This window comes from Vigna unguiculata, chromosome 9 (genome assembly GCF_004118075.2).
Source record: "Vigna unguiculata cultivar IT97K-499-35 chromosome 9, ASM411807v1, whole genome shotgun sequence".
NCBI classification, from domain to species: domain Eukaryota; kingdom Viridiplantae; phylum Streptophyta; class Magnoliopsida; order Fabales; family Fabaceae; genus Vigna; species Vigna unguiculata.
The window spans coordinates 15,478,385-15,622,563 of NC_040287.1; the positions used below are offsets into that span (position 1 = coordinate 15,478,385).

Genomic DNA, 144,179 nt, shown 5'->3' on the forward strand with positions numbered 1-144,179 from the left:
GAGGGTCTATATCTAAATATTCAGTGACCATTACCACGTAGAGGGTCCCAATCTAATAAATAAATCAATGACCATTGTCGCGTAGATGGTCTTGATGTAAAGAGATCGATGATCATTGCCTCGTAAAGGGCCTCAATGTGACATAAGAAATCAATGATCATTGCCTCGTAGAGGGCCTTGATGTAAAGAGATCGATGACCATTACCTCGCAGAGGGCCTCGATGTGACATAAGAAATCAATGACCTTTTCCTCGTAGAGGGTCTTGATGTAAAGAGATCGATGATCATTGCCTCGCAGAGGGCCTTGATGATGAGAAAATTCATGACCATTATTTTGCAGAGGGTCTTGATGTAAACATAAGGAAATCAATGACCATTGTGTTGCAAAGGGCCTTGATGTGAACATAAGGAAATCAATGACCATTTTCTTACAGAGGGTCATGATGTAAACATAAGAGAATCAATGACCATTGTCTCGCACAGGGTCCTAATGTATAAAAGGAGAACCTAAATTTTTTCTTGAAGTATGGACAAACACCGCATGAATGCCTAACATTTGTGTGACTTACAAAAAAAATGTCATTGATGACTTTTTTTCAAATTTCTTTATTATTTTTTTTGGAAATGATTTTATATGATTTTGTGGAGTATGATGGATGACATGATGTGAATGTGTGTACATTGTATGGTATGATGAAACAAATTGAGAAGACTCTTTTTGTATCTTTCATTTTTCCTTTTTTCATAAATCTAAGAAATGTTGGAGGAGTTATGCATACGCACACGTTATGAATCATTGATGATGTATGACATGCTATGATTTTCTTTTTAAACCTAGACGATGATGCATGCATGGATGCGTGGATGCGTGGGTGGAATTTGCTTTATTCAAAAAGATGAATTACTCATGTATGCATGACTTGGTATGATGTATGAATTTTTCTTTTGCATTTTTTTTGGAAACAAATTCGAATTGATTCTCATTTCATTGCTATTTCTAATTCATGGAATCATTCTACTTTGATTTTTTTTTTACTTTTCCAAATCATTTCTTTGATCTAATCAGCTACTAACGAATCATTTTTTTAATCATTTCTTTTGAAACACTATTTGAATGACATGCATGAAATTTCCAAGGGCATGAAAAGGTTTGGATAGGTGATGAAGATTTGTTTACATGAGAAGCCAAGGTGTTTGCTTCTTGAAGATTTGATGAAGATTGAATGAGGCTCTTTTGAACTATCTTGAAGCCATAACCATTGGAATGAAGTCTACATTGATGAAGGAAAGGAGATTTGATGATATCCATGGTGATCAAGGCTAGAATGTGTGCTCTCCATGTTGTTACATCATTAAGAAAGTGTGCTTGTAGTTTGTAATTCATGTTGTAGACCTTAAAGCATTAATTAGATGTAGTTTGGTCTTTGTTGTGTTTTTAATATGTTGAATGGATTTTCAACAGGTTAAAATGTCTCTTTTAATCTGTTGAATGGCTTTTTAATAGGTTAAAAGGTTGGTTGTAGTAGTCTTAAACTGCAACAAATTCAATCAGTTGATTTAGTTTTTAATCGACTGATTTCACTTAAGTCAAGTGAAATCAACCGATTGATTTGAAAATCAACCTGTTGAATTTCGTAACAGTTTGACTATAAAAGCTATGATTTTCGAAAGAGATGTCTGTTGATCATTTTAGAGCACGATTTGGTTCTGAAAACTTGTGGAAACTCTCTCCTTCGTGATCATAGGTGTTGCAACTGTTGAAGATTGATCTTGGATCAATTCTTGAAGCTTTTGGCTTGGTTTGAAGCTTGGAAAAAGTGGTTTGTGGTAGGCAAGGTTGTGCTACCACTAAGGTTTGATCTTTCTCAAGCTTTGGGTGTGTGCCTGGTGGTTTCCATGTCTGCAAGAGGGTTCTTGTTGTGCTGGTGTGACTCTTGTGTGATTCAAGAGTCTTTTGTGGTGTTTTTGCATATTTTGGAAGTGTAAGGGTGGATACTTTGTAAAACTTTTGAAATAGTGCAAAGTCAAGCTAAGGTTGCCTTGACAAACTGGATGTAGCTCAGGTTTGAGTGAATCAGTATAAAAATTCGTGGTGTCCTCTCTTCTCTAACCTTTCTCTCTTGCATTTTCATTTTAAAGTTTCAAGAACTTGTGCTTTAATCATCTTTTTCATGTTCTTGCATGTTTTCATAGCATTTGAAGCATTGAGTATGTTTGTATAATCATTTGGAATTGATCTTGATAATTCTTGAGCATTGTTTCTGGTTTAAAATTCAAATTCGCATTTCTGCATTTTTTCCAGTATTTAAGTCGACTGTTTTTCTGTTTCAATCGATTGATTATACCATAACAGAATCTGTTTAGTAAAATCAATCTGTTAACTCTGTTTTTGATTGACTGAAAGTGTACAGTTCAGTACTGTTTGCATCCTAACTTGGTGATCTATTTGATTCAATAAAAAATGGATTTTAGCTTGCAAAGATAGCCTAAATTTTTAACTAGCCAATTCAACCCCCCCCCCTTCTTGGCTTTTCAACCATTTCAAAACTAATAATTGGTATCTAGAGCAAGGTACTTGAAATTTGATCAAGTAAGGTCCTAAATCTGTTTTGAACTACTTGAAATGGCTGAAAACAAGTTACCTTTGGTGAATGTGCCTTAATTCATAGACCCCCTATGTTTAGTGGCATTAATTACTAATTTTGGAAAATTAGGATGAAAATCTTTATTGAGTCAATAGATCAAGGGATATGGGATGCAATCATAAATGGACCATATACTCCTAAGCATATTGTTGATGATGTGCAGGTTAATAAGCCATGGACTCAATGGAATGAGGAAGAAAGGAGGAGAGCCCAATATGATTGCAATGCAAAGAATATCCTCACTTCATCTCTCAACATGGATGAGTTTTTTCATGTTTCACAATGCAAGAGTGCCAAGGAAATGTGGGAGGTTCTTGAAGTGACTCATGAACGAACCAATGATGTTAAGAGAGCTAGAAAGCATGCCTTGATTAAAGAATATGAGCTATTCAAGATGAAACAAGGAGAATCCATAGCGGATGTGCAAAAGAGATTCACTCACATAGTTAACCATCTCATAGACTTGGGTAAGGAATTTGACAAGGAAGAGTTAAACATCAAGGTGCTAAAGTGTCTTGATAGATCTTGGCAACCAAAGGTCACAGCTATCTCAGAAACAAGAGATCTATCCACTTTGACTACAGTTGCATTGTTTGGTAAGCTTAGTGAGCATGAGATTGAGATGCAAAGGCTTAATGAGCTAGAGTCAAGTGAGAAAAAGGTAAGGAACATAGCCTTGAAGACTAGCACCAAGAACAATGAAGAATCATATGAGTAAGTGGTTGAATCAAGTAAGAATGAAAATCTGAATTTGCTTGTCAAAAGGTTTGGGAAATTTCTCAAAGGAAGAGGTAACAAAGGTAACCAAAGGAGGTACAATTCTAAACAAGTTGATTTAAATAATACTTCTAGTTATACTTGTTACAAGTGTGGGAAACAAGGACATATCAAAATTGAATGTCCAAACCTTAACAAGGATAAAAGTGCAGATACGAAAAAGGAAAGCAAGCCTAAGGAAATACGTGCTTACATTGCATGGGAGGACAATGATGATTCAATAACAAGTAGCTCTTCACAAGATGAGAGTGAAGAAGCAAATTTGTGCCTCATGGCTGGTTGTGAGTCATCCTCCTCAAGTCAAGTAAGTTCTTTAGACAATAATGACTATAATCAATTGTTGCATGATTTTGAAGAATTGCATAATGAAGCAAACAAGATTTCTGCATTAAACAATCGGTTGAAAGGCTTAAACAACTGGCTGGAAAACAGAGTCAGCCAACTGGAAAAAGAAACAACTGATTTTGAACATTTGGAAATTATTTATAGTAATTCAACCGATTGTTTTAGAAATCAATCGGCTGAAAAACCCTGTAAAAACTGCACAGTTTTGAAAAATCAAGTGAAATACCTTATAAAAACCTATGCAAGGTTCACAAGAGGGGAAGAAAACTTAGAGGTTGTTCTTGGTTCTTAAAACTGTGTGTTTGGCAAATCTGGACTTGGTTACAATCCTTCTTTTCAAAAGAAAATCAAGAAGTTCTCTAGTTTCTTTTCAAAAAGTATGCCAAGTGACATGTCATTCATGTCATGCAACTATTGTATGCAAAAAGGTGATGTCATTAAGAACTGTCATGCTAGAAAATATGATGTTCCTAAAGGGATTATGAAATAGATCCCAAAAGGATCAAGAAAGGCTTAACCATGTTGGACCCAACCTATCAAAGGGTACCATGTAATGTATATTTGTTTTGCAGGTTATCAAAAGTGAAAAGAAGACTTGTGGTACCTTGACCAACGTAGTGACAAAGGTTTTAAAGTTGTGTTTGAACCAAATAATTGTCTTATCTATGATTCATGAAGTAGTATTGTATTGATAGGAAAAAGAGTCAACAATATATACTTAATTGATCTGCATCATGCATCATATAGCATACATTGCTTTCTTATAAAAGAAATGTTTTTCTAGGCTATGTTATACAAAGTCATGTATATAGAGTCTATAATAAGAGATTGATGACTGTTGGAGAGTCTATGCATGTTGTATTTGATGAAACTAACCCAAAGTTGCAAGATCAAGTGCCAAAGAATGCAGATGAAGAAGATCTACTGCAGGAGCAAATTTCTGCTACAGAAAAGTCCACTGCTGTAGGAAATCAGTCGGCTGAAAAGGAAAAATAGTCAACTGAAAAAGCTGCAGACAACAAATTGCCCAAGGATTGGATCCAGCCTAGAGGTTTATCAAAGGACAACATCATAGGTGATATCAAACAGGGAGTATCTACTAGACGTAGGATTGTATTTTGTGAACATGTTGCATTTGTATCTCAAATTGAACCTAAGAATGTGAATGATGCTTTGAATGATAGTAATTGGATTGTGGCTATGCAAGATGAACTCAATCAATTCACAAGAAATGATGTGTGGTTTCTAGTGCCTAAAACTAATGATATGAATATAATTGGAACCAAATGGGTTTTTAGGATGAAAATGGTAATATTGTAAGAAACAAAGCTAGACTAGTTGCTAAAGGTTATAATCAAGAAGAATGTATTAATTTTGATGAAACTTATGCACCTGTAGCTAGGCTAGAAACTGTGAGATTACTCTTAGCATATGCTTGCATGTGTAACTTTAAATTGCACCAAATGGATGTGAAAAGTGCATTCTTGAATGGTTTCCTAAATGAAGAAGTGTATGTATCACAACCTCCTGGATTTAAGGATCATCTCTATCCTAACCATGTTTTCAAATTGAAAAAGGCCTTATATGGTTTGAAACAAGCACCAAGACAATGGTATGAAAGGCTAAGCAATTGTTTCTGGTTTAAAATTCAAATTCGCATTTCTGCATTTTTTCCAGTATTTAAGTCGACTGTTTTTCTGTTTCAATCGATTGATTATACCAGAACAGAATCTGTTTAGTAAAATCAATCTATTAACTCTATTTTTGATTGACTGAAAGTGTACAGTTCAGTACTGTCTGCATCCTAACTTGGTGATCTATTTGATTCAATAAAAAGTGGTTTTTAGCTTGCAAAGATAGCCTAAAGTTTTAACTAGCCAATTCAACCCCCCTTTCTTGGCTTTTCAACCATTTCAAAACTAACAAGATTAACTAGGGAGTTGCCCCAATTTGAATTGGTCTCGGGGCACAAAATGTGTTTGGACTTTCCCTAGTTATTGATGGTATGAAGAAAATCTAGGGACTTCAAAAATTTGCCCCTAGTATGAGAGCCTAGGATGGTCTTATGGTGCAAAAGCGTGACTTTTCCCAATTGAGGAGATTAAAAAATGGGATCTTCACAAATTGCCCCTAATGTGATCAGAGTCTTCGATATAAATAAATGCCCAAATCAGAATGAATGATGGGAATATATGAATTACAAACAAAGTGAATGCCCCAGTTTGGGTTTGGGATTGATAAAGATTGACTATTTTAAGATTGGTAAAGGTTTAGGCTTAGCGCGGAGGATATTGTATGAGCAAAGTTGGAATTTCATGAAGAATAAATTGAAAGGGGACAACCCAAATTTAACCAGATTGCTTGATTGTTCGTGCTGATTTTGGAGCTTTGAAAACATGTCAATCAAACATAAACTGCCCTAGTGTTTAAAAGAAAATCTCTGAACACAGTTTTTCAATCCTTTTTTTTATATTTTTTTTAGAACAAACCTGTTAGCAAAAAAAAATTTTCTTCTAAATTAAAACATTCGAAAGATAACAAGCAATATTTGATTTGTGTGGACTTTATTAGGCTTGTATCGTGGCCAAGGCTAGGGGTATGAATGTAAATGATAGTAAAGGCTCAAAAAGTGATGTGAGGGTTGTTTTAAACAAGGATTTTTGAATAATGTTTTATTTAGAATTTGTTTGACTTCTTCTTGTTCACCTTTTACTTGCCTTTTTCTTTTGTTTTCTTGATATAACCATATCTTTTCTTTTCTTTTTTTTGATATTTTCGTATTGGTGAACTACCATTCGGATGAAACAAACATTATGTCAACCCTTAGTGTGAGGGTAATCCTTGTTTAGGGTAATTTGAAAGTAATTTTTTTGGAAGGCTCAAAATGGGTAGCAAAGGATAATTACTTTTGTTTTTTTTTTTGGATAAAGAAACATGACCACACATCATTTCAAATCATGGTTATTTTTCTCAACAAAAACTTTAATTTAGAGGAAAATAATTTAGTTCATATAACAGGATGTCCCTTGTTTTGTTCTCTTTTTTTTTTCATTTTGTTTTCTTATTTTTGCCTAGACTGTCCTTTAGAATTTTCAGTCTAACTAATTTTTCTTCATTTTATTTTGTGTTCAGAGAATTTATTTTAATCCTTTTTAAGGTATGTGTCCCCTTTATGATAATCCTCCATGGAAATGAAAACAAGGTTTATGGTGGAAGAGAGATGGAAAGGAAGATGAATTTGAGCAATTTCATGTATGCAAGACTATATGATGTTTCAAAAGACATGATAACAAACAAATTTTATTTCTTTATTCAATCCACTTATTTGACCAAAGAATGTTTTATTATTTGAAATATTCGAAGAAATTGGTGACAAGCAAAATGGAAAACAATTTGAATTTCTTTTAGTGCATTTTTTTGTTTAAATTATGCATATGCATGTTATGTGTTGAAACTATGAACATGGTACCATGGATGATCACAAAATGGAAAACAATGCATGTTTGTGCCTCGAGGGCACTTATTCACATGATATGCTAATGAAATGTATGTATATGGCTAATAATGGTGTGATTGTGATGAATTTATTATTATATACAAGGAAAGGTTAGGGTAAAGGATACAAACAATCTCCCTTTAGTGCCTTAATTTAACATAGGTTTGCCGCTTAAAGTTCTAAGGGAAAGTATATGTGCTCACAATGATAGTTCCTTAATACCTAAATATCAAGGTCACTAGAGCTATGACCCACTTCATGGCATTTCCCACGACAGTTAGTAAACAACAAGAAGTGAGAGTACCAATGAAGCAAACAAACTCTAGTTGGGGTTCTCACAATGACCACTTGGGAAGTACATCCATTGTGGCACCGCTACACAATCCCCTCTAATTCTAAGCAACTAAGACCCAGGTATACCTCACTCATGTAATGAACAAAATGTGTGTGTGAAGGGAGAATACAATATATACCCAAACCCACACCTGAAAATTATTCCAAATACCAAAATAAAGAAGAATATACACATACAATTATTCTAAATATAAAAGAGATAAAAATACACATACCCAAAAATAAATGAGAAAGAAAAAATATGAAGAAAAACCACATAAATTTTGCACATCTAAATAAATGGTCTGACTCTCTAGCATCCCAATGGAGTCGTCATCTGTTGCAACCGAAATCGCGACGGGACGATGAACCAAAAATTAAAATTTGCAAAAACTAGAGTTTGGAGTTGCCACCATAGTTTATTTTGGAAAACTAAGGAAAAACCAAAAAAGATAAAATAAGGTATGCGAAAAACCAGATTTTGGGTCCGAGAGTCGATTACGCGTGGGGAAGGTATTAGCACCCCACAACGTCTGTCTTAAGACGGTACCTTTAATTAAATGTGCAAAAATTATGTGGTTTTTTAAAATATTTATTTTCCCCAAAAATAATAATAAATGAATTTACAAAAGAAACAAAAATATTTTTTTTTTGTTTTTTGGGCCTGACGAGGATTAATCTTCACTCCTACGTATCTCCATGTGAATGGAGAATTACGATTACGTAGTTCTTTATGAAAACTATTTGGAAAAATATTTGAAAAATGATTTAATTTTTTTAATAATTTTGAAAACCTTTTTATTTAAATTTTTAGTGTTATTTTAATATTGATGTCACGCACCGGACAAACACTGAAAATAAATTCTTTATTTTTAATCTTTGATTTTTTTTATCTTTTTTATCTTTTATAATTTTCATATTTTTTTAAAGTTATTTAAAAGTGGATGTGAATGTCACTGCAACGTGAGCAACCAGATAGATATTAAAGAGTAAACAAAGAAAACTATTTTTTATTCTTAGATTGATATATATTTTTTAGAGAAAGAAAAGGAATGAAAGTCTAAAATGGGTATCATGCAACACGAGTAGTAGAACAGACACCAAAGAAATGGGAAAATAATATTTTTTAATGATTTAAAAAAATAATAAAAAAAAAAGCAAACTAGTAGTGGTGTACCTTCAAAAATGTTCAATATCTCCTCACCTTTTCTCTTTTTTTTTATTTTTTGCCTCCTTTTCTAAAATTTTTGTGTTTTTTTTCGAGATAAAAATGAGATGGGTTTGTGTGAGTGGTAATGAGAGAGAAAGAGAGAGTGTAGAGAAAGTTTTCTTCTCTTTTTTTTTCTACCTCCTTCAATATATTTTTTGTGAAAGAGAGATAAAAAAGGTGTGTGTGGGAGTGGCGATGGGAAAGAATTAGAGAAGTGTAGAGAATATCTTTTTTTGGTCATGACAAAGTGCGTATTTATATTCACACCTTGCAATACCAATACAATCTCAACCTTAATTTTAATAAACAATATAACGAAGAAATTGGTCATGATAGCAGCACATTATGAAGATCAAATCATAGCAAATTAGAGCACAAAATCAATCAAGATCAGGAATATATATCCCAACGGTTAACAAATCAGAGCACAAAAATCAATCCCAGATAGTAATATTGATTCTAATTATATGAAGAGATATTGTTTTTAATTATTAGAATCATATCACTAATCTCTCTATCAGAACAAAGGTAGAAGATATGTTGAGTTGTTGGGCTCATGAAGAGGAGTGTAATAATAAATTAGGCTATTTCTTTTTTTTTTCTTTTTTTTCATCTCTTTTTTCCTTATTTTTGTTCTAAAATTAAAGTTTGAAAATCTTTGAAGAAAATTTTGTTTCACATTTATTTTATTTTCCATTAACTAAATTTTCTTTTTTAAATAAATTTATTCACGTGAATGAATTGGGGTGTTAACACACCCCATAAACTAACCCTAAGTCTAACTAATTTGGAGCAGCCTTTAAACATTGCAGTAGAATTAGACGACCTTACAACCCTCATCACATACATACCGTGATTACATGATCAAATCAAATAAAAGTTTAAGCTTTAATTGTCATTTTCTATTGTTTTTTATCTTACAGGTGTATTAAAACACAAGCAAATTCTTGCACTATAAAGTTATGATATTATATTATTTTATATATTTTAAAATTATTTAATTATTATGATTTTAAAACACAATATTATATTAGTTACGGTAATTACAATGGTTTTCATGATCCGAAAATTCAATTTGATAACTCAAACTATAATTATAATATTGAAATTACGAAAAATATGAAGTTATACAATTTTCCATTTTTAATTCATTAAAAATACACTAATTCAATGATAATTTAAATTATTTTTCATAACGAGAAATGTTTATTCCTATGTCAATTATTTAAGGCATGATACAACTATAAAAGTAACACTAATTATAGAATGTTTAATATTATGGTTTAATTGACATTTGAATTACTTTGCATATAAATTTTCAATTTAAAATAGAAATACAATATGAAATTTAAGAAGGAACAATAAAAAATCCATTTGATTTTTATAATTTGAAAAATAAATAATGTATTCAATCAAGTGAAAGAAATATTAATAATTAATGCTAAGAAAATAAGTTATTATGATAAATTGGTATCATTGTCTTTCTGAGCATGCATCTGACATGCACAAGAGCTCACAATGCTTTTATCTAATACTTTTATCTAATACTTATATGCTTTTATCTAATAATTATCTTACAATATTATTAAATAGCTTCAAAAAATTATATTTCATATACAAGAGCTTATAATATTCTTATTTTGTTTTCTAATTACCTCTTTATATATTTTATTTGATATGTGAAATATGTTCAAAATCATGCGTATCATAATTTTTAGGTTTAATTATTTCATTATTCATTGTTTTTTAAGAGATATCAAGTTGGTTCTTTAGTTTTGTTTTTCTCAATCTGCTAATAACTTTTTTTAATATGAATTAATTTGGTTTTAAATATTTTAAAAGTGATTTAATTTAGTTATTACTGTGAGTTTTTCACATGTAATGTTAAAATTCGTGACACGTATTAATTTGTGATTTTTTTGAATTTTCTTCTACAAGTGTCACCTCAGAGTTGTACCACGTGGACATAATCAGTGTGACATGATAATAAAGTGTGAAGTGATAATGACATGTGGATAGAGTCTCACTTTGGTTCTTATATTTGTTTTTTAGATTTATTTTAGTCCAATTTTTTGTAAAAATAGAATAATATTGTCACTCTTTAAATTAAAATAATTTTTTTTATAAATCTTATGTTGATGTATTTACTAAAATTGACATTTTAATTAAATATTTCTGAAAATATATTTAAATTAACTTTAAAATCTATACGAAATTTTTAGAACAAGTTGCATGGATGAATTGATAATGGAGTTAATACTTGGATCTTAAGAAATTATACTATTCAACTTCTTAATTTTAATTTGTTCATTTATTTTCTGGTTACATGATTTGTATTCTGTTTCACATTAGATTTAATAATCATATTCAAACTCTAACTAACATGAATAAAATTATATAGATTTTAAAGTTATTTTAAAAATATTTTCAGAAATATTCAGTAAAAATGTTAATTTAGTAAGAATATCAGTATAAGATTTATACAAAACATAAATTGAGTCTCAATCTAAAAAGGGATAATACTTTATTTCTACAAAAATTGGGATGGAATTGAATATAAAAAACAAATGTAGGACCAAATTGAAACTTTGCCCATGTGACATTATCAAATTACAATGTTATTGCCACGTGACACAACTTGTGAAATCATGTGTAAAAAAATAAAATTAAAAAAATTAAAAACATAATCAAAAACGTTTTTAAGAAAACCATGTATTGACACGTGACATTGACTTTAATTCCATTTGTGAAAAAACTAACAAAAATTACCACATTAAATTATTTTAAAAAAAATTAAGATTGAATTCAATCAAATTAAAAAAAGGAAAATGATATGCTGACCCCTTATTTTGACTCCATAAGTGACTCCATGACGTGGCATGCACAGGTGGAAATAATTTTTTAAATTAAAATTAATTTTTGTGAACCATTTTACTCCAGACGTGGCTTACAGCGGATAGTGGGGTTGGGCGGGTCATAATCGGGTCAGAAGGCGTTTTGGATAGTGGGTTAGGGCGCGTCTTAATTGAAAGGGTAGGAAATTAGGGTTTCGTGTGGAGAGTGGGAGCAAAAACGAGATTTCAGGAGAAGAAAGAAAGAAAGGGAAAACCCGTTCGAAAGGAGAAAGGAAGAAAGGAGAAAGGAAGAAAGGAGAAAGGAGAAAGGATAAAGGAAGAAAGGAGAAGACGAAGAGAGAAGACGAAGAGAGAAGACGAAGAGAGAAGACGAAGGGAGAAGACGTTCCTTCCAGATTTAGGGTTTTTTTTCGTCTCCATTGTTGGATTCTTGTTCGTGAAAAACGAGAAAAGGGAAAAGAAAGAAAGAAAGGGAAAACCCAGTCGAAAGGAGAAAGGAAGAAAGGAGAATACGTGTGTTGTAGTGAGTCGAAAAAGACGAAGGGAGAAGACGAAGAGAGAAGACGAAGGGAGAAGACGAAGGGAGAAGACGTTCGTAGGTATGTTAGGGTTTTTCTTCGTCTCCATTGTTGGATTCAGCTTCGTAGTTCGTAGGTATGTTTTTTTTTATCTGGGTTTCTCCACTACGGCAACAGGTTTGTGGTATTTTTTTTCCAAAGTCGTGGTTATGGGTTTTTTGGTTAAGGAACTGAGATTTTTTTTTGGTTTTCGCCAGCATAGTCAAGTGAGTTATTGTTTAAAGACAAATTTAACATCTATCTTGTACAGGTGAATGACCACAACACTGTAATCCTCGACGAAGCTTGCGAAGTTAGGGTTTGTGGTGCTTTCAGTTGTTCGATTCAGGCAGTGGTTGGTATGTTTGTGTTATTTTTCCTTTTCTGTGATTTTGGTGCTTTGATAGATGCATGAATACTAGTTTTGTAACTAGGTTGATGAAATTTGTCTTATTTTATTGTGATGACTTGTTTGCTGACAAGTGATGACCTGTGATGCATTTTGTGCAATAATGTGTTAATCAATGTTTTTTAAATTCGTAGCAGTCAATAGTTGTGGTTTCAAACCCAAGTGGAATAAAGCTGTAGGATTTATTCATGATGACCTGTGTGCATCCAAGTGATGAGTTGTGTTGCATTTTTTGCAATCATGTGTGTTGACGCAATGTTCTTAACTTGCATACTATTTTATTGGTTGATTATGTTTGGATAATGTGAGTTAATTTGTAAATATTCCTTAGATGTGTGGTTTCATTGGCAACTGGAGTACACTTGTTTGATGTATGACTGATGACCTGTCTGCTCATAAGTGATGACCTGTGTTATATTTTTTGGAACCATGTGGTATGAATCAATTTTTTCATGTTTCATTTGATACCACTGATTATGGGGTGTTTAAATCATGGGTAATATGCAGGTGATTTTGTATGGGTAATATGCATTCATACGTAGTTATCTGTTTGATGTGGTTTCAAACCCAAGTGGAATAAAGCTGTAGGATTTATTCATGATGACCTGTGTGCATCCAAGTGATGAGTTGTGTTGCATTTTTTGCAATCATGTGTGTTGACTCAATGTTCTTAACTTGCATACTATTTTATTGGTTGATTATGTTTGGATAATGTGAGTTAATTTGTAAATATTCCTTAGATGTGTGGTTTCATTGGCAACTGTAGTACACTTGTTTGATGTATGACTGATGACCTGTCTGCTCATAAGTGATGACCTGTGTTATATTTTTTGGAACCATGTGGTATGAATCAATTTTTTCATGTTTCATTTGATAGCACTGAATAGTTGATTATGGGGTGATTAAATCATGTATAGTGTGATTTAATTTTAAATTATATGTTTGATGAAATTATGTATTCAGGTCATAAATATGGCTTCATTCCGTGAGGGAAGTGAATTCAATGTGGACCGCAAGGTATGATAAATTTTGTACTTCAATTTATTTGCAAATTTGTCATGTAAAAAATGACATAACAATTTTTTTTTATTCCAGATCTATTTTAGGCATTCATGTCGGACCAAATTGATTGGTAGTTTGAATAACAAGTTAACAGATGAGCAAAAATCATTTATCCGAGGAACACCATTTGGATGGATGGTTGAGTTGACAGAGTCTGTTAAAATATCTAGGAATCTTTTGACTCCGTTAATCAGTAGGTGGGTTGAAAGGTTGGGAGGGTTTGACATGAGTGCACAAGTTGTTGGATTTACCTATTTAGATGTATGTCTTGGTCTAGGTTTGAGGGTGGTGGGTGAGAACATTGATTTAAACCAGGAAGGGTTAAATAGTGATTCAAGGAATTTATTTGGAGCTTCCCAAGTTGTTGATATCGACATGGTATATGATTACATCTTCAAACATATTAAAGTGCTTTGTTTAGAGGATTTTGGTAAGCTTTATGTTTTGTTAGCAATTTCTGAGTTTTTGTTGCCCAATCATAGTGGAACAGTTTTTTCTATTTTGTTTAACATTGTTGATGACCTGGGTAGTATTGGGAAATTTAATTGGGGTCGAGTGGTGTATGAGTTTTTGGTTGGCAGTATATGTGAAGCTAAATTGTTCTTGAAGGAGAAACAAAGTACCAAACACTTCCACGTAGCTGGATGTGTTTATTTGTTACAGGTACTGTATGTTAAATTAAATTAGAAGTTGTTTCATCCGTTTAAAATATTTGGTTGAGTTATGTCTGATTTTGATTACAATTGTGGCAGTTATGGTCTTTTGACCATTTTTTGATACCGAATTTAAAGGATTGTCAGCGCACGACAAAGTTTCCCAGAATCTTGCATTGGATGGAAATGAAAGCAGGGGACAATGTAATTAAAAGGAGTTTGACAAATAACACTGTAGGTTGGGTATTTTGTTTGATTTTTTTCCTAAATCTGTCATCTATATTGATTGAAGTTTGTTGTGAATTGTTTCAGGTTGTTGCAGATGTTGCTGCCTCTGCAGAAGAGCTGACCAATCCCTTCGTTAAAGAAGGGTTTGAGGTATACGGACGTCAAAGTAAGGGTACTAAAATAATTGACTTAATTAAAGCTGTCGAACAACAAGAAAGTGTGCTAGGGGAATTGCAAAAAGAACTTGAGGACTTAAATGCAATGATGATTGAGAGGACGAAGCAGCGCCAACACCAGCAGGGCAAAATGAATTTTTCTGACTTTGGTGAGGCAAGTGCTGGTCATTCGCAAACACCTAATTCGAACCACCCCACTGGCTGCATTGAATTTGGCAATTCTGGTGACAGGGGTCATGTGGAAGAAGTTAATTATCCAAATCAAGAAACACAAGAATCTGAAGAAAGCAACATGTATGTCCGACGAAGGGAGGGTCCTCGGTTGCGTGTTAAGAGTATAGCAATAAGAACTCCTTTTGCAGCATTTAGTAGGAGGAAGCGCAATAAGTAGTTCATTTATAGATTTGATGTAATTTGGATTTCTATTGATAAATTTGGTTTTTTTTATGTTTAGACATTGTTGTCGTGATTGATTACAATTTCCTTGTTTGGCTCACTCATTGATTTATGGAATTGTGAGTGGTTTATGTTAACTGATAGTTGGATGTTGATCATCTTAATTTTGACTGTGATGAACAGCGAATACATATGTTGTCCAAAATTTAGTAATGTTGGTTACCACACAGATGAGAAGTGATTAATTATGTGCAAGATTTTGTTCACAGGTCAACACTTAATATATGATTGATCCACATTTAAAATGTTAGAGTGATTAAGTCCAATTTTTTGAAGCAGGTCACTACTTAATTGTTCTTGAGTCATCATATAATTTGAATACAGATAACAAAAATATCATGTTGGAGTTGTGGATGAATTATGCCACACGTATTGTTGTTGTTTAATACCTTTCATAAACGCAATATAGGTGTTAAATTTCATTAAGTATGGAGTACTTATTATCAATTATCACACGCCTACTTTGGTAAAGTTAAGTTTCGTAGAATTTATGTTATCAGAGACCACGAATTTGGAAGGTGTGCAAAATGTTTATTGTAGGTCAGCACTTAATACTTCATTGTTAACCAATTAATATTGTCAGTGTTAGGCATGTATGTTATATTCCAGTTGTAGCACAATTTTCCCACAGATTCACCATGGGCAGTAGCCTACATTAAATTTTACTCTATTTGTGTGATTGATTGTAAGTGAGTTTCATACTATAACCTTTTTCATATATCAGAAATTATGAAGGTGTGCAAAATCTTTGTCGGTGGTCAACACTTATTTGTACATAGATATACTAAGTTAAACTGACAGTGAAATGGATATCACAGTGATAAAATAAGTTTAATATCATAGTTGTAGTTGATCATTCCAACAGTGCCATGAAAATTAAAATCAACATCAAAAACACTCAAGTTAAAAATAAATAACCTAAAAATTGAAGACATTAAAGACTCATGACTTAGGTGAGTGATATATTATCCAGAACAGAAGATTGAACTTTGGAAATCTCCCCAACCTCAACACATGGAATATTTGTGGATGGAGGAACCATCATCTGCAGTATGTCCTCCACATTAGTTGTGTTAGTAGGCTCCACGTTGGGATGCAAATTGGGTCCGAAATTTGTGTTGACATTTGCGTTTGGACTGGAATTTTTACTAGGCTGGGCATCAGTTTCCACATTTTGTTTCACAACATAGTTAAGTCGCACCACAGGCATAGAAGTTTGAACTTCTTCTTCAGTGGGATGAGTGATGTCATACTTGAAAACCTACAAATGTTATAAATGGTAATATTGTGTGACTTAAAGACACAGTATGAATTAAAAAAAACATATTTGTGTGAAGATTAGTTATTTACCTTGACAATGTTCCTAAGTGTGATGTTGAGGTACCCAAAAGGTCTAAATATAGCAACCTATTGAATCAAAATTCATAAAGTTTAATGAGTAATTGTACAAGAAGAGGAAAAGTAATCAAGAGACATTATTTCATAGTTCACTAACTTCTTTCAACAGTAATACAGAGCCAACACCAATGTCACTACCAAACTCACGATCTGATAGAACTTTGTTGTGTAGGCTTGCCTTGGCTGTATCAGTAGGGTCCTGACAGAGTCATTTTACACGTGAGTAATAACTAAATAATGGAGTGCAAGTAAATCACTAAATCAAAAATCACCTTAATAGTGATGAGCATGTCCCCCAGGCCGTTCGGTTTGCACTCTTTGACAACACAAGCAACAAAACGCATTCGATTCATTGATTTCCTGTTTGATAGTGGAGTTATATTTTTAATATCCCCGTCGTCAGCCATATCAAAAAAGACCTTAAAGTTACACTATTGATCAACACTAAAATATTAACATTTCTACTTCTTTAAAGATGGTTTAAATATTTCAAGTACAGCCTCCCTATGCTTATTTTCTGGGTGAAGAATCCAGTCACAAATGTACTGCTGCCTGAATTGTTGTAGATCCTCCTGCCACCAAAGAACAACTACTTAATTACATATTCATATCAAAATAACTTTATGCAAGTTAAATGTAAACAGTTCCAAGGATATTATACTCACATCAGTGTAAGCTGGCATGCTTTTCCCATCAAATCTTTTTATGCCATCCCATATCTCAAGATACTTCAACACCATAATACCACAATCATGCCTGGAAGTGGTTAACAAAACAATTATTGAAAACTTCCTAATTACGTAACCAAGTTGTATGAATAGGCTACTCAATTAAAGTTGTGCTTACAAATTAGGCTGTTTAGGAACGTCTTCAATATGGACTTCAAATGTTGGCTTCAATTTATTTTTGTCATTTAAGAATAGCCAAAAGAGATTTTCCACATTTTGTACCTATAACAGATATTAATCGAACATAAATAATGTGAACACAATGAACATCAGTAATTGAAATTTTATAATGTCACACATGGACCTACCACGTGAGTATCAATCTGTTTTCGCCTTCGACATTTGTGTGCAAGTGAATCTAAGACAAAGAACTCTTTCGTTTTACAATTAAAAGCATAACACCACCAATGTTCAGCATAAATGACTGGGGCAAACAACTAAATACAAGTAACATTAACAAACACATTTCATTTTGTAACAAAATATAAGAGCATTTAACAATTAAAGATACTCACAAAATCTGCTGTTAATATATCCTGCACTGAAACCAAATCACGTGTCAGGTAATGCCTGTAGTCATCTAGACACCACTCACGTCTATTCACCTTTCTTTTGTTACAATCAAGGATAACTGCATTCTGAATCACAACAAAAGTCAATACTTATACACTAATTTAAGCATAAATAGTAAAGGAACAAAAAAAAAACTTACTGTATAGAAAGGATTGAATATAACCCTACTAATCTTCCCGGTCAGCATTTTCTGTTTATACATGAACTCGTAGGCTGCAAACATTATAGACTGAACACAAAAAAATAATTATATCAGTACATGGTTGTAGTAACAATAGAAATAGTCATAAACTTAAGTTTCATACTTTACCATGTTATCAATCCAACCACGTGGACGAAAACATTGACATTCATCGCTCCTCAATATCTCACCATTCAAATCAACATAAATAGTTCTGAAAAGTAAAAAGAAACAACTCAAAGTGTTAACTATTAGTGTGTGTTGACGTTGAATACATTATTAATAAAAATAGCATACCTGGGACAACCAACAGCAGTCACATCCTTATACAATTTAGCCTTATCTATAAATAGTGTATTACTTTGACCTTCAGTGTTAGGCTTAATAGCTTTGTCGTCTCCATTATGGTTGGCTTTTGGTTTGTCATTGAGGTCATCTTCCTCACACTGATGAGGTTGCGGACTCTCTTTCCGGTGTGAAGGACAAGCCTGGCCTTCATCAGACTTCCATTGCTCAGAAGGACATTTATCTTCTTCATTAACATCATTTCTTTTTCCTGCACAGGAGTCAGGTTCAGGAGCATCAAAAAATTCATCACGCATCTTCTTTATCTGTTCTTTCATGTCAAGAATCATCCGTTCATGTTTTTCAAATTTTTCTTCCAAATCCACTTGCTGTTTGGAATGAGAAACACCCTACATGCCATCATTATTCACATTATATTGCTCATCAATGTGAATGACATTTTGCACTATTGGGTTGTTCCTCTCCTCTGCAGTTAGGGCCCAACCAAACACAATCTACAAATAAAATAAATCTGTTTGGAACACATTTCGTAATAAAACCAAACATATACAAATACAACTCAAATAAAACCTTATTCTTTTCAAAAGCAGACTCAATATTAGGTGTCCTAATCTTCACGGAGGGCCACCGCAGAAATCTTGGGAATTTAACCTCCCCCTCTACATCTTCTAAGCCAAGACGATGAGCAGCCCAAACCTATAAAAATGTTAGACAAATCAATAAATTATAAAAATGCATAAGGAAAATAAAGGTTGCTAAAACATTAATTACCTGAACAACTACAACAGATCCGGCTAAGTTAAGGCTACGAGTATTTATCTTTTCTCGTACAACCTTACATCCACGATTGAGTGCAGAGATCAAAAAACTATGCACTGACTCTGCCCAATTATATTCGCTTAAGTTGTCAACGTTGTCTAACACTTTGAAAGGCATATTGGTCACTGTCCTAGATGTCCTAGGAAAATAAAATACAGTAAAACAAAGTAACAAATACAACCTACACACATTCTCTACATCATCATCACTAACCACTAGGTTCTTAATCTTCTTAATTATGTCTCGCAAGGTGATTGGTTTCTTCTCAAAAAGTGAACCTACTACCCCACTTACATCATCATCAAATTCAACACATTTACCAACCATACTAAGACCTAAGCATACACAAACATCATAAACCAATAACCCCACCAAATGCTGACCTACACGAATATATTCCCCTTGTGGAACCCATCTACGCAACACTTCCCTCAACAAAGGAAAATTTATTTCCAATGCGTTGTCCACCTCCAAACACCATCTAAATGGTGTTGCCTGAATCCGTTTACGGTGGGTGGCTTTTAGTACATTGTTTACTTCAACAATGTACTTGCTTTCGCACCTATGCACAATTCGCACCTATAGCACCATGAACAAAATATTATTTATTAGAAATAATAAAAAAAGTTAAATAACTTAAAGATTCTAATTATACCTGATCAACATTTTCCACCACCTTCTTCTTCTTTCCCTTATTGCCTGCTTCTGGAATACATTTGCGTTCACGTTTGCTAGACATCTTACTTAAAATTCCTAAATAAAACCAAATATAACTGAAAATTTATCACATGGACCAAAGTAAATAACCTCATAAACAATTATTGACTGCCATAACAAAACAGATAAAAAATTCGATTAATACTGATTGCAAAAAATGTATCACAGGTCATCACTTGGGTGCACAAAAGTCATCACCAACAAATTAGAAGTCTTTAACCCCACTAATTACAAATCACATATTATTAACAAAATTTTGTCACCCCAAACACACGAATTAACTGCTATAGTATCACTTCAAAAAAATTGAGTAAAACCACATTTTTGTAACAAATGATGCACAGGTCATCATTTACTTGCACACAGGTCATCACACACAAAAATGCTGCTTATAAGAAAGTCAAATCAATGTTGAAGAGGGTCCAACGCAGCAAATGATCCAATGGGGCCTTTAAAGTTATCCTATCAATCTTCAAAAGACTATCAATCTTCAAAACACTATATTTCTTCATTCAGCTCAAAATCCTAGTTTCCCAAAGTATGCAATTATAGCCATTATTGGAAAATCAATTGTTGATATTGTGACAGAATATATTTACATGAATAACAATTATAAAGTTAAAACCAAAAATGTCTTTTTTTTTCTATAAATGGTTATAAGTTCACCTTCTCTCTCTGTATCATGCACTTTTTCCATTACAGAAGTCAAATCCTAAGAATTTACAAACTTAATATCTATTAATAAAACGTAATTAAAAAGGTAATATTGTAAATTTGAAAAGAAAATTTTAATTTGAATATGAATTTTGTAGAAAAGGTACTTAAAAGGATGATGAGTAATTACTTTTTTAATAAACATGAATCATTACTGATATATAATCTAAATGAAGAATATTTTACAAGTTATATATGACAATTTTCACACTTTGTTCAATAACCCATTACCGATGCAAAACTTCAGACGAAATCAATATATACACAAAGGACTATATATCTTATCTTATCTCATCAATGCTTTCAGACAACTACCTTCTAAATTGGTTTCCATCAAGTTTTTGTCCAGTTACCTCAAACAGGTTAATATATTTTATATGATGTTTGTTCTAAAATATAGATTTATGCAAACTTGTATCTAAACTGGTATCACAAAGCTGATTGAGGAATCATGTGAATTTCTTAATCTGATTCAAAACAGACCATCTAATCCCTACTTTTAATAAACGCCATGTTGTCAAATATCTTGCCACCCACACATGATTTAGACTGTTTTTTATGGCCAAGGAACTGAAGAAAGAAATTGAAGAAAATGAGCGAGATTGCATTACTTTAGCTTGTTAAATTAGAGGAAGTCCCGTTGCTGGATAATCATATACACAAATAAAGAACTCCAAAGGAGTGCAGATTGAACCTTAGCCCAAGTGCCATCTCACGTACTAGTCTTTTACTGCAGCAAATGAACTTTTTCGAAAACCAAGGGCTTTAAGTTTCGTAGTTTGTGTCCTTTTAGCTTCCTCCAGCTTGACAATTCCTAATTTGTATGTACGAATGCGCTCTTAGATCACTAAGAAAATTCAGGCTTTAATAATAGTGCTTCTATGGCAATCCTGATAGGGTCTGTTTTTCAAGTGTTAATAATAGGATATCATCCTCAATGCTTTATTACGTTTTAGAGTACTCTATGTTTTATTGATCTTGAAACTAACCATTAGTCTTTCTGCATGAAAAATCTTACTGCCAATGCCTAAATGGATACATTTAATGCTATCTCACAAAGGAAGAGGTGGGGTGGGGTTAAATTATGACCCTTTTAACGACATATAACATTCTTCTTTAATGCTACATTGACTTTTGAACTAGAAGACGTTCTCAACAATTCTCCTCTCTTTATCAACTAAGTCCAAATTGTCAGATTTATTCTGAACAAGGAAATGATCAAAGAAAAACAGAGGTGGTATACCTCTTCACTTGGAATGCTCCGGTGCATTTATAAGGTGCTTAAGGAGTGATAGGAAAAAACGCTTATTGGAAAAGTTATCTACCTTTTTCCCTGAAATTGTAGTGTATTAATTGGTGAGATATGTGTCTTCTCTGTTAAGCCCCTTAGTTTCTCATAGTTGGTGAGATTCGAACTTTCAATCTATATTACAGATACGCACTATCATGGTGGACAACATTGAAAAAATATTGGAGAGAGGTGACCGGATTGAGCTTCTTGTTTATAAGACAGCAACAATGCAAGATAGTGCATTTCACTTTAGGAAACAGTCGAAGCGCCTTCGAAGAGCTCTTTGGATGAAAAATTTTAAACTACTGAGAGTAAAATTTCTTTCATACGTTACACACAAGAAAATACATTTTGGAAAGTATACATTTTGTATCTGGGATTCAACAAATTCTTTGGATTTAAAGTCATGGGGCTGGGTTTTTTGACATAGGGAAACTTCTAAATTATGTGCTACACACAACACATATATTGATATTCGATAACAACCAAACATTCAAAAATCACACACACAGTTTGATCCCAGAGAAAACGAAAAAGTTCAAATCAAATAAAGAAGCCATATCAGACAGATATTCCAGATTCTAATACTCCTCATCTCTGTCACCATCTTCTCCATCGCCACATCCATCAAGTTATCATCTAAAAATTATATTCATGCACTTCAACAACCCCTAAGACAACAAATACAAATAAAATTGGCATACCTACAATCTGCTACAAAGCCGGTCCTTCGTAGAACTGCGGCCTTTCAAAACAGTGGTTGACTAATGGAGGATATGCTTCGTCAGAACTCCCTTTCACTCCAAAAACCGCTGTAGTTGACGGTGACAATACAACCTACAACTGCGACCACAAAAGGGGGTCAAATGAAAACTGATACCAGTGAGTACGGGGGAGAAAGGAAAGAATGTTGAAATCTAAGACCAAACAACCATTCGCCACCTACACTGAACACCTTGCCGGCGGGAACAAAAAAGGCGACTATGCGGAGAGAAGAGGATCTTCCACTGAGTGCGCCGGAGAAACACCAAAGAGAAACGGTTCAACTCCTCCACAGCAAACGCCCTCCCTGTCCGCAAACCCTAACCCTTTCAAGGTTTAGCTGCCACAGAGATTCCGCATACCCACACTGTGCTATCTTATGCTATCTTCCTTCGCTAGACGAACCACTCCAAAATCCGTTCGCGTTGCCGGTGACAACACAACCTACAACTGCCACCACAAAAGGGAAAGTCAGTACTCATACCAGTGAGCGCGGGGAGAACGAAAGAATGTTCAAAATTTTTACCAATAAACCCTTCGCCATCTACAATGCACACCCTGCCAGTGAGAAGACAGTTGTTGTGCGGCGACTGTGCGGAGACTGTTCGGAGACGGAGTGCGCGGGAGAAGGAGCAAATACAAACGTTCAACCCATTCTCTCAAAATTGCTTCTGACCCGAATATTCACGCCCAAGCCCACTCTCCAAAAACTGCTTCTGACCCGAAATCTCGTTTTTGCTCCCACTCTCCACACGAAACCCTAATTTCCTACCCTTTCAATTAAGACGCGCCCTAACCCACTATCCAAAACGCCTTCTGACCCGATTATGACCCGCCCAACCCCACTATCGGCTGCAAGCCACGTCTGGAGTAAAATGGTTCACAAAAATTAATTTTAATTTAAAAAATTATTTCCACCTGTGCATGCCACATCATGGAGTCACTTATGGAGTCAAAATAAGGGGTCAGCATATCATTTTCCTTAAAAAATCATAAGACTAAATTGAGATAGAAAAAAAAAACTAGACAATCAAATTGTTTTGAAAAAAACAAAAGTAATGGAGTAATTATCCCTAATTTTTATTAATCGCCCATATAAAATCTTCTATATAACCATACATAAAATTTAAACTCATAAAAAGGGTATTAGTTTAATATTTTTATTTATAAAAATAAGAGAAAAACATGAAAATAGTGTTATGTATGAGTTGACATCTCAACGAAATGTGTCATGGCGGTTCTATGCACTGTATTGAAATACGTAGTAAGGTACATGCACCCATACATACAATAATACAAGACAGTGTCCTAAGTAACATTTACTAAACACACACCATTCCCATTTGTGAGAAAGTAACCCCCTTTTCGTTTCACACTTTGTTCATTCTTGGTCTTATGATTTTCCCACATAAATAAATTCTATTCCTTCTCTTACACTCTTCTTTGTGTTAGCTATCTATCATTTTCTCCATTATTAGGGTTTTTCATTTGAAATGTGGAGGTACATCAATGGAGCCCTCTGAATACGAATCAGTTGGTTCCCCCACCAAGGACCCGCTATTAGGTAAACCTTTGTCCCATGTTCGAACACTCGATCACGATCCTCAGCACTCAGATCTCAATCACGTTGCCCAGGATGATGGTGCACTTGGTGGGGAGCTTCAGGACAAGTTGGATTTGAAGGATGAGGGTGAGAGTGAGGATAAAGGTTCGAACTTGGAAGATGGGGGTGGGAAGCTAAGTGATGAAGGTGCTGCACCTGAAAGTGGTAAGGGAGAAGGGAGTGAGGAGGATGGTGGTGGTGGTGATGATGATGATGATTGCAATGGAGGGGACGAGGGGTGTGATTGGATTGAGAATGTGAATGAGAGTGAAAGTGATAAGGTGGGTGGAGATGTTGAGGGAGTAGAGAGCAGGGATGAGAGGAGCAGTGGGATAGCTCAACAGTACCCGTTGAGGCCAGAGGCTGAAGACTGTGCATATTATCTCAAAACTGGAAGTTGCAAATTTGGATTCAATTGCAAGTTCAATCATCCACTTAAGAGGAAAAACCAGGTCTGTCTCCTTGGTTTTCGCTCTCAATCGCACTATTACTAATTAAGTACTGGTATAGTAGCATGAAGCGTGAAATAGTTAAGTTAAGCATCGATAATTAATTATTAGTATGACTGCATTAGGTGCTAAGTAATTGAAGACAGCGAGTTTAAATGTATGCAATGAGTTGTGAAGGATTTTCTAGGCAAAAAAAAAAAAAAACTGAAAGTATTATAGTTAAAGGGTTATAACTAGTTCATATTTGTTGAGCATTTTATGATTGGCAATATCTTATACATGTTCACTTATTGAGTTTTAAATGTATTAACACCACATGAAGGCTAAGAAAGAGAATGCGGGAGAAAAAGAAGAACAGGCAGAAAGATCAGGGCAGACTGAATGCAAGGTAATTTCAGAATACTGTAACTTCTGTTCTTTTTTATTTTGTTTTTTTGGTTTTATACATGTATTTTGCATTAGAAGCATTGTTATCTGAGACATGATTTGAAGCTATGAGCAACTCTCTAGTATGTTTTTGTCAGTATCTGTGGATTAGCCCCTCCCACTAGATCCAAATCCCTTGTTGGTTTGCAAATGCTAGATTGTATTACCTGAATTTTGGACATAGGCATGTAGGTTCATGTTAAAATCTAGAAAATGTAGATATCATAATAATATATGCATGAGACAATAACAACAAAGATGGAAGAGATAGTCCTCTGTAAATAAATACAATCAAATAGGAATAAGCCTGAAATAGATTTGCCAAAAGGGTCCCAGCTACAGGACACTCTCTCTATCAAACCTCCCAATATTCTCTCATAAGTTGCCTACCTGTAACAGATTCCCGCACAATTCTACCCAAAGACTCTATACAGTTATTTGTTATTTCCCCTTCCATTCTGATTCTCAATATATTTCCCAATGCCTCTCTACTCAGACTTTGCTAGCTGTCACCCATCCTTTATGTAGTGCCCATTCTTTCCCATTCGATGTATATTTGTCTTATGTATACTTGGGCCAAGGGTGTATCACATGTATTTATTAAAATGTAGGTTCCGTCTGTGGAAGATTGTGTAAGGTTAACTTGAGGAGGTTTAACCATGTATTACGTTTAGGTTTTATCTGGTAATGTTATTGGTTTACAGTTTATGGCAAATAACTGTTTTTTTTATTGCAATGTCAAGTTTATGAAAATTAAAAAAGAAAGTAAATAGTTTTTTTATTTGTATTCCATACAATGCTTTTAGTTTTTGGGACTTTCATATTATTTTTTATTTAATCCCTTTGCCGTTAAGGGATATTTTACTAGATAATGTAAAAATCATATACTCGAGTTTGATTTGGCGAGTGATAGAACCATATAAGGAATAATATTCTCTGTTAGAATTCTGTGATCATTATTCAGAATTCAGTAGTTGTCAAATGACTGATAGTCGACTGATACCCTTTTTTGATACACTTTCTGATTAGGTATTGGTATGTCTTTCTATATGTCATGCATTTTCCATGAACAAAGATTCTGTCATGGTGGATCATGGCATATTAGTCATGGTGGATCATGGCATATATGTCATGCATTTTCCATGCTATACTACTATATGTTTGGCCATTATGAAGTTCTCTGTTTTGCTTTTCTTTTCAGCATTGTGAATCATGTTGGCGTAGCCTTGCTATGTTGAAAAATGTTGGATCCCTATAACAAATTTTGGATGAAACATGCTTGTATATGTATGTTTAATCTCTTTATTGTGTCGTGTTTTTAAAATGTCGTACTATTTATTACAGGTTCATAACAGAATTTTCTTTTCCTGATGTTGTGGCAGTATTATTTAAGATCTGGTGGGTGTAAGTTTGGGAAGGCTTGTAAGTTTAATCACACAAGGGGAAAGTCTTCATCAGCATCCCCATTTGCAGAGCTTAACTTCCTTGGCCTGCCTATTCGAGTGGTATAACCTTGATTCCTACATAGCATGTTATGCTGAAAATTAGTTTGTGTCCGCAATCTTTTGTTTCTGTTTAATGTGTGAAATACTTGTACCTGAAACTTGATGAAGTTGTTTTTCATGACAGGGAGAGAAAGAGTGTCACTATTACATGCGTACTGGCTCTTGTAAGTTTGGAGCAAACTGCAAGTTTAATCATCCTGATCCTACGGCTGGAGGAGGTGATTCTCCTTCTAGATATGGTAATGGAAGTTCTGTTTCATTACAAGGTGTATCACAGTCATCTATATCCTCATGGTCTTCTACTAGACCATTAAATGAATCCACTCCTTTTGTGCCAATGATACTTTCACCTAATCCAGGGGTTTCTCCTCAAAGTTCTGAATGGGATGGATATCAGGTAAATCAAAAGATTTCAATAACTATCTTGGTACGGACATTCTATTGTATTATTCTGCCAATTTTCTATCATACAAGATCTATTCAATTTAAAGCAAGAAATCTAATGTTCTTTTTATCATTTCACTTTCTGTGAGTTAAATATTCTGTATATTAACCCTTATAATTGATTGTTTTCCCTGCTATTTATTCAACTTGGGTTTTCTACAGGCACCTGTCTATCTACCTGAGAGGAATATGCATCTACCTTCAACATATGTCATGAACAACCCAGTTATGGAAACAAATGTTTATATGAATCATCAAAAACAGGTGCAGGTTGAAGAGTTTCCAGAAAGGCCTGGTGAACCTGAATGCAGCTATTTCTTAAAAACGGGGGATTGCAAATTTAAATCTAATTGTAAGTTTCACCATCCAAAGAATCGAATTGCAAGATTGCCTCCATGCAGCCTTAGTGACAAGGGTCTACCTTTGAGACCGGTAAGTTATTTTGTTCTATTGTCTTTTGCATTCATGGAGACTGTAAAATTTACAAGATTCCTGCAACATTTGTTCCACCGTTTTGGTTTAGTTTTTCTCTTTACACATTCAAGACAAATTATTTCATGAGAAATTTAAAACAAAAAAGACTGTTGGTTCTGAAAAAATGCTAGTTCACATCATGAAAAAACAGTTGGTTCTGAACAAGAAAATGTTGTGGTAATATAGGTTCTTATAAATGAAATTAAAACAGTTATGCCATTTAGTGATTATTTCTTTTCTGATTCGGAAAAGACAATATCTTGTATTCCTTGATTGTTCATGAGACAAAAGGTTAGGCTTGCTGGTTTACCTGATCTATGTTGAATGTGTTATGAAAATTCAGGACCAGAATGTTTGCACATATTACAGCCGTTATGGAATTTGCAAATTTGGACCAGCTTGTAAGTTCGATCACCCACCACCCTCAACTATGAGTGGACTTGATCAACAATCCTCACACACAGATTCTGCTAGTGTTGATGTGGCTGAAGATGGAGGTGTCAGTGTTGGGAATCAATAGTCTCTATAAACATTTTCTGGTTTTGAATATGCACATCAACTAAAAGTTGTAATTTTTATTCTAAAAAACATGATAAATTTATTTAATTTCTCTAGTTATGCCTAATGGGGCGAAAGCTTTGCACAATAGCAATATGTATGTTTAATAGAAGTTTTATTACAAGTAATATGTATATTATTATTTTTCTTGAGTTTCTTTTCTCTCATTTGGATCATCATTAGATCATTGATGTGAAAATGAAGGTGTTTATGTATGATGAGTGTTCAATTCAATTACGAAGTTGTAATTCAGAAGGATTATTTTTTTTTTGTTAAAATCGTGAAAAAAGGTAGTATGATTGTAGATCATATGTAGAATACACCTTGGTGAGGTAAAAGAACCAATGTTTATTTTGTTCAAGAACTACTCTTTAACAAGTTCATTAACACGTTACCAGCAAATAAATTTTTATCCCATATTTTGTGATCATAATATCCCAATTTAAGTTTGTTTTATTGCTTTATTTTCTTCATTTTAGATTTTTGCTTTTATTCATATGTAATGTTATAGGCAAGTATGATTTGTATTTTTGGTAAAATGAGAGTTGCCATTTGCTTTGATCTTATAGGTAGAATTTAAGTTGGTTTAATTATGTTTTTATCCCTGTTTTCGAATTAAAATATCAATTTAGTTCCTATTTTTTTTAGCCATCTCAATTAGGTTTCAAATTTAGTTAAAATGTTTCAAAGTTGCACTTTCTTTTAAGTTTTGGTAAAAGTCGTTATCTGAACCAATGGTGAAACAATGACAAGGACCAGAAATCAAGTTGATTTAAGAATTAAAAATAAATTGAAATTAGGGTTTGTAACTAGACTGTAACAATTTCCACCCTACTGAATTTGAGAACAATCTTCTTCACCTTTATCTTCAACACCCTCTATCTCTCTGGGCTTTTATTCATGTTCTATGTCATTGACATACTTACATGTCTTTAAAGAACTAATGCTGCATGGATCACACTGAAATACTAACCAGATCATTCTTCTACTTTCGAGTTACACTCTCTTGTAACAAAATGAGTGGAGGCAGCTCAAGTTCAAATGAAAAATAAATTGGACTTTTTCATAATATTGTGATTCTGTTGTTTCACTCTTTGTAGGATCTCTGGTGGGTTTTTCCTACCATGAGAGGGGAGACACTTCAACATCTGCTAAAACCATATCATTCCTCCAGCAAACGTATTGATTCTTTTCCTTTCTTTACTTGTATGGCTTAGGTGTTTAAAAACGTAATGGATAAATTTGTGGGACTGAATCTGGAAAGTTGAAAGCTGGGTGTTAGAAGAGATTCAAAAAGGAGTAAACTTCATGGACGAATTGGCCCACTAGTACCTCCAAAAAGTAAATTGATGCTTGAAGCATTTCTTCATCTGGGTCCCTAGATGCCAAGTGAAGTGAAACATATGAATTAGTTGGCCCACAAACTGATGCATATAGGATACTGAAGTTATTCGTTTGGGCCTGCACTTTTGCATAAAACAAAAGATTTTGCAAGTAAAGAACTCAGAAGGGAAGAGGAAGAAATGTTTCATGTCTCCCGTAGAGAGATGCTAAGCAAATCCCATAAAAGGAGAAGTCTATATGATACAACCAGTCCATCAAACATAGTTTTCTCCACAAATCCAGCATCATCCACTCCCATAATAACACCCCTAGATACTTACAAAACTATTTTAAAATTTTACGTTTGAATTTATAAGGTTGTTATTTTTAAACTAATTCTAACCTTGTGTATAAATTATTGATATATAAATATTTGAAACATCAATTTAAACTTGGAGCTTATAATATAAAAAAAGTCCAATGTAAAATATAAATTTAAACAAACTTAACTTTGTTAAAAATATCAATTTGAATAAAAATATTATTGTAACATTTGTATAAAAGTTATAAATTTGGTCTCAATTTGGAATGACGTGAAATAACACACGCACACACACAGACACACAAACACACACACAGACACAGGCACACACACACACACAGACACAGACACACACACACACACACACAAGCACACGAACACACATACACACACACACACACATACACACAGGCACACAGATACACAAACACACACACACACACAGACACACACCCATACACACAGACATACAGACACACACAGACACACATACACACAGACACACACGCACACAGACATACAGACACACAGAGACACACACACACACACAGAGACACACATGCACACATACACACAAACACACACAAGCACACAGACATAGACACAAACACAAACACACACACACACATAGACACACACAGGCACACACACAGACACACACATGCACACACACACACACACAGGCACACACACACAGACACACAAGCACACACACACACATACACACACACAAGCACACACACAAGCACACACACACACACATACACACTCATAGGCACACAGGCACAAAGACGCACACACACACACAAGCATAGGCACACAGGCACACAGACACACAGAGACATATACACAAACACACACAAGCACACAGATACACATAGACACACACACACACAAAACACATTTAAAAAAATAAAACAAAAAACGAGGATGAATCGAAGATTGAAATCTTATATATATATATATATATATATATATATATATATATATATATATATATATATATATATATATATATATATATATATATATATATATATATATATATATATATATATATAATCAATCTAAACTTAAAAAATCATTATACTTCCATTCCATTTAAATTATATAGTCACGAATATTTAAATATTTTAGATTACATATTTTGAATGCAATCTTTCTCCAAAACATTCAATCCAATTTTGTTGCCATTATCTTTAATTTTCTTGTCAATACTTATATTTGCTATTAATTTTAGTCTTCTTTTCAATACTTATAACACCAAATAACAATTTCACGTCTATTGAAACCCTAGAATCTTCATCCTCCAGGAACATTTGTGGAAGTGCGAGACTTTCTTTGTAGCTAAAAAAAGTCACTAAGTGGATGTGAGGGGTCATATCTCGTGAGAGGGAGCAGGAGAGAAATATTAGAGAAGAGGAAAGGTAAACACAAACTTTCAATATTGTCTTCGTGTGTATTGTTTAGAATCATCCTTACAAAGGTTAAAAGCCCTATGTTAAATAGACTGTATAAAAAGGGGGAAAAGGGAAAACTAACCTTAACTAACCATAACAAAAAATAGGGTTCCAGTACCCTCCCATCAAGTTGGATGATGTATACTCATCATTTTGAGCTTGGGAAGAATAGTTTAAAAAATGAGCGATGGAGAGCTTTGGTAAAGAAGTCGACGAGTTGCTCGGAGGAGTGAATCAGAAGTAAATAGGAGAGTTTTCTATTAAATTTTTCCCAAACCATATGGTGGTGCAAGTCGATGTGTTTCGTTCGTTCGTGGAAAGTTGGATTGTGGGCAATATTTCTAGCTGATTGGATGTCACAATAGAGGACAACTTGATCATTAGGTTGAACATGTAGATCGTGTAGAGGTAACCGAACCACTATAGTTCACAGGTGGTGCTAGCTAAGGCTCTGTAGTTTGTTTCTTGGGTTTCCAAGAAATCAAAGATGTCACTAAGAAAACACAATAGCCAGTGACACTATGTCTTGTGGTAGGACATGTAGCCCAATCGGAGTCGCTGAAAGCCTTCATTTTCATATCATTGGTAGTAGAAAAGAAGATACCATTAATTGGACTAGTTTCGATGTATCTTAGGATGTGTTGTGCGACTTGTCAATGGAAAATGGTAGGTGCCTGCACACTCGTTCTTAGTTGGTCACACTCATTCTTAAGAAAAGTGGAAACCACCTCCCTTTCCTTTGTTATTAATTCTACTTCTTTCTACAAGGTTTCCTTTTTTTTCATCAAGAAGCTCCCACTCAACTAGAGATGACAAATAAACCCGTCCTCATGGGTATTGCCCGAATCCGTCCCCGTTTTCACAGGGAATCCCCACATTAACTGGGTATGGGTATGGGTATGGGTATGGGGAATCCCCGATTTTTTCAACTGGGTATAGGGATGGGTATGGGGATAACATATCCCCGCCATAATACCCGTCCCCGTTTAAATTATTAAAATATTCACAATTAATTAAGTAACCATATATATATATATATATATATATATATATATATATATATATGTGTGTGTGTGTGTATTATTTATTTATTTCGTCTAATTATTTGGTTTGTCATGAAACTCATTCGCATTTCAATTATATTTTTCATCTTATCATAACTTTTATGTAATTATGTTAAAAATATGTATGTCAATTAAATAACTTTTATGTCTCATATTTGAATATTTCTATTTTTTTTAATATTTTTATTTATTGTATATTTTCCTTTCACATGAGAATGTTTAATACTCTCAATGTAAGTATTTAATATTTCTATTATATTTAATATTTATGTCTCATATTTGAATTTTTTTGTTATTTCTCAACTACTGAGTATATACGTTGATATTTGAAAAGTTTTCTTAGATCTCTAAGATATTTTTCAACTTATCATACCCTTAATTATACATTTGTTTTCTTTTGTGCGATTTCTTTCAATAGTCTCTCAAATTGTTTGTAAACATTTGTTAATTTGTTAATATTTTTATTTATTGTTTATTTTCATTATGTAGAATACTATTTTGATATATGTTATCTATTTATTTTTTATTTTCTAACTCATTATCAATTATACTGTAATTTTTTCACTATAATTGTATAAATAACTTTTATTTACTACAATATAAAAATCTAATGTAATTGTCATGAATATTTTTTTATCACCATCCAACATAATTGAAGTTCAAAAGATATAAGATCTATGTTAAAATTTTATTATTATGATTATTATTTGTTCTTTGTATCATTTTGATCAAGTAATATATTATAACTTTTATTAGTGTATAAAAAAGAGATTCATTAGAATTTAAAAGATTGAAGTAAACAAAAATTTAAAATATATTTTAATTTGAATACTTGTTTTCCTTTTATATTTTTAAATTTTATCAACTAGGTTTCATTAATGTTTGCAAATTTAATAAATGTGTTGGTTCTCATGAAATTTTATTTGGTATTATAATTTAAAATATAAATAATTATAATTTATTTTAAACTTTTATTATGATTATTATTTGTTCTTTGTATCATTTTGATCAAATGATGTATTATAACTTTTATTAGTGTATAAAAAAGAGATTCATTAGAATTTAAAAGATTGAAGTAAGAAAACATTTAAAATATATTTTAATTTGAATATTTGTTTTCCTTTTATATTTTTTAAAGAATATTTTTAAATTTTATCAACTAGGTTTCATTAATGTTTGTAAATTTAATAAATGTGTTCGTTCTCATGAAATTTTATTTGGTATTATAATCTAAAATGTAAACAATTATAATTTATTTTAAACTTTTATTATAATTATTATTTGTTCTTTGTATCATTTTGATCAAATGATGTATTATAACTTTTATTAGTGTATAAAAAAGAGATTTATTAGAATTTAAAAGATTGAAGTAAACAAACATTTAAAATATATTTTAATTTGAATTTTTTTTAATTTTAAAAAAATATTTTTTTATATTTTATCAACTATGTTTCATTATATTTGAAAATTTAATAATTATTTTGGTTTTCATGAAATTTTATTTGGTACTATAATCTGAAATGTAAACAATTATAATTTATTTTAAAGTATTTGATATCGAAGAAATAACTATCCTTATAATATTGAATATTTGATAATATTATGTTTCCTTTACCATAATTTTTAATTATTTTATAAAAATTATTTAAAATTAATAAGTAGTAAGAAAATGAGTATGGATATGGGTACAAGATTATACCCGTTATCCGGTGAGAATGGAATAAAAGTTTGATACCCGTTGAATTTTGGTATGGAAATGAGGATAAATTTTTTTTACAAAAATGGGTATGGGATAGCGAAACCCGTCCCGCCCCGTTGCCATCCCTACGCTCAACTTCAAACATTGCCTTCTCAGCTTTGAGCTTGTCTACCCAACCAAAAGCTCCAACTTCTGAGATCTGACAAGGTCAATCTCCTCCTTTAATTTCGGTTACAAAATTGACAATTCACCAGTTTCACTTTTCACAACCTCGAGTCTCTCCTTGTCAATATCAACTTGTCTTATTTTATTTTACAGTGATGCCAACTACTTCTACATATCTTGTTTTGCTTCTTCAATATTATCTTTCTCCTTTAGCAAAAGCACTTTGTTTAACTCAATCTCCTTTTGAGGAACACTCAACCTTTGATCCTTTTCTTTGACAGCACTTGATAGATCCTTCGGTCATGCTATTTCTTTTATTGTCTTCATATTATTATAAGATAATTTTTTCATGTTGTTTTTTTGTTAAATTACTCTTTTGATCCCTCTATTTGTTATGAAATTTTAGTTTGATTATCAAATTTTTCGTTATCTCAATTTGGTCTTCATTTTCTTAAAAATGATTCAATTTGGTCCTCACCGTTAACTTTTTTTTTTTTTTTCAAATTTAGGGTGGTGAAAATTTTCTCTTTTAAGAACTCTCTCATCAAACTTCTTAAAGTGACATTTTTAAGTAATCTTTTTTCATCTTTTTAAGATGTTACAACTCAAATCGCGACAGGACAACGAACTAAAACAGAAAAGAATTTTAAAAGAGGTTTTGGATTCGTTATCATAATTTATTTTGAAAAGACTATGGAAAACCGTAGAGTAAAATATAGTCTTTTATTGACATTTTTATATTAATTTTAATTTTAATTATTATTATTATTATTTAATTATCTGTTGTTGAAAACATTTTTTATTATCCTTAGGGTGCAGAAGTTAAAAACACATGTAAATATCGAGGTCCAACATAAGTAAGAAAACAAATAGGATGGGGGGCTTCTCCCTGCACCTCCAATGATTTCTCCTGTACCCCCAAAACTTATCTTAATTTCGTCTTTGCCCATGGTTAAAAAATGAGTTATTATTTTTCACTGCACTGCACCCCCAAATACCCTGTGATTCACTGCACTGCACCCCTAAAAGCAGATTCCCTCCTCTGCACCCCCTGCCCCCTGCACACCTCTTCTCCCTCTTCTCTCTCTTCTCCCACACACACAACACAGCACCCACACGTCTCCTCCCTCTTCTCCCCCTTCTCTCTCTTCTCCCACACACACAACACAGCACCACCCACGTCCCCCCCTCTTCTTTTTTTTTTTTTTCAGGAAACGGATTACACAATCCGTTTGGTTTAAACGGATTGTGAAATCCGTTTGGTTTTTTTTTTGGAAACAGATTGTGTAATCCGTTTCCTATTTTTTTTTTATTTTTTTTAGAAACGGATTCTGAAATCCATGGTTATTTGCAAATTTTTTTAGGAAACGGATTACAGAATCCGTTTCATACACTGTGAAACGGATTCTGTAATCCGTTTCCTAAAAAAATTTGCAAACTTTTATGAATGGACCACAGAATGAATGAAGGACAGAAAAGGACCAGGGAGAAGAGAACGAGAGCAATTGGAATGAAGAACGACGAAACGCGAGAAGAGAAAAATACTAAGAGAGTCAAGTTTTGGGGGTGCATGAGGTTGGTGACGCAGTAAATAAGATTTACTGCGTCCCAACGAATTTCACCCACTCTTATAAATGAGGGTATAACGGTCTTTTTTGGGAGTACAGAAGAAGTCTTGGAGGTGCAGGGAGAAGACGCCATAGGATGGTGGAGTTATTACATGAGTGTGCAAAAAAATAAACAAGCAGCATAAACCATGATTAAAAGCGGGTGCAGGGATTAAAAACAAGGGTGTAGAATGACAAGCAATACTACACAACAAATGTTGTCTTAGCCTATTAAAAGTTGAAAAACAATACTACACAACAAATATTTAAGGGTTTTTGTTTGTTACACTCCTTAATTGCTACCTTCACTCCCATAACATTGAAAATAATCATTATAGCACAAGTGTTTTATTTGAATATTGGATCTTCTACCTTTAAGTCTTGTTTCATGGTAGTTGTTTTACTTCGTGCATTGATGTTTCATTACAAGAAAAGTGAATATTACTGACGGATAATTTTTAACATATATAAATCCATCGGTAATTGTTACTTTCTGGCGTTCAACCCAATTTAACAGAAATAGCATAAATAATACCATTTTTTGAAAATGGAAACCTAATAGAGACTTATAAAAATAAAGGGACCAAATTGATATTTTTGAACAAAAATGGACACCAAAAGCATAATTTAACCAAACTAATATATCATAATATAAGCTATACCTATTCAAAACTATCTTTGTGTCAGTTTCTCTTCCAATCCAGCCTCACAACTACTCCATTGTCATACCTACACTATCATTTGCTCACACGAATTTTCATGATCGCGACAGACAGATAACAATATCATTCATAAAATACACAGGGTAAGCTAGAGATGATTTAAAACTTATAAGTTTTAAATAAAAATAGAACAAAACTACTAATTCATAAAATATTCACAAACAGTTTCTAACCATGTATCATCCATAGTCATATTAAACTTTTACAAATCATTCAACATCATTACTGACACAACCTCCATATGTTATCACCCTAAGATTTTGCACCTGTTATTGCTCATTCATTCTTGCTTCACAAGAGCTATAACTGTAACATATTTAGACTTCTCTGATTCATACTCTACCATAGAATGTGATAAGGTGAATTTTATGCCTATCAAACTCGATTTCTACCGGCATTAGACAAGAACCTCGTTTGACTCTCACTTCTAACCCTTTTCCTCTATTTGTTTTCAAGTATTAGTAGAGTCATCTTAATCTTATTTCAATCCCTATCATCAATACATCTCACACAAACCACAAACCAATATGATAATATTCCACTTTGAAAATAACTAACTTCACAACTCTTACAATGATGTAAACCATATAAGCTTACTCAATATATCTATTGTAGAATGAGCCATGATCATTGAACTAAAATACAATAATTATTGATTTTATTTTAGTGACTTTTGTATTTGTAATAGTAGATTGAATGAGTACAAATACGGTGACAAATGCATTTTGGACACATCTTAATTTAGTGAAACTATTAAATTTGTTAACATAGTATTCATGATGAATAATACTTACAAAACTAAAGCTACACGAGAGAATGGGTATTTCATCTAAGCCAACCGGACAAAATGCATTATACAACTGAAGTCGTCAAGAAGACAAAATCTAACAGATCCATTAAAAAATACCTTTCATTTTTTTTAGACTAAATGTACAAAAATTCAACACTGAACTACAAAATAATATACATGTATAATAATATACAAGTCCCGCATGGATAGAATATAAGATGGAAAGTCCTAAGCCTCAACATTGGCTTTATTTCCAGCAAGGATGAGAGAGATTTCAAGACCACGGCTGAAGGCTTGATTGAAGAGAAGCCGAGATTGGAAAGTGGAAATGAAAGGAAACCATGATAAAAATGCTATTGGTGCAAAGATGATCATACCCATTCCAGCATCATACATTCTAGCGAACTCACGGACAGAATCCCACAACCCCAGACTCCAAACTATCTTCTTCCATGCAATTGCTATCTGAAAAGTGTACAAAATTTAACAAACGTTAGAAGCTGTAACTTGCTTCAAATGGATCCGTTCAGTCCTCCTCCTGGAAGATTTAAACGTGTATACACAACGTAGTGTGATTCACGAAAAAGGAAAAAACAGAATTTTAGAATGACAGTGACAATCTGAGGCACCAAATAAGAGTGAACAATGAGTTTTACAGTACTACTTAGGCGAATTATTGAGACAGTAATACCACAACTACATCATGTAATATTGTATTCCTGGTGAGAACTTTTTAGGGAAAACCCTTGCAAAAATACCATCCATCACACTTTATTATAAAAATTATGGGATTTTTATGGAACGCCGTTATTTGTTCTTGAAAGAAACATCAACAACCCTTTTCATTTGATGTAGGGGCACCAAAACACGGGCCTTTTCTAGTTACTAATAGCTAATTCCGATAGGCTGCAATTAAGGTAGCTTTCCAACACAGACATCTATTGTCAAAAGAAAAATCATATAGAAATAAATCAGAACTTACTGACAATATTCCCCATCCAGTAGGGATAAATGCAAGGATGCTTGCGAAAAGGTCAGCTATTGACAATCTAGTAAAGGCAACAACAAGACACACAGCTGTAACAAGGCCTATAGATACGACTCCCTGGGAAAATCTCAACACTAGCTGAAAATCGGCCGACTTTTTGGGCTATAGGTAAAGATCTGCAAAGCAAGGAAATATTAGAATACTAAAATAAGATGTGTTTAAAAACAGAAATTGTGAAAAAGATCATATTATTAGGAAAAGTCCAAACCTTGAATATCAAGACAATTCCAACCAAGACAGCCCACGAGAATCCATATACCTAAAAAAAATATCGAAGACAGTATATAAGCTCTTATTGTTGAAATACCAGAAGCAATAAGCCTTTTCATAAATACGAGTAGAACATATAGTTAGTACAAAGATGAAAGAAGACATTTATATTATGGTTTATACAAGGACAAAATACATGACAAATATCTATTCCACAGACGAAGATTTTTACCGCAAGCGATGTATCTTTTCCGGTAAGATGCAGCTTATACACAATACCATATTGAAACAAGAAGAACCTTGCACTTAAAATTGTCTCCAAAATGCGACCCCTCAAAGTTTGGATATGCATCTGCATAAAAAGTGAGCACTATTAGATGTTAAATTAATAGATCCGGCATCTGCATGAAGGTTATTCTAGCATGTTGTACATGAAAAATATAAGAGATTGTATATACGTGTATATGGTTGAAAATTTAACTAACTGCTTTATAATGATATAGCTCGAGTGAAAAAAGTGTTGCTCCATTTAGAATAACTAAACCCTCAATCAACTTGAGCATTGCTCTATTTTGACCCTAAACTTATTACAATCAAGTGAAAAATTAAATGTTAACCTGTTCTTCGTCCCACCAAGACTCCCAACTATTTTCTCCTTTTACCCCTACACCTCCTTTGTAAAGAAGCCAACTTGTCCAATCATCAAAATCTTCCACAGTCCTGTTTACCAGCAAATCATACTAGGATGATCAACAATTATTCACACAATAGTATGATTTCAGCACCTTTCCAAAAACATAATGACCCATTTAAAAATCTAGCTGCAATCAACTAAAAAATCAAGGAACACGTATTTTGGTCCTCTCAAAAATACATAACTGCCGTAGTTTTCTCCTTTCATAATGAAGACATCAAAGTGGCCTTCCATTTGTCAATACTTTCATATCAAATTAGTCATCAAATGCCACTTTTGACATCTAATTGGTCCACCAGAAGGATTGGTTTGACATCCAAAATAAAAATTGAAGGAACATTTTAATATATTAATAATAAAAAGATCAAAATAACATTTATTCTCTTTCGGAGGGCCAAATGAGGTGTTTACCATCAAGAAAATATAACATTAAAACCAATGATGTAATCAAGTAGCAGGTGACTTACTTTTGCCACTCGAAACCAGAGGGATTGAAAATGTAAGGTGCAAAAAGCCAAGAAATGACAAGGAACCAACTGCTAAGAGTTACCAAAACATAGGTAACAGCACCTCCCTCTGCATACCCATATGCTATATAAACTATAAGAAGCAGTGCCACTTCAAGCCTGTTGCATTGCAAATAATTAATAATCAAAATGCAGTTTCCTTCAACCTCAACCAAAAGAAGAAATTATAAATCAAGAAAAAATTTCTCACGCTTTGACAAAGTGGCTCCTAGAATATAGTCTGTAATTTTCAGCAAACTTTATGTGACGGACAACAAACCCTCTCCCAGTAGCTCGATACTGTGGTAAAAAATCCCAACACAAATCTAAGTCACTCAAAATAACTATATATGTGAGCTTTTCAAAAAAGTCAACACACAAAAAAAAACCTTACTTTTGCACCTCCATGGAGAATGGTACGTCCAAAATAGTGAGTTCTAGTTCCCAATGAGAACGTAAAGAAGACAGAACACAACTGTAGTTGCATTGTGATGAAACTGAAAATAGCCTGCAAACATTTTATAAAGACCTCACAACCATGTAGAATTATAGCAGCAAGATTAGGGAAAAAGCAAATGAGAAGAGCAAGTTCTATAATAAAACTGAAATATATTTGAGAAATGTAATAACAGAAAACATAGTAGTCAAAACCACACCAAAACAATCAATTCTATCAGGAACCCTTCACCAAAACTGGCATTGCGAATAAATATTATAAACCAGTTCAATTACAACCCTCAATACAAGTTTTAGAAATAACCGTTCAAAACTGGGCAATACCATCCATACTTTTTATTTGGATCAGTTTTGATGTAAGTAGAGAATTATTAGGACAAAATTATCCTTAGAATCTACACATTCATTCCAATAGATTTTATTTCCTCTTTTAAGACAACGTGATTGTTAAAAACAGATGAGTTGAGAATGTAAATTAATGAAATATTTCTTTATAGTCTCACTATTCAAGTTGGTATTAGAGCTACCAATCTTGAGGTTTCTATTTCCACTGCACCATCCGCCAGCTACTGCCATTGCCTTCCCTGAATATAGTGGTGGGACAGAAGTGATTCACACCAGCAATCATAATGGCAGAAGGTTCGTAGCCTTCCGAAAGCTCATTTTGAGTAGATCTGAACTTTTTTTAATCGGCAAACTTGTCATAACTTCTCCCACCCTTTCCCTTTCAACTTTACTACTAAGCCACCTTATAACTCTTGAGTAGATATGAGTGTTTTTCTAATCGGCAAACTTGCCATTTGCTTTTTTTCCCCTATGGCTAAAAATTTGCTCATATGGGTTCTAATGATCTTCCAAATGAGGTGGCTACCTGCCTGTTTGATGGTCAAATAATTATTTGCAATGGAGCCAACACATTCCAGAGGATTCTAAAAGGATGGTCAAGACCAGACAACATAGATTGTGAAGGACCTGGATGTGGCATTCCTCTGCTAAAGAAATTTGGAATTACATAAGTAGCACCTTTTCATAGAAAAAGGATTTTGTTGCCTGTTATGACATTGAAAGCAGGGTGCTTAATTCCAAACTGGATTCTCTCTACATCAAAATATCATGAAATTTTGACTTGATTTTGAATTGAAATAGACCAATATCAAAATCTGAAGATCTACAAAACAAATGCTACCACGCATGATGAACCTTTTGAAAGAGGAAGAATCTTTCAATTTCTATATGGATGGCAGTGTCCTTTACTGGAGGAAACTGCAACACAAGCTTTTCAATGACAACAGGAAAAGGGGCTGTCATGCAATCAAATATTCGAGGAAAGCCCACTGTAAAAGGCAACCATGGAGAACATTGCTCATACAGTACAATATCTAGGCATACTAAGGAAACATGCTTCAGCCTCCATTTAGCATATTAGGAACATAAGAGCTCATTCTATTACTAACAAAGATAGGTGCACACTTGTGTTTAGCAACCTAACACACCTCACCATTAAACCTATTTTCTAAAAAAGAAAGGTGTCCTAGGTGACAATGGAATGATTACGCTTTTTCTTTGTTCATCATGGGAGACTAAAAAAGATGGGGTGACTTCCAATAAGAAAATTGTGATCCTCAATGTAGTAAAGGTCATTCATTCTCAAGCATTACATGAGAGACCCTCCGCAAGTTTTTGTATAGAAACTAAATTGGTAGACAATCTACAGACATGAAAGACATTTTTCAGTATTATGGACAAAACTTATTTGGATCTCTCCTTGTCCCGTTCTAATTATAAGGGTTTCATCCGATGTGGAAATATTCTTTTATTGCTAGAGCATGGAGAATATGGGAGAAGTATTAGGAACTCGTAGTCAGTGGTTCCAGAACCTAGTATCCAATAATGGGTATATTAGAAACATTAATTCGACTAGAGGAACATGTACTTGTGGGCTTCTCCAATTTACTAAGGAGGGATCCTATTGTTTCAATCTCCTCATGATTCAGCTGGACAAACTTTCTCTCCCATTCTCAGCTTTAAGGTTTTTCATGTAATTTATAGTACTTATCCTTTGTGTAGTGTGATTTGTTACAATAGGTACACTAAATCCACCCGTTTTTTTTCCAATATGGGAAATCCACCTTTCCTTTGATTAGCAACCATGGCAATCCTTTTTCAACCACGAATGTTGAACTCCCAATATTTGGAATCTCCAGCATCAACTCTCTCCTTCTTTTTTCACCCTGAACAATATACCACTTCATTATGTTTTGTGATTTTCTCCTTTCCCAGGATTTGGATTTAGACCTAGTCATATATCCATGTAATGATTCAAATCCATCCATAGGGCCTAGAGTTTATTGGCATATTTGTAACTGATTTGTTTCCTTGTCTTTTTTATAAGATCATGTTAGGCATTACAATGAAACTTTGACAACCTAGTTGGCACATTAAAGAGCATGAGGGGATCAAACGGAACCTTATGCAAAGAAAAAACAGCCACCAAAAACTAACAAAACCTAAACTCCGGGAGGTTTAAAAAATTTCTAAAAATAGAAAAATGAACACAGGAAGGTAAAGAATCAAACAAAAGAAAAACCAGTCTATTAACAAGAGCAATGTCAGCAAAACCATCAGCATATTTATGACCCTAACGAAAGATATGGGAGACTCTAAACTCCATATCTTTGCAAATGTTAAGAACCTTCTGCCAACTAGCTTTCAACCTCCACAGTAAACCATTTCAAACTAAAGAGGAGTGACATTGAAGTTAGAAGCATTTCAAGATTTTAGCTTTAGAGATCTCTATTGCAAGAATGGCAGCCATCAACTCATCACATGATTTCTAGCTTTCCATCTAATCCAAACAACGAAGGTTATAGTAAGCCTAATGTCACAAATTATAGGGCTAGCTCTTTTAGAGAGAAAAAACAAGAAAAATTAGGAAAAACAAAAGTTAACCAGGAGAAAAGATTCTTAGCAAAAACACACTCAGAAAAAAATGACTCAAACTTTCCTCATGAAGATCACATAAAATGCAACTCAATATAAGCTAATGCCTCGTGGTATAAACGATCATGTAACAACATCCAAAGAACTAAAGGTTTAGCTAGTGGAATGTTATTAGACCAAATAGTCTTCCCAAAGAATGAGAAACAAAACTGGTATTAGACCAACATCACGAGCAGTCTTCATATTAAGTGTCCATCATCTAAACAGGTTCATAAACCTTGTAATAATAACTAAGAAATTGATGTTACCAATATCCTCAATATTGCTTAAAGAAATTGGGATGTGCAAACCAAGGTCATTCTTGGCATCACAAACCTTAGACCCAAAACAACAGAAGATGACCCATGATGCTAAGACATAGAAGTATTAAAAAGCCGAGCATCACTCCAGAAATTAACAGATTGATTGTTACCAATGATCTATTTAGAATTTTGGAGAGAAAAATCATGTTAATCATTAATACCAGGCCAAATAGATGAAGGCTAATATAAAAATACAGAATAAAAATACAGCAAGGCTAATATATAACTTCCTAAATGCATCAGGAGCAATCACAGTTTTGACATTCTTAACAAGTAAACTAACCTTCAGCAGTCCTAATTCAAGTATAAAACCCATTATCATTGGTACTGCAGTAAAAACGCCAATCTGAACCAAAAATTGAGCATTCAAAGCTGCATCAAGTGCTGTGTTACCCGCCAATTTTGCCTTATCTGAGACAGCTTCGTCAAGACCAGAAAATGCCTGAAAGAGGAAGCATCATCAAGGAAGAAAATCAGTTTTTAAGGAAAAGTGAAGAGTAGAGATTTATAGCCAAATTGTAGACTTTAGATAAATTTCAGCAAATTATTTGCATCACAATTGCAGATATAACATGCAAACCAGATGAAAATGAAATCTTTACCTAACTATTAATTTCACAACGCTAAAAGGTGATTAAATAATAAAACTTGCCAACTGTCTCATTAGGATTTTGTTACACATGGCAAGATAAAAGTCAGAATATCTGCTACTAAAATGCCAATATACAAGTCAGTGCAAGAGTGATTTTAGTACTACAGAATAAAGGGTGAAGCCAAATTAACAGGTAACCTAGCATTGAATTTTATGAAAGCCTCCACCCAAATGAATTCCAATTTATCTTGCTCAAGTTCATGAAGCCAATGCAACCCACAACTACTTTTACCATAATTATAGCTCCATATATGAAGTATATGTCAATTAATCATCAACATAGAACTAATCGTTGTTATTCCTCAGCAAGAACTTATTGCATTACACTAGTCAAATGATCACCCAAGTTCTGAAGACTAATAACTGAAAACAGCTATATTGAATGGCAGTGAATAATTTCACGAATAATTACAGTAACAGTTCTACTATTTGAGCACAAGAAAAAATACACCCCTTTTGGGGACAATAGTTGATGTTCGAGAAACATTTAGTTAATCTAACTTCTAGAATAAATAGTCCTAAATGGGATTTATTGAAAGATACTATGTGCTTTGTGCTAAACCTAGTTCCTAGATGTATCTCTTAGAATTCTTTTCTCTTCCCTCTCATACATTGTACCTGATGTATCCAAAATGATTATAAATATGAGATCCTAAGGGAGGGAAACACACTCTTAAATTCCTTCTAATATTCTTGTGTATCTTTCTCAAGTCTAACAAGTTACAAAGCAAGAAAGAAAAGACGATCATCTCAGCAAATTTACATAGAAATAATAGCATCAACTTATTTATGCAAAAAGCAAGGCAATAAATTTATCAGTATAGAAAAGAAAAATTGATAGAGGGAAACATAGATATCAAATAATCAGGAGGATATTATTTAAATCCTTCTACAGTAAGGTGATACAAGAATGCATAGCAAAAGGAGTCCAAAAAGTGGTGCAAGACAGAAAGATAACTGAACAAGTCGTGTTGAATTACCAGGTATGCTCTTCCATATAAGAATACATATACAGTAAGGACTGTCATCTGCAAGAGTAAAAATAAAATTTATTAGACAACCAAGACAAGTTAATGTTACTCATTTTCAACAAAAAATTTCAGAGACTAAGAACTATACCATGGTGCAGACATAATAACCCACAGTTGTGAAGAAGAAAGAAAGCATTCTGAAGAAATCAAAAAGTTGTCCAAGCCTGTAAATATCCCTGCTAAGAACTTGCTCTCCATTACCACCGGCCACTTTCCCCTCAAAGAGTGCAATCTGATTCAACCCAACATCCCTTCCTTTTCCAACCTACAGAAGATAGCAGTTAGAATAAGAGAAAGAAGAGTTGCATTGAACCGAATGCAGAAAGCATCCAATAGCTACATATATTTTCAACCTGAATGTATTCATGGTGTGTGATATTTCCAAGCCGCAATGTGGAGTTGAAACCTGTAGTATACCATGACTTGAATCCATAAGATTAATTACACAAAAAAGGTCAACATAAAACTAAAAAAACACTAGGAAGATAAAAGAGTTCAAAGTAGAATATCATATCCATTATGCCTAACAGAAGGTAATAAGAGACAAACTCCAATCCTATGCATTTTATAATATTACATTTTAAAAGCATATCATCAATTTGATAGCAATTACTCATTGTCTAACTTTGTCCATGCTGTTTTTTAATTTTATTTCTTCAAAATTAAAAAGTAAACCCTTAAAGTTCAACAAAAGATTAAATTCCATTTTTAAGCCAGTTTTTCTATGTAGTTGTTTCCCAAGAGTTTTCATGCTCTTCCTGTAGATTTTGAGTACTGGATTGGTATCCTCTACATCAATTTTTGGGGACTCTATTGGTCTTTTCCTCAAATGAAAAAAATCATCTTATGTAGATTCTCTCATGTTTGCCTTAATAGATGAACTTTAAATTTCTATCTATTCCTCATCTTATCTTTTGCCTCGATTGCCACTCATTCACAATAGCATTGATCATTGGGAAATACAGATTCCTTTTGAAAACACATGATCTTCATTCAAAATATGGCAGTTATCATTGTAATAGGATAGTTCTTAAATAGATATGAAATTAACTGAATAGGATGTCTTAAGATTAAAATTCCAGGGTGACCTCAAATGAAAGTAGGTCGCAATGTAATTCTTACCAGCATATATATCTTCACTAATATTAATAACACGGGATGCCTTACTAATCCCTCCTCGAGTTATGTGAAATATTCTGTCAAATACATCGGGGTGTCCATAGTGCATACGAACTCTGCAATATTTTTATTCCCAATTAAGAAAAAAGGATGAATTGATTCAAAAGATCTACAAAAATGCATAGCTTCATACAATATAAAATTGAAAATGACGATACTGACATATCTTCTACTGAACCAATGCATAAAACCATAGCTGATTTCTCGGTTTTAAAATATTTTGGTATTACTACTCGGTTTGGAAAGCTTCATTTTATAATAGGTATCAACTTATTATTATGTACAGGAGTATTTAGCTTCTTTTGAAGCTTGTCGTGTATTTTTTTTATCATGGGTTTGGTCTAGTTCCCTCATGATGCCTTATTCTTTATTTTTTCCTTTTAATATTATTTTTCATGTAAAGGCAAATGATAGATGTGCTTTGAGATTCAGCATAATTGAGATGCTAAAGTGCATAATGATTCCTAGCATGAGTTTTTGATTAAAGAGCAAAACAGCTGATTTTTCCTCAGGAGAATGATCATATATAGTTTATAGCAAGATAATAAGCCTTGTACTATAGCTAATTGGATCGTAAATTCACCAAATTAATTCATTATTAAATGGCATGGTTACAATGTTATGCTTGTACAAATCCATAGGCATGGTTGGTTATAAATGTCCAGATGTATTATGCTATGAATTGGCCAATTTTAAATAATGAGAAAATTTTGCTTTTCCATTGACAATGAACCCCAAACTAAACTTACTTGAGAGGATTGGCTAAAACTCGTTGTGCCAAGGTTACAAAACTAGTTTCTTGATTTGACATGAACCAAGCCAACGATGAAACACTGCAGCAGGTGTGAAGCAAGCAATATATAAGCAAGATAAAGACAGTGAAAGCTCAATAATACCACCTTGTTTATCAAATTCATAAATGTCAATGCCAAACCTTCCGGTGAAAACATGTTCCCTTACTCCAAGAATGCTTGGAGGGCGAAGGCCATGATTCGCATGAAACTCCTCCAGAAGATTTCTCATTTTCATTGCTTCCTCAAGATAATTGTCCTTCAGATTCAAATTATCAGATTAAATTACATAAACTTAATTTGCCAAGTCAAACAAAGACAGAGAACGTACCATACTTTATAATATGTTTAGTCTTTAAGAGAAACATATATCAAGAAAACATTTTTACTTTTACATGGAATTAAGTGACAGAAATACTAATTTAAAATATGAATACAAGTAATTTAAATATTCAATAATTGAACAGTGCAACCAAATAAGAAAACTTTAACCAGATTTTATATAGCTAATTAAGGCTTTTGAATTTATAGTGGAAAAACCAAAACATGAAAATTTAGATGAAAAGAAAAGTCTATACCTTAAGTCCTTCTCATTTGTTGTATCACAATTTAAAACATCTTGTAATAAAAAAATGTATAAAAGATGGCAAAGAGAACAAGAAAACAAATGATATCATATGAAACATGTCTTCACCTGATTCATGTCAATAGTTTGAACAGCTTCACCACGAGTGAAAATTATCGCGTGGTTTTGATTTTCAGGTTTTCCTTCTCCAAGCTTTGGATCTCCAGGAAGTTTAATAGAATATATTTCCTGTGTACAAGGTGAAAATAAGGAACATGTTATAGAAATGAAAAACAAAGACGACAGTAAAAAGTAAAATATATAAAACAAAACTAGTATTTTTCTTCATTAGAATGGAATAATAACTTATAATTGACAACACAAGAATATAATATCCCAGACTAGAATATATAGTTTTTCTCCACCTGATCTTTCCCATTTATATCGGCTTTGACAAGCTTTGAATAAAACACTTTCGAACTATTTGCATCAGATGGTTCATCAGAATGAATAAAAGCAACTCGAAGTGCCTCATTCCTGATAATGAAGAAAAAATCTTAATATTACATAATATATAGCACCAAAAGTATTGAAGAAAAATGAAAAACTGAAATTGTAATAAAGAAACCGTCTATTCTTGAAAAAAGTTACTAGAGCCCCATTCTATTACTTGAAGGGTTGTGAAACTCGAGAGTTTAGAAAACTCGTGAGAGCTCGTAAACTCGTAATTTCAGTTTTGAATTACAACATTAAAAAACTGATAAAGCCAACTAGGAATACAGGGTATTCGAAGATTGATAACGAACAATAGGGATTCTAATGTGAGAATAGAATCCGAATCTCATTCACAGGCAAGAGTATAGAGGATACAGAAGGGAAAATTGTTCTCTGAAAAGAATGAATGAATGCCTCATAACAGAATGCATTCTTCCTATTTATTAGTTACTAACAGCCTTTAACTAACTTCCTAACAGAAACAGCAACCACTATACGTATTTTATACTCTTATACGGTCCTTATATACAATGATCGTATCAAAAACATATTATACAATTATTAAATAACTAAAAGTAATCCCTAATTCTTAATTAAAAAAAGAAATTAAAAGTCCTAATTAATTAAAAAATCTAATATATATTACCTTTCCTAAAAGCTGTAGCACACCACCTAACAAATTACAACCATTAATCCCTTTCTCCAAAAGAGTGCGGTGCAACAGCTAACCAGAAAAAGACCCGCCTTTTTGGAATAGAAAACAAGACCCGACACTTAGATGGGGAAGAATGAAAATGGAGACCGGCGACACGAATGACTGTGCGATGAGTGATAACGCAGTGAGCAAGCGGTGGCACAACGAGCGGCGAGAGCGACGATGACACAGTGAGGAGACAATTGCGCGGTGAAACCCTAATCTAATCACAACGAGTTTTTCTTTTCTTTTCGAGTTTCACACACCAAACTACTATTGTTGATGTTGTTTTGGATTCAAAAATTTTCTGCTTTAACAAACTCGCGAGTTTGGGCGAATTAACCGAGTTCACTCCCGATTCTACCGAGTTTATACCGAGTTAACTCGAAAGCGGTGTGTAGAAACGTAAACTCGTCAGAGTTAACTCACAAGTTTGATAATCATGATTAATTGAAATATGAGCATTGTTCAGTTGCCCTCACTTAATAAAATCTTTAGTTTAGAACCTAATCTTGCAAATTTCATTTATTTATATTAGAAACAGAAAGTGATATTGCATTACTTGAGAATAGACTTTTGTAGAACATGTTGAACTGGCCAAGTTGCAACAGAAGAAAAGAAAACATAGAAAACTTAGTTATCTTTTGTTATTGATGGAACATACAGTTATCTTTAAGTCTAACTCAACCCCACAAAATTAGTTTGTAAGATGAGGTTTACACCCACATAGAATACATATAAATTTGTCTTATCTTTAGTCGATGTGGGATCTTCAACATACCTCCCTCACACTAAGAGCATATACATCTTTAGCGTGAGACTAGATATTAATGAGTTATCTGATAGCGGATAATACGATAGATCCAACAGACAACAAATTTGACTAGGATAGACTTCAGATGGCTTGATACCATCTTAAGAAGTAAATCTTATCCCTAAGTCAACCTTATAAAACTGGTTTGTAAGGTGAGGTTTACATCCACTTTTATATTGTAAGTTGACTTATTTCTAGACGATGTGGGATATCCAATAGAATTAAAGATGGAATGCACTACAAGGTTACACGGAGAAGGTTCATCTCTTTTCCTCTTGTGCGGCTTGAGGGCTGGCATGAAAGTGTTCCTTTTCAGAAGATATAATAAAACCAAAAAAAAAAAAACATAAAAGACCAAATGCTCCACAGAACATGATCGTGTTGTGTCACTCCACTCTTCCGCAATAGCAACTTGACTTTAAAATACAACACTATTCTCTACAAGTGCAATTGACTACTATAGAGCAATTAATCTCACAATTTTTTTATCATCTCTAACAGTTAAGCTACGCAATGCTATGGTACTGCTATATAAGATGTGAAAACACTAAGCTACTGCTGGACAAGATCAAGAAAATGTATAGGAGTCATTCTCTATTTTTCTGTGAACAAATTATGTTCTTATTATGCAGATCAAAGACTACAATGGAGTGTTTATAGAGTCAGAGGCCACAACTATCAATGCTAATATCTCAAGAACAAGAACAAGGGGTAACTCAATAAACTTTCAGTGATAGTGATTCCACATGAAGTTCATATCACTTGGATAAAAAATGAACCCTATGAGATGACCTATCAGTAATATCCTTCCTAATTAGAACAACTTCCACTATAAAATAATAAAATTCTTAAGCAAACAAATTAAGAAGTTTGGAGTTCCAAGGCTTCCTCAAAACACATGAAGAGGTACACAGTATGGAATCCCGTATATAACATACATTCATATTATTAGAGTATTTACTTGATTAGCACTTGGAAAAAGTGAGCACATAAATTGATACCTCTGTAACAATAAAGCTATATCTGCAGCCTCTGGTGCCTTCCTCTGCTTTTGTTGACCATAAATTTGGCATGATACAACATAAGTAAACTTCAAATCTGCTTGTGCCCGTGATTCACGAGATAATTCAAAATCTTGACTTGTAATGAAGTTGTTTTGAGGATAATTGTCCACTGTTAAAAAAATAGATTGCCAGAAAAATATCTATGTCAAACTTCATTAGAACCAAAATCAGAATAACATACTGCAGTCCACAACATTCATATTCAGATACCTCCAAGTGATCTGCCCTCCAGAAAACTCTGCAGCATTAAAGCCCTCCTATAGTACATCATACCACGCACTGGAAATACAGTAATTATGCCTCAACTTATGTCTTATGAAAACAGAAAACACAAATAAGAGATCTTAGAAATTTCTAACCTGTCCTAGCAAGAGTCTGCCCTCGATAAGAAGCCCAAAAACGAAGTTCCAAGGCATCACTAGAACTTTCTTGAAGTTCTGCATCCCCAGTGGATGCTCCTCGACCAATTCTTTCAAGAAAGTTTTCCCATTCATCTAAAATACAAAATTATTCAAACTCTATCCCAAAATAACATGATCAGAGATGAAAAAAAAACGTCTCCTGTCCTTCACCAATCTCTAAATAGATTCTGCTTTTAGTATAACAGCGTCTTGACAGATATTAAGGTGATAAATTCACTTTCCTTTTGTTTCTTCACCCTTTAAAAATGATTATAATTGGAGTGACCATGGAAGTGATGTATTTTGCATGGAAAGCAACTAGGAATGAACATTCAAGAACAAAACAACTTTCAACAAATAAAAATTCAAGAGCAATTGACATGTGAAGAAATAATGAATGTATAATAACGATAACTAGAGCCAAACCAGTGTTCTGAACTTTGACATGTGTTTATTCTTTGTGAGGGGAGAGGATATAAGAACAAGAAATATTACCCGGAAATATCTTTTGAAGGTAGAAAAGAGTAGATATTCCATCTTCGTTCTCTTTATGCAATTCGGAAGTACCATAAAGAACAGTTTCGCTATAGTATGGAGTGAAAACACTATACAAAATAAAAAACAAAAGGAAAAGGTGAATATGGAGCACAAGAAAGAAGTAAAAGAAAATTCACCACAAACCTTTTGGATACACATGCGTATACCTGAACGGCAACATTTCACTAACAGGCTTTGCTGAAGGCATATCCATAAATAATGAATTTGTAAAAAACTCTAATCTTCTCCTGGCTTCAAGATTTTTTGGAACATTTGCTGCTGAATCCTTTACTGTAAGAAGAAGATGCAACCGCTTCACAAGCTCTTTCTACAACCAGAAAAATTACTTTAATGTATTTAAATATAAAAAAAAGGGATGAATTGAATGGAAATTAAAGGAACTTACAATTTCAGGATCATTAGGCCAAATTATCCTAGAAAAGAGTCGTCCCTCGTCCCTAGCTCTAGCTAAAAGGTTCCATGTATCGAGATTCTCCCTGGAAAATTAAGAAGTTCACAAAGGTTGGTTTCAATTTCCTCGGCTAACATTTTCATATCATTTCTGTTCCTCTATCGTGGTGTTTCTCACATTAATTCCCAAGAAACTCCTTGGAAATTGGGTTATTAGTAACAGCAGCCTGGGTCATATTGACACATCTGATCCTCGAAGAGTAACCCACAACTTTAAAGTAAAGGTTGTACACTAGACAAGAGGAAGCACCAGCAAATTTGATCAATTATTTTCAGAATGTAAGGGTATATTATTCAAAGCAAAATGGCAGAAAAATAAGGTTCCATTGAAAAATCCAATTCATTATCCTACTTTTCTAAATGAAGTTACAACATGTTGATATGTTGATTGCAATCCAGTATCTAGAGGAAAGCACAATCAATCTCAAAAATTATTTAGTGAAAATAAGGGACAAAAAATGTAAGCATTAAATTAGCTATGACTTGAACCTCTGGTTTTAGATGATGAAATTACATAATTTTAGTTATCATAAAAAAGTGTTTTAAATTTGGCTTTTGCCAACTTTAACCTCCATCCTCATCTTTTGATGAACTAACCTAGTTTGGGAAAGAAGAGGACTTTCAACTAAACAGTAAGATCTAACATTATTATAGTAGAGGGACAAACGCCGTAAGAAAGTATAGGGTAGAAGACTGAATTGATTCAAACAAGTATAGGACAAAATCAAAACAAGCACACTTAAAGTCAAAAATTGCTAATTTTTCCCCAAAATGCTACCTAGTCTAACAGAGCATACATATCATACTTATGCAAGCATATACCTTAAATCTGAGGAAACCAGTTCATGAGTTACAACTTCATACAGGTCATGTACAGCTTTTGCAGCACCTTTAGCAAGTTCAGGATCATTTCGAATCTGAAATAAGTATATGAAAAATGCATCCCCATCAAATAAATACATATTAAGAATGCATCCACATCAAACACCGCTAAATGATAGGATAGTCTATATGGTTCTATGATTTCGTTCATAAAATATTGTACCATAATAAAAGCAAACACCATAATTTATTAAAGAGCAAACAGACACCTCACATACAACTAAATTTAGTTTTTTCAGACTTTTAGAGATACTTCTCTTTTCTGTTTTCTGTGTCTCCTTAATAACAGTTGTATAAGTTTCTGTAATAGAGAATTACAACTCTTTTTCAGTTTGAAAACATTCTGTTCGCCATAAGTTTTTTCATTCAATACACACGTGAATGAGGTTGTTCAAATAGTAAGCAAACTCACAAGTTATATTTCTTGGCCTAGAAACCAGTTAAAATCTTCACAACAAATAATAAGAGATTTAGCCAAACTCGTACAAAAAAAAAAAAAACACATCAAAAGAATTGGTTGACCAACTTAAATTCAGGGAAACATGAGTTAGAAACTTAATTCAATATATACAGACACAAAAATATTCAAATTCAAATTAACAAAAATAGTAGTAAACAGGCAAATTACCAGGAGTCCGGACAATGCTGTAAGTCTTGATAAAACAACTGGAAGCTTCTTTAGAGACAAGGTTAAAACAAGTGAACCCTCTACAATACTGTTATTGATCTCACGAAAAATTCTTTCCACCCTGTCAAAATATTGGTAATCTTTCATGAAACATATGTAAGCAAAGCAGAAAGCAATGCACTGATAAAGAGAGAAGAAAATTTGGAAGTTGACATAGTGTTAGATCAGACAAAAAAAACCTAATCACAAAATTTGATGCCTGAATCCCATCTTCTATCGCAAATTAAGGTAACTTAACGTAGTGTTAGATCAGATAAATAATTAATCCATAATGCCCTGGAATTTAAGTCTAAAAAGTTAATCATTTTTGTCATAATTGCAGATTTAACTCAGCAGTTGTTGCCACAAAATTAAAAAAAAAAATCATTGTCTTAGTAGACTACCAACTTCAATTTCAATCCTTTTATAGGTTTCTTTAGCTTTTGTTGATGCGTTTGTTTTTGGCCATGCGTAATGTATATATTTTTCTTTTTCTTTTGATAAATATAAGTATGCTGTAGACAATTAATGCTATCTCGATTATTCTGGATTGAGAAATTCAAGTATATTTCTCCAGTCTGTTTCCCTCTAGCATTTCAAAACATACTCCTCATGTGGATACCATTTATAATTGCATGGACTGCATCTAAACCTCCTCTTTCACAACAGGACAAAGTTCCCAAATGTTGTCAGAATATTCCAGTTGGAATAAGATTCCCCATTTTATGATCAAAAGGTTTAAATATTTCAAATAGAATAGTGAAAATTTCAGAGAATGAATAATGAAATTCATACCAAAGTCTTCCTTCATTGTCATTGCCAACTAATGAATATAATATTTTTTCAACACTGTAATAGCATTCCTTCACTGCATAGGCCATGTATTCATCCTTACTTATCCTGTTCCACAAATCTGCCTGAGTATCTTTGCAGTCTAGAGCCAAGTCAATCGCCAACAAGATCTGAACATGAAGAGATTAACTCAAATCAATACATGGAATCGTGGTAAACTATACAAGCCTTCATTATCCATTACAAGTAATTCATATTCCATACGAAGTTCTACCTTACTGCTAAGAAGAAACAGAGGCCATTGAACTAGTCTCAGACTTCCTGCATTACTAGGTATAGAAAGCAGGTCCATTTCTCTGTAATAGTAAAAAATAAACAAATAAGCCACCTATAACTGGCTACACAAGATTTTGGAACCCAAAGATACAGAGCAAGCCTGCTTATATCACAATTTTTGACAAACAAAAAGGTATTTTATCAGAGATAAAAAAAGAAACAATACGAGCCCATAAAGTCATTGAAAAAACAATGATCACTTGAACTCCATTCCATGTAATTGAATAGAAAAAAGAGCAAAGGATTTTAGTACAAGGGTGCCAATATAATTGTGAATTAAATCCTTACACTATAATTCCCCGTTACTTATTAACTAACTGATTGTATTAACTTCAATATGCAGTTTATCTTCGTTACACTACACACCGTCAAGCATCTAGTTTCCTTTGACTAACCTATTACTAATAAAATCTTCCTCACGCAGACTTTTTATTATCTCATTCCAAAATGGAGCAAACATGGCAGCATATGCTTTGTTCATATCTTGAGAATCCTGCACCAAATCAACCACATTCATTAGCCAAACTGAATGTCAAAAATTCCAAGAGATAGAAATACATAGAAATAAAACAAAATTAATTAAAATATTCAAACAATATTATTCAGATAGCTTAATATTCCTCTCTTAAGTTCCCATATTTATATTATAGTAGTTGTTCTCAGATACAATGATGAGAGAGAATAGTAAAAAACAATAAAGTCACATCTAGAGTCTTAGGTACACACAAAACAAAATTTTAATAAAGCTTATTTAAGGCCTATTCAAATACTCCCTTTCAAGTTGGAGCTTACAAATTGTATTTACTTGGCTTCGAACAAAAACTATCAATCCAATGTCCTGTCAAGGGTTCTTTTAACACATCTCCAAGTTAATCATTGAATCCAACAAGCTCAAAACAAATTTCCTTGCACAACAACTTCACCCGAATAAAATGACAACCGATAACTGTGTTGGGTCCTTTCATGGAACACGAGATTGGAAGCAATATAGAGTAGTGTTATCGATATTGGATAACAGAAAATATATGAGCTGAATCACACCCGTCTCTTTTAGGATAAAAAACCTATTTCACCTGACTACTTTAATACTCAAGAAGTATTTGAGACTTCAAAGATCTTTGGGCTGAAAATGATAACACAAGTGTTCCTTTGGTTGAGATATTATAGCAATATCATTCTCTTTAATGACTATATCAACATATATATCATTCTCTTTAATGACTATATCAACATATACACCAGTGTCTAATAAGAGAAAGTGATGATGGAATAGGAGGATTTTGTTTGGGATTTGGGCTGTTAAGAGTAGGAGAAACAAAGGATAATAACTACTTGTATTGGAAGAACTTGTTAAGTGGAATGAATTGGACAAACATAGGGAAGAACAGAGTGTACTAAAGATATGTTGTACTTCTTGGATTCAGGAGAATAACAACAACTCAATAAGACACACTTGGCAGCTTGAACATATCATGGACAAAACATACATAACCATAACCAAACACATGCAGAGATATATGAAAGAAGGTTCAACTGGAATGAGAAGAATACAATATTCTATTTAAAAGAAAACAAACAATTAGGACAACATAGCCCCAATGAGGGACAAGTATAGTGGCATCAAAAAATAACGTAAGAGCAATATCAACCAAGTGTCTATTCTAACAAAACCATAATACCTGGGTTGATTGTCCACTCAAGGGAATCCTGAAAAAAAGAACATAAACAACCAAGGAATAAGACATCCTATGTCAGAAATAATTGTAATAATTAATGTTAGAAATAGTTGTATCATCCAAAAGAATAGACAGAAAACAGTTTAATTTTATGTTTTCCTCTTGTACAACTAAAACATATTTATTATTTTATTTATATAATTGTTAGGTGTGCTAAGTGCCCTCCCTCAGACAATTTAAAGTAATGCCACTTTCTAGTTTGTACGCTTTCAAATCTCCCCTTGCAGAATTGTCCTTGAACAAAAAATATATAGCCCCAAACAATAGTAAAATACCAAAGATGCTTTTACTAGAAATACTTAGCACCTAAACAGTGTTCAAATAAGAAAGACAAATCAGATTCCCTAACAACTAAATTATACAACCCACCAGATCTATATTACCAAGCCAACAAGTACATTAAGAATAGATACAGAGTTAAGATAATCATATCTACTAGCTTACATAGAAAACCCACCTTTTTATTTGTGGTGACACCAAATTTTTTACAAAGGCCCCGGGGAAACTTTCAAAACGCTTATGCACCATTTCAATTGAACGAATCTGCAATAAGTCATTAATAAGAAATGTTTTCAGTAAGAAGAGAAAATCCATGAATAAAAATAACTTCAATATTCATATTAATTTTAATTTCCTAAAAGAATAAAAAAAAATACCTCCTTAGAAAAAAGATGTAGAGTATAACAAATCCTTAAAAAGGAAAAGCAAAAGATAACACAGGTCATCTAAAATTTTCTTCTAATCAAAGTTTCACCTACTAACTGAGTACATCTCTCAATTCTTCACTATCTCTAGCATATAAAAGAAGTAAGCATGTGTATTTGAACCAAGGAAGCAAAGGCAAGGTAACTTTCTGTTTTGGGTCTTCATGAAGCCAAAGCTTGCATTGTATGTCGTATAAATTTAAGTTCAAGTCCAATTTAGAATAGAGGTCATCAGAAGCTAACATGCAGGCAAACCTTTTACTAAGAATTAAAATAGAAGCTATCACCTAAAAAGGAAAGTTTTGATGAAGAAGGCAAAATCAAATTAAAAGTTTACAAACACGTTCGAAAATATGTTTACACTAAGATTATTTTTAATAGAGTATGAATTGCAAGGATTTTCATGTAACCAAACACAATAAATCATAATTTATTACATAAAAAGTACTCCAAGATTTTATGTATAAAAGGACTACATTGTTTAATAATTTATTACCTAGTGAAATAATCAATTCCATCATAACTAACTTTTTCTATACAAAGGAGTTCTCTCTTCCATTTCATAACATATTGGCAAACACAATTATAAGTTCAAAATTGCGAACACACTCAAACAAGAGATTGAAACGAAACATATCCCTGAGTCAAGACCTATTAAGCAATCAATCAAAAGGTTTGAAACATTTACAACTTTTCTTCAAGTAAAAAATTGCAAGTAGTTACTTTTTGTCTAAATCCTTTTATTTCATCATTTGATCAGGGAATATTTTTCCATTGCATGTCTTTAGAAGGAACTTGTGTATAATATGGACCAAACTCAAAAATGGATGCATAAACATACACAAAGTAATAATTAAGATCAAGATAGAAAACACCAATACCCATTTTAAGGATGATGGTATCCCATGTAGACACATTTAAACAATCAAAGAGAAAGTATATCTGAACCACGTGTGAGGTCATGTACCAAACTGCATTGAGGGAAATAAGGAAAAAGACCAAAGTAGGGTACCCCTTCATGAAAGATGGCAACTAATTGATGAGATAACATGTTGTAAAGATAGCATCCCCAGAAATAGTGAGTAAGATGATTTGTGAAGAAGTGTATGAGCCTTGTTCAAGAAGAGCCTTGTTCAACTACATTTGGTTGAGAATTATGAGGACATGATGTTTGATGAAGAATACCATTGGATGCCATAAATTGTTGCTATTGTTTAGATATCTAAGGACATACCATTGTTTACCAAAGCATACCCACCAAAGTAGTTACTAGTTGATTGGTGTGTCTCACACCATTTGCTAGTGTTCATATGTTGTAAGAGTCATACAAAGGTAGATCAGCCAGTAGCATAGGAGCAACAATTGGCTGAATAATAGATGTCTAGGCAATATTGGGTGATCAAAGGAGGTTTTCCATGCAATTTCAAATGCCATGTGAAAAAGCAATCGGCTAATAGACAGCAAATTGAAAAAACAATCAGGGACCAAAAAAAGCCAACCGTCAAAGATAAGAGCGGTTTGACGGTACTAATGGCACAAATTTGTGTAGTTGAACCATTTTGATCAAGGGGAAATTGGTAGTGGTAGCAAGGAGCGGAAAAGAGAACGATTACAAAATATATTATCTATGTGTCCAATGTGTTGACAATGTTTACATTTTGAAGTGATTGTAGAATTACATGTGTGAAACAATCCAAAGTTACTACTTTGGGATAAAAAGGCAATATTTTACCCTACAATTGAAGCATGTGTCCTTGTGTTCATTTTTAAATAAATACAGAGGAGCATATATGACACAAAAGTCAATTGTAGACTTTACTAGTGATCCCAAATTCAAATCAAAGGTAGTAGCATACTCTTCCAACATGTCATACAAGCCCAAGGCCATAAAAACAGTGGTGTCGTTCTCAAGTTCCTTCTTTACAACTACAGATGGTGGAAGGAGATAACTAAAATCATGTAAGGTAACATGAAATCAATAAAGATAAGAACGCATAAACCCCTCAAAATGTCATGGAGCAAAAACAGTCAAGAGATTCAGACACACTATGAAGGCAAGGGCCCCACTCCAACAAACTGACACACATGCTTCATGGATAAGGAATATAGGTTTGAGTGCGGTGTGAATACCCTACATAATTGAGCATCAAAGTTTATCCATTGTTCAGATTGTGCTATAGGAAAAGATTTCAGATTCCAAGTTCAATAGTTAGATCTATTCATCTTCTCAATACTAACAATCTGATTTAGAAAATATTTGTAAAATTTGTTTCAGATGGTGTAGTACAGAATGACACTTTTTTTCTGTTTAAATAGAGAGACAAAGTAATAAAATAATCCAAGGAAAGATAAAATTAGATTGGACCACAAAATGAACTCCAAGGAATCGCGACCTAGGCACAAAGGAGGCAACCTAACACAGTTAGTCAGCCGTTAAGCCTTTCATTGCATGTGCCACCCTCGCCGATCAGAAATATAAGAGCATGTGGATGGGTAGTTCCCGTCACTGATTGGAGGGTAGGTTCCCATCACCAATCGAGGGGATGGATAGAAATAGACAGGATGATCCCAACCCTATGTTTGTTGGAGCAAACTGTAGTTGACAGGATGATCCCAACCCGATGCGAACCTGACATAATTAGGTCTTTACCTACTTTCTAAGAATATGGCTTGAGTGCATAGTATACAAATACAATAGTTAAAGATCCAAAGCTACAAATCCTTTTCATGCTTGTTCCAAACACCTTGAAAGAACGAAACAAAATGAGATCAATCCTGAAAATGATATCAATTTGAAACTCAAATACCTCGCCTAGCCGAGCCCGTGCACCAATCACACCACCAACAATTGCTGACATGACAGTGTAAAAAATGAGAATATCCATGAGATAAATCTGTAGAACGAGAATGCATTAGCAAGGTAAATCATAGCCAAGTATGCATGAAAACAGAAAGTAAAAAATTAAAGAAAAATCGTAGTTGTTAGCTCCTAAGATCACGATCTTCAGAGGAGATCATTCAGACAACAAAGCATCATGTATATAGGCTACTTGGAATAATAAACATCAGAGAAACTTTCATCTCCTAAAAAGTTCCAATTTATCAACATTTTATTATGAGATAAAAGGGCACCAGAGAATAAGAATCCTCTCAGTCAAGAACTAAGGAGAAAAAGTTTACTGATGTAGTTAGAGTATTGATGAGTTAGTTAGTTTGTTAGACAGCTTAGTCAGAAATAAAAAGGGGAAGAAGTATATAAGAGATGCAGATTAGTTAATTTTAATTAATAATCTATGAAATTTAAATTTTATTACAAAGGTACATGTTCAATTAAATGATCTTTTTTATAATTTATTAGTCTTCTCTAAGGCTACATTTGGTTTCAGCAACAGAAAGTCAACATGCGAAGAAGTGCACTGATTTCACTAATAACGAGGAACAAAATTACAGAAATCGAAAAGTAATTGTGCTGCAGACTTTCCTCGCTCCTATGCGAAGAAAGTCAGGAAAGTTGTTTTTTATCATCTTATATTAACATTTTGACTTATAACATAAACTAATAATCTATTGAAAATTTAATCAATTAAAAAGATATAATCTATAATAATACATTTATTCTTTTATTATAATATAATAACTAAAGCAAAAGTTTTATATTATTTTTTATTTGAATTGTAATATATATAAATATATATATATATATATATATATACACACACACACACACACACACATGGTTATCAAACTCGCAAGTTAACTTGTTTACTCAGACGAGTTTACATTTCTATACACCGCTTTCGAGTTAACTCGGAAGCAAACTCGCGCTTGGTGTAAACTCAGTAGAATCGGGAGTGAACTCGGTTCACTGAGAGTTTGCAATCAAGTTGGCGAGTTTAAAGGAGAAAATTTTTGAACCTAATACGATATCAACAATAGTCGTTTGGTGTGTGAAACTGGAAAAGAAAAGAAAAACTAGTTGTGATTAGATTAGGGTTTCAACACACATTTGTCTCCTCATTGTGTCACCATCGCTCTCGCCGCTCATTGCACCACTGCTTGCCAACTGCGTTGTCGCTCGTCGCACAGTCATTCGTGTCGCCGGTCTCCATTTTCATTCTTCTCCAACTAAGTGCCAGGTCTTGTTTTCTATTCCAGAAAGGTGGGTCTTTTTCTTGTCAGTTGTTGCACCACACTCTTTTGGAGAAAGGGATTAAGGGTTTTAATTTGTTAGGTGGTGTGCTACAGCTTTTAGGAAAGGTAATATATATTATATTATATATTAGATTTTTTAATTAATTAGGACTTTTAATTTCTTTTTTTAATTAAGAATTAGGGATTACTTTTAGTTATTTAATAATTGTATAATATGTTTTTTAATGTCGTAATTCAAAACTGAAATTAGCAATCAATTTAAAGTACATCTAGGAATGAATCAAATTTAAATTTAATTGAGAGCATTCTATGTGTATTCCATTTCTTACAAATAGAAGTAAAAATGCTACTAAAGTAGTTAAATATCTAGAGTACTTTGTATTGAACTTGTATTTGTATGAACTTATTTTCTTTAACTATTTTGCTTAATTATTTTATTGTAATATTTGATTTAATATGATATTTAAAATTTTTTTATAGAAAGTAAACTCTTGAGTTTATGAGTTAACTCTATGAGTCGAGTTTACTCAGCTGTCACGAGTCTACGTAAACTCTCGAGTCGGGTTTATGTATATATATTTCATTTTTATCTATTAAAATATGTTTTTAATCTATTAAATTTATCGCATCATTCACTAGCTTGCATAAACTTTCATCTCAAATCTCCTCACTTATCACCATCTTTCTCTTAATCCAAACACCCTTATATTCACCTCCTTTTCCCCTCAAATCTACTCTTAATAACGAATTTAAATAAATACTAATTTCTTATTTTTATCAATTAAAATATGTTTTTAATCTATCAAATTTATCACATCATTTACTAGCTTTCATAAACCTTCATCTCAAATCTCCTCACTTATCACCATCTTTCTCTTAATCCAAACACCCTCATATTCACCTCATTTTCCATTCAAATCTACTCAAATTCACTCTCCCAAATCTATCCCTCCATCCAAACAATGCCTTAGTCTTGAATATATGATACAATTTCAGATTCAGTTATAGTAGATTCAATTATTGTAATGATATTAGGTGGTTATGTTGGTTTTAATTGTTGTTTATTTTAGTCTTTATAATCATTCTTTCAAAGTCTCTTCATAAGACTCATTTGTGTATATTCACAAGTGTTGAATAAACCAGTTCTTCAGTTTATTTCCCCATGTTTATCAGAAGCAAATTACTAATCCGTGATGGGTAATCCTATTTACTACCCATCTGCTTACCCATTCTTTTCACATTCCCAATCCGACAAACTTGATGACTTCAATTACCTCCATTGGAAGTAGCATATTGAACCTGTTATTAAATCCCATAAACTTCACTTTGTTGTCAATTTGTTATACCTCTAAGATTTCTCTCTGAAGAAAATAGTGAAACTAGCACTAGAAATATAACCTAAGAAGAATAGGAGGTTCAAGATCCACTCTTACTTCCATGGCTTCAAACCACATTATCCATGAATATTTTGACTCAAGTCATTGGTGGTGTTCACTCTTACCAGTTTGGGAGCAAATACATGATCATTTTTTTCACTCAAATGAAGGCATGTTCATCTCAATTACACACTGATGTACGTGCTAGAATCTTCACAACAAAACTATGAATGAAATATTCAGTAAAATGCAGTCTATTGTAGATAACGTTACTAGAATTGGTTGTCCAGTCAAGCTTGATGAACATGTTGATGCCATCCATGAAGGTCTTCCGCTTGGATATGTTACTATGATTTCCATTTTCGAAAGCAAATTTGAGACATCTCCAATCATTGAGGCTCTCCTTGTATATGAATCCCGGACAACTTGTCACCAACAGAAGTTTCTTCCACCTTCAACTCACTATTCACAACCACCTTCCAATTTTGCATCTTCCAAATTGTTTGGTTATGGCAATTCCTTTAAAGCATGCTCAAATCATGGTGGTAGACATATTAGAGGCCGTGGTTCAGGAGCTATGCAAATTTTCTGTCAAATTTGTCTCAAATATGGTCATACAGCCAATGTATGTCTCTATCGGGGTGCCTCCACTTTTCAACCCCCTAATTCTCTTGGTCTTTATGCCCAACCACCAATTAGCCTTTGCCCTTTTCCATCCCTCAATCTGTTTAGTCAAAGTCCCATGCTTGGATTAATTCATCCACAAAACCCTTAGTTGATGTTCCCAATGCTATGCTTGCCAATTCAACCCTTAAACCATGCTCCTCTAGTTGGATACCTAAGTCTAGGGCTTCGTTTTATGTGAGACTAGAGACTCTCCAAATATTCAGCATTACATCTGACGAGCCTAAAAAAATTTATGTTGGCAATGGTGAAGGTTTGCCTATACTTGATTTCTCCTTACATGAATTTCTGCTAGTTCCCTTCAAAATAAATTAGTCTGTGATAATAAAGTTTACTTTGAATTATATCCTCACTTTTATGTTGTTAATCTAAGGCCACCAATCAAGTTCTTGTTAAGGGCTTTGTTGGTTCCAATGGGCGCAATTCCTTTTTGCTTTTTCGCTTTCTACACCCTCATCTCCTGTTATGTTCAAGACTCATCAATTTCATACTACGACTAGTTCATTTGTTCCTACAACTAGTATTGTTTCTCCATCCTCTATTGTTTCTAATTTGTGGCATGATAGGTAAAGCCACCCCAATGTAAACGTTTTAAAACTTATTCAGAACAAATGTAATGTTTCCACTTCCAATAAAGTTGTCGATTCTTTTTCATCTTGTGTCGAAAAATCTCATAGGTTACTTCTTCTTTACCAGAAACAATTTATGATTCTCCTTGATAATTAATGTTCAGTGAACTTTGGAGTCATCTTTGGGGTGCTTCACATGTTCCATCCTCTCACGGTTATTTGTATTAGGTGTTTTGTTGATGCTTTTTCACAACTCACTTGGTTGTCAAACTAAAATCTGAACCCTTCAATGTACTTCAGTGTATTAAAGCTACGGTTGAACTTCAATGCAATACTAAGTTTAAAACTATTCAAACTAATTGGGGAGGTCAACTTCGGTCATTCACATATTTTCTTACTACTAATGGTATTCTTCCCAATATTATTGGTTTTCATACTCATCATCAAAATGATGTTGATTGAAAACATAGGCACATCACCTAATTGGGTTTAACTTAATTGCATCATGCTTCTCTCCTTTTAAAGTTTTGGGATTTTGCCTTCCAAACAGCATTTTACTTAATTAACATGTTACTTGTGCCTTATTACAGTTTCGGGTCCCTTTCATTTTCTCCACCATAAAACCATCACTAACTCGATTTTTCAATCCCATGAGTGTGCTTCTAGGTTATTTCCCTTCCACAAAGGATATTTAAGTCTTTCTCTGTCTACTCGACTTTACACCTCTAAGAATGTAAATTTTAATACCCTTATTTTGATCCATTCTCTCAGCTTGCTATCCTCGAGTCTAATCTCAATAGATATTTCACTCTCACACCACATTTGTTTTATCCCCTCTTTGATCTTAGCGTACGATTCCGGAAATTGTTCCCCTCGTGTCTGCTCCTGTCTCTAAGCCAATAAATACTCAATCCATGCAAACCCGATTCAAAACATAATGGTCATTATTGCTACTAACTCATATTGAACCTTTATTTCTCTCATAGGCTCTCAAGAATCAACATTGGGGTTGTTGTTGTTATGCGGCAAGAGTATGATGCACTTCTTCATATTAGCACTTTAACAAATAGTTGGGATTTGTTTCATTTGAATTGTTGCAAGTCCCACATCGACTAGAAATAAGACCAACTCACAATATATGTGGGTGTAAACCACACCTTACAAGCCGGTTTTGCGGGGTTCAATTAGGCTTAAAATCCACTTCTTATCATGGTATCAAGACTATGAGTTAAAGCCTATCCTGGTGGGATTAGTCGTTTGTTTGGCCTATTGCGCCACCCGTTATCAGGAATTTGCAGTTTGTTGGATCGATTGTTTCACCCGTTATTGGACCGCTATCAGACCACCCATTAATGTCTAGTCCCACGCACGACATGTGTATGCCTCAGCGTGAGTGGGGGTGTTGAAAGTTCCACATCGATTAGAAATAAGGTCAATTCACAATAAATAAGTAGATGCAAACCTCACCTTACAAGCCAGTTTTGCAGAGTTGAATTAAGCTTAACGACTTACTTCTTAACATGGATGTTAACAATGCCTTTTCGAATAGGAGTGTGGATGAAATTATTTATATGTTACAGCCTCCCAGATTTGAATCTGCAGACAAAACTCTGGTTTATTGACTCAATAAAGGCATCTATGGTCTTAAACAAGTTTCGAGGCAATGGTTTTTACAAGCTTCAAACTGCCCTCTTGAAACTCGGCTTTTCTCCCAGCAAAGCAGATCCATCTCTATTTGTTTATATACATCTTCAAACTGCCCTCTTCAAACTTACATTTTTTACATCTTAGTTTGTGTTGATGACATTATCATCATAGGTTCATATGCTCCTCTCCTCCATCAAATTACTCGTAGTTTACATTCTCACTTCTCTCTCAAGAAAATGGGCAATTTTGAGTATTTTTCAGGCATTGAATCAATCTTACAAGTCTTTGATGCTGACTTGAAGGAAGTACATACGAGATCTTCCCAATAAAACCAAAATAGTTGAAGCTCATTATGTTTCTTCTCTTATGGTGTCCTCAAGTAAACAGTCTAAAAATGGATTTGATACCTCTTTTGATCCCACTCTATCGATCAATTCTTGGAGCATTGCAGTATGGTACTCTCACTTGCCGTATATTAGTGTTATATTTTAGTCAGTTCTTGTTTACAATCTTCTGGTGAAATTTATGCACGCAGGCATTCTTCAAAGAATTATTTATTTCTTATTCCACTCTTCTAATGCTTTGTGATAACCAAAGTGCAGTTCCATAGCTCATAAACACGTTTTTTACTCTAGAACAAAGCATACAACAATTGATGTCTTTTTGTGTTCAAGATCAGGTGTTGTCTAAAAACCTTGTTCAACATCTTTATTAACATCACACACTGAATCATATGTTTCAGTGACTTATTTACACGTCAGTAACTGACAGCTGTTATACTTGACAGCTGGACAAGAAAATAAAAGAGATATACTACAATAGCCTCCAGCTGTACAATACAAAATAACTATAGTATACTAACATTTATTTCAGTCTTTATATTCGGCTCTGTATTTGGGTTGTGCATGTCTCTTGTGGAATCCATTCTTTCAGAGTCTCTTAATAAGACTTATATTTCTGTACATTCACAAGTGTTGAATAATCCAGATGTTTCATTTATTTTCTAATGTTTATGTTCACTTCTCCCCTCAAAATATATCTAACTAAACGATTTTAGTTGTGGAAATATTTCATGACACTAACATAATTAAAGAGGAGATTTTCTTTAGACCAGTGAATGTGACTTATGTTGTTTATAGGCTAATAAATGCATCGAAGAGTAGATGGAATTAGTGGGCATCTCATTAATTAGGTTAACAATAAACTATAGGTATAAAAGACAACTAACAACTAATACATCTCAAAGACATGCTTATTATAATTAGTACCAAAAAATGGAGACATTTGTGTCTAATGCAAACATAAAACAATCTCAAAATCAATTATAGCATGATCGAGTACCACTTTGTTCAGATTGACACAAATGAAGAAAAAAGAAAACTCACAGCCACAACAGGCGCCCACAAGCTAACAATAGTAAAGGCATTGTTATTGTCTGCAAATTTTAAAATCATAAATCAGTAAAAAATATATTTCTGAATATTATATTACTTATAATACAAGCAAAGAAATTAACCGAGATAAAATTAACATCAAGGACACTAAGAAAGAATATTTAATAATGAGAAAACACCTTCAACATACATTAAGAAGGATGTCTTCTTTTAGACAGAAGAGGGACGTACAAAAATATCTTCATATTGCAGTTACGTTACCATCTATAATAGCAGAAATTTGCTCTATCACCTAAAAGATTCCAGTTCCACAAACCTTCCATTTCATATTTTAATCAATTAATCTATAATTTAAGAGAATCAAATCAAATTGTAAAGGAAAAAATACATTTAAAAATACATAAAACACTTTGTTGCCAAGGTTCATAGTGATCTTTAGTAAAAAAAAAAATGCTGTACAGAAAAGACCAATGCCTTAAAATTAACCCACTAAACCAAAATCAAATAATAAAATAATATACTTACTCTTTGAGATAAAATCATGCCATGAGTAAGTCAAAGACGGAAGATCAACAATAATATTGGTAGGTTCAACAAGAGGTTTAATCTGTAATATCAGGTAGAAATACATGACAATTAGTAATGACTTTTTTTTATTTTTACACATACAATTTACTATACAAATAAGATGTTATTTACATACTTTATATTCATGAGATTTTACCCCCAATCAAATTAAAAAGGGCATTTCGTTATACGGCCATTGCTGTCAAATATGCCCAGTAACACTATTCACTTTTATTCGACTTTTCAATTATAACCTCATCTCGGTGTCTCTTTCAAAATAGAGTCAAAATCATTTTAGTTTAATCTCCAAATCTCATGGTGAGGCTATACACACACTCATACCTATTCATGTTTTCAATTCTTTTCGTATATACATTATATGGGAAAAAAAACAAAAGTAGAAAACTAGATTTTCTTAAGTTATAAAATGAATTAATAGCATACCCAATAAATGCAAAATGTATTTAATTAAAATATTAGAAAATTAAATTCAGAAAAAAAAAATGTATTTATAGAAAATATTAAATTTAATTTTCACAATATAATAAAGAAGTACAATACATAATAAAAAATCAATCTTATAAAGCTAAATAAATTAAATTAAGAAAAAAACACTTTATTATCATTTCAACGGTTCACTAAATAACATTCATAGTAACACACTTCACCAATTTATGTTTTGTACAAGTTTAACCTTCTTGTCAGTTGTATTTTATAATTTATTTATTTTAAGTTTTCGAATTTTTTAAGAATATAAAGAAAAGTCAAAATCAAGTGAAGTAAAAAGAAAAAAATGAATTAATTTCCCTCTACAGTTTTCTCTGCTCCTGATATTGGTATTTTATTACCAAAATTACATCAATATCTTTATAATAAATAAAAAATGTATTTTTTCACTGTGAAAAAATAGAATACTTATTTACTAGAAAGGTTATTAAATTTGTCCACTAACAAAATAAGTTTATTGCAATTATCATATATTTGTCTTGTAGTTATGAATAAATTGAGGTTATGTTTATTTTTCATGTGTACAGTCGTACGAAGGAAATGAATTTGAATTCGAAAATAGTAGAAACAAATGCCATGCCTGGAGAAAGTAAGCAAAGGTGAATTTGCAGGCAAGTACCACCAACCAAAACGCCACATACCTGCGCACTTAAAACAGACGTGTTAAATAACAATTGAAATATCAATAGCACAGAAGCAGCACTGCTGACAACATAAAAGGTGACACACGTACCATAAATAACAATTGAGGAAATTCTGAATAAAAACTTCGTATTCTGTAAAATTATACATGTATTCTACACAGTATTTATAGATAAACAGATAGAGCAACTATGTTCTAAATAACCCTAACTCAACTAGTGGCAAATTGACAAGCTTCAAGAGCAGTTCACATGTTCTTTTAGAAAGATTTTTTGAAGGCTCAATGCATTGAAGTAAAAACCCAGCAACAAACAATTAAATAGGTATCTCTTCATATTAGTAACTGTTTTTCACAACAAGATTCCATTTTCAGCAAGAAAACCTACCTGCAGTAATCACTTATTCCTTCATAAAGACCACGTCCAACATAATATCGTTCCTGAATTATGTCATCAAAAAGGTGTCAATACCAAGTCATAACATAACAGAAATAACTCAAAATAAATAAGTCAAAAGTAAATAGTAAAATAACCCACTTGATAAATCCACTTAAAAAACTGAAAGAATGATTGATCAGACATTTCCGAAAGCTTATGACAAGCTGGAAATTTGAGCAACAGTGCAAAGCATAGTCGTAATGCGGCATAAACACCAAGAACAAGAAGGTATATCCGGAAATAGAATGAATTATCAGAGTTCCGACTATTTCTCTCCTGCAAAACTTTCCTGCAATTAAGAAAAATTATGACCAATATTAACATAGCTGAGATGTACTCCAAATTACCAGGTTTTTTATATGTGGTTGATATAGCCACCTACGTGCGGAGGCAGGACAGGAAACAGACTCATTGCTCCAGATGGTCTGAGAGCAAATTTGGTAAGGCAGCCACATCAGGGCATAGTGGTTCATGCAGTTACATCATGCAATTTTGGTGAACTAGTTTACCCAAAGTTAAAATGTTTTGAAGCCAATAGGTTTATCTAAAATTGTATTTCAATCTACTATAAAAATATATGAATACCCCAACATTAGGGCATGATTGTATCTGTCATGCATTACCTGCAGTCCAGAAACTGAAGCTCCCTTTATTCTGTAATACTTCCAATATGTGTCTAACTTGGCCATTACAGTTACATTGGGTTGGATGCGCACTTACATGGTGTTGCTCAAAAAGTAAGAAACAAAGTGTTCAATCTAGTGCAGAAGCTAAATATCTATCTATGCACCTGGCTACATGTGTATTTGTGTGGATTAAACAACTTCTTCAAGAGTTGAAATTTTGTGAAAATGAACAGATGAAGTTGTATCGTGACAACTAGGGAGCTCTTAATATTGCATCCAATTTGGTGTTACATGAGAAAACAAAACATATAGAAAATGATTGTAATTTTGTTAGAAAGAAACTACTATCCAAGGATTTTATTACTGAGTTTGTCATCTCTAATGAACAACTTGCAAACATTCTGACTAAATAACTAAGGGGGGCCTAGAATTCAATTTATGTTCCAAGCTTGGTGCATACGATCTATATGTTCCAACTTGAGGGGAAGTGTTAAAATGTAATGTTTTTCATTTATTATTTTTCATGTATGAGAACCCAACTTTAGGGTTAGGGTTTTAGGAAAGTACTTGCCCCTTCTTTGTATCCTATAAATACATCAGTAGAAGTGTAACAGTCTAAGGAAAATATACACTGTTTTGCTTCATCTCATTTATTCAAGTATTATGACCACAAAGTTGTCATTCATAGCCTCTAATCAAGTATTTCAGGCAGTAATAATCCAGTATTTTTTATGATTGAATCCATCAGCTCAAACAATCAACTAGCAGAGATCTTGACAAAGCCACTGAGAGAACCACGCATTAGCTTATTTGTTCCATTCCATGTTTGGTACATTAAATTGTGTTGTGCGTGTGTCTGTGCGTATATGAATTCTGCTGCTGAGTATTATTTAGCACACTCAAGCATGTAAACAAGTTTTTAGTCTTAACAACTGAAATAGTCTGCTTAGTTTGCATTTATATTATATCTTGGTTGTAGTTTGTCAATAAAAAAATGGAATCAGCATAGTCTCATCAAATCAACACATTCATGCAATCACTGCCTTATCAAACCAAAAAAATGCTGAACAGCTAAACCCGTTCATTGCCACAATATAACTCTGTTAATTACATGACAAAATAGTAAAGGGAGAATTATAAACTCACAGGTAAAGATATGTTACAGCAACAGAAGTCAAGCCGCCCCAAAAAAACCTTATAACTAGTCTTGAAACAGCCATCCCCCTTGCAGTCGTGTATGCCCCAAATGTAAGTAACACATCTAAGAAACCTATTCATCATAACATAACAATAATATTTTAAGAAACACTTGCCATTTGAAAAAGTAATAACTGCAGAAACAGAAACATCTTACTTTTGGAAAAATTCATGATTGCAAATGATGGCCCAATGCTAAGTATTGTTTTAAAGGTATCCAAATTGATATGTCCATGATTGAAAGCAATGATAGTCAAAGCCTGCATAAAACAGGAATTAGGCATGACCCAACTAAATCTGTTGTTTGCTAAGTAGAGACTGGAGTGTTCAAGCTAAAACAGTCTTCCAAGCAGCTATTTACACTATCATTGCTTTTATTTAGCAATGCAGAGATTCCATTCAAATTGACAATAAGAAAATAAGGTAAATATTTGGAACAGCAATTAGCATTGTGATGCAAAAGCATTAGCATCTTTTATTTTAGTCCAAAAAAAATGAACCTCAAAATATTGTGTTAAGCAATACTCATAGAACAAGTACATTATTTCATTTTTTTTTATTTAATTTCTTCACGATAGCAGTCTTTAATCAATAATAGGTGTTGACTAGGTCTATTAAGTCATAATCAAGCCATGTCGTGAGATGTCCAAAATGCGTCAAAGTGTCTACGAAAAAAGAGATAAATAAATAAATAACTTAATTGCAACATGGTTGAGGTGGTGGACATGTGTCGAAAGTTTGTGTTGTATCCTAAAAGTGTTAAACACATCCAAAAAGAATTAGACACATACACACAACCAAAAAGGTGATGATGCTACCTATATCCATAATCAGGGTTCAAACTTCAGAGTAACAACTATGGATGACAAAAAAGGAACCTGAAACATTAGTGCCAAGAAGATCCAAAGTCGATGGAAGCTTCGATACAGGTGAAGAAATGTCCTATGCTCAACAAAACTGCTTTTACCAGTCTGCAAACGACAATTGAACATACAAGAAAAGACATAATATAAACATCATAATTATGAAGAAAAATCAATAAAAATAACAGTTGGAAAAAAGTTATAACTAACCCTTTTTGACCTTTTCGAAAGTGTAGGTTTCCGCAAGAACGGAGAATCTGTTCTCATTGGCCAATTTAATTCAAAACAAGCAGGGGACCTACATACTATTGCAAATTAGAATAAGTCCAACTAAAAGGAAAATCATTTAGCGGTATCAAAGTGGCTACCAAAAGTATTCATTGAAGTCATCATAATTCCTCCATGCTGAATGTGCAGCTTTGCCATTGTTGTTTCTAGCAGCTTCCTGCATAACGTTTTATGGGGAGTCAGTGCCAAGTGATGGAATACATAAAAAGAAATAAAAAAATGTATATAACCGTAACAATTCCTACGCATTAGTGATAGGAAAGGTTGTTCTTGTTAAAAGCTTGCATCACCTTGAAATCTCAAAGTCTATGGTTAATTGACTTAGGTGTTTCCGATCACATTTCTAATAACACTTCCTTATTTTCTTCCATTTCTCATCTAAAATTCCTTATGTTATTACTTTAGCCAATGGGTCCTAAGTCTGCCAGAAAAGCACAACCTTTCCATAACAGTTAAAAGCTTGCATCACTCAAACCTTGGAATGTCAAAATCCATATATAATTAACTCAGGTGCTTCTGATCACATTTCTGACAAGGCTTCCTTATTTTCTTCCATTTATCATCTAAAATTCCCCATGTTATTACTTTAGCCAAGGGCCCTAAGTCTGCCAAACAAACACAATCTTTCCCCAACTAGTTAAAAGCTTGCATCTCTCAAACCTTGGAATGTCAAAATCCATAGATAATTAACTTCGGTGCTTCTTATCACATTACTGACAAGGCTTCCTTATTTTCTACCATTTCTCATCTAAAAATCCTCGTGTTATTACTTTAGCCAATAGGTCCAAAGTTACTTCTCAAGGAATTGGTCAGATCTCCCTTTTTCCGTCTTTGAACCTAAAGCATGCTATTTTTGTCCCTAATTGTCCTTTTAATCTAATTTCCTTAAGTCAATTAACTAAATCTTCAAATTGTTCTATAACCTTTGATGCAATTTTTTTTGTTATACAAGAGTGCATTATAGGTTGACAGATTTGAGAAGGACATGAATATAGGAAAGTCTACTATCTAGGCACTAGACCAGCAATGTTATGTTTAGCATCCCCATCTCTTAAGCTCCTACATGATTGCTTGGGTAATCCATATTTTCAAAATTCAAAGGAGGATAGCTAAAGTTAGAACACTTCAAGTCCTAGAATGTGAGTCATGTCAATTACAAAAACATATGCAGTGTTTTTTTTTTCGAAAAATAACTTAATCAAGCTGCAACGTTTCTTTTCTATAATTTATTATGATATTTGAGTCCAAGTTGAGTCTCATCCTTTGGGTTTCATCATTTTGTCACTTTTAATGATGAGTATTATCATTGTACATGGGTAAACTCAATGAAAGATTGATCTAAACATTTGAATATCTTTGTGCATTCCTTAATGAGATCAAGAACCAATTTAACCAAGTGATCAAGATCTTAAGGAGTGATAATGCAGAATACTTCTCTTCTGGTTTTTCCACTCTTTTAAATTCACATGGCATTTTATACTAGTCCATATATACTCAAACACCTTAGCAAAATGGTATAAAAAAAATACACAATTCAAACTAATTGTATCCTACTATTTGGAGCAATTTACTTGTGCATCACTAGGGTGGTGGCATTCTTATTACCAGCTATGTTCATAATAAAATTCCCTCTTCTTCTTTGAACTGAAGTTCCATATCCCATTGTGTTTCCAAATGAACCTTTGCTTCACATTTCTCCTCAAGTCTTTGGTAGTGTGTTCATACATGATGTCTCTCCAGGTCAGATAAACTTTTAGCCCGGGCTATCACATGTCCTTTTTGAATAATTTTGTCTTCAAAAAGAGTATTGATGTTATTCACCTAATACTAAAAAATATTACATACCTACAAATGTCACCTCTTCAGAAGAAACTCCTTTATTCTCTTTGTTGAATATAAGAAAATATGGTTTGAGATTAATCTCCCTTGTGTAGAAAATACACATAGGGGTTGTATTTATAATAAAGAACATATGGGCTAACCCAAAATATATAGAAAGAATAATAACAATAGAAACAGAAAATAAGATATTAAAGATATCTTAACACTCCCCCTCAAGCAGGTACATACAAATCGTATGTTACAAATATAACTAATTCTCAGTCCCCGTAAAGACTTAGTAAAAATATTTACTAACTGATCACTTGAGTTAACAAACTCAATCTTAATGTCTTCAGACATAATCTTTTCTCGAACGAAATGACAGTCAATCTCAATGTGTTTAGTCCTCTCATGAAAGACAGGATTAGAACTGATATCAAGAGCAGCTTGATTGTCACATATAAGTATCATTTGATTAGCGTCTCCAAACTGTAACTCTTTGAGCAACTACTTAAGCCAAACAATCTCACAAGTGGCTGAAGCCATGGCTCTATATTCTGCTTCTGAACTGGACCTTGCCACAACACTTTGTTTCTTGCTTTTCCAAGAGACACAATATCCGGATATAAACCTTCTATCAGAATGAGATCTTACCCAATCAGCATCTGAATAACAAACAACTCTTGTATGGTTATTAGAACCATATAACAACCCTTCACCAGGAGATCCTTTAATATACTTCAATATACGAATGACTGCATTCCAATGATCTTCGCACGGAGAATTAAGAAATTGACTTACCACACTGACTGCAAAGGAAATGTCAGGACGAGTAACTGTAAGATAATTCAATTTTCCAACTAATCTTCTATACTGTCTGGGATCTGACATAGGATTTCCTTGATTTGGTAGAAGTTTAGTATTGAGATTCATGGGTGTGTCAACAGATTTTGAATTCATCAACCCAGTTTCTTCCAAAATATCCAGTGCATACTTTCGTTGAGAAATAATAATACCATCTTTGTCGGACTGTGCCACATCAATACCCAAGAAATATCTGAGTTTTTCAAGATCTTTGGTCTAAAAATGATCACAAAGATGTTGTTTCATCTAAAGAGATGTCATGGTTATCACTGCCGGTAAGAACAATATCATCAACATACACTATCAAGTAGACACATCCAACACTTGAGTGACGATAAAAAACTGAATGATCTGCCTCATACTGAGTCATACCAAATTGTTGAACAACATTGCTAAATTTTCCAAACCAAGGCACAGGAAAAAAAAAATCCTTAAGCTCTAGATACCATGTTGAATATATAGAAAATATGGTTTGAGATTAATCTCCCTTGTGTAGAAATACACATAGGGGTTGTATTTATAATAAAGAACATATGGGCTACGGCCAAAATACATAGAAAGAATAATAACAATAGAAAAGAAAATAAGATATTAAAGATATCTTAACACTCTTCCTTCACAAAAAGTTGTTAACTATGTCAACAAGTCTTGCCCATGCCTTTAGTTGAGCCATTTGTGTATCCTACTCCTGACATTGTTCCAAAGTCTCTAAATAATTCTAACTATTCTTCCCACCCCAATTCAATAGACCACTTCCTCCTCCTTTTACAACCTCCCAACAACGGACTCCAATGATCGGTCCAATGCCACACGGTGACGCAACTGCATCAAGGCCTTAACCATCATGCTTCCATACTACGTCTCCTGATAATTTAAGATTCCATTTAGCCTCCTGCCATTCCAAAACATACTCGCTCTATATGCAAACATAATTCATTTGACAATTTTTTAAACTATCATTGTTTCTCCATTTCTTATAGTTCTTTTATCCCCTCTGGATCTTCACTACCATTCCCAATAAAGGGAAAGAGGCACTTAATCATCTTGGATGGTAATAAGCATGGTAGTTGAATCGTGAATCGTATCGTGTATCGGAGAGCTTATATTTTGAATCGTGAATCGTACGATTCATAAACATTAAAAAAATTGTAACATATACTTAAATATATAGGATATATAAATATGCAAAGAGACAATTAATAACAAAACAACCTCATAGTCAAATAAAGTAGTTGTATCTATGTATATTTTACCACATAGATTCACAATTTCAGCAACACAGCCTTCAAATGACATTATGGTTGCTGCCTAAGATTCCTTTAACTATGGCTATATGCTACTAAACAAGTATTGCATTATACCCATCCAAAAAATAAGTGTTTTTGTTGCTTGTATCCAAAAGAACCTCAAAAAAACAATCTAGTCTAAATCATTCATATTTCATCATCATCATCTCCAAGATCTACATCACTTAAGTGATCTTCATCTTCTAGTGAAAGTTCTTCCCCTTCATTAATGTCTTCAAATTCCTCCTCATCTCCTACTATGGATTTTCCTTTTTTATTGGTCTTGGCATTTAAGTTTCTTGGCCCTATATTAGCAAAAAGAATAAGAAATAAAGTTTAGTTCTAGTTTGGTGACATTCAAATTTTAACTTGTGAATAGAAATAATTACCTCTCTTCCTTTTTTTGTTTGGAGCTCCCTCTTCATCATCAAAGCAATCATGTATATCCATCCATGAGAAATCAATAGGCAAACAAGGATTTTCTTTTTCTGTAATCCATTCATCATCTGATTCAATATCTGACAAACATATGAGATCATAAGTTTCCCCCTTCTCTTCTCTACTCTTTTGTCTCAACTCAAGTTGGAGAAGAGCATTTAGTCTTTGTTGCTCCAATCTATTTCTTCTCTTAGTATGGACTTGGTCAAAGGTGCTCCAATTCCTTTCACACCCTGTTGCACTACATGTGAGACTCAAGATTTTCATGGCTATCTTTTGTAGCTCTTTACTTTCTCCTCCATAACTTTCCTACCAAAGAGCTATCAAAATAAAAATCTATTGAATTATAATTTAATGTAATTAAAAATTATAAATCATATAAAAGTGGTAATGAGAGTAATTTCATTACCAGGTTGTTTCTTGTTTCTAGAAGCTATTGCCATGTACATTCCAAAAAGCCCTTTAGCTCCCTTGAACTTTTCAAGTCGTTGATCAATTGTAACTCTTGTGCTAACATCCAAAACCATTCTTTCAAATGTTTCATATAAACCAATCAAGACCTCCCTATCCGAATTGAAATTTTTGTCATAGTGATATCTAACACAACAAAAAATAAATTGAAGACATGAGAAGAACGAAAATAGAGGTACTTGGTAGAAAAAATTTAGGTGAAATATGCATTACCTAGGATTTAGATAATAGGCTGCTGCATGGAGAGGCCTATGTAGTTGCAAATTCCAACTAGTGTTAATAATCTTCCACACTTTTTTGTACCTCGTTTCTATCTTTTGGAAATTTTCAGCAATTTGCTCCTTTGCTCTATCCATTGCTTCATAAATGTATGGCATGGCTAGTTTTGCATCACCATCTACAAGCCTCAACACTTTTACGAGTGGAATCACACATTTTAAGCAATAGGTGATTGATCTCCAAAATCTACCATCACTCAACACCAAATTCATAACTTGCTTACCCTCACTTTTATTAGCATGTGGACTAGTAGCCCATTCCTCTGAAGCAAACATTGATCTAAGAGCATTGTTTTGTTACTTAATACAATTTAATGTGAGATAAGAAGTAGCAAATCATGTGACAGTTGGTCTTGCTAATTCTCTTCCATTAGAGTAGCTTCTATACAAATTAAGAACCCATGTATGCCTATATATGTAAGTGGTGATTTTCTTTGCATTGCTAATAGTATTGTAAAATACTGGAAGCTCTCCAATATCTTCAAGAACAAAATCAAGGCAGTGTTTTGCACATGGGGACCAAAATAATTTGGTTCTCTTTTCCATTAGCATTCTTCCAGCTGCCACAAGATTAGAAGCTCCATCATTAACTACTTGGACAACATGCTCCTCTCCAATTTCCTCCACCATGTTGTCCAACAACTCAAGCATTTTCTTCCCATCTTTAATGACATCACTAGTATCAATAGATTTCAAAAAAACAGTCCCACTTGGACTGTTAACAAGAAAATTAGTCAATGATCTTCCTTTACCATCCGTCCATCCATCACACATCAATGTACATCCCCATTTTTCCCAATCAGTTTTATACTTTTGTAGACATTGTTGAACATTATCCACAGCTTTTTTCAAATATGAAACTCTTACCTCATGATAAGAAGGAGGTTTTAATCCTTTGCCATACTCTCTAACAGCCTTCAGCATTTGTATAAAAAGAGGGCTCCTTACAAGGTTAAATGGCAATGCATTGCCATAAATACAGCTGCAAATTTCTCTAATTACATCTTCTCTATTTTTATATGATGCATTGATTGTCATTTGTTGAAGATCATTTTTTCCCTTTGTCACTTCTCTTGCTAATTCTCCTCCACAATCAAAGCTGCCATCCTTTGTCTTTTTTTCTTTTCCTTTTAGCATCTTCACAAATATTTCGTTCACATCGTCAGGGACACTACAACACAGAATGACATCTTCTTTTGTTCTAGCAAGGTGTTGTTTCATTCTTGCTATACCACCCCAACAAGTGTGAGAACAAAACTTGCATTTAACCTGTAGCCTATTTGGTGGAACACTGTCACAGTAATTCCATGTAATGTCGACCTCCCTTTTTGACTTACTCATGCAAATAAATCCCCTACACAGAAATGTGAAAACAACCTCCCTGTCCAGAAACGTCACAAGGAGAAACGTCAGAACCACCACGCAACCACCACGCGACCACCACAGAATCATTGCGCAACCACCACAGAACCACCGCACACACGAACAGAAAGACAAACAGAGGCGTTCACGAGACGAAACGCAACCACCACCGGGCGACCACCGCACCACCACCTCGTGACCACCGCACCACCACCTCACGACCACCGTGCGACCACCGCGCGACCACCACAGTACCACCTCGTGATCACCAGAGTGAAGCAAAAGTCGAAAGTCGAAAAGTCGAGAGTCGAGAGGTCAGAACAGCTTTGTTCGTTAACGTTAATATGTTTTAAGAGAGAGAGTTTCAATGTGAATAAAATAAAGGGGGGGGGGGGGGGGGGGGGGGGGGGGGGGAAATTTAGGGTTTTAAATTGGGGATAAATTGGCAGGGGGGAAATTTAGGGTTTTAATTTGGCGGTAATTTTGTATCGTGAATCCAATCATGATTCTTACGATTCGCACTTATATCGTACGATACGTTTACAATTCGGGAGTAAAAACGATACATCTCACGATTTGTACCGCGGAGGGGCTGTATCGTATCGTACGATACTTACTATAATGGTAACAAGCCATGATTGATGAAATGCAGACTCTTGAACGTAATGGTACATGGGACTTAGTTCCTCTTCTCGTTAGGGTTACACTATTAGGTTTACATCAAAAGTGTTTTCCTTCATGCTGCTCTAAAAGAGGATATTTACATTGAGCAACCTACTAGTTTTGTTGCTCAAGGGGAGTCGGACTTGGTTTGCATGTTACATCACTCTCTCCATGGTATCAAGCAATCTCCTCGTGCTTAGTTAGGAAAAAAACACAGTGATGCACATTATTCAGCTTTTTATTTTCATACTTCACTTGGAAAATGTGTTTACTTAATTGTGCATATTGATGACAAAGTTATTGCAAGAAACGATACTGCAAGAATCTCACAGTTAAAGGAACACTTATGTAATCACTATTCAGCTTTTTATTTTCATACCTCACTTGGAAAATGTGTTTACTTAATTGTGCATATTGATGACAAAGTTATTACAAGAAACGATACTGCAAGAATCTCAAAGTTAAAGGAACACTTATGTAATCACTTTCAGAGTAAAGATCTTGGAAGGCTCAAATACTTTATTTATGGGCATTGAAGTCGCTCAATAGGAAGCCATTGTAAATTCTAAAAGGAAATATGCTTTAAATATCATAAATAAAACAAGCATGACTAATTGTAGATCTATAAATAGCCTTATGGATCCAAATATAAAATTAATAGCAGGTCAAGGTGAACATTTCTTAGATTGATAGAGATATAAAAGACTTGTTGGGAAAATTATTTCTCACGCTATTAAGAGACCTTATGTATCTTTTGCAATGAGAGTTGTTAATCAGTTCATTAGAATGCTATCATTTGCATCTTAAGATACCTCAAAAAGGCTCTAGGACAAGTTTGTTGTACAAAGATAAAACGAATACCTAATTTTCTTGTATTTTGGTGTTGATTAGGCAAGATCTCCTATGGATAGACGTTGTACTATAAGAGTATTTTTTTTCTCATTTTAAATAAGTACTAAAAAATGAAAAGATACAATTAATAACAAACAACCACATAGTCAAAAAGAGTAATTGTATATTTGTCTATTTACTACAAAGTATGTCCAATCATTGACTTTAATAAGCAGAATATTAATTTATTTTACCAGTTTTCCTTCTATGACCTTGACTTATTATTAAATAGCCACGACTTATTAACCAAGAACCCTAACAAAATTTTGTACCCCTTAAGTTTTGTCTTCATGTATATTTTTTATTAATAGAAGGTCTTACTCAAGAGGTAAGTAGTAATCTATTCTAATCAAATACAAAAAGCTAATTCATAGTCATCGATAATATCTCTTCAACCCAAATTAAATTTACCTATATATCTATAGATTAATGTTCTACATAATCGTTAGTTATTAATTATATCTATTTAAGTTATTATTGCCTAAAATTAAGTCAATTTCACTACATAGAAAATATAAATACAACATAAATGGGTTACAATACAAAGCACTAAGACCAACTTATAAACTACTAATATGGGACAAGAATTAGTATAGAACAACTATTTTGAGCCAAAATCAACTAAACTAACAATGATAAGACCACTAAACCTATTATTTTGGCAGCAACTACATCCAGTTAACAAACAATCCTGTAGTTCCACAATTAGAAGGAAATTCCTTAACGTGAGAAATTTTACCACAGTAGTTTGAATGGCCAAAAAGTGAATACCGGCATGGATGCTTTCTGTTTACAACCAAATGGCAACGTGCTACCATTTCACCAAATAAATTAACGGTTGTGCATAATAAGATTTGGAACATAAAACTGCATTATAATAAGAGAGTGAATAAAGCAACTCACTTTAGCTAGCGTGTCATAAATAGGACAAATTATTTTCTCAAGAAATTTTGCAGAACCGTCATCAGTTACGCAGCTGAGAGCAGGTCCAGCTTCTCCATGATCCAAAATAGCATCCAACTCTTTGGCCATCTATATAACACATCATGGCTAATTAGCATTAAAAGTGATTGGAAAGGTTTATAACTAAACTTCATCTACCTAAAATATTTAATATTAGGAAAATGGGAATAACCTCAGTAAAATCAAAGCACAGAGCGACACACCACATATTCATCAGAAAAAAAGTGATCACTACTTTGATACAAGGAAGATAGAACCTCACAATCTTCTTGTGTCTAACCCTTTTAATTCAAAATATACATTTTAATTTTAACAGGTAGATCACAGTGTCAATTTATTTAAAGATTTTAATAAAATGTGACCAAAATAAGGAGGTTTGAAAATAAAACCCTTCTTTTTCAAGAGGGTACCAGTAACACATACCTATTAATTTACAACAAATAAAAATAAGTCCCTAATAAGTGGAAGACAACTAGTGTTGTCAATATCGAATAATGCATATAGATAATTAAGAAAACAAAAACATAATGGTAATAGTGTTAGTGGCGGCAAGAGCAGAATGGCCAATGGTGGCAAGCGGATGTGTCATCGGCGGCCGGTGGTGGCAAACAGTTGCACCAGCAATGGCAAGTGGCGGCATTGAATAACAAGGTTGCTGTAATGTAGACAGGATATTAGGTTAAATTGTAATATTTTTATTCGGTCTGGTATGGTCCAACTTTTAAGAAAATGATAATTTGGGCTGATAACCCAACAAAAGACTAAGAGAAAAGAGTTGAAATTCCAAATTTGTGGGGTGTAGCTAGAAATTGATGGGGTGTAGGGGGTGTACGAAGCAATATCCAATAGGTTTCTCTCATTGGTTGCTGCACTTTAGGGTTTATCTAGGGTTTATCTCATGCAAGCTGGAATGATAAATATACATTCATCATTTTATCCAAGCATACAGTCCAATGCCATTGGATGTGAAAGGGTGTGTCAAAAATCCCACATCGAATAGAGATATGATCAAATTATAGTATGTAAGTAGGTACAAACCTTACATTAAAAGGCTGGCTTTCTATGTAATATAAGGCTAGTGAGGCAATGGAGACACACAAAGCAAGGTTAGTAGTGAAAAGAATCAAACATACCTTCAAAATTGATTACATAGAAACCTTAGCCGGTGCTGTGAAGATAACTCCAGTAAGGGAAATAATCTCTTTTCCTGTCAACTATGGTTGCGAATAACAGCAATTTTATGTGAAGATTGTTTCCTTTCATTGGAATATTGAGGAGAAAATTTACAAGGAGGTCCCACTGAGATATGGCCAAAGTATTGCTGTCAATTTTGTTTGTACGCTAAAAAAGGAATCATATGTTGATTACATAGAAACCTAAGCCCTTGTTGCAAAGATAAATTGTTGCAAGTAGGATTTTAACTAGAAGTTGGTAGAATATTAAATGTGTTACAAGAAGCTAATAGAAGTTGTTAGAAGGTTCTAGAGATCTCTTCGTAATTATTACTTTAGGAGTAGAGTTCTCTATATATAGAGACTGATGTACTGTTTCAGAGGAACCAATTTTGAATAAAAATCTTCTTTCATTCATAATTCTTTCAAGTTAAATACAGTCAGGGAAATAATGTCTCTTTCTGTCAACTATGGCTGGGAATAACAGAAGTTTTATGTGAAGTGTGTTTTCCTACATGGAAAGATTAAGGAGGAAATTTATAAGGAGGTTCCACTGAGAAATGGAAAAAGTGTTGCTCCAAATTCTGTTTGTAGGCTAAAAATGGAAACATATTGGCTGCTCCAAGCGTGGTTTAGAAAAATCATAAAGGGTACAACCATCTAAGGGTACCAACAAAGTCAAGAAGGCCACAATTTATTCATAAAACACTCAACGACAGGGAAGTGTCTGTGTTGCTAGGGGTATGTAAGGCTCAGCATTTCTTTTCTCCTTGAGAAAAAGTTGGGCCAAACACTTTTTATAATAAGTTCTTAAAATATAAATAGCTTACTTAACATGAGCTATACTAAAGAGGTCCCCGCAACAGCTAACAGGAGCTAAAAAAGAGCCTTGTGACATTTTTATAAGCCTCTTTATAGCTTATTTCAATGAACTTCACAAAGAAACTAACCAAATATGCCCTTTCCACATTATTTCAACTAGTTTCTCAATCAAGTTTATTGTAAGCTCTAATAAGTGCTTACTTGAATCGTTTAATCAAATGTAGCCTAAATCCCAGCAGCACGAGAGAATCACATAAAAAGCAAGATCAAATATGAGAAGTAATTCTAAAACTATTAGCGAAAATAAACTAACAATGCTAATGGAGGAATGGCCTAAAATATAAAGAGCACAATTACAGACTTACATTGTGGAATATATAGCAAATACACTCAGGAAGAAAACGAACATTTGCAGCTTCACCCCAAATAAGAAAATACAAGGAAACCAAAAAAAGCTTCCGATCCCGGTTAATAGCTTCTAAACTGCACGAAGCATAAAATGGAATGCAATCAAATAAAATGTGAAAGAGGAAAGCCAATCAAAAAATGAGTGAGTTGAAGTAATAACCTATTCCAAGCAAGACGAATTCTCAAGTATCTGCACCACCTGATATAGTTATCTAGCACCTTCAAGAATACTTCATTGATTGTTTTCTCATCTATTTTCTGCACATTACAAAATTCCACAAAAAGAAAGGAATATCACAAAGCAATGAATTGTATTATTGTACATTTACCATAGGACCATACTGAGCATACCTACAATGTAGAAGTTGTAAAACACCTATTATGCAAGATTTACATTTAAATGTCAAACTCAAGAGTTTAAGTAACCTTGTAAAGCTTCAATAAACATGACTAGTATACTTGACTTACAAACTTGTAAGAGTTTATCAAAAAGATATTGAAAGTACTATATAATCTTCAAGCATAAGGTACAAACTCATCATAAGTCATAATAAAGAAACAATGAATAATGGACCAGCATGTCTCCATGCATGATCAGTAAGGATAAGAATAATAAAGAAAAGATAGAAAGAAGTGTATATAAAAGTTCTGAAGTGACTTTGAAAAAAACTCAACCCTAACTCCATCAAGAGCTAAGGCCCACCAACTAGATGTTAGTCAGTTTTTGCTAAACCCTAAACTCTAAACTAAGGCTTGTCTTAGAGCCTTTTCAAGATATTTAAAAATACATATTATAACATTCCAATGATCAATTCAAAGATTTTGCATTAGTTGACTCACAACTCCCACTAGAAAAGACAAATTTGATCTAGTAATGGAAGATAAATAAGTTTCCCAACCAGCGTTATATATCTTTCCAAGTCAAAGAAAGCTTCTCCTTATATTGCCATTAATTTCTGATTTCAATCCATAGCATAGGACAATCCATTGGTTTACAATCAATCATGCTCGTCTCTTTTAAGATGTCAAAAGCATATTTCCTTTGACAAATTACAACTCCATCCTCTGCTTAAGCTACTAGTATGCCAAGAAATATTTTAGACTTCCAAAATCCTTGGTCTAAAATTGATTACATAGGTGTTCCTTGAACTAAGATATTTAGCACCATAAAGACTATTGTCAACATACACCATTAAGCACACACATTTTCTAGGGGAGGTGTGACAATAGAAAAACAAAATGACCTGTTTAAGTGCATTTCAACCCAAGTGTTTGGACGTAGTTGTTTAATTTTTCCAAACTAAGCACATGGAGACTGCTTGAGACCATAGAGAGAGCGCCGCAATTTGCAAACCAAACCAGACTCTTCCTTGAGCAATAAACCCAAGTGGTTGCTCCATGTGAACTTCTTCAAGATCGTCAAGTAGAAAAGCATTCTTAATACCTAATTGATGAAGAGGTCAATGACAAATGGTTGTCATACCAAGGAAAAGTCTAATAGTATTCATTTTGGCCACTGGAAAGAAAGTATTACAATATTCAATCCCATAGATATAGATATATTCTTTGCTACCAATCAAGCTTTAAGGTGATCAACTTCACCATTAGGTCCACTTCTTATTGAACAGACGCAACGAAAGCCAATTGCCATCTTTCCAAATGGGAGAACCAACTCCTATGTATCATTTTGTTCAAGGGCCTGCATTCCAACAATCATGGCTTACACACAAGACAATCAAGTGCCTTTTTCATATTTATAGAAATGGTAATAGAAGACAACGAGGAGATAAAAGAACAATAAGGAGACAAACGATGATAGCTTAGAAAATTATAAATAGGATGATTGTTTCATGCAGACCGAGTACCTTTGCGAATGGCAATAGACCAGCTATAATTCTCATTATCAGGTCTTGATGAAGAGCACTCAACATATAGCATTAGACCAATCACTGGAGTAAGTTGTTGGGAGCTGATAAGAGGAGAGATGGTCCAGGTGATTTAGGCTAATTAGAAGAATTTGAATTATTTGGAGACATTGGAACATTGTTAGGAGTAGGATACATGAAGGGCTCAAATAAAGGCAAAGGCAAGTCTAGTTGAACAAACACACATTTGATAGCTCGAACTAAGTTTATCCAAACCTTGAGATACACCATGTACAAAACACACACAACAAAAACTCAAGGAGAAACATGAAATAAAGGTGCATTTAGAAAGACAATGGAATATGGAACGCTATTGTCCAAAGAAGAAAAAACAATTTTATTAACAAGATAACAACCACTAAGAATGGGATCACCTTAGTGAAAGAACATTGGCACTAAGCACTGACATACGAACAATTTCACCAAAGTGTCTATTCTTTCACTTTGCCAGACCATTTTGCTAAGGTGCATGAGGACCAGTGGACTAGTGTAAAATGCTTGTTGAGTATAAATGAATGGGAAAAAAAAGAAAAGTATTCTTTGACATTATCACTCCCCAAGATCTTGATCACTTGGCCAAGTTAGTTCTTGATTTCATTAAGGAATGACATGAAGATATTCAAAAGTTTAGATCGACCTTTCATTAAGTAACAAAATATTCATCCAGAACAAAATAACTAGAATATTTATCAATAAAAGTAACAAAATAACGAAACCTAAAAGATTAAACTTGACTTCGACCCCAAATATCATGAAGAATTATAGAGAAGACAGAGTTGCACCTTGATTCAACTCTTTCTGGAAAAAAAAAATGTTTTCCTAATCGACATGACTCACTCCAAGACTTGGAGTTTGATAATTGTGGATGAGCCAAACTATCATGTAGTAGCCTAGGAGATGGGGATGCTAAAGCAGAAATTGACGATCTAGTGCCTAGATAGTCAAGTCCCCTAGATTCATTTCCTTCACCAATCAATTGACTTTTATTGCGCTCTTGAATAACAAAAGAATTTGCATCAAAGGTTATAGAACAATTTGAAGATTTAGTTAATTGCCTAACTGAAAAAGTAGGTTAAAAGGACAATTAGGGACAAAAAGAACATGTTTTAGGTTTAAAGACAAAAAAAGGGAGATTTGACCAACTCCTAGAGAAGTAACGTCGGATCCATTGGCTAAAGTAATAACATGACAAATTTTAGGATGCGAAATGGAAGTAAATAAGAAAGCATTATCATAAATGTAATCAGAAGTACCTAAGTCAATTATCCATGAACTTTGACATTCCAAGGTTTGAGAGATGCAAGCTATTGACAAACTAGTGAAAGATCGTGCTTGGTTCTCGGACTTCAAACTGAGATATTCTTGATATTCTTCATAAAAAAAATGCGGTTCAACCTTAATAGATTGGAAGATCTTTGTTGTCTTGCTAGGAAAACCATGCTAGGATAAGCATTTATCTTGAGTGTGGCCAATTCTCTTACAAAAAGAACATTGAGGAAATTTGTATCCACTTCGAGAAAAGGAAGAAATATTTAAGAAAGAATTCACCAACAATCAGAACTACGGCAACAATCTACACTCCCAAGCCAATGCCAACTACAAAAGATGGAAAATAGTAGGGGACAAAGAGTATGAGAGAGAGGAGAGAGGAGCCTCTCAACCAAAGCTGAAACTAGAGAAACAAGAGCAAGGAGGTCCGACAAGCCTTGTGAAGAAGACATGGAGTTGTTTCGGTGACAAAAAGGTTGGACAGCAGACATGGCTGCCAACCAGCAATGGCTGGCAAACTATGGAAGACTAATGTGATTGGCAATGGCTGGCAAACTATGGAAGACTAATGTGATTGGCAATGGCTGACGACTTAAGACTGAAAATATGAGCAAAAGAACTTATCAATAAATCACATCCAAAATTATTTATTCATTTAGATTGTTGCTGCCATAGAACTATTTGAAGCGATTAGTATTTGGGGGTTTGAATTTATCATAGAGATACATCTGATAATTATATTAGAATAAAGTTAAAAACGCCTAATTATAATTTTAACTTGCACCACACGTGTGTGGGAGACACACAAAAGGTTCGCCCACAGGGGTATAGCTCTGCCCACGAGAGTATGGAAGATGCACTTAATCAGAAATTGCATGAGATCCTTCCACATAGGTGTGGAAAGCGTATTAGAGAGATTATTCTACAACCTCATTTAAGCATTTTTCTTTTTGTATTCAATTACAAAAAGTGGGTATGAAAGTTGTAACTTGGATCTAAGCTAACTAATGGTGATGGTATCACTTAAAATAATATTGAGGAACTCAAGCAATCATTGTTTCAGTGAGCAAAGATCAAGTTTTTAGGACTAGCGAAAAAGTTTATATTCTCATTTGAGGCATAGTAAACAATTGAACTACACCTTGAGATCAACAGCAAAGAACAAAATTCTAAATTTCAAAAAGCTGTTACTATATCACTGCCAGACCATAGTAAGTAAGAACTAGTTTGCTTCTATTTGTTAATACCAACCAACTTCAAGCTAAAGTTTGTTCCATCCGTTACTGAAAATCTGATTACAAACAACTATGTTTCTTTTAAGACAGATAATAAAATAAAAACAGAATGTCTACAAACTGAAAATTAAATAATACTCCTGATAGTAAAACTACACCAAAATGGATTCATAAAAGAACTCACTGGATCAGTTGCAGCAGGTATTCCAAGTCCAGACTGCTTATTTGCTATCATCAAGATAACATTTTCGCGCTGGTTCCTTACATTGTCTTTCTGCATGTGCAAAAATTAAGATATAACCCAGACCATTCAACACTTGCAGCAAAGCAAAACATCTAATCAGAGAAAACTAATAATAAAAGAAGTAGCTTAATCATAACCATGAGTGTCCGTTTTCCCCTATTATTCTAAGAATTGAGATTCAGATGCTAAAAGAAATTTCTTGTGTATAAATTCACTCAACAGATCTCAATTTATATAGAACAAATCTATCTCAATTGAAGAGTTTGTTAAAATGTGATATTTCTAAAGAGTTTCTCATAATTACTATAGAAATATAGACAATTTTTTAACCTAACAATACTATGTACAACAAGGATCCTTTATTAGGTGATCATGATACCCCTAGCCTTGAAACCACAGATTCATTAAAGCAAACCAAGACAGGAATTTTTTTCCATTGAGCTTCTCCGGTGTTATGGTAGATATCCATGTAGCTAAAATACAAGACCAGAAGAGGGAGTCATATTGACTCTAATGAGGGACAATGAGCTCATAAAGGGAAGAGCATAAGCCCCCTGTTCTAGAAGATGGTAAGGGTACGACCAGGGACAAGGGGCAGACAGCCTCTTTTGAAGAAATAAATGCAGGACATGACAATATTACCCTTTGTCATAATACTATCATAGACACTGACAATGTAAGTGTGCGTATTATTTTTCAGTTTACTAAATCTAAAAATACAGGGTCTGTTTGGGAAGCTATGAAATTAGATTATTTCAATAGTTGATTAAATGCATAACAGATTATTGTTATAATAAACTATAATAAGAATTAGTTTTTGATGTGGGTAAGTTTTGCTAAAAATGGTTTTCAAATAATTAACTTTGTTTTGGATGCAACAAAAAGCCAGCTTTTACATGAAAAAATAGTATGGGTGACGCTGATGATGGGAGAAACTGTTGAATAATAATTGTAAGCAATAAATTCAGATTCAAGAAAACAATTTTTTTTTCAAGAAAAAGTTTTTTTCAGGAAAAAAATAAGCTTATACAAAATTTCATATTTGTGCCTCAAAAAATCTAGCTTACTTTTAAAACGGCTTATTTTCAATCAAACAGCTGAAATTGATGGGAAAAGCATTCTCAAACATGCTCCAAGTGTAAAGCAGCCAGTAGACCATGCAAATTAATCTTAGCTAGTAAAACAGAGCTTAAGTGCGAAAAGAGACATGTAATTTCCAATACAGATGAACAATGTCAGTAAGAGGGCTATTTGGAAATGGAACAGGTAGAAGTCCTATGTTTAGTGTAAGAAAATCCCCTCCTGTTATTTAGTAGTAGCAAATATTCATCTTTTGCTAATTATTGATGTAAAATATTGGGAATGGGAACCACCATTTTGTATCAGTAATAAAACTTTAAAAAAAAATGATCAATCCAGCAGGAACATTGAAAGTGATCTGTTAGTTACCATGCAATTAGCCATGATACACAGCCATAATAAACAGAATTAAAAATTCCCACTAATCATTACAAACCTGAAAACCAAACACAAATTCTAGAAGATCGAACATATCTGCATCCCTTTGTCCAGATACTTTAAATCCAGCAGGAAGACTAGGGAACTGATCAGTATACCTAATTGCAGATATTGCTGCTTTAACCTGATATTGAGAACCAAACCTCAGCTTTAGAAACTACCACAAAAAGTACATGAATTAAAGGGTATTACAGAAATCATGCAGCAACCATAAATGGATGTGTCAATGTCAGCAACTCCTAGTTATTGTCAATACAGTGAACGGGTCAAGTACAAGCTACTTGAATGAAAGAAAGAGAGGACACAGAAGTCTTATAAAGCATTCAACTTACTTCAGGGAAAATTCTGATAGGATTGGTTAACGACGGTGCTTCCAGAGGAATAATATTGTATGGTGTAAGCTCTCCAGATAATGTCACACTTGACTTCTTTAATTTTCTCAACTAAGAAAACAAGAGACAAATATGATGAGTTAATTACAAATCATAATCAGTTAATAAAAAATAAGTTCACTAAGAAGTTTTGCCATGTTCAAATAGAATTTTAAAAGAACCAGATGACAACATTAAGTAAAAAGATTTCTATATTCCTATTTTAGATGTCAATTAGCAATACAAAAAAGAACGACAACTAGTGGCTTATAAATTTGAAAGCAACCAAATTAATCATCAAAATAAAATGAATAATTGAAGCATCCAATGCATAATCAGTAAAGTTAATTTGCTTTATGATAGACATCTTAACACAAAAGGAGTACCTCCTCCATTATGAGTCCTCCAACTCCGCTGGGATCAGCATCCTTACTAAGTGCCTCCAGGACCTCCACTAAAGCCCGTAGTGTAGCAATGATCTTTCTCATTTCTGATGATCTAAGCTTCAACCTACAGTATTAAAACATTTCACACAAAAGAAAAAATACAACATAGATAAATATATATATATATATATATAGGTTTTTAATCAACAAAATCTAAAAAGTAAATAAGAAAGACTTTCTTCATATTTTAAGAATTTTAGTTAGGAGAGGAGAGCAGCCAACAACAGTTTCACTACCGCACAAATTATGTATAAGTATAATTACTCACATATAAGACATAAGAAAAGAAAACTGACAGTCTATCTGCTGTCTTAGCAGTTCAACATTACTATTAGTTTTTGCATATTAACACATTGTATTATTTTTCACCACCTTCAACACAATGACTTCTTAGCCACAGAAACCTTCTGTTGCCTTTTAATCACCTATCTGGAAAAGAAAAATAAACCAAGCCTTGAACCAAAATGAATAAACCAAGACTTGAATTCTGATTGACATATACAAGCAACTCTACAGAACAAACAAGTTGGTAATTTTATCCGTTGAGAAAATTTAAGGCAATAATTGCAAATAAGCATCGAGCTTTATCAACGCAGCGTAAACAGGAAATAACCTCCTTCTATTTTACTGAAGAAATAAACTATATATTTGTAAGTTAAATTAAAAATAAAAAATAAAAAAATTATGGGTTGGACATACTCTCCCAGTGAGGAGCTAAAAGTTCCAGATTCTTGCAATCTCTGTTCTTCTCGTTGGATGTCATCCACTCTATGACGTTGCTTGTAGTGAAGATAAAACTTCCAAAGGTTTTCCATGTCACGATTGCGATCAATCCGAACCCCATCCTTCTTAGCAAGTTTTTGCTAAAGAAGATAGCAAAACGAAAATAATAATTAAGTGAGCTGATAATACCTTTAAATTCAGACAAATAAGAAAATATAAAAAAATCAATTGAAGAAAAAGGTAATGTATCACCGAAAATACACCGATCGTGACCAATACCTTGATTACAGACATTAAACCGGTCTTGAATTGTAAAACTCCCCTACCATCACTGTTGGGATCCAGATTTTGAGCCATACTATATGCCTGCTCGCACACTGAAGATCAAAAGTAAGAGGTCATAATGATGCATATCACAAAAGGAACACTATCAGCTGATTCAAGCTGAACCGATATTAATCTATTATTTATCACGCAACAAATTATGATATCTTTCTTCGTATTTCACATGACAGACACATGAACTCTTAAAATGTGAATTTAGACCTAACTGAACCCTGCAAAGCCAATTTGTAAGTTGAGGATTGTCTCCACTGATATCTCTTTTCAAGCTATATCTCTAACCAATATGGGACTCAAGTTTTCACAATATACCCTTTCACGTCCAGCACTATTGAGTTTGGTACGTGGATAATATGGTGGGTGACCCTTTTAATGGATCTAATACAAACTTTGATACCATCTTAGAATGTGAACTTAGGCATAATTCAACACCACAAAACCAACCTTTTAGGCTCTATCTCTAGGAAATATCATACTTGGCTTTTTCCCAATATGAACATTGAGAAGCTCAAAAGTAATATGGTTTACGTAAAATTTTAACCAATACATGAGAAATATCAGCAATTTAAGTAGAAACTTTAAAGACAATACTTGAGCTAAGAGAATGTAATAGAAGACACATACACTACACACATGTTTATATTGTGGAGTGGTTAACTAAATTTAAATTTAACGTGATCAAGTGATATTATATTTCCTCCCTGGGCTGAAAGAATGCAAATCTTAGGCTTTGAAACCAATCATACTTTCTCTCAGGCTGCTACTACTGCGTCAATTTGGTCTTTTCTCACCATGACTAATATTTAATGATGGCTTCTTCATCACCTTGAAAGAAAAAAATGTCTTCTTACGAGGTGATTAACATCAGGCAACTACTCTTGTAATCATGATGGTACCAACTACGTAAGGTAACTGGAAAAAATAAAATATAATGTGGTCTGACTACGACACACAATTCAGCATACTCTCTGATTTCAAATACATAAAACTCAAGGTCTTAATCCTGCATAATAGACAATTTTGAAAGACAAGAAAAGCACAAGCTACGACAAGTCCATAATAAGAGGTACACCACCCAATATAAAGAGAAAAAATGAAGGCAACTCCAAAGAACATACATAAAAGACGATGTGAAATATTGCAATGTGTTTATAAATTAGACCAACAAACCCCTACCCTTTGTATTCCAGTGAGCTTAGCCTAATCCATGATTGTCAATCTAGCTCCTAATTGACGTTGAATATCCACTAACCAATCAAAAAAGTTCAAATGTAGCGAAACTAAGATCTAGTCACCTACTTTGTCCACTTCAACTTTCCCACTTCTAGAACAGAAAATTCCCATTACAGGACAACATGCGTATCAGGCACTCAGTCCTCCTTCCATCCTTTTAGCTCATAAAATCCCCCTTCCATTTTCATATCCACTTAATTCATCTCACACACAATATCAAACCATGTTCACTTCCGCACTAAACATGACTATCACGACCACCATTTACCTCGTCTAAAAATGACCCTGCCTTCACCAAATACTTCACTTCAGCCACCACTAAATTCAAATTCCCGCTACAAACAAGTTTCACTCACTCCTTAATACTACCAGTTCCGCAAATTAAAAATAAATAAATTAAATAAACAAGCTTAACTTCTAGAAGAGACTCACTCACTCCCCTTACACATAAAACTAACTCCAAGAAACACTATAACGCACGAGCAGATCTCATGTTCACAGACAACGTTAACGCACGCAGCATAGAAACTTTAAACACGCAAACAGATTCCAATTGAGCAAGTTGAAACACTTACAGATCCTAGCAACGTTAGGATCCTCCGATTGAATTTCATCGGCGGCCTGCAAGATCAAATCAATATTGGTAGTTTGAGCGAGCGACGGAGGAACCGCGCCGGCGATTCCACTGGGGACTCTGGCGTGTCCTTGGCCTGCATTCCTTAGCTGCTCCCTCTTCAGTGTCGCTCGAACCAGCTTCTCCCAGTTCTCGCGAGCCCTAACCATGGCGGCGGCGGATTCGCCTGCTCTCTACGAACTCGAACTTCACTGTGTGCTGCGTGCAAGCGCGTTTCCGGAAACAAACGAGGGTTTAGAAACTATATTGCTCAAGGTTTTGTTGCAACGAGAACTTAACTAGTAAGGTTCGCTTCAGAACAGACGCGGATCGAGGGCAATGGCAACGTAACAAGTGCGTAGTTGGCTTTTCCGTTCTTTTTCCTTTTTACTTTTTTGCTCTCGTCCTTTGCTTGTCGTTTTCCGTGTTTTGAAATTTTGAGAATGGATTGAACAAGTATATACTCAAACGCGGAATATTTTTACGCTGCCCTTTTTCTTTTGATGTCTCTTTTGTCCAAAAACGACTGATTCTTTTCCTTCTGCTCACCATAACGGATTTCTTAATGAGTATATAAATATTTTAATCCTGCATTTAAATTTCAGTAGTTTTTCTTTTTAATTAATTTAACACCACATTTGATAATGGTTAATTTAAGAGAAATAATAATTTGCTTAACGGTTTGTTCAAAGAATTAATTGAGTATTAGTTATGTTTTAAAATAAATTAAATTAACTTTTTCGTACGTAGTTGTTAGTATGCGTCCATGTTTAAATCTTTGGTTGAAGACTTCTGATCAACCTTTGAAATTTATTGTTTAGGTCCACTTGGGAAAGAAATGAAATGTGAGAGAAAAAAATAAATAAATAGACGTGAGTTATTAGTGAGAATAAATATTGTTTTAATTAACGAAAAAAAATAAAGGGTGCAGATATTTTTTTATCCATTTGTTTGGTTGGATATAAATATTAAAAGAAATAATATATTTAATGAAAGTAAATTTTTGTCATTATAATAACAGTAAACATTTACAATAATATTTAACTATCTATTTTTAAGTATTTTGAGAATTTGTGTTAGTTATTCTCTTCTTTTTCTTATTATCTCTTTTACATATAATATATTACTTCTATCTAACACGTTTAAATGTCTATTTAAAAATTTTCTATATAATAAAATTTTATTATTTTTTTAACATGTATTTAGTCCTAAATGTAACACCTCATTTAAATAATAACCTTAATTAAATGAAATGTCTCACAGAATAATATAAGAAGCAAAGTCATAGAATATAAACGCTACTCCTTACAGTTTTTCCCATAATACTTAGAAGGAGACTAAGGCACACCACGATGCCAATAACGAGTCAAAGAAAACAATTTAACAGTATAAAAGTATATGTTCTAAGAGCAAGGAAATACATGGGCTATAGCTCTAAAAAAGAATTCATAAAAGGTGGGATCTGGCCCCAAACGAACTAGGCAGCGAAATCTTCATTATCATGTTGACCATGAGGAGTTCTCGTATATGCTCACATCAATAAATTGATGATCATCGCAAAAAGAGAAAACCACACATAGAACACACAAACAAGCAGAAAAGGGTAAGCTAGAGTATAAAACGATTTATCATGCTATTTCATACAATTTTATAGCCAAAGATACATACATCAACCAAACATGTGAGGACTCGCAAACCAGACACTAAGACTCAAGACACGACTTATCCGGATGCATATAATTAGTTGGATTCACCGGATGCTTGCACTTGTGGTGGCCTCTACGGCTCTGGAGAGCCAATTGCCAATGGGTTTCACCCTACCACTCACAAGGTTAGTCTTCAAACATCTAAGGTCATTATCCTGCCAAAGACTAGGGTCTCCTACTACTCACACCACTTGAGTCAGTACACTCTGTGAGACTAACTGACTCTTTAAAGTGTTAGGATGCAATCCTTACTTGAATCCTTACTAAATTATATAATGAGGCACCACCACGAACTTCGTGGAATTACGTCCTAAGTATGAGGCACCACCATGAGCTCCCACTAATAGGGGTCATGGAATTACGTCCTGACCATGAAGCACCACCACGCAACCATCGTGAAATTACGTCCTGACCAATGAGGCACCACCATGAGATCTCACATAGAGTCATAGAATTGCGTCCTGACCAATGAGGCACCACCACGCAACCATCATGGAATTATGTCCTGATCACACCAAAATCATGTTTCTCCAACCAACATAAAGTCATTATACATACTAATTCCATATCACATTTATAACCATCCATCCTTTCATGTTTCATGCCAAGATCATACCAAACGCATTAATCCAGTCCATAACATTAGAGATTTCACGCATATTTGCATACTTCATACTTTAAATAGAGCAAACTAGCCAAATCATACAATTCATAACAATCATGCGAGAAAACAGTGTGGTCTGCGTCAAGTCTCGCTCAAGCCAGAAACCCTCGCTTAGGCAAGAGGAGTGCTCTCGCTCAAGCTGCAGGCTCTCACTTAGGCAGGACTGTGAACAAAGGTCCTGAGGGTTTCACGAATTCTCGCTTAGGCAAGGTCATCTCGCTTGAGCGAGATGGTTTTTCGCGCAAAACTCAATTTTCCGCCTGAGCGGGTACTCAAGCGAAAACCCCTGGGCGAGTTTCTGCCACTCTCGCCTAGGCGAGACGAGCTCGCTTGGGCGAAAATAGCATTTCTTCCTCACTGTTCTACACCTGCAAAACTCGAGATTCATCCAAACAGCAAACCATGCACATTCATTCCATCGTGGACATCACACAAGCACTAGAAATGTAAAACATAACCAAAAAAATAGTTGGATTAGATTTAAAATACGAAACCCTAGCTTTCCTTACCTGGAAAGAGCTAGCAAAAGAGTTCGACACCAAACAGCAGAGCACAACAGCTCTAGGAATAGATTAATGAGTTGAAAAATAGCATAACAGAACAGAAACAAGGTCATTGAGATAAGCCTCAAGGGAAACACAAAAATACGACTAGAGAAGAACTAGTATAAGCTGATAGACAACTTACGTGGAGTCGAAACTGGTTGAGTCAACTTGAGTATGAGTGAGCTCCAAACCCTAGCAGAGCTTTTGAGGAGAGAAAAAAGAGAGTAAGCAAGGTACTGTTTTTGCAAAGTGACAAAAATGAGGGGGGTTAGACTGCTTTAAGGGCTTTGGACACCCCATGGGCCAATCCTATGCCCAACTGATTGGGACATCCCTTAAACATTTGGGTCGAAATATAAGTGGACCTTACACTAAACTTTGATGTGAAATTGCAATTTGTCATGTTCCAAAGTTTGATATAATTTGGTTCAGAAATTAAAAAAAAATAAATAGTTATAGTCAATGGCGGATCTTCAGCCAATATTTTGGAAGTGTCTAAATTTTGGTTGAATTAGTCTTGTGGTCCATTTTTTCGTATAAAAATGTCAAGTTGGTCATGTAATGTTTTTTAGTTTCAATTTGGTTGTAATTTTTTAAAAATTGATGCAATTTAAGTTTTTCGTTAAATTTCTTAAAACGGTGCAAGAATTTTTCACCAAAATTGACACGAAGAATATGTCAATTACACCAACAAAATAAATCATCCTTATTCACAACTTCAATCTCGATGAAATGAAGTGTCGAACATATTTCTCAGTAGATATTGAATCAATAATGTGTCAAACAGTGTTAAAAACTCCAATACTAATATAAGAAGTGTTTGACACGTCAAAAAAAGTTAACATAATTGGGTTAAAAGGACTATATTCATTCATTTTTAAAGTTTAGGGACCAAAATGTATCGAAGTTTCAGACATGGACGAATTCCAATTTTGGGTCAAAGTTCGGGGACTAAAAACATACTTAACCCTTTTTGTTTGCATTCAAACTACTTCATTTCAATGTATATATTTATGAAATCCATAGTTCAACAATATAAATTTACCTTTCTTGATACAGTGGCCAATGAAACTTCATTTTTTTTGGTAAGAACATATGGCGGTCATCGTAGAACTCAAGTAAAACTTTCTCAAACAACATGAGTTTATTGTTCTTTTTGGAAGTTAAAATATTATATCTCTTTCAAACGATGTATGAATCCATGTTCCAAGGCCAATGCTCTTTCAAAAGGCACATAGAGCAATTCATCCAAAATGATGACAATTAGATAATGGAAGCGAGAATGGTTGGTATGTTATAAAAGAACGAGAACAACATAGCGCAATTATCCAAAAGCTAAAGCTCATTCGACTACATACAATTACATAATCACTTAAAATATATTGGTATGGGATCGTCAAAGACCTGTGATGCCCGGATACGGATACGGATATGGACACGACACGGACACAGATACGGAGATACGACGAAATTGAAAAAGTATAAGACACGGACACGACAATATACATATTAAAATCTAATAATTTTATTTCATAATAAAAAAAACATTTAAAATATCATAATGTTTGAGTCTTATATATGTTAATCTTCATCAAAAAATACAACTTCTAATTCTGGTTCATCGAGAGATAGGCTAACAATATCAAGAATTTCATTATCATCCATTGAAAAATCATCTCCAGCAATATCCCACAGGCTAGTTTCCTTTTCCTTGTATTTTGAAGAGTTTCTTGAAAGAAGACGAAGATTACTGTGGACAAATACTAAATCTTCCGCCCTTTTAGGTGTCATCTTATTTCTTTTTAAAGAATGTATAAAAGAGTAGGTGCTCCAATTTCTTTCACAGCAAGAAGAAGAACATGGTTGTCCAAGTAGCTTAAGAGCTATATTTTGAAGTATTGGTGCATGAGATCCATGAATAATCCACCATGACTTTGCATCCATTTTGCCTCTATCCCTTAAAGAGTCCTCATCTGCAAAATCTCCCAATTTACCTGAAAAGTTTGCGAACTCTATTAACATAATATTATAAATTTTAATAAAATATAGTCATAAAGTAATTGAACTACATAATTACCTTGGATTTAAAGAATGAGCAAGGCAATGAAGAGATGTGCTACTTTTAGTCCAACGATCAATCAATATTGAATTTACCACCTCAAAAAAGGATGAATGTTCAACTTCTGTCTTCCTTTCATGTTGGTATATGATCTTTCTAACATTTTCAATCATTGAGTCCCACATTTCATATACCAAGTGAAGAGTAGCCATATCTGTATCTGTTTTTCTGAGAACATCATAAATAGGAGCAGTAAAAGCAAGTATGTAGTCAACCTTCATCCACCAATTATCATTCAATAAAGTTTCTTTCACACATTGTGCACTGTCCACATTGTCCTCTTTATAAGAAGACCAATCATCACTAATAACCATCTCTTGAAGTCCTTTCTTCAAACGTTGAAACCTTTTGAGCATGATAATGGTTGAAGCAAATCTTGTAGAAGCAACAGAAAGCAACCTGAATGAGTTGGAGGTATTGAACATTGACAATCTCATAGAGTGCCCCACAATAAAGTTTTTGATAAATGTAGCATCATCAGCAATTTGTGTGATCCAAAAACATTCTTTATAAGTATCACTATTTCTTTCACAATTTTTTGCTGCACAAATATTTTTCAATGCAAGATTCAATGTATGCACTACACAAGGAGTCCAGTAGATTGAAGGAAATTCTGCTTCTATAAGCATACCTGCTGCCTTACATACAGCTGCATTATCAGTTATAATTTGTACCACATTTTTTGATCCAACCTCCATAATTACATCTCTCATGTGTTTAGCAATAAAATCTTTGTCCTTTATCTCACCAGATCCATCTATTGACTTTAAAAACATTGGACCACTCTCATTGACAGCCATAAAATTTATAAGTGATCTTCTTTGAGGATCAGTCCACCCATCACAAACAATTGTCACACCTTTATCATTCCATGAATCTCTTATGGGTTGTAGAAGATTTTCTACGTGACTTCTTTCTTTTACAAGTAAAGGACCTCTCAATTTATTATATGTTGGTGGTACATATCCACTAAGATTAGAAGTACTGGCAGCATAAGAAAATGCGCTCCTGAAGTGAGGATTTTTTGCTAGATGAAATGGTAGTCCTGCAGAATAAAACATCCTTGCAATTTCATAATCAAGAGTATCTCTAGCTTGGATATTGAAAGAAGCTTCTAAAGGACCTTTGTGTTTTGGATTAACACTGCTATTCATCTGCTTTCCTTCATTAGATACAGATGGTAGAGAGACCTTTTTCTTCTTTGAATTTTCTATTTTCAATGTTGCTTCATTGTCTAATCTTCTAAACTCAACAAGTTTTGATGTAGTCACGTTTGGACAAATTCTAACTCCTGCTCCCGTAATTTTTAGCAAATGAGATCTTACTCGAGTGTAAGATCCATTGAATGATAAATCATAGAAACTGCATTTAATCATATTATTTCCACCACCAGGAGTTTTTCTTAACTTTGTAACATATCTCCACAAAGGTTTCGTTTCATCTTCTTTTTCGATGGCATGACTAGGTATACTCATCTTAATTTCCTATAATAAAATAAATTTTCTATTAAATTAATTTATTTGGGTATAAAAAATAATAATATCACAAACTAAAAAGAAATTATATAATTTAAATGCAAAAAATATTAATTATAACAATAAAAAACTAATATTTTAATTTAAATGGGACAAATATTAAAAAAAAAGATATAATTCAAATAAAAAATAAAAATTTAAATATAAAAAAAATTATTCGCTCTATGTAGATTTGTTTCATTTTACTTTAAACTTATCTTTTTTATTTGAATTTATATCTTAACATTATATAAAGGTGTTTTAAATAATAAAAATATAGCAATAAAAAACTTCAAAACATAAAAAAATGTTATTTTTCTTCTATTCTAGTTAATTTGATCTTATAAAATTTCAACAATAGATATATTGTTCCAGCAATTATACAATTAAATTACATAATTTTAAATTTAATATAATAAATAAATTATAAAATACAATAAAACATTATTTAATAAATACTAACAACATTAACAAGAAAATTGTTCAGATATACAAATATACACTGTATAAGAAAAACTACGATAAATTATTTTTACATAAAAAAAACTATGAAGGATATTTATTTAAATTATAAAAAAGAAAGTTTATAAAGTTACCTTTTCTAGTCTTTCTTTCTTCTTCCTTTGGTTCTGCAACCGTAAAGCAACAACTTTCTTTCGTTCTACAACTGCAAAGCAACAGCTTTCCTTTGTTCTGCAATTGCTAACAAGTTTTCTAATTGTATTTCCTCTCAACTCAAGAACTCCATTCTTTCTTTTGTTTTTGTTACTTGTGATTATAACATCTCATTTTACTCTAATTTATAGAATAATTTATCCTCAACTCAAGAGCTCCCAATCTAGAATAATTTATTTTTGTTTATCATCTTGATTTTATTTTATTTTAATAGAAGGTATGGAAGATTATTTTTTATCTTTTTATTTCCATTTTTATTTAAATTTTTTTGGATTTATTTTAATAGAAGGTATAAAAGATTATTTTTATCCTTTTATTTCCATTTTTTTTAATTTTTTTAGGTTTATTTTAATAAAATGTATGGAAGATTATTTTTTATCCTTTTATTTCCATTTTTATTTTAAATTTTTTGGGTTTATTTTAATAGAATGTATGAAAGATTATTTTTTATTTTTTTATTTCCCTTTTTATTTTAAATTTTTTGGATTTATTTTAATAGAAGATATGAAAGATTATTTTTTATTTTTTATTTCCCTTTTTATTTTAAATTTTTTGGATTTATTTTAATAGAAGGTATGAAAAATTATTTTTTATTTTTTATTTCCCTTTTTATTTTAAATTTTTTAAATTTATTTTAATAGAAGGTATAAAAGATTATTTTTTATTCTTTTTATTTTCTTTTTTATTTTAAATTTGTTAGATTTCCCTTTGTTCTCTAAAAAAATAGAGAAAAAAATATCATACCAATCAAATAAAATATTTGAGTAATAAAGAAAAAATCAAATAAAATATTTGAATAACAAAGAAAAAATCAAATAAAGTATTTGAGTAATAAAGAACAATCAAATAAAATATTATAGTGACACTAAAAGAAAAGGGCGTGAAAAGGCGTGAACAGAGAACCATCTTCCCTCGTAGAAACATTATCAGAGGTGTCCGCCGCGCATCCGAACAGCTATAGGTGTCCGCCGGCGCGTGTCTTCGAGCTGGTCGTGTCTGATCCAGAGAGAAACCTCCGACACTGTGTCGTGCAGGTGTCCGCCGTGCCTCTGCATCCGTGTCCGCTTCAGGAGCGGGAAGCACCGTCCAACCACCGTGTCGGAGCATCACAGTCAAAGACAACACAATATCAAGGACAATGCTTCTGGAGACTAAAAGCCAAGTAGATGTGGGAATTAGAAAGTCTCACATTCTACTCATAAAAGAGTGAATTAGTTAATGCCTTAATGAATATGTTGCAATGTTGGGTGGTTATGAATGGGTAGAGCAAGTAAAAAAGTCTTTAACAGAGGATGGGATGCCAAAGGTAAGTTATAAGTTATTTTACATGTTAGTAAGTTATTGGCAATTTTAACCTTGTTATAATCTCGTAACACATAATCATTTATTTGTAGGTTTATGACAAGTGGATGACTATATTAATATAGGTCACATGATTGCTAGTAGATTTAAGGTTGTATTAGATTCAAAGTTATCATTAATGTATCACTCCAATCAACCAGGTAATAAGAAAGTGAAATTAAACTCTTTTTATATTAATTTTAATAAATTTATGTATGCTTTATTAATTTTTATATATTTTTAATTATATATTATTTTATTTATTTTTATTTATTTTATTTTAAAGTATTATAATCTTTATTTATATTTATAATATATAATTTATCTCTAATTACGCATCGGTCGTATTTATTTAATTAATTAATTATTTTATTAACCTTAATTGCACACATTATTTATTTATTTAATTAAAATTACTTCCGATTATACAATGGACTTATGTATTTATTTAATTTAAATTACCTACAATTGTACACTAGTCCTATTTATGTATTTAATTTAAATTATCCCACTTACATATTTGTCATGTTTATTTATTTAATTTAATTTATCTTCAGTTACGCAATTTATTTATTTTATTTAATTTATGTCAAGTTAAACATTGTTCTTATTTATTTATTTCATTTCATTCATCCCCAACCATGCACTACTACTTTATATTAATTTATATTTTTATTATTATATTTGTTTATAACACTCTAATATTTATTTAAAGTTCTTGTTCTTATTTATATTTTATATTTTATTAATTTAAAACATCATTGTTTATAATTCAATATATATATATATATATATATATATATATATATATATATATATATATATATATATATATATAAAGTAATGAAAATAAAGTATTATGGTTGAAGGTCCAATCATAGATCTTTGGTGTCTGTATTATTTGTTAAGTTTGTTAAGATTGATAATTAAGCCTTATAAAGACCCCACTTCTCTAATATTTTTCTTTCATATGTATCTTGTACAAGTATAAGAAGAACCTCTCTAAGTGGAGAGCTTTTATATAAATTGATTTGTGGTAATATATAGAATAAAGCAATTAGATAGCCATATTGTCCAACTCTTGCAATTTATATAGAAAAGGTATTGTGCTTTCAATTTTGTCATTATACAAGTTGAAGTTCAAATGTAATTTATGGTGATTTCATTTTTTTTCCAAATTATACACATGGACAAATTTTTTATGGAAGAAAGTTCATTTACACGTGACGAAAAACCTATTATCCGAGATATGATTTATAATTTTAGTGAAGGTGACGTAGATCACGACTTGATCTTTAAAGAACATGATCTTTTTTTTTCCAGCACATGCACCCGACCACCACAACCATCTAGTTAATTTTTGAATATCATTGAACATGGTATTGTTGAACATGTATTTTCAAACAAATTATCGTAGCAGGGGTCACGACGGGACGACGAAATAATTATTTTAAAATAACAAAGGAGTCGCCATCATAGTTTATTAAAAAATATTATAGAAAAACCTTAAAGATTTTAGTCTTTGAAACCGAGTTTAGATTCGAGAGTCGGTTACTTGTGGGAAAGGTATTACCACCCCACAATGTTCATCCAAAAACGGTTCCTTTTAATTAAGTGTGCAAAATTAATTCAATTTTTAAAATATTTAGTTTCCTGCAAAAATCAAACAAACAAACAAATACAATATATTAAAGAGAATATTATGAAAATTTCTAGTTGGGTCAGACAAGGATTGACCTTGCTCCTACGTATCTCCATTTGTAATGGAGAATTAGGGTTACGTAGTTCTTTAAAAACTATTTGGAAAAAAGATCTCAAAAACATTTTAAATTTTTGGGAGGTGAACCCGACAAGGACTTGACCTTGCTCCTATGTATTTCCATTTAAAATAGAAAATCAGGGATTACGTAGTTCTAAATAAAAGATTATGAAAAATGATTTTGAAAAGATTTTAATTTTTTTGAAGGTGAACCCAACAAGGACTTGGCTTTGCTCCTACGTATTTCCATTCAGAATAGAAAATCATGGATCACATAGTTATAGATGAAAAAACTATTTAGAAAAGATGGAAGGGTTTGTAAACTTAAATTGTTTTTAAGAGGTTTTGTAAGTTGTAAAAGGTAATTATACGACAAGTCTGAGACCCGACAAGATAATTTAAAAGTATAAAAAATAATGATTATCAAACGAGTTTGGGATTCAACATGAGAATTAAAGTTATAAAAATAATGATTATCAAGCAAGCCCGAGACTCGACATGATAATCAAAGTTATGAAAATTAATGATTATCAAGCGAGTGTGGGACTCGACATGATAATTAAAGTTATGAAAAATCATGATTATCAAGCGAGTCTTGGACTCGACATGATAATTAAAGTTATGAAAAATCATGATTATCAAGCGAGTTTGGGCTCAACATGATAATTAAAGTTGTGAAAGTTAATGATTATCAAGTCAGTCTAGGACTCGACATGATAATTAAAGTCATGAAAACTAATGATTATCAAACAAGTCTGGGACTCGACATGATAATTAACGTTATGAAAAATGATTATCAAGCAAGTCCGGAACTCGACATGATAATTAAAATTATGAAAAATAATTATTATCAAGCGAGTTTGGGACTCGACATGATAATTAAAGTTATAAAAAATTAATGATTATCAAGCGAGTTTGGGACTCCACATGATAATTAAAGTTATGAAAAATCATGATTATCTGTGTGCAGCAGTTACACTTTTTCGCAAAAATACTCAATTCGCATCGCAGTTAAGGCGGTTCTACTTCATTTCTCTATAAAATTCTTCCTTTACAGGTGAATGTCATCCCTTTTGCCTGTAACTGAAACCCCATTTTTGGTTTTGATTGCTTTCATTCCTTTGTTGGCCAAAGTTGAGGTGGTGGATGAGGTGTGGGTTGAGGGAGTCGCTGAAGCAAGGGGTGGGTAAATCCCGTTCTGAATGCTGTTGTCGTTGTAATTTCTGTAGGAAAGGCGCCATTTTTGCACCGATGTTGTGATAGAGGTCGTACCCCACCAAATTAAAACACTTAAAATGCAATATGTGACAGTTGAACCAAGTTGTCTCCCAACGACCAATATTTTTGTCCAAAGCTTCAAATTTCCAGATTCAAACACAACACAATAACACATTAAGCATGAACATAACTTAACCCAAACACATGACTTTGTAAATTAAGCACAAACAGATTCATCACATGCATTCCCGAATTCAGAACAAAGAGACATGGCAGATTTCACAAAACAAGCACAACCTCAAAGTTTCATTGCATTTTTCATCAAGGAGTCAATACACGAATTTAGCTAGACATGGAAAATGGAGCACACAAACTCTTCAAATCTGGAATCACAAAAACAGAACCGAAAACCCTAACTTCAAACTCTCCAAACGTAATTTCAACATCAAAAGACGAATTTAAGAGCTTCAATTAAATGGAAAACGATGCAATGGTATAAAAATAGAAAACCCCATCAATGGGTGTTGTTCCAAATAAATAAAGTCTACAAAACAAGATGCCCAAGCTAGAAAACAAAATCAAAATGTAAAACCCTCAATGGGTGCTATCAAATGTGCATAAAAACGATAAAAACTAGGCAAAAACGTGAAAAATCGCAAGGGGCACTTCCATGGAAGCTTGGAGCACGGAAATGGTGGTTGGAGAAGTGTGCGGCTGGTGCATGGAAAAGAGACCTAATTCTCGTGGTCCCATCACCCCTGCCATAGTAATTACAAAAATGTCATTCTGCCACTCAGAATTACAAAAATACCACTCCTGAGCCTTTAATGTTGGCCCATTCACTCAGATGACGTGGAAATGACGTGGAAATGATGTGGCAATGATGTGGCAAGTCTCTTCAACTAAATATTAATGTCCAAGCTCCAAAATTGCTTCACCCAAATACCTAAAAATAATTAAAAACGAAAATTAGGCCAAATAATACGAAATTAATCCAAATTCGGAATAATGACCCAATAAAGCCCAACCGATGAAAACACACTAAAGATGAACAATTAAGCACTGAACAACTGTCAAATGGGTACACAAGGGCTAGTGGAATGAAAGAAAATAAGGTTACTTGTTGGAGTTTATTTTTGGTCCGTTAGTGCATTTTGGTTTTGGGTGTTTGTTATGTGTTATTGAGTTGGTATTTTTTTAAAGCGAAATGGTTGGGAAACGCAAAAGAAATTCATCATCACAAGAATTGAAGGAGGATGTCAATTGAGGAAAGTCATCTGTTAGCACAAAGAAAAAGGATGTCAATAGAGGAAAGGCACCTGGTAGCAAAAAAAAGCATTTGTGAGTGATGCGAAACCTTGTGATAACAAAGAGGTAACTTAAATGATTAATGTATATATGCGTTAAATTTGGTATATTTGTTACATTGCTAAAGTTTGTGTTAATTTTAAGTTGAAATATATTTTATTTAGGTCCGCATTGAGCACCGCTGCCAAACTAGATACATTGTTGAAGCAAACGCCTTACTTAGCAGTAGTCACCAAGGCATTATTGAATTGACCCCTTTTTCATCATGCCTAAGGATAAAGAAAGAGTTGAACATCAATTGTGCGTTGCTTAGAGAGGTTTTGATTCGGTGGGTTCCTACTGGGAATTCATCCAAGTTAGGCAGCAGTTGGTTAAGTTAAGTTGTTTAGATGTGAGCATATGTTTGGGCTTAAGTGTTGGGGGTGATGATGTTGTTTTTGATAGTGAGTTATGTGGGGAAGTTGGTTTGCTATTTCCTTCAAGGGAAATAAAGGTGAGTGACATCATTGAGAGGATGCACGATTTGGTTGGTGGGGCAGATAATGTGGAAAATGTTTGTCGCCTTTATGGGCTTTTATGTTTTGCTGTTTTGTTTTTCCCTAGGACGTCTAAGAGCCTTACAAACCTACCTTTTAGGTTATTGGATAACCTAGATACACTGAGGAAGTACCGGTGGGCTAGTCATGTGCACAATTTCTTTTATTTCTTCTTTGAATAGATCATCGACAATTTATAGAGAGAAGTCAAATGAGCACACCATATTTGTGTCTGGCTCAATGGTCGTTGTTCAGGTACATATTTTTTGAATTGTAATATTTAGTTAATGTGTTTGTTAATTGAGGTGCATGAATAATGCCAAATTTCATAAAGGTGTGGGCGTGTCAAAGGCTTGGTTTGGGAAAAATAAGTGGTACAGTTGCCTTTACCAGATATTTGTCATGGCCGCTTGTAAGAATTCGGGGTGAAAGAGTCAAAAAGTGTTTTGAAGTGAACCAGATGCGTTATAATTGTGCATGTAATTGTAAGTGTAGAACTGCCAACCTATATCTAGTCATTTGCTGAGTGGCTGTGTTTTAGAACTTTTAATGCTAAGTAAGCATTGTATAAGTGCGAAGTCATTGGAATTTGGAAAAAAGAAATTGTGTTTTTTTATAATGATTTTGAAATGTAGCAGTTACCATGATGTGTCATTGCATTAGTGTAATATAATTACTGCATGTACAAGATCAATGATGTTTTTGTACAATAGTACGTATTTGCTAAGCCATGCAATATTATTTGCAGAATTTAGTTGAATTTGAATTTGACATCATGAGGCTCAATGAATTTAACCGCAAACCTGTGTTTTTGGAATTGCAAATCCATGACATGTGATATGAACAAGTGTTTTATTTGTTTTTTTTTTGCTACATATTGTGACTTCCCATTTGGATCCAAACTGTTTGTTTGTGCAGGTTCGAATGGATTAGGCATTGACCCACAAGGAGAGTAACCTTCCGATCTTTTCCGATGAGGCACCTCCAATGAAGAAGAAGAAGAAGAAAAGTGAATTGGTGGAGAAGCTGAATGCAAACTCCAAACTGCTGGTGGAAATGAAAGTAGATTTGGAGAGGATGGAGAGAGATTTTAATATCAAGGTTGCAACACAAGGATTTCATGAGGAGCAACCTGGTTCTTCTAATGCAATTGACTTGAGTGGTGGCAAAGATGATGCTCTAGATGTTAAAGCTGAAGAGGGCCAGAATGAGGCTGAGAAGACAGGTGGTGCAGAGGCCCCAACAAAAGCAATTGACAGTGAGGAGATATTGGGTGATGCAACAAATGAAATTGATGAAAGTGTTGAAGTTGTTGTACCATCCAACCTGGAATCTGGTGACATTGGCGTAGTATCTCCATGTAAGACTGGTGCAGGTGAAGGAAGTCCTGATGTAGGAAATTTTGGCATTGAGGAACCTGAAAATGCTGCTGAAGGTGGGCCAAGTGCTGAAGAAGAGAAAACTGTTGAAGAGCCCAAGGATGTTGTGGATTCCAGTTTAAGTGAGGATGCTTTGATAATTGTTGAGGCATTAGCCTTTGTTTCGCAACAGATAGGGGATCTAGAAGTTGACAACACAACTGATAGACATGTGTGTTAAACTAATAATATATACTTTTAGTAGGAAGGTTCTAACATTTTGAAATTTGTGCAGATGTGTGATGAAGAAGGCCATGATTCCTTTGAGGAGGTGGCAGTTGCTATGTTGAAGGAAGAGAAGGTGATGGAGACTGAAGAGTGTGATGACAACCCGGATCTACTAGCAATTGTGCCTTACGTGAATCCCAGTAGCCATCTTCATCAAAAAAGTAGTCTTGTTGGTGAACCAATTACTCCTCTTTCTCAAGTACCTGCTCCCCACGTGGAGAAGTTTTTTTTGTATCAAATTGTAACTTCCAAATCAAGAGGGTAATGGGATTCAAATTTTGTTTTATTATTGTTTGTGTTATTTTAATGACTTTAATATAAACTTATTGACATGACATATGTTTATTTGTCGAGATCAATGACCAGATCTTGACAAGTACTGAAACGAGAAACTTTGCGCCTTGTGAATGGATTGACAATATGGTAAGATTGGTGGTTTATGTTATTTTGACATGGTAAGGTTGGTGATGACTTTTTTGTTGTTGTGTGTAACATCCTGCTAGGATATTACTAATTTTTAATAAAATAAAGAAAAAAATAAACATGTCGCATTGAATAATACCTCTTTTCCCAAAATGCGGGAAAATTTAAAATTTATTAAATAAATAAAGAGTACTCAAATCCATAATTCTCAAAACCAGAATGTTATAAAACAGATACCGTATGGGTTTACAACTTATTTCAAAACAAATAAAAGTAAAAATAAAAGATTCTCGAGCTATCCTCTCTTCGCAACTAAGCTCCATCAGAACCACCTGCATAAACATCATCTGCTCATGTGTACTGCGTACACGATCATCGCCAATCACAAGCAGATAGGGTGAGCTTAACAGATAAAGCATATAAAACAACACAAACATATATAACCCATTTATATATAGGCAACCCAACCAACCAAATGCATTCCATCCCTTTTAATTCATACAACTTGGCCACCACCAGGATATTCGTGTTCTACCTCTTTTAGTGATTACTTCAAGATGATTTGCTGCCATACCTATCGACCACAACTGATAGAGCACGTGCGGGAAACCATGTCACAGATCATACACCATAACGCCATGTGGAGTTTCCAAATATGAGTATAACTCGTAACGTCCCAAGATTACCAAACTCGTTAGTCAACCACTAAGTTGGGCAATCTATTTGGACCCATCCATACTGGCCACAACCAGCACACTCACACCGGCAACACTCACCAACCTGAGCCACAACTCAAGGGTTCCTCGTGTTCATCTGCCATCCCGAGCCACAACTCAATAGATGCTATTCTGAGCCACAACTCAAGGAATACCACGTGCTTTAACCCCTATCCCGAGTCACAATTCAAGGGATACGTTCCGAGCCACAACTCAAGGAACACCAGCAATCCCACCTTTGAAGCATCACCAAAAGCATCGTAGATCACGCCAACAAAATCAACAACACCAATACTGCTGCAGTAAAATCACCTAGCGGGGGACACGCACCGCTAGGCGCTGCCTCCTTCCAACCGCCTGGAAGGTGTGACGAGTCGAACCTTGGCTCACATTCATTAATTAAATTTTTGGGAATTTAATATTATTTTTGCGCTTGAAAATTGTATGTAGTTGCATACTATATTATTGGATATTCTTGAGTTTAATAATGCAACTGTAATTTAATTTAGGTCCTTAAGAGTGTAAATAATGAATATTTTAATTCATAAATTAAGTCCCAAAATAGGAATTTTGGAGAGAAATAGTTCAGGTACTAAATGCACCCCCAATTCTCATGTTTACACCCCTTTTCTCCAATTGGAATATCTATTTTTGAAAAAAACATTTCTAGAACTAACTACACCCCCTATTTTCAGGTTTACACCCCCTTCTACAATTGGACTTTTTATTTCTTTTCTGCACCCATTCTTTTTACTAATTTACACCTCTGATATCACTTAAACTCTAGTCCACCAGATTGCGCCACGCGGCAATCCTCTACTTACTAAATTAACCAATTAGAGCTTGCCACGTCCTCAATCCCCCACTCACTAAAATAACCACTCATAGTTTGCCACATCATCAATCCTCCACTAACTCAAATCACCAATCAAAACATGCCACCTCATCACTCACTCTCTCTCTCTCCTTCAGACAACAAAAACCCTAACCCTAATCTCCTTCTCCCTCTCCATCACTCTTCCACCGTCGGCATCCCCCATGGCCGCCATGACCGCGTCCGGCCACTGCTGCTCATGCCGGAACGTAGTCACCTCGTCGCACCATCACCGGAAAACACCGTCTCTATTGTTGCACCAGTGAGCTCGCGACTGCATCGTCTTCTCCTCGCTCCTACAACCACCACCGTGTCTCCTTCATCGCGCCTCCATTGCGCCACCGTGAACCACCACTGCGTCTTCTTCATCACGAAGCCACCACCAGCGGGCGCACACCATAATCGCAACCCCTCCGTCTTCACATCACGCCGGCATCACCGCGCTTGCACGATTCTCGCACACGTCAAGACCAAACACTACTGCATCATGTCTGCTCACGAGATCTGTAGTGACCAACTCAAAGCTCTGTTGCGTTGCCTTCACCACCATCGTCTTTGTTCAGCATATTGTCGGAACCACCATTGCAGCGACACTCGCGGGACCTGTAGCAGCCATGGCCACTCACGAAACCACCACCAAACCTTCATTGATCTCATTCACCGTGAACCTGCGGGGCTGCGTCTTCTCCATCGCGATGGCTCTGCTGGCAGGAGATACACTAAGTCCTCATGAGCACGTTCCTGCAACAGCAACAATTCTTCACCATCACTGACACATCAACAAGCTCAATGCAGATCATGTCCTTCATCGGAGAAACCATGGCCACCAGCGGATTTGCAAAACGCATCAGTCGACAACCATCCTAGCAGCCAAACCCTAATTTCGGAAAGGAATTCTGATTTGTGAGAGACTGCTCTGACACGTGGCAGCCTCTCACTGGATAATCAAAGAGTCAACACTGGTCACCTAGTCAACTCTAGGCAATGGTGGTCAACGTTGGTCAAACATGCTATTTTTAGCATGTGGTTCCTCTACAGGAACCCTAAATGGCCTAGCAAGGAAAGGATAGTCTGGCGGCAGTTCACCACAAACCAGACTAATTCTAGAATTTCCCAGAACCACAAACTTTAAAAAAATGGAATATCCAATTCATACATAATCCTACCATACTTATCATGCCAATCAGACTTAAAATAAACAACACCTGAAATTACCCTATTTAGCATGCCAATTACATTTAAAATAAGGTTAACATGTAAGGTATTCTAATTATCATACCAATCAAAATTAATCATAAACTTAACGCGTAAAGCTCCCATAACCTGGTTTTCTTGCTTAAAACGCAAAATGCAATAACTCCCCCTTTGATCACCAATGGTCTCCTTAGCACCACCTCAATTTAGCTATTCTAATTCACTTTCTAATCATTATTTTTTCTTAATTTCGTGCACCTTACAATGCTCTCAAAAATCCAGCCTCCAAACCCCTCCATTCTCTCATAATTTGTCTTTTAATGGTGTCTTAATTAACAATAATGAAGGGAAAACGAAAATGACTTGAAGACTGATTTTAATTGTCATTCAAAGTCACTTATGGACTGTTTTCTCAGCCTCCCTTGGCTGCTCATTCATCTAAGGTTTTCTCCACCCTTTCACCTTCATGCCAAAACTAATTTTAGCAAAAAGAAAGTTTAATTTAGAATTAACAAGTTTCGAACCCATGACCATGCTAATGCCAATTCAATGCACAACCATTCAACCAAATAATGTTTCATGATATTTAATATAATTCTATGATGATATTATCACTCAACATGATCAAGCATATTATTAAAAATAATAATAAATTAAATAACACACAATTAGCATACATATGACTTGAACCCAAGTCCTCTAACACAACTAAGTACTCTCAACCACTTAAGCTAGTACTTTTCCACGTCATATAAATCAATAATTAATGCCTTAAAGGCTCCCACTACCTGCATTTATTTATTAATTATTTATTTAGTTATTTAATTTTCACGGGTCTTACATTGTGTGTGTATGTAGTCCATTCTCTTTGCAGCAGAGACATTTATGTTCAAAGAAAAATGTCAAACTAGGAGTATTAGTAGAGTCATATTTAGTCCAATGTACACGATATGTGTTGTGATTTTTTGATATACAATTTTAATTTGTTTACCAAACTTAATTATATTAATATTTTATGCAGGATAAGGTTATCCGTGATTGTGCAAAGAGGAAGGTGAACAAACGGGTCTGGTCTTTACCGGACTACAATGATTTTTTTTCCAAATCGCCTTCTTTCTATCCATGATCTTTTGACAACAAAATATGTTAGTGTTGTTATTTTTATTTTTCTTTGTTGTGGCTATATTTAGCTTGTGTGTACCAATTATGTGCTTCTAAGTTCATTTACTTATTTCAAGTAATGGCACCCGTGCTTCATGACAACCACTGGTGGTGCTATACCCTTCACTGGGAATCCAAAAAATTGTTTGTGCTTGACTCCCTGGTGGAGCTCCAAAGGTGCGTGAAGAACTCCATGGGCAACGGAAATTGGATGAAGGAATGGAGGCAAGTTGGAAGGCAGTTGCAAGCAATGGAAAGTGAGAGAGGTGATAAGATTTCCTAATCTATGCTAGCCTAAGGAAGGTGGCTAGAGGTAGAGAGAAGAAATCTCTAGAAATGGGTGTCTCTCAAAGGCAATAGAGGGAGGAGTGCTCTCAGTTCAAGTTGCATCTATTGCTTAAAATTTCAAGAGTGTATACAAATGAGTGAAATTTTGGCTTTTATATGAAGCCATTTACACATGAGAAAGGAGAGCCATTGGATGGAGTGGGCCTTGATCTTGGCCCTCAGATCAAGCTTGGAGAAGGAGGCAAGATCACGCCCCTTAGATCTTGGCTTGAAGAACAAGAAGGATTCTTAGCCTTTAGATGTGATGACCAACCTTAGTCAAACCATGAAGCAAAGGATCCTCCTTGTCTTGATAATCTCGGCCATGTATGAAGAGAATTGGGTTGAGCCCAATTTGAACCCCATCCTATGTTCCTTTCATGTCTTATGTATTATTGGAAAGCAAAGCCCAAACAATGGACCAATTTAAATCTACACTACTAGATTTACATGAACTTCTTCAAGTCTTTGTGATCTCTTTGGCCCATGTAAAGATTGTGAGAAGCCCATTGAATTTGTAATCATCTAATGGGAGGCCCTTTTGAATCTTCATCATCATTGATCTTGTAATTGCGCCTTTTAATGGGCTTGGGCTTGAAGGTGCACTTGGGATTGGTGGGGTCACATCATTCCTCTCCCTTGAAGAGGATTTGCCCTCAAAATCTTGGTTGTCATCCTCGTCAGCTATAGTACCTGTAAAAGGAACTAAGTCAGTGATATTAAAAGTAGGATGCACACCATATTCAGTTGGAAGATCTAATTGATAAGCATTATTGTTGATCTTCTTTATGATTTGGAATGGACCATTACCACGAAGACTAAGTTTGGATTTTCGTAATTGAGGAACCTTCCTTAGATGAAGCCAAACTAAGTCATCCTCATTGAATGACCGAACTCTCTTACCCTTATTTTTTGATGAAGGATCGTCTCGGATTTTGGGTGAAATTCATCTAGAACGAAAATGGGTATGAACCCTAAAACAAAAAGGGGGAAAATGGAGGACGTCGATTGGGGGTTTTTGCGGAACAGAAGGAAATCACGCCACTCGGAGGAGATTCCAAGATAAGTGAGGAAGATCCGCCACTTTGAATCGGAGATTCAAAGATAAGGATCGGTGGTTCTGAGGAGAACCTCGAGACTTGAGAGAAAACTCACTGTTTCATAAAACTCAAATCTGAATACAAATGTGTCTCACAATGGCTTATATACTATGGGCCGAAACACCAAAAAGGCCCAACATAACTAAAGGTCCGGTAAAGCCCAAACAAAAACATTACAAGAATTATAAGAGTTCCTATTCTATGATCTAAAGCTAATCCGAGATCTTTTTAAAGGTCTTGGGCATGATCCCATCAACTGCTCTGAAAACCATGTGACGATCCCGAACCACGCCTCCATCATTGCCTCCAGGTTGGAGAAAATTCGACCTCGAATTTTAGCACTTTATTTCCTACAACCAAACACACAAACATAAGTGTGAAAGCACACAAAACCATAATAGTCTAAAGACAGAAATGAAATGCTATATATATAAAAAATGAGATTGGAATCATAAAAGAGGCCAATCTCTTATTATCAAGGTGTTAAAAGATTGTCTTCCAGGATCAAAGATAAACCTGCAGAACATGTCAAAGAGTTTAACCACAAGTATACTATTCACTGTGGAACAAAAAGGAGAACAACCCATAATAATCAGAATAGAAAAAGAGTGTCCCTGAAATCCTTCAGGATTTTCATGATAGGATAAACACACAATCAAATGATTAAAGGCAGGTTCTTGTTTGGCCCATGTTGTTGTTGCCTTTTCTATTATCTTTTCCTCACCCCATTGCTTATGCCATTGTTCCTTAATGTATAAGTCTTCCCTAGGCATTAAGACAAAAAGAGATGGGTTAGTAAGTGTTCCCAATGAAAATTCAATATCATGATGTGAATGGGAGCAACAATTTAACGCATTATCATCCCTCTTTAAGGATTTCATCTCAACCATGCATGTCAGGGGTGTGAGCAGAGACTCCTTCTTGTGTTTTTCTCTTTGTTCGTCTTCTTCCTTTTCTCTTTGCTCTTTCTCTTCTCGCTTCTCTAGCTCTTTCTCTTGTTTGGCTTTTTCCCACATTTCCTTTAGTACTCTTTTTACATTTTCTCTCTCCCTTTGTGCTTGTTGTCCTTGTTTGACTTCGAGCTTTTTCCTAACACTCCTTTTCACCTCCTTTAAGTATACAATGTAATCTTGGAGTTCCTGAAGAGTCATGTACTTGGCGTTCCAATTAGGACATTGATAATTTTCGTGTCCATAACCTTCACACTTGGTGCACCTAATAGCACTTGTTTTGTCTTTTGGCAATGATCGTCTATCTTCATGGTTCTCCCTTCTAAGATTCCCAAGTTTGCTATTCAACCTGATAATTCTAGACACAATGAAGTTGATATCTTCTATCAAGGTCGAACGTGTATGGAACATTCTGGAGTGCTCAGAATTCCTAATTCCTGCAGGGAAAGAGAGAAAACAAGAACTAACACAAAACACAGTAAGTGGTTAGCAAAAGTAATGTGGGTAAAATTCTAAAATGGGTTTCATCACTCCTTACGTGTTTACACTCAATTCCACTCGTGTTTCACTCTCAACGTGTATTCACTCGCTCTCAAGTTCCTGTTCAGCTCTTCAAAGAACCTCCAATCAACCCATCAAGAATTCAACATCAAAGTGAAAGATGTAACGGGTCTAAGCTCAACTCAGGAGGCCAAGGAAAGAAATATCTAAGACAAAACCAAGGAAATTTGAAGACAAACTAGAAAGCACCAAAATCAAGAAATGGCTAAACCAAAAGGAGTAAATATGTGACAAAACTAGATTATGACAACGAGAAAAGCACTTTTAAAGACAAGAGTAATCTAAACAGTGTATTTAGAATTACTACTAGAAATATGAAACAAAATACTCAAGCTAAAATGTGATGATTAATTCAAACTCCCACAAGCAATACTTCCAACAATTTAGCTTAAGGTACATTGTTCCACAACACGAGATATAAGGAAATATCAAACTCAAAGGAATATGATAGACAAAAGACTCAAGCAAAGCAAGGTATTCAAGAAAAGTGACTTATGCTAACAAGGAATTTGATCCAGAAATAAGCATAACATGCAACATGTATATCAATCATAACAACATCCAAAAATCACCTCAATTAGTGGCCCAAACCAACGGTCAAATGTGAATGAGGTAGCAGCACAACAACACTCTGGATTTTTGTCCAGACAAGTAGAAACCATACCCAAAATAGCAGCAAGAACACCTCTAATACGAGTCCAAAAAGGAGGAGTAACGCCCATAAAGCAACATCAGAATTTTGCTGTTTTCAAGCATCCAAAAGTGCTCTGTGTAGTCACTAAAAAAAAAAAATACCAACAGGGTCCAGAACGTTACTAGTTGTTGTCTCAACACTAGCCAGAACGTTACTAACACCTTTTCATGTGGCAATTGAATAAAAGTGGACAAGGCAATTGCAGCACCGAAACAGGTCCACCAATCAAACCTCAAAACTTAATCTGATTCCACCACAAATTACTGCACCGCTTGGCAAAACATTTGAACAAACTTCTCAACTGCACTCACGAACTACTAATTGCAATATGTTGTAGTTGTATTGCAAACCTAGATGAGGCATGAATTCCAACAACACCAAATCAATACATCAATGCGCCACTTCATGAAATCAGCACAAGCATGCCTAAATTCAATGTGAAAGTTATTTTGAACTACACAGTCCGTTAATCCTGCATATGCAATTATCTACACCTAGAAAAAGATCAAATCATTTCACGCAGCAACGCTTCACACTAAAACAACACACCAAATTAAATGCCACCACTTCCACAAGGCCAAAAGCTTGCTATTGTCACGCGTGAAACAAAACCGGTATGTTACTCTAGCTAGTTCACTGTAGTAAATTGCCTAGAAAGGCTGCCACCGAATGGAACAACCCACAACACCACTACCAATTCAACGCCGAATGGAGCAAGGAGCCAACCACAACGTTGCTGTCAAAGATGAAAGAAGACTAATGAAGGATCACAGCTTTGGTTGCTGCCACACAATTGCCACTGCTAGCTTAATTTAATGTGCCAATAACAATTTGTCCTACAGCAAAAGAATGCCACCGATTGCAACGTGAATAACACCTCACATAAAGAAATTGCTGCACCAAATTTAATTGCACCGAATGGACCAAAGGCATATGTGGCTGACACCGAATAAGCCTTAAAGATGTCCACCAAATGCCTAGAAGAGTTGCTGCACTACACCGCTTCAAACAGCCACTAGCTTGGAGTTTTTACAAACTATTGGCCCTTTGAATGGATTGGCTTGGGAAAAGGGACCAATCACCAAAGACATCATATGCTGGAATGTGCTATAAACTTTTCTAGTACCGCACCAACCAATTTCAGTGGCACGTAATCACACTTCAATAAGATATTTCTCACACAACCATCAGCTGTTTCACGCAGTATAAGTTGGACTTTTTGAGTTCGTGTGCCACGCACCAACCAAACAAGCACCTCAAGCTTCTACTACAGTTGGTCCGAGTTGTTTTAACACATCTTGCTGCTTCACCAAGTTGCTTGTTGCAACGTCAATTGAGTGCACCACCCTTTAACATCCAATTTCCCAATCAAACCAAGAGTGGACCACTATTGAAGCAATACTACTGCACTAAATTTGAATGTTGTTCTGGACTAGGCAACCAATTTGGACTCTTTTATCTTCACAAAAACTTCACTGCACTGCATCAAATATTTCCTCCACGTGAGTAAGTCGGATGGACCAGCTTCTCGAACTCATTCACACCTTAGCTACTGTCTTACTCCTTGATTGACTCAAGCAATTCACCTTCCAAAAAGCGCTATAAAAAAACTGGCCACTTGAATCAATTTAGAACACCTCAACTTCAAGTTTATCTTCAATGCACCATTTTCTCAAACACGTGGTATGCAATCCATTACTCGAGCCAATTCTGATTGTAACACCCAAACTTTACGCAATCTACCACAAAGCAATGAACTCAACCAGCAACCAAAATCCATGAACACTTCCACACTACTAGCTCATGAATCCGATGGAGTAACCCAAGCACCCTATTGTTCTTCCACATTTGGAAAAGAAATGCCGGTCAATAATTAGCTCCACTGGAGCATACTAGAAGATATTTTGGATGCAAGACGAACCTATGACCCACCTTGGAAGGAAAAACATAAACCCACAATGAATCTTGAAGGAGAGAAAGCAACCTAGCAATTTCGCTTTGGAGCGAATACGGGAGTGTACGACTGAAGGACGACCGAGAACACCAAACACAGAAACACGAAAACAAAATCCGAAACGAAGAGAATCCAACCGAGCTCTAATTACTAGATGATGAAGGATCGTCTCGGATTTGGGGTGAAATTCATCTAGAACGAAAATGGGTATGAACCCTAAAATGAAAAGGGGGAAAATGGAGGACGTCGATTGGGGGTTTTTGCGGAACGGAAGGAAATCACGCCACTTGGAGGAGATTCCAAGATAAGTGAGGAAGATCCGCCACTTTGAATCAGAGATTCAAAGATAAGGATCGGTGGTTCTGAGGAGAACCTCGAGACTTGAGAGAAAACTCACTGTTTCATAAAACTCAAATCTGAATACAATTGTGTCTCACAATGGCTTATATACTATGGGCCGAAACACCAAAAAGGCCCAACATAACTAAAGGTCCGGTAAAGCCCAAACAAAAACATTACAAGAATTATAAGAGTTCCTATTCTATGATCTAAAGCTAATCCGAGATCTCTTTAAAGGTCTTGGGCATGATCCCATCAACTGCTCTGAAAACCATGTGACGATCCCGAACCACGCCTCCATCATTTTTAGAGTTGGCAATCTTTTCCATTTGAGCTTGATTTGACTCTTAACCTTCTCATGAAAATCTTTGATAAATTGAGACTTAGAAACCCCTTCTTTATGAACAAAGTCAATAGAGGATGGAAGAGGGAGCAAGTCTAGAGGAGTGAGAGGGTTAAAGCCATAAACAACCTCAAAAGGTAAGAGTTTGGTGGTACTATGGACCACTCTATTGTAGGCAAACTCAATGTGGGGAAGATACTCATCCCAAGATTTCTGGTTCCCCTTAAGCATAACCCTAAGCAATGTGGAGAGGGATCTATTGACTAGCTCTATTTTCCCACCAGTTTGAGGGTGACAGGAAGTAGAAAAAGAAAGTTTAGTTCCAAGCCTAGACCATAAGGTCCTCCAAAAATGGCTAAGGAACTTAGTATCCCTATCAGACACAATTGTCTTGTGTAAACCATGAAGACGAACCACTTCTCTAAAGAACAACTTTGCAATGTGGCTTGCATCATCGACTTTGTGGCATGGAATAAAATGTGCCATTTTCGAAACATGGTCCACAACCACAAAAATTGAATCAACACCCCTAAAAGTCCTTGGAAGCCCTAGGAAAAAGTCCATGCTAATATCCTCCCAAGGGGTGGAAGCCACAGGCAAAGAAGTATACATCCTAGCAGGCATTGCGCTAGACTTAGCATGCAAACAAGTCAAACAACTAGCGTAATGTTTTTGAATATCACATTTCATGTTGGGCCAATAGAATTTTTCTTTAAGCATTGCCAACATTTTGGCGACCCCAAAATGTCCCATAAGTCCCCCCTCATTCATCTCAATGATTAAAAGTTTACGATGAGAACCACATGAAACGCATAGGCGGGCTTCTTTGAAAAGATATCCATTTGAGACATAGAAGCCGCCTTGGGACTTATTTAAACAATTAGAATAAATAGGGGCAAAGAAGGGATCTTGACTATACAATTCACATATATTGTTAAACCCAAGAATTTGAGATCTAAGTTTGGCTAAAAGAGTATATCTTCTACAAAGTGCATCAGCCACAACATTGGATTTCCTTTTCTTGTGTTTGATGATATAAGGGAATTGTTCTAGAAATTAAACCCATTTTGCATGCCTCTTGTTGAGCTTGTGCTAGCTTTTCAAATACTTGAGAGTTTCATGATCAGTGTGAATTATAAACTCTTTAGACATAAGATAGTGTTCCCAAGTATGAAGAGCTCGCACAAGAGCATACAACTCTTTGTCATAGGTGGGGTAATTACGAGAAGGGCCATTGAGTTTTTCACTGAAATAAGCAATTGGATGGCCTTCTTGTAATAAAACCGCACCTACTCTAACCCCAGAAGCATCACATTCTAGCTCAAAAGTTTTCTCAAAGTTTGGAAGAGCTAGAACTGGTGCTTGGGTGAGTTTAGCCTTGATCTCCTCAAAGGCATGTAGTTGCTTATCACCTCACACAAAAGGTGTGTCTTTCTTGACAAGTTCATTGAGGGGTGAGGCAATTGTGGAGAAGTGGGGTACAAACCGTCTATAGAAGCTAGCTAGCCCATGAAAGCTACGGATGTCCCCAACATTCTTTGGCACAGGCCATTCTTGGATGGCTTTGATTTTGTCGGGGTCAACATGTACCCCACTTTTATTGACCACAAACCCAAGAAAGATGACACTCTCTACACATAAAATGCACTTGTCTATATTTACATAGAGTTGATGGTCTCGAAGGAGAGACAAGACTACCCTAAGGTGTCCTAGATGAACTTTGAAGCTATGGCTATAAATTAAAATGTCATCAAATTAAACAACCACAAACTTCCCCAAACAATCCCGTAGTTCTGAAAGCGGTTTTCCACTCATCACCTTTGGCAATTTGAATTTGGTGATAACCACTTTTGAGGTCTATTTTTGAAAACATTTTGGCCCCATGCAATTCATCCAACATATCATCTAGTCTAGGAATGAGGTGCCTATACTTTATGGTAATATTGTTGATGGCCCTACAATCACAACACATGCGCCATTTGCCATCCTTTTGGGCACCAACAACACGGGAACAACACAAGGACTAAGACTCTTTTGGACCCATTCTTTGTCTAACAACTCGATCACTTGAGTCTCTATCTCCTTAGTCTCAATTGGATTTGTCCTATAGGCTGGTCTATTAGGTAGACTGGCCCCTGGGATAAAATCAATTTTGTACTCTATTCCTCTAAAAGGTGGAAGGCCTTGGGGGCCATCCTTAGGGAAAAGATCCACAAATTCATGGAGAAGAGCACGGACAGAAAGAGGTAGATCCTTAAGTGAAAGATGTTGGAGACATGTAAGGATAACATGACACAACAAAAGGTAGGAAGGGTGTTCAACATGATGAGTTTGTAAAAGAGTTTTATGAGTGAGAAACACTTCATGATGAACATCCTTAGAAGGAGAGACTTCCTCTACCTTTATCTTAGAAGCCTTGGATAATTTAGTAGAGTTGGTGGAACTCTCTTCCTCCCTCCTAGCTCTCATTTGAGCTTGGTCACTAGCAACTTGAGTAGGAGTGAGGGGATGTAACACAAAAGTTTTGGAATGATGTTGGAGGGTGATCTCATTGGTATGGTCATGGTGGGTGGTTTTGCGGTCAAATTGTCACAGCCTACCTAAGAGAATATGGCAAGCTTCCATTGGAATTACATCACATAAAACTTTGTCTTTGTACTTTCCAATAGAGAACTCAACCAACACTTGATGCTTGAGTTCGAGATCCCCATCTTCATTAAGCCAATGAAGTTTGTAAGGTTTAGGATAGGGTAACAAAGTCAAGTTCAACTTCTCAACCATTCTTGTGCTATAACAGGACCCACTATCAATGATCAAAGAACAAGTATTGTTCAAAACGTCACAACGAGTGTGAAAAATGTTTTCTCTTTGATCATTGAGAGGAAGGGTTGGTTGGTTATTGAGAAGCCTCCTAATCATTAAGAGAGACCCTTCTTGAGGGTAAGAATGAAGTTTGTCTTTGGATGACATGTCACTGTGGGAGTCACTAGAAGAGGAAGATTCCTCAGAAGACTCCTCTTGACTACTATAGAGGTCTTGGTCCTTTAGCACAATGGTGCGCTTGGTAGGACACTGTGATGCCACATGATCTCTACCTAAACACTTAAAACACTTGATCTCACTACCTCGCTTGGAGGTCTCACCCTTATCTTGACCTTTTGCTGGGTGTCTATGAGCGGTCTCCTTGACATGATAAAAATCTTTCTTTTGAAAATCAGATTTTGAAAATGAGAGTGAAGAATCCTTGCGAATAGGTTTCCTCAAGAGTTGTTGCTCCACTTTGATGCACATTTGAACAAGTTCATTTAAATTTTGATATGGGAGCAACTTAACTCTATCTCTTATGTTGTACTTTAGACCACTCAAGAACCTATCAATGGTTAGATCTTCTTCCTCATCTATCCTAGCCCTCAAGATGTACAACTCCATCTTTTGCCTATATCCCTCCACAAACATGGTTCTTTGCTGGAGCCTTTGGAGTTTATCTATAAGCTATCTTTTGTAGTATGAAGGAACATGGCGAGCATGGAAGGCCTCTTTGAGATCAAACCAATATTCAATATCGGGAAGGCCTTTTTTTCGCTTTTAGAGGACAAGAGCTGTTCACCAATTTAAGGCATGACCTTGGAAGTTGAGGACAGCAAGAGAGACACGTCTCTCTTCCTCAACCACGTGGTTGCCAAACAGTTGTTCAACTTTTGCCACCCAATCTAGATATGTCTTAACGTTGTCTTTTCCATGGAAAGGAGGCAAATCTATTCTTGTTTCTTTGGGGTGGGGAGGAACACGCCTTTGTCTCCTAGTGTGAGGAGATTGCCTTGGAAATGGGCGTTGTAAGTCCTCCTCCTCGCCACTAAGATCATGATGATGTCTTAATGGGGGGTGAGAAGATTTAGGAGAAGCACGGTGAGTGTGTGGAGGATTCCTTAATTGCTCAGATATGAAGTGCAAATTGGCTTGCATGGCAGCCATTTGAGCCTTGATGTCACTCACCTCTTTTGTAAGTTTGTGAAGCATACGAGGGGAAACATCACCTTGATCATCCACACTGGTGTTATGTTGTGTGGGTTGTGGTGAATTTATTGGGTTTGCACCCTCGCACGTGTAGCCCTTCTAGTGCTCATGATTGACACGATCTAGAACTTTAGACAAAGTGTGAATATAAGTTTGAAGAACACAAGTGAACCTCCAGGTAGGTGAGGTGAGTCTAAAAAGACCACTTAATAACCAAGGCCAATCCTAGCCAAGGTACACTTGGGCAAGTTTGAAAGAAATTCACACAAATGCTAAGTGCTAAATGATGAGAATCACTAGACACTAGTTGTCAACAAATAACAAAGAACAATGAAATCTATAAAACACTAAAGACGGACCCCTAATTGGCCAAAAATATGTAGAGACTTTGGTCTCAAAATTTTAAGCCACTAAACAACGTGAAAACTTGAATATAAGCTATGCGGCCTAATGTAAGGTGAGAAAGCACTTAGAACTTTCAACACACTTACAACTAAAAACGAATTACTAATGGATGATAAAGGTTCTACTTAGGAGATGGGATTGAACACCTTGTGGTTCCCCAAGACACCTAAGTAGGCCAAAATACAAGTTCAAAGAGAGTTAAAATTGGTACACAAAATTTAGGCAAAGAGGAGCAACTCAAGAGCACCAAACTTTTTAGAGAACTTTGAGTAGAAAATAAGGCACAAAGGATGCTCCAAATTGACCAAAAGAAGTGACCAAATTGTAGAAAAACTAGTAAACTAAAAGATGCAACAATTACAAGCCATAATGGCCAACAAAAATGCTTGAAATTGGTGTTGGAAGCTACTCCCGAGGCCAACTTGAACACCACAATTTTTTGACAGCAAAGTGATGCACTCCCAAGAGCACTTTGGTGCCAAATGAAGCCTTTGTTGATGGCTTTGAAGTATACACCAATTGGAGGAATATTTGGACCCCTTGTGGACGCAAAATGCCACACCAAACAACAACAAAACCTGGCCAAAGTAATGAACAAAAACAACAAACAAACTATGCCAAAGGCATTGGTTAGCTCTCACTCAAGTAAGAAATTGATGGCTCAAAACTTTCCAAAATATCATGAAGGTGAGAGGAAGAATTCAAGCACACTCTCTAGATTTTTACTTCTCAACCACCACCTAAAATGCTACCTTAGACTAGCAACCAATTTGGAAAATAAAATCACTTAATTCATAATCAAGAGCATTGAGGCCAACATTACTTGCCAATTGAAATGTATAACACAAGAAAAGCTAATTAAGAAAGCTAAACCACATTGAATATGATTTGACAAGACTGAATTGAATAGCCAAAAAGAAGGACAAGCAAGAAAGTAAGGCTTGAAATAAAGGAAAGCACAACAAAAGGAATACTAGAATGGAACTAGAATGGAGTAAAAACCAAAAACAGAAACTGCAGTGCTTATAAAATGCTTATGGTATTCATTACATGTGTGCCAATGTGAGGGAAGTAATCCACTCCAAATGAAAGCAATTGATGGCAACATGACATACACACATAAACAAGCAAATGTATAGAGCAAGAGCACTGAAATTCTGAAGCAAAACACACCAAAAACGCACTAAACAGTGATTTTCCCGAAAACACAGCACCAAAAAACGATGATAGATGCCTTAACTTTGAAGATTTATCATATTTTTTGTACTGGACATATTTGAATGATTCTTTTTGCTATTTTTTCTTCCAAATGTTAAGAAAATTAGGTGAAAATCCGAAGGTCATTCGGTGCTATGAATCGTTCCAATTAAATCACACAAGAAAAGTGTGCGTCAGGACACAAGTGAAAATAACAACAAATTGGCACTGAAAAATGCATAAAGTTGCCTCTACTTCAAAAATTTGTATAGAATTCAATTTTCAACATAATTGAATGATTATTGTTGGAGAATTTTCGTCTATGAATTAGCTTTTCAAAGCAACAATCAGCTTAAAATTTGGTGCATTGAGTCACTCGTGACACTTCTCAAACAGAAGGTGTGCAGTGGAAAAAAAGGTTGAAAACTTTATGAAGGATTATCTTGTTCCTTTTTAAGATTATTGAATATGGTGTGAGTTGATTAAGAAAGCTAAGTGAAATCCCCACTGGACATTAAGATAGCAAGCTATCTAGATGTGAAGGTTCCTTTCACAAAGCTCAATAGAAGAAGATGATGGGGTGATTCAAAACAAAAAGGAAATGGAAAGCACATAAACCATAGAAAACCAAGAACAATTAAAGGAAGAAGAAAACATAAAATGGAAAGGAAAGAAATGGTAAAAATGTGAGAAGTACGCCACTACAAGGCTAGGCTAGAAGCCATGGCATCCTTGAAGATGAGTGGATGTGTGCCGCCACTTGCTATGCAAGATAAGGCTTAAAAGTATTCACTCCCAAAGGGAGGAAACTCTCACAAATGGTTGAGACACAAGAGTGTTTTAACTTCAAAATGTTCAACCCTTTTACATGTCTAGGAGCACCCCTTATATAGAAGAGTTTAGGGGCCTCTAAGCAAATAAAAGATACCTAAGGATGTCTCTACAAAAACCTAACCCTAGCTTCTAGAAACTAGGTCAAATAAGGTTACAAAAATGAGAGACAAAAGAGCCAACTATGGTGTGTGCAAGGCTAATTTCGTTCTAGCACAAAAGGAGACAAAGAATGTGTCTCATATGTCTCCAAAAAGTGGCCAAAGTGTGCGAAAAACAAAGGAGACCAAAGGTACATAGGTACACTTGTTTTATGCCTTTTACTTTATGCTTTATGCCTTTGCTCTACTCTCTCCTCCACATCATTTATGCTCCCCAATCACCATGCGCCACCTAGCATTGCTTTCTTACTCCTAATTAACCTACAAAGCAAATAAACATAGATTAGCATGTTGGCTTAAGTCAAGTCAACTATAGTCAACAAGTCAAACCTAGTCAAAGGTCAACAAGTCAACTAAAGTTGATTCAACTAAGCCAACTTAGGGAATCAAAAAATAACAAACACAAATGAAAGGGATGAAGGATTAGTGAACTTCCTTTCTAAACATGCTTAGTCTTCTTAAGCATGTGCCTCCATCCTTGGTTGGGGTTAATCCTTCATCATCCTCCCCTTTTTGGAGAGAATTTGACCACAAATTCTTTAAGCCTTTGTGGATGGAACTTGACTTGATTTGGGGGAGGATTTGCGCCTCCCTTTTATGAGCTTTTGTTCCATCCTTTCTAAGGGTATTACCCATAGCTTTGGTTAGGCCATCTTTATTTTCTAGACTATTCTTCCTCTCTTGCTTATGCTTTGGGCCTTCCTTTTTGGCTTGGGAAGAGAAGGAAGAGTGATGCACATCTTGCTTTGGAAGAATTTTTTTGTAGGCAAGTAACACCTTGGTGAAAGCTTGCCCCTTTTCTTTTTCTTCTTTATTTTTTCTTATTTTATTTCTATCCCTATTAACTTCTTGAGGTGATAGAGGTAGTAAAGTTGTCTTTTTCCCATTTTTGAAGAAAATGTATTGGTTGGTATGACCATCATGTAAAGTTTGTTTATCAAATTGCCATGGCCTACCTAGTAAGATATGTGTGACTTCCATGGGAACAACATCACATAGCACCTCATCTTTGTAGCTTCCTATAGAGAAGTTAATTAGGACTTGTTTATTGACATCTATTTCTCCCTCTTTACTTATCCAAGCAAGCTTGTAGGGCTTAGCATGAGGAATGGTCTCTAAGCTAAGCTTTTCCACCAACCTTGTGCTAGCTACATTGGTACTACTTCCTCCATCAATAATTAGAGAGCAAAACCATTTGTTAATTTTGCATCTAGATTGAAAAATGTTTTCTCTTTGAGTTGGCTCAAGCTCACTTTGATCTTGACCTATCATGCGCCTTAATAACATAGGATCTTTCTCAAAAATTTTAGTTTTACTAGAGGAAGAAGATTCTTTTGAAAGAGAATGGGGAGATGAGTGTTCACTTTCAACATCATTACTCTTCTTTAAGATCATGGTCCTCTTGGTTGGGCAATTTAAAGCAATGTGATTATAACCCAAACATTTAAAACATTTAATGGAACTTGATCTTGGAGAAGTGGAATGGTGAATGTGATCACTTGGTGACTTACTTTTACTTGATGGTTGTTGATGAGAGTTAGAAGGGAACTTATCATGTTTCTTTTTATCCTTTCCCTTCCATGAGTGACTCAAGTAGTGGTTGGGTGAGTAACTCTTCCTTGCCCTTCTTTTTCTTTTCAATTGAATTTCAGTCCCAAGGGCAAGTGTGAAAACATTTTCAAGAGTGGAGTACTCATACAACTCTACTTGGTCTTGTATGTCTCTCCTAAGACCACTCACAAATCTTTTTATTTTCTCTTTGTTAGTTTCTTTTATTTCAACCCTACGCATTTGAGACTCTAATTCTTTAAAGTACTCACTCACACTCATAGGACCTTGGTGAAGCCTTTGGAGCTTCAAAAGAAGTTCCTTCCTATAGGAGGGAGGAACAAATCTAGCGCGCATAAGAGTTTTAATGTCCATCCAAGAAGCCGCGGGTGGCCCTTGGTCATAATTCTTACAAACTTTATGCCACCAAGTATTGGCATACTCCAAAAATCCTAAAACTACTAGATCAACTTGTGTTTGATCCTTTACATGATTTTCATTGAAAATTTGATCAACTTTAGCTTCCCAATCAAGGAAGACTTTGGGATCACTTCCTCCATAGAACTTAGGAATCTTTGGAGTTTGCTTCTCTTGTGATGGGTTGCGCCTAGAATGCCCTCTTTTCCTAGCCTCTCTTTCTTGCTCTTTAGCTTCAAGCCTTTGAATGTGCTCTTGGATTCTTAGGTCACTTTGCTCCTTGTCCTTTCTCAATTGTTCAAAGGCCTCCTTCCTAGACAACTCCAAATCCCGAAGCAATCTCATCAATGTATTATTTTTGTTTGGTGTAGGTGCATTTGATGAACTTTCCATGATTCCTACAACAAAAACACTCAAATCCGAGACAAAATAAATGGATTAGGGGTTAGACAACATGAAAATCGAGACCAAATCCAACCCAAAATGCAACCCAAGTGTTTAGATCACACTCCCAAAGTAACAAGGCAAGGCTAGCACTCAAAATCCACCAAAGGAGCGAAGCAAACACTTTTAAAAACTTGTTCAAAACCTTCAAATGCAAGACAAGTGATTCAGCCACAACACCCCAAGAGTTTCAAGAAAAGAAAACTACTAAGACAAAACAAAGAACACCTAGTGACAAGCAAGAAAAGTACAAAAACAAGGAAAGCTAAACTCTAAGGAAAGAAAAATATTGGTGACAAAACTTTGAACAACACTAACACAAGAAAAGCAAATTTTTAAGACTCTATGGAAAGTACTTGACAAGCATCTTCAAGTCTTAAATCATGCATGCACCAAGAAAGATCATAACCAAGTTAAAGCATGGAACTAATTAGCCAATATCACCCAATTCTCAAGTATGAAAACTAGTAGCATAACACCTAGTGAAAAACACACTTTTAGTTCACCAAGGAGCAAGGTTGCTCTTGGTTTTTAGGCAAAAAATTGGTGCAAATTTTTCTTCTTTCACAACTAGTTTCATAAAATGGTGAGAAAGAGTTTTAGGTGGCTTGGACACTTAGTTCCTCAAGTTTTAGGCCAAAATCAATTTCATGGAGCATACATCAAGCAAGACATAAAGTGAAAGCAAGATTCAAATACTTGGAAAAACAAGAATAAGAAAACTTCAAGCTACAATATGACATATGACTCAAGCAAAAGTTAGGCACATTTAAAGACTCAAACATGTAGCTATCATGCATTTAAACTTTTGGAAATGAAGGTCAATGATTAAGCACACAAAGACATGTTATCCAACAACATTTAGGAGTAAGAAGAGTAAAAAAATAGTAGCCAAAACTGTCCAACATAACCTGAAAAACGTTGATTCGCGGTGATCTCGGCAGCTCTGACCTTTGCTCACTATTTCAATCATAACTCTCTCCACAGAACTCCAAATGCATTGGTTCTTTTTTTGTTAAAAACTAGACTAACAGAGCTTTCTTTGGACATCAAGAACGTAATTTTTGGACCACTGAGCAGGTGCATTTTAATCTTTTAAAATCTTGAACAGTTTTTGCCAGCATTGTTTTTATGTGAACCATTAAAAGATAGCTACACAAGACAAGGTTAGAACATGAAAATACCATATTCAAGGACAACCAAAGCTCTAGATACCAAATGATGAAGGATTATCTTGTTCCTTTTTAAGATTATTGAATATGGTGAGAGTTGATTAAGAAAGCTAAGGGAAATCCCCATTGGACATTAAGATAGCAAGCTATCTAGATGTGAAGGTTCCTTTCACAAAGCTCAATAGAAGAAGATGATGGTTGATTCAAAACAAAAAGGAAATGGAAAGCACATAAACCATAGAAAACCAAGAACAATTAAAGGAAGAAGAAAACATAAAATGGAAAGGAAAGAAATGGTAAAAATGTGAGAAGCACGCCACTACAAGGCTAGGCTAGAAGCCATGGCATCCTTGAAGATGAGTGGATGTGTGCCGCCACTTGCTATGCAAGATAAGGCTTAAAAGTATTCACTCCCAAAGGGAGGAAACTCTCACAAATGGTTGAGACACAAGAGTTTTTTAACTTCAAAATGTTCAACCCTTTTACATGTCTAGGAGCACCCCTTATATAGAAGAGTTTAGGGGCCTCTAAGCAAATAAAAGATACCTAAGGATGTCTCTACAAAAACCTAACCCTAGCTTCTAGAAACTAGGTCAAATAAGGTTACAAAAATGAGAGACAAAAGAGCCAACTATGGTGTGTGCAAGGCTAATTTCGTTCTAGCACAAAAGGAGACAAAGAATGTGTCTCATATGTCTCTAAAAAGTGGCCAAAGTGTGCTAAAAACAAAGGAGACCAAAGGTACATAGGCACACTTGTTTTATGCCTTTTACTTTATGCTTTATGCCTTTGCTTTACTCTCTCCTCCACATCATTTATGCTCCCCAATCACCATGCGCCACCTAGCATTGCTTTCTTACTCCTAATTAACCTACAAAGCAAATAAACATAGATTAGCATGTTGGCTTAAGTCAAGTCAACTATAGTCAACAAGTCAAACCTAGTCAAAGGTCAACAAGTCAACTAAAGTTGATTCAACTAAGCCAACTTAGGGAATCAAAAAATAACAAACACAAATGAAAGGGATGAAGGATTAGTGAACTTCCTTTCTAAACATGCTTAGTCTTCTTAAGCATGTGCCTCCATCCTTGGTTGGGGTTAATCCTTCATCAAAACTGAAGCAAAAGCAAAGTGAAAGTGGAAGATGTTCAATAGACAAATCAATTCGATTTGGAGCTTGATTATGATCTAGAAACAAACATATATGAAGATGAACATCTTAGGACACTCTAAGGCACAAACCAATCAGTGAAATGGCATTAAAACAGTGAGGAAAGCTGACTCAAAACAACCCACACGCATAACATGAAGCTTCATTGCATTTTGGAGTGGAGTTTGGCACAATTTCACTCAAGCAAGTGCGGAAAATGATTGTAAACGGTGGAAAATTGATGAAACATGTAAAAGAAAGCATGAACAAGACATAAAACACAACTTGAACGGTGGAAATTGAAAAAAAAGAATCACCAAATAAAAATGACAAGAAACACAATGGAAGCAATAAATGGTGCTGAAATGTAAAGGAAAGCTAGTAAATGATGTGAACCATAACAAGCAAGGAAATCTACAAATAGAGTGTAGAACACTCTTGTAGTCTCATAGTTGCATGGAATCAATGGAGAAACAGAAAGTAATAGACAATGAACGGTAAATGTGAAAGAGAAAAATAAAATAGAAGGTGAAGAAGATGAGAACAAGACGAAAAAAATGAAGGCAACACAAGACTAGGAAAGAACCTTACCAAACCGTGAGAGACCATGGTTTGATGGCTCTTGATACCATTATGGTGGAGCTCCAAAGGTGTGTGAAGAACTCCATGGGCAGCGGAAATTGGATGAAGGAATAAAGGCAAGTTGGAAGGCACTTGCAAGCAATGGAAAGTGAGAGAGGTGATAGGATTTCCTAATCTATGCTAGCCTAAAGAAGGTGGCTAGAGATAGAGAGAGGAAATCTCTAGAAAGGGGTGACTCTCAAAGGCAATAGAGGGAGGAATGCTCTCAACTCAAGTTGCATCTATTGCTTAAAATTTCAAGAGTGTCTACAAATGAGTGAAATTTTGGCTTTTATATGAAGCCATTTACACATGAGAAAGGAGAGCCATTGGATGGAGTGGGCCTTGATCTTGGCCCTTAGATCAAGCTTAGAGAAGGAGGCAAGATCACGCCCCTTGGATCTTGGCTTGAAGAACAAGAATGATTCTTAGCCTTTAGATGTGATGACCAACCTTAGTCAAACTATGAAGCAAATGAGCCTCCTTGTCTTGATAATCTAGGCCATGTATGAAGAGAATTGGGTGTTGTTATGTTGTTGAGTTTGCAGAATTGATTTATAATTTCTTTAGGCTATTAACTAATATGACATGATACTTGAATTCGTATGTTTAAAGGTACATAATCTGGAATTGTTGTTCTCTATGCTGATGTCTCCCAACCCGAAAGAGAAACCAACTTTCAAAGTAATCATTGAAGACTTGCCACAACAACCAAATTTGTAAGTTGTTGTGTTTCTGACTTCAAAGTCTTGTTCAATGTTGGAGATGACGAGTGATATCGCTGTCGTTAGGCGATCAAATTACCACTACTTTAGCAACTTCAGTATTGCCAATTTGTAGTGAAGAAAATAGTTAGGGTTAAGATAACCCTGAGTCGTCTCACAACGAATACGGAATTGATCTCAAATATTTGATTCTTAAAAATGCAATTAAAACTAGCAACTATAAAAATAGGGGGATTTTGATATGCAAAGAAAATGACACGGAAGATTGTAAACACAGTAATAGTAAATAGGTCAATTCCACTGCTTTTTCTAAATAAGATTCTTCATTGGTTATCTAGAGATTATTGTTAAATTAATTATTGTTGTTGATTTACAAATCAATCAATGTAAAGACTCAATTAATTTGTTGGCATCCTCACTTTTAATCAAAGTACAGTCTCAATTAAAAGTGAGAATTGTTTAGATTGTCCATAGTAAATTTAATCAAAGTACAATCTCAATTAATTTTACTATGCCTAATCATGTCTATTCCTTTGTTTCTTTACCAAATAGAAAACTTAATTAATCAAAGTAGAGTCTTGACTAATTTTAGTTAAAGTAATTACCTCTAATCAAATTAAAGTCTCAATTATTGGCAAAAACTTATTTAATCAAATGAAAGTTTCTAAACAAAATCAAAGTAAAATCTCAATTTAATTTAAAAACCTTTTAACTCATATGATTAGCATGCATGTAGATTCAAAATCATTATTTTCTATTCGATTAAGAAGCAAATGACATAGATAAAAAAAAACCACAACAATAATCAAAATAACAAAACATATAAATTCATCTAACCTCAGAATCCATTTGAGAAATTACAGTGGAATCAACCCTTAAAGCTTAGCCCTCCATGGCTTTGATGGAATACATGATGATATGAAAGAAAGAAAATAAAAGAAAGAATGAGAGATGTGGTGCCAAAACCAGAGAGTTCTAAGTGTCTAAGCTGTCAGCTGTAAAAATTGTCAGTTTCTCCGCTTCTGCTCCCTTAAGTCTCTTTATATAGGCTTCCACTGGACTTTGGGCTTTATCTGTCAGTTGCTAAATTCTTTCATTTTTATTTAATTAATTAGCAACTCAATTTCTGTCCAATTTCCAATTCTGCCCCTCTTATTTAAGCATTTTTACAAAATTGACCAGAGTTTGACCAGTTTGACCAGAGTTTGACCAGAGTTTGACCAGTTGACCAGTTTGACTGTCCAATAGCAGCCTGACACGTGGCGCAGAGTGTCTCTCTCCAGAATTAGGGTTTCACTCTCACACTCTTCTCCCTCCCTCGTGACGGCGCGGCTGCCGGCGTGGTGCTGCTCCGGCGAGCTCTTCCGACGCGGTTCCTGTTCGAAGATGGTGGTGAAGCTGCGGTGGCCATGGTGGTGCAGTGGTGCGGCGGCGAGTTGCAGAGAAAATGAAGCTGTCTCATCACACACCCACACTTATCCTTTTGCACTCCTGGGCAAAATTGAACAATTTCAAAACTTTTTTTGAGGTCTTTTATTCCATATTTTCAGTGGATTAAAGAAATGAATACCAATGGAAACAGATCAATCTTCTAGAAAACATGTTGTCATGCACAAACAAATGGATAAAATTCTGTTTTTCACACATGAGTTAATCTTTTGAGTTTATAAGATAATCAAATATGAAAAAGAAACACTCAAGTCAAATGTATATTTTCTCACCAAGATTCGCTCAAGTGTTTTGGCTTGTGTTTTCACTCAAAATACCCATGCAAGTAAATACTCTCAATGCTTAGCAAGACTCTAATATTCACAGCTTTCAGAAAACATGCATTCAAAAATCATGAGGACTTTTAACAGGTTATAATGAGGCCAAGGCAAAGGTAGGAAAAACTTTAGGATTTGTGTGTTTTTGAAATAGTAAGGAAGAAAGAGTTATGGAGCACAGTTTCAAAAACAATCTTTACTTCTTCTTCTTTTTTTTTTTTTTTTTTTTTTTTAATCCTTTGTTTCTCTTTTTCAGACAGCAATCATTTTTCATTTCACACTCTGTCATCAACAATTATTTTCCTTTTTGCCATTTTTACAACTTTGTGGGGGAAATACTCACCCCCACACTTTATTCCTCAACCAATCTCAACATAATCCACTAGCTCCTTCTTTCTCCCTAAGGTAAGGAAAAAAAATGGTCTTTTTCTTTTTAAGGTTTAACAGTTTGCTCAAAACAAGAAAAAGAGGTTTAAGCTCAAGGGGCTACCAATGGATCAATGTTATGGTTAGCTTATTTGGCCAAGTAGCTAAAAACAAGAAATGCCTCAGTCATATCAAATCATGCATGTCCACCTAAGATGCAAAACAACAGAATCAAGCTAAACATTTGAGTACCAACAAGACATGAGCAAATCACACAAGAAAAATAGGAATGACACACAGTAGTTCATCCTTACAATAAAGCTCAAAACTCACAAGGTCAAAAACTCTTTCACAAAAGATTTATTCCAGAAACTCTCAAATCAACTCAATCAGTAATTCACAGAAATAATCCATTCATAGCACATGACTCTTATTTTCCCAGAATTATGATCGTTCCAATTAGTAAATCAAATCAAAAAATCCAATGTCAATATGTTTTATTGAAAGCAGAAACTTTTTTTTTTTAAATAAAAACAAACAAAAAACAAAATTAGAAAAGGAAAAACAAAACAAATAGAAAACAAAAACAGAAAAGGGGGAAATCTCCCCACACCCCCACACTTTATCCATGCATTGTCCTCAATGTATTCAATATGTATAAAATGCAAAGAAAAAGTATGAAGTGTACTTACCTCCTCAAGGTGGAAGGTATGAGGGAGAAGTCAAGTTCATCCCATCCATCGTCTTATTCAGCATATCTTGATTTTCATTGAATATCCGAAGACGATGCCCATTAACTTTAAAAGTTCTTGCTGAAGATTCTTCCTTGATCTCCACTGCTCCATAAGGGAAGACTTCTGTAACAATGTATGGTCCTTCCCAAGTAGAACGCAACTTACCACTCATGTGACCAAGCTTGGATTTGTATAGTAACACCTTCTGGCCTACCTTGAAATCCTTTCTAGCCACAAGCTTTTGGTCATGGAACTTCTTGGTTTTCTCTTTGTAGAACTTTGAATTTTCATAGGCTGCAAGCCTAATCTCCTCTAGTTCTTGCAATTGAAGTTTTCGCTCAGTTCCTGCTTCTTCCAAATCCAAGTTGCATGCTTTCACGGCCCAATAGGCCCGATGTTCAATCTCCACAGGTAGATGACAAGCCTTTCCAAAAACCACCCTGAAAGGTGACATACCTATAGGTGTTTTGTAGGCTGTCCTGTGTGCCCAAAGTGCTTCATCCAATCTTGTGGCCCAATCCTTTCGACTAGGCTTCACTACTTTCTCTAGTATCTTTTTAATCTCTCTGTTAGAGATCTCTGCTTGTCCATTGGTTTGGGGGTGATATGATGTAGCAATGCGATGTGTCACCCCATACTTCTTCAACATGTTCTCAAGTAGCCTATTACAGAAATGAGTCCCCTGGTCACTGGTGATGGCTCGTGGTATCCCAAATCTGCAGAAAATGTTAGACCTGACAAAACTCATAACAACTCGAGAATCATTAGTCTTTGTAGCTATGGCTTCCACCCATTTGGAGACATAGTCTACAGCAAGCAAAATATAAGAAAACCCAAAAGAAGGAGGAAAAGGACCCATAAAATCAATACCCCAAATATCAAATACCTCACAATATAGCATGGGTTGTTGAGGCATTTCATCCCTTCTTGTAATGGATCTGGCTGCCCTTTGGCACTGCTCACAATTTTCATATACCCTCTGTGCATCTTTAAAAATGGTAGGCCAATATAATCCACAATCTAACACCTTCCTACCTGTTCTTTGTGTGCCATAATGTCCACCAAAAGGAGACGAATGACAGAACTCAAGCACATGAGGTATCTCGATATCTGGAACACACCTCCTTATGACTTGGTCACTACCAATGCGCCATAAGATTGGGTCTTCCCAGATATAGTACTTTGCCTCACTTTTTAGCTTGATTCTTTCATATTTGGAGAAGGAAGGAGGAATAGCAGAAACAACCAAATAATTAACAATGTCAGCAAACCAAGGTTCAGGAAACATACCTTTCACAGCAGTCAATGCTAGGAGGACTTCATCAGGAAATTCATCCTTAATAGGAATGTTATCTTCTCCATTTTCAATCCTGCTAAGATGATCAGCTACCAAGTTATGTGCTCCACTTCTGTCTAGAATCTCAATGTCAAACTCTTGGAGCAGTAGCATCCATCTGATCAACCTTGGTTTTGAATCTACTTTCTTCAGAAGGAATTTTAATGCTGCATGATCAGTATGAACAATTACCTTGGAATCAAGTATATACGGTCTGAATTTGTCCAAGGCAAACACAACGGCCAATAATTCCTTCTCAGTCGTGGTGTAGTTAGCCTGCGCTGTGTCCAATGTTCTGGAAGCATAATATATCACATGTGATAGCTTCCCATCTTTTTGTGCAAGCACCGCTCCTACTGCAAAGTTTGATGCATCACACATCAACTCGAACGGTAATGTCCAGTCAGGTGGCTGGATAATAGGAGTAGTGGTAAGCGCCTTTTTCAATGTATCAAACGCATCTTTGCACCTCTCTCCAAAGTCAAATACTACATCCTTTTGCAACAAGTTGGAGAGAGGGTTGGCTATCTTGCTGAAGTCCTTGATAAACCTCCTGTAAAATCCTGCATGTCCAAGAAAAGATCGAACCTCTTTCACAGAAGAGGGGTAAGGCAATTGTGAAATAATATCTATTTTAGCAGGATCTACAGATATACCATTCTTGGAAACAACGTGACCTAAAACTATACCTTGTTCCACCATAAAATGACATTTTTCAAAATTTAGAACAAGGTTAGTTTCTTCACATCTCTCCAAGACTCTAGCAAGATTAGACAAGCAATGATCAAAAGATGAACCATATACACTAAAATCATCCATAAAAACCTCAATACAATGCTCCAACAAATCTGAAAAATACTCATCATACATCGCTGAAATGTTCCAGGAGCATTGCAAAGGCCAAATGGCATTTTCCTATAAGCATATGTACCGAATGGACAAGTAAAAGTAGTCTTATGTTGATCCTCTGGGGCAATACAAATCTGAAAATACCCAGAGAATCCATCAAGAAAACAGTAATGAGACTTACCTGCCAATCGATCTAACATCTGGTCCATGAATGGTAAAGGAAAGTGGTCCTTCCTGGTGGCCTGGTTTAGTCTTCTATAATCAATACAGACCCTCCAGCTATTCTGAATACGAGTAGGAATCAACTCGTTCTTCTCATTCTTGACCACGGTGATCCCAGATTTCTTGGGGACCACATGTACAGGACTCACCCAAGTGCTGTCAGAAATGGGATATATAATACCTGCTTGTAGCAACTTGGTGACTTCTTTCTTCACAACCTCCATCAGCTGAGGATTCAGTCTCCTCTGAGGTTGCCTCACTGGCTTAGCATCCTCCTCCAAGAGTATTCTGTGCATGCAGAAAGAAGGACTAATACCAGGAATATCTGCCAAAGTCCAGCCTATTGCTCGCTTGTGATCTTTGATAACCTGCAATAGCTTTTGTTCCTGCTCGTCAGTAAGCAAGGCAGATATAATAACAGGGAGTTTCCTATCCCTCTCAAGATAAACATATTTCAAATGAGATGGTAAAGGTTTCAACTCCAAAGTGGGTGGCTGTTCCACAGATGACAACATTTTATTGCCTAAGGTAATTTCAGCCACCTCAGCATCATACTTGGACGCCACAGAGGTATCAAATAGTGACACCACGTCCTCAACATCACCTGTTTTAAAATTTTCTCTTTCGTCTAAAATTGAACCCGAAATATTCGAAAGAGAAAAATCCAAAGAAGAAGAAAAACCAGATAAAGTGTCCAAAAGTCCAAAAGCATAATTGTTTACTACATTACTCAATAAATCAATACAAAACAAGGAATGGTCTTCAATTGGGTGCTTCATGGCTTCTAGCACGTTGAACTGCACCTTCTCATCTCCTATCTCCATAGTCAAGGATCCTGCATGCACGTCTATCTTGGTACGTGCTGTCATCATGAATGGTCTTCCCAAGATGATTGTGGTTGAACTCATTCCTTCATCATCCTTCATATCCAAGATATAGAAATCTGCAGGAAAAATTAACTTGTCCACACGGACAAGCACATCTTCTAGCACACCTGCAGGGTTAACTGTGCTACGGTTGGCCAACTGAATGACCACACCAGTAGACTTAAGAGGTCCAAGATGAAGTGAAGTAAAAACAGATAAAGGCATTACATTAATGGAAGCTCCTAAATCTAACATAGCATTGTCAAACTTAGTACTTCCTATAATGCAGGGAACAGAAAACATACCTGGATCCTTACACTTTTGTGGCATTCTGACTGCAGGCTTCTTAATTAAGCTAGAGACATTTCTTCCCATGTTCACTACCTCTTTGTCCATAATACGCCTTTTATGTGTACATAATTCTTTGAGAAACTTGGCGTATTTAGGAATTTGTCTCACAGCATCCAACAAAGGAATGTTTATCTCCACTTTCTTGAAGGTATTCAGGATTTCTTTGTCTAACTCCTCCATCTTTTTAGTTTTTGGTTTCAAACGGTTTGGATAGGGAGGAGGAGGAGAATAAGGAGAAGGATTTTCAGAGGAAGTATTAGGGGATACCAACCTGGAGTTATCACTGGGTGCAGGCATCTCAGATGTTGCTTGTGTTGCTTCATCTGATCTTCCTCTTTCATCATTAGGTACAACTTCATTGTCCTTATCTTCATCTTCTTGGGCATCCCCAAGACCTTGTATTTGCTTACCCGATCTTAAAGTAATAGCACTTACATTTCTCGGGTTGATTACAGTTTGTGCAGGCAAATTGTTTGAGCCTTGCTGAGACTTCATCTGATTTAACTCATTTGCCATTTGTCCAATCTGGTTCTGCAAGTTTTGATTGGTTGCTTCCATCGTCTGTTTTAACTCATTGATTTGTCCCTTCATCATGTTAGCCATCATTTTCATCATTGCCTCCATGTTTGAATCACCAGAGGTTGCAGTTGGTTGTGGTTGTTGCCTCTGTTGAGGTGGAACATAGACTTGTTGGTGTTGAGGCTGTTGATTCCCCCATTTCTGGCTGGGATATTCCTTCCAATCTGGGTTGTACTTGTTGGAGGACAGATCATGGTTGTATTGCTGCCGAGGTGGTCTATTATTGCCATAGATGTTTGCAGCATATGCCTGAGGTTGTTCATTGTCTAACGTCCCTGTCTCTTTTAACATAAAACAAGCCTCTGTAGGATGATTCGTAGAAGCACAAATTCCACATAAAGTAGAAGGGATAGGCTTTTTCTGTAAGTCTGTCAAGGTCCTTACCATGGCTGCTAAGTCATCCAACTTCCCTTCTAATTTCTTGTGATCTGCAACATATGAAGCTTCTACTCCATGGGTTCCCTTCAATAGAGTTATAGAATTACTCCTTGTGGAAAATTGTTGATGGTTCGATGCCATAGTTTCAATCAATTGTCTTGCATTTGTTGGCGTTTTGTCCATCAATGACCCTCCACTTGCAGCATCTATCATTTGTCTATCCATGATACTCAATCCCTCATAAAAGTATTGAATGAGGAGATGCTCGTTTATCTGGTGATGAGGACAGGAAGCACACAACTTTTTGAATCTTTCCCAATACTCGTGAAGACTTTCTCTTTCTTGTTGCCTTATCCCATAAATATCTTTGCGAATAGCAGCAACTCTAGATGCTGGAAAAAACTTTTCCAGAAATAATCTTTTCAGAGTCTCCCAGGTATTGATGGATCCTGGCGGAAGGCAGTATAACCAATTCTTAGCGGCATCTTGCATTGAGAATGGAAAAGCCTTAAGCTTGATATGTTCCTCTGTCACTGTTGTAGGTCTCATGGATGAACAAACAACATGAAATTCCTTCAAGTGATGGTATGGGTCTTCTCCTGCTAATCCATGGAATTTGGGTAAAAGATGGATTAACCCAGACTTGAGCTCACATTCTCCATCTGGATATTGGATGCACATGTTTTGTGTAATTGCTGCATCCGGTGAAGCCAACTCTCTTATTGTTCTTTCTTCCATTCTATCTTCTTGAATTTCTGGTTCAGGTGATGGATCAGAAGATATGTTAATCACCGGAGGTGATTCTAGTGGTACACTTTCAGTGGTAGGTTCAGATGATGATGGTGCTCCTTCAGTAGAACACCTGAGATCAAGTCTCCTACGTGATTTACGCAAGTTCCTTTCAAGTTCTGAATCAAGTTGATAAAATTGACCCGGATTGGCCCGAGTCATGCACTATGCAGGTCCACCTGAAAGTGTTTCCCTGTGTGTTGTTTTTTTTTTCTCTTCCTATTCTTGTTTTGGAGAAAGATTTCAAGAAAGAAATGAGTTAAGATGTCGTTGGGTCTACTCCCAGGAAAGAGAGGTGCGTCACAGTGGACAACTTAAATACCAAGTCTTTCCTAGACAGAGTTTTCCAAACTAGTCTCAAAAAAATTTCTTAAAAGAAATTCTTAATCAAAACAAAAATAGAAATTTGCTTGGAATATATTGAAAGAAAACTAGAGACTACAAAATAACAAACTATATTAAACGTATATGCGTAAAATAAATAAAAAATAAAAAATAAAATAAAATAAAATAAATTAAAATAAAATAAAATAAATAAAAACAGAATCAAAATAAAAGAAATACTAACCGTATTCCCCGGCAACGGCGCTAAATTTGATATCGCTGTCGTTAGGCGATCAAATTACCACTACTTTAGCAACTTCAGTATTGCCAATTTGTAGTGAAGAAAATAGTTAGGGTTAAGATAACCCTGAGTCGTCTCACAACGAATACGGAATTGATCTCAAATATTTGATTCTTAAAAATGCAATTAAAACTAGCAACTATAAAAATAGGGGGATTTTGATATGCAAAGAAAATGACACGGAAGATTGTAAACACAGTAATAGTAAATAGGTCAATTCCACTGCTTTTTCTAAATAAGATTCTTCATTGGTTATCTAGAGATTATTGTTAAATTAATTATTATTGTTGATTTACAAATCAATCAATGTAAAGACTCAATTAATTTGTTGGCATCCTCACTTTTAATCAAAGTACAGTCTCAATTAAAAGTGAGAATTGTTTAGATTGTCCATAGTAAATTTAATCAAAGTACAGTCTCAATTAATTTTACTATGCCTAATCATGTCTATTCCTTTGTTTCTTTACCAAATAGAAAACTTAATTAATCAAAGTAGAGTCTTGACTAATTTTAGTTAAAGTAATTACCTCTAATCAAATTAAAGTCTCAATTATTGGCAAAAACTTATTTAATCAAATGAAAGTTTCTAAACAAAATCAAAGTAAAGTCTCAATTTAATTTAAAAACCTTTTAACTCATATGATTAGCATGCATGTAGATTCAAAATCATTATTTTCTATTCGATTAAGAAGCAAAGGACATAGATAAACAAAAACCACAACAATAATCAAAATAACAAAACATATAAATTCATCTAACCTCAGAATCCATTTGAGAAATTACAGTGGAATCAACCCTTAAAGCTTAGCCCTCCATGGCTTTGATGGAATACATGATGATATGAAAGAAAGAAAATAAAAGAAAGAATGAGAGATGTGGTGCCAAAACCAGAGAGTTCTAAGTGTCTAAGCTGTCAGCTGTAAAAATTGTCAGTTTCTCCGCTTCTGCTCCCTTAAGTCTCTTTATATAGGCTTCCACTAGACTTTGGGCTTTATCTGTCAGTTGCTAAATTCTTTCATTTTTATTTAATTAATTAGCAACTCAATTTCTGTCCAATTTCCAATTCTGCCCCTCTTATTTAAGCATTTTTACAAAATTGACCAGAGTTTGACCAGTTTGACCAGAGTTTGACCAGAGTTTGACCAGTTGACCAGTTTGACTGTCCAATAGCAGCCTGACACGTGGCGCAGAGTGTCTCTCTCCAGAATTAGGGTTTCACTCTCACACTCTTCTCCCTCCCTCGTGACGGCGCGGCTGCCGGCGTGGTGCTGCTCCGGCGAGCTCTTCCGACGCGGTTCCTGTTCGAAGATGGTGGTGAAGCTGCGGTGGCCATGGTGGTGCAGTGGTGCGGCGGCGAGTTGCAGAGAAAATGAAGCTGTCTCGAATGGAGGACCAAAGTGTGGAGGCGCGACTGCCGGCGTTGCGCTGCTGCGATGTGAAGTGCGACGCGGTGGTGTTGCGGAGGCGCGAACGAAGAGATGCGACGCGGGGGCTGATGCGCGGTGGCCGTCGGCGCTGTTTCGCGAAGGAAGAGATGCGCGAGGTGCAGAGATGGAGGTTGAAGTTTCCGGCGAGGACAGTGGTTGCGGGTTCGTGGTGGCTCTCTGCGGAGAAGATGACCGCGAGTGGCACCGCTGGATGGTTCGCGGTGGTGGTGGTGATGACGCGTCGCTGCAGAATCGTGGTGGCCGGAAACGGCGGTGGCTGCCGTGGAGGTTGATGGTGGCGGCTAGGGTTTGGGGAAAATTAGGGTTTCTGTTTTGGGAGATGAAGATGATGACGTGGCAGAATCTGATTGGTTAATTTGGTGAGGGTAGGATTATGACACGTGGCTTGTTCTGGTTGGCTAATTTTAAGAGGTGGGGATTGCCACATGGCATGATCTGGTTTAGTGGAGTTTAAGTGGTAGGAGGGGTGCAACTTAGTGAAAACTGGGGATGCAGAACAGGTTTTTGTGGTCCACTTGAGGGAGGAGTGTGCAAATGAAAACTGGGGGTGCATTTAGCTCCTGATTTATTCTTTTTCAGAATTTCTTGATTTTGGACTTATTTTGTAACTTTGAATATTTCAAAATCACATTATTAATCGACCAAAAATAAATTCCAGCTGCATTAACAAACGTTAAAATATCCAATAATATTTTATGCAACTAAAATCAATTTTTATGCCACTTTTACCAAACTTACTCAATAAATCCAATAATCACAAATCCTAATTAAATCAATCTTTAAGCACAGAAAATTCAATTAAATCCCCAAATTTAAATATTAAATGAGGGCAAAAATTTGAACTCATCAACGAGTTTTGTGATACTTGATGTTACTTAATTTGGTTTTCATTTTCAGATTTGACTGTGGTATTATGGTACTGAAATATCTTGAACATTGGGAAGCTAACAAAAAGTACAATGGCCAAAGTATGCCTACTTATACTAGGGTAAATTTAATGTGCAAAGAGGAAATTTGTTCATTCATGCCTTGAATTGAAAAGTTAAGTTCAATGTATTGAGTTTAATGTATGAAAATTTAAGTAAAATTTATTTTAGCCGTATCATGTCATAATTATACACATTGTAGCCATAAAACACATTAGACTTAAGGCTATAATGTGACACCACGTAGCATGATCAATCAAAGTAAGAGAATTTTTTTACATGTCTCATCTTTGCATCTTATACTCTATATAAATGAATGCATTAAGCCATCAATCATAAAAATATTTGAATAAAAGTACATATCAATTAAAATTCTTGCAACGCATGTTCTACCAGGGGTGCAGCCTATTTAACCAAACCCCAATATTGCCATTTTCCATGCGCCATTATTGTACAAAATCTAAAAATTAATCATAAGCAAAAAAACAATATACTTTTTAAACATATTTGATTTATTCTTCTAGAATTTTCTTCAAATGTGTGCAGTTATGGATACAAATTATGAAAAGCTAATAAAAAATATTGATTAGAAGAAGCAAATACTAGCCTTGAGTTGTTGAACATATGTTTGAATAAGAAAATTAGCACATTGTTGGGGTGTGAACTACTTACTGCTAGAATAGACTATGTTGTGTTCTCATCACCTAATAAATTTACAATCTGGCACACCATTCTTTGATAATTTGTACCTGCCCCCTCACATTGATACAACCACCCTACAATTTAAGTAAAGTAGAAAATGTACGCGCAATTATAAAAAATAACCAAATGGTTGCCAAATTAATGAAGGAAAAGGTTATGGGCCAATATATGAATAAATAAGCACCAATTGTTGTCGAGTTTCCTCTCTAATGTCGGCAACTGTAGAAGTATAATTGACTCCCCTAAGTATGTCT

General features: G+C 34.7%; 5 protein-coding genes and 1 long non-coding RNA gene across 9 annotated transcripts; 1 reads left to right on the top strand and 5 right to left on the bottom strand.

The window, feature by feature from the left end:
- Positions 1 to 19,657: 19,657 nt before the first annotated feature.
- Positions 19,658 to 22,756, bottom strand: LOC114195926. Its single transcript, XR_003606600.1, has 3 exons — positions 22,634 to 22,756; positions 19,863 to 19,960; positions 19,658 to 19,786 (listed from the first exon to the last, which is right to left on the bottom strand). It is a non-coding gene; the product is annotated as an uncharacterized LOC114195926 (long non-coding RNA).
- A 1,262-nt stretch (positions 22,757 to 24,018) lies between these two features.
- On the top strand, positions 24,019 to 28,302 carry LOC114164097 (zinc finger CCCH domain-containing protein 43-like). The gene is made up of 6 exons (XM_028048612.1): positions 24,019 to 24,746; positions 25,066 to 25,131; positions 26,552 to 26,674; positions 26,799 to 27,071; positions 27,281 to 27,550; positions 27,936 to 28,302. Exons 1-6 carry the CDS (start codon positions 24,201 to 24,203, stop codon positions 28,110 to 28,112), a joined length of 1,455 nt encoding a protein of 484 aa, XP_027904413.1. The 5' UTR covers positions 24,019 to 24,200; the 3' UTR covers positions 28,113 to 28,302.
- An 8,950-nt stretch (positions 28,303 to 37,252) lies between these two features.
- Positions 37,253 to 94,064, bottom strand: LOC114195919 (callose synthase 10). Of its 2 annotated transcripts, none has more exons than XM_028086366.1 (51): positions 93,599 to 94,064; positions 91,728 to 91,825; positions 91,425 to 91,588; positions 90,666 to 90,789; positions 90,241 to 90,351; positions 89,907 to 90,032; positions 88,331 to 88,420; positions 83,878 to 83,975; positions 83,675 to 83,792; positions 81,256 to 81,384; positions 72,359 to 72,435; positions 72,201 to 72,288; positions 72,006 to 72,098; positions 71,285 to 71,387; positions 71,077 to 71,200; positions 69,404 to 69,593; positions 69,254 to 69,306; positions 68,806 to 68,866; positions 67,677 to 67,758; positions 67,143 to 67,192; positions 60,137 to 60,223; positions 57,083 to 57,168; positions 56,569 to 56,596; positions 55,285 to 55,382; positions 54,828 to 54,909; positions 54,557 to 54,723; positions 53,723 to 53,843; positions 53,035 to 53,129; positions 52,148 to 52,238; positions 51,909 to 52,069; positions 51,700 to 51,809; positions 51,163 to 51,297; positions 51,014 to 51,082; positions 50,741 to 50,912; positions 48,162 to 48,273; positions 47,866 to 47,985; positions 47,315 to 47,430; positions 47,130 to 47,213; positions 46,324 to 46,436; positions 45,555 to 45,607; positions 45,290 to 45,466; positions 45,151 to 45,198; positions 43,802 to 43,960; positions 40,155 to 40,268; positions 39,972 to 40,060; positions 39,722 to 39,880; positions 39,178 to 39,280; positions 38,793 to 38,912; positions 38,517 to 38,609; positions 38,285 to 38,452; positions 37,253 to 37,767 (listed from the first exon to the last, which is right to left on the bottom strand). In XM_028086366.1, the coding sequence occupies exons 1-51, from the start codon at positions 93,804 to 93,806 to the stop codon at positions 37,531 to 37,533; spliced, it is 5,754 nt and encodes a 1,917-aa protein (XP_027942167.1). In that variant the 5' UTR covers positions 93,807 to 94,064; the 3' UTR covers positions 37,253 to 37,530. The 2 variants fall into 2 exon arrangements, 1 of the variants encoding a protein (XP_027942167.1); XR_003606599.1 differs by having other exon boundaries at positions 37,336 to 37,767; positions 38,285 to 38,466; positions 38,559 to 38,609; positions 93,599 to 94,063.
- Positions 76,132 to 79,176, bottom strand: LOC114195920. Of its 3 annotated transcripts, none has more exons than XM_028086368.1 (4): positions 77,372 to 79,176; positions 77,097 to 77,284; positions 76,639 to 76,996; positions 76,132 to 76,554 (listed from the first exon to the last, which is right to left on the bottom strand). In XM_028086368.1, the coding sequence occupies exons 1-3, from the start codon at positions 77,710 to 77,712 to the stop codon at positions 76,974 to 76,976; spliced, it is 552 nt and encodes a 183-aa protein (XP_027942169.1). In that variant the 5' UTR covers positions 77,713 to 79,176; the 3' UTR covers positions 76,132 to 76,554; positions 76,639 to 76,973. The 3 variants fall into 3 exon arrangements, with proteins under 3 accessions (XP_027942169.1, XP_027942170.1, XP_027942168.1); XM_028086369.1 differs by having other exon boundaries at positions 76,133 to 76,554; positions 76,639 to 77,007; XM_028086367.1 differs by having other exon boundaries at positions 76,134 to 76,554; positions 76,639 to 77,007.
- A 4,068-nt stretch (positions 94,065 to 98,132) lies between the features above and the next one.
- On the bottom strand, positions 98,133 to 100,145 carry LOC114163488. The gene is made up of 2 exons (XM_028047798.1): positions 98,672 to 100,145; positions 98,133 to 98,545 (listed from the first exon to the last, which is right to left on the bottom strand). The coding sequence occupies exons 1-2, from the start codon at positions 100,143 to 100,145 to the stop codon at positions 98,133 to 98,135; spliced, it is 1,887 nt and encodes a 628-aa protein (XP_027903599.1).
- A 37,835-nt stretch (positions 100,146 to 137,980) lies between these two features.
- On the bottom strand, positions 137,981 to 140,116 carry LOC114163043 (the record flags this gene model as incomplete). The annotated part of the gene is made up of 2 exons (XM_028047091.1): positions 138,830 to 140,116; positions 137,981 to 138,775 (listed from the first exon to the last, which is right to left on the bottom strand). Coding segments are annotated over exons 1-2 (2,082 nt in total), but the record flags the coding sequence as incomplete, so codon positions are not given.
- Between the last annotated feature and the right edge of the window lie 4,063 nt (positions 140,117 to 144,179).

Bases quoted from the DNA above. Each gene is read 5' to 3' on its own strand.
- LOC114195920 (XM_028086367.1), bottom strand. From the start codon at position 78,888: ATGATTCTGTGGTGGTCGCGTGGTGGTTGCGTGGTGGTTCTGACGTTT.
- LOC114164097 (XM_028048612.1), top strand. From the start codon at position 24,201: ATGGAGCCCTCTGAATACGAATCAGTTGGTTCCCCCACCAAGGACCCG. The intron at 27,072-27,280 runs GTAAATCAAAAG...GGTTTTCTACAG, and splicing joins CTGAATGGGATGGATATCAG to GCACCTGTCTATCTACCTGA. The intron at 27,551-27,935 runs GTAAGTTATTTT...ATGAAAATTCAG, and splicing joins AGGGTCTACCTTTGAGACCG to GACCAGAATGTTTGCACATA.
- LOC114163488 (XM_028047798.1), bottom strand. From the start codon at position 100,145: ATGAGTATACCTAGTCATGCCATCGAAAAAGAAGATGAAACGAAACCT. The intron at 98,546-98,671 runs GTAGCACATCTC...CAAACTTTTCAG, and splicing joins GATTGATCGTTGGACTAAAA to GTAAATTGGGAGATTTTGCA.
- LOC114195919 (XM_028086366.1), bottom strand. From the start codon at position 93,806: ATGGTTAGGGCTCGCGAGAACTGGGAGAAGCTGGTTCGAGCGACACTG. The intron at 53,844-54,556 runs GTATGAATTTCA...ATATTTTGACAG, and splicing joins GACAATGAAGGAAGACTTTG to GGTGGAAAGAATTTTTCGTG. The intron at 40,269-43,801 runs GTTAGTTTACTT...AAATGTTTGCAG, and splicing joins TTGAATTAGGACTGCTGAAG to GCTATTTTCAGTTTCATCAC.